Source organism: Microcaecilia unicolor, chromosome 3 (genome assembly GCF_901765095.1).
Source record: "Microcaecilia unicolor chromosome 3, aMicUni1.1, whole genome shotgun sequence".
In the NCBI taxonomy this organism is placed as follows: Eukaryota; Metazoa; Chordata; class Amphibia; order Gymnophiona; family Siphonopidae; genus Microcaecilia; species Microcaecilia unicolor.
The window spans coordinates 323,453,496-323,588,141 of NC_044033.1; the positions used below are offsets into that span (position 1 = coordinate 323,453,496).

Here is a 134,646-nt window from a genome sequence, read left to right on the forward strand (position 1 = left end):
CTAGCGGTAGGCTTGCACTACTAGAAAACCACATGTCTACTGTTAGATGTTGTGGCCACCATTTTGAAACCAGAGCTAGTCCCCTAGGTTGGTTTGGGGGTGGGGGCTCCAGGTAGGTGCATGGATGGATGGGGGGAGTACTTCAGAGGGGGGAATGTCAAGATGTCCAAGTGGAGGCGGGGCTGCTCTTGAGGGTAGGTCACTTCTATTGGGAGGAGTCCAGGATGGATACTGCTATGGGGCTTCCAGGAGGGCAGTCAGCTTTTGTTCTAATGTTCAGAAAGGGAGGGAGGTGAGAGCACAGGAAATATCAGGCCACTACCCAGAACGTATGTAGGTGCCGGCTGATATTCAGTGCCAGCACCCACATAGCTAAGCGGTCAAAGATAGGACAGCCTTTTGTGCACTACTGTTCAGTCACTTAACTATGCGGGCACTGGAACTGAATATCGTCGGTACCTGTATAGCTCCCAGTTCCTCCCCAACCACTCCCAAATTGCTCCTTATTAGCCGAATTTTGTGATAGCAGCAGAGCCTGGGTAAGTACTGCTGAACATTGGCAGTCAGCTCACTCAGTGGTTTAAGCAGACAGGAGCCTCTCTTGCCTCCTTAAACCATGCTGAATATCGACCTCTAGGTGTCATTGTGGACAATACATGGACATTTTCTGCTTGGTGTTCAATGTAAACACAGAAGAACAACAGTCTTCGCACGCACAAAATCACAAAGAACACAGTGAAGACGACACAAGAATATTATTTATTTAGATTTTGCTCACACATTTTTCAGTAGTAGCTCAAGGTGAGTTACATTCAGGTACACTGGATATTTCTGTGTCCCAGGAGGGCTCACAATCTAAGTTTGTAGCTGAGGCAATGGAGGGTTAAGTGACTTGCCCAAGATCACAAGAAGCAGCAGTGAGATTTGAACCAGCCACCTCTGGATTGCATGAGCAGTGCTCTAACTACTAGGCCACTCCTCCACTCCTCCACTCCTCAATATGGTCTTGAGACAATGTTTAAAAAAATTCAAAGTTATTGTGTAGCTCAAAAGACGACATGGCCGTGTTTCGGCCAACTGGCCTGCCTCAGGAGTCTTTGTGTCTGTTGATATACTACCAAATAAAAATTGAAGCTCAAACAACAGTGTCTTGAAAGATCGGCAATCAAAGGTTACCTTATCAAAGATCAGAGCACACAGCTTTGCAGAATTGACTTTTCACTGCCGATTCTGCGAAGCTGTGTGCTCTGATCTTTGAGAAGGCAACCTTTGATTGCTGGTCTTTCAAGATGCTGTTGTTCAAGCATCGATTTTTATTTGGTAGTATATCGACAGACACTTGGTTTTTCCATAGTCAAGACTGCAAAGAGTCCAGAGGCAGGCCAGTTGGCCGAAACACAGCCGTGTCGAGTCTTTTGAGCTACACAATAAATTTGAACTTTTTTTTTTTTTTACATCTTCTCAAGACCATATTCTTGTGTCATCTTCACTGTGTTCTTTGTGAAAAAAAGCAACCAGAAAATTATGGATTATTAGGAAATGAAAAGAAAAGAAAAGAAAACAAAGACTATTATAATGCCTCTGTACGCTCCATGGTGCAACCTCACATTGAGTATTGTTTTCAAATCTGGTCACTGTATTTCAAAAAAATAATAGTGAAATTAGTTACCCTTCTCTGTACATTTTCTAGACTGATTAAGGGGATGGAACTCCTCTCATATGAGGAAAGGTGAAAGAAGTTATGACTCTTCAGCTTAGAGAAGAGACAGCTGAGAGGGGATATGATAGAAGTCTACAAATTCCTGAGTGGTGTGAAACGAGTAAACATGAATCAAAGACTAGGAGCCACTCTATGAAGTTACATAGTAATAATTTTAATACAAATAAGAGAAAATATTTTGTCACTTAACCAGTGCCGTAGCAAGGTCAGCTGACACCTGGGGCAGGTCGCCACTGCGCACCCCCCCCCCCCGGGTGCAGCACAGCGCACCCTCCCCCCTCCGGAGCGCACCCCCCTCCGAAGTGCGTACTTACGAGGGAAAGCGGCGAGGGATGGGCGGGAAGGCCAACCTGCCCCGAGTGCATGTCGCTGGGAGCTGCGTCGGCTCCACTGGTTCCCTGCTCTCTCTGCCCCGGAACAGGAAGTAACCTGTTCCGGGGCAGAGGGAGCAGGGAACCAGTGAAGCCGACACCCCCCCCCCAGCGGTGTGCACCCGGGGCGGACCACCCCACCGCCCCCCTTCCTACGCCACTGCACTTAACACATAATTTCAGCTCTGGATTTTGTTGCCAGAGGATGTGGTAACAGCAGTTAGCGTAGCTGGGTTTAAAAAGAATTTGGATAACTTCCTGGAGGTAAAGTTGATAAACTATTAAAGGTAGATCTGGGGAAAGGCATTGCTTATCTCTGGGGGTCTATGGCATGGAATTTTGCAACTTATTTGGATTCTGCCAGGTACTTATGACCTGGTTTAGCCAGTTCAGATACTGGGCTAGATGGACCCTTGGTTTGACCCATCAGGTAATTCTTATGTTCTTCTCCAATTCCTATGCCAACAAATTGCTATATCACATCATAACCCAAATGCAATTAGTAGATGTTTAGACCAATTACAGTACGTAGTGATGCCACATTCACTGTAAAACTAAAATGGTCATTCATTATGCTGTGAAAAAAAAATCAAGTAATTGCCCTTTTCTCCTGTGTGGGAAGAGCTATCCATTGACTGAAAGCCAATTCTTCCATACCTACTAGCAAACCTTAGAAGCAGTATTTCTTCCCTCAATATGCAGGGCCAGTTCAAGGGTTGTTGTGGTGCCCTGAGCCAACTTTTGCATTTGCATTCCCATCCTGGGACCAATCATGTGGTTCAAACTATGCAGATGCTGGGGCTCACACTGTGAGAATGGCCCCCAATCAGATGGTGTTGCAATTTAATTACCATTACTTACTCAGCTTTTAGACTTAAAGAGGTCAATTCTAGAACTGAACACCACAAGTTGGGCGCTTAGAAGCAGCACACTGAGCACTAATTCAATAATGGCATCTGGCACCTCAAGTTTGGTAAAGAATTCTAGAGTAAGTTGGCATCTATGCACCTACATTTAGACAAGCCCACTTAAGTCATTTCAATAGCAGGCATAAATGTGTGTCCCTAAATGCAGCACTTTAGCTTGTAACCTACAGTATTCTGTAAATTATGGGGGGGGGGGTAAATATTGGTCCTGCCCAAGCCCAGCCCTTGTTCCTTTGCATTTACATGCTACAGTTATAGAATGGCACTGAGCATGCACCTACCACTTACAGACAGGGCTGCGGGGGGGGGGGGGGGGGGGGGGGGGGGGAGGGAAGATTCCTCCTGGCCAGACCTCCAAGGAGGGCCCGGAGCAGGGGTCTGTATCTCTCCTGCTCCTGATAGGAGCCGGGTGAACACGCCTTGACAGGCGCAGGAGAGAGAAAACTCTGGTGCTGGGCTCCCCCGTAGAGGCTGGGGAGGAGAAGACACAGGGCTTCGGGGTCTCTGGTTTGGCTAGTGGGGGTCTCCAAGTCCCGCCAGCAGAAGCCTTCCTATAGCACAATGTGAGGGTTAAAGCAGCCGCAGGGCAGGCAATGCGGCAGAGAACAGTGCTGGAGGAAGCCTTGGTGACCCCACCAGACAAGGTATGTGGAGTTGTGGTGGGGTGCAGGGAGGTGGGGCAAAATGTGCCCCTCTACTTTTGGCTCCGGCCCACCCAATCTTTGTAGTCTGGTTACGTGGTAGTCCGGGGGGGCAACAGTGTCGTTTCTGGGGGGGGGGGCCCGGCAGCAGCGACCTGGGCCCAGCTCAGTCTCTTGACTGTCCTGTTTACAAAGTGTACACTTTGTAAATGCTAGTTTTCTTATTTGTTGGGATTTATTAACCACCTTTATGAAGAGAATCATCCAAAGCGATGTGCAGCAGGTACAGTTTAACATAAAACTTACAATGTTGTTAGCATAAAAATAGTAAAATGACCAAACAAAAGCATAAGTATAATTAATGAGGTAAACTTGGAAATGGCAAATTGAAATCTAGTATTAGGACTAACAAGAAACAGTATCAAAAATATACATGTTTATCAACACTGTAGAACATCATATAACAGAAATATAAAAAATGTCATACAGATAAAGAGAGATAGATCCAAGATGGTGATTGGAGCAGACACGCGTTTTTTGAGCTCCTGAAGCTCCATGAGAAAGCTAAGCATTTGGATCTTTCCCCGTGTTGGTAATGGGGAAAGGAAAAGGGAAAACCAAAGCTCTTACCTCCTCGAGCCTGGTTGCAACCCCTACCACACGCCAGGCTACTCTACAGAATTTCGGAGTTCGAGCGCAGAGAGCATTGACACCCGCTTCAGGGGGTTCTGCAGTTGTAGAAGCGGACCGCAGCATCGAGGGAGTTACACTTAGCCCTCCCTCAAGCACAGCTCCCCCACGACCCAGAAGAAGTTTCGAGACGACGGATAGGCAGCATGCTGAGGCACCTGAGGTGGGACAAGCTTCCTTTGCTGGCCGAGGAGGACCTGTTGCCACGTTGTCCCCCGAGGTTACAACATCGGAAGATAGACAGGCTATTCAGCCTTCTTCTTCGTTTACCCAGGGCCCTGCTTCCAGAGGGAATGGAGATTTGATGAGGCCAGCTGTGGTAACAATGGAGTCTCTATGGGATGCAATACAAGGTTTGCACTCATCCCTTCTGCAGATTTCTAACTCCTTTAGGGGCGAGGTTTTGGAGTTAAAACAAACTTATCAGTTCCTGTCTGGTAAGATTGAAGTTCAAACTAATAAGACTGATTCACTAGAAAATGAAGTTAAGTAACTACAGAACTTTGCTCTAACAGTTATTAAGGAGAAAAATATTCAGGCTCGCAAGCTTGAATATTTGGAAAATCAAGGTAGAAGGAATAATTTGAGATTTCTAAACTTTTCTAAATCACCGCTTATTCTAGCATTTGATATGTTAAAAAATACTTTTGTGAAATATTGAGTATTCTGGCTGAAGTTAAAATTTTTTTTTTTGCCAGCCTCAAATGTCATACCCAGCTCCATGACAGCAGTATGCAGGTCCCTGGAGCAGTTTTAGTGGGTGCAGTGCACTTCAGGCAGGCGGACCCAGGCCCATCCCCCCTACCTGTTACACTTGTGGTGGTAAATGTGAGCCCTCCAAAACCCACCCGAAACTCACTGTACCCACATATAGGTGCCCCCCTTCACCCCTTAGGGCTATGGTAGTGGTGTACAGTTGTGGGTAGTGGGTTTTGGGGGCTCAGCCCCCAAGGTAAGAGAGCTATGCACCTGGGTGCAATTTCTGAAGTCCATTGCAGTGCCCCCTAGGGTGCCTGGTTGGTGTCCTGGCATGTCAGGGGGACCAGTGACCTACGAATTCTAGCTCCTCCCATGACCAAAGGGCTTGAATTTGGTCATTTTTTAGATGGGCGTCGGTTTCCATTATAGCTGAAAACCGGGGATGACCATCTGTAAGGTCGACCATCTCAGCTACGTGATAGTTAACTAATAGCTCACCAATACCATTCATATAGTTCACAGCGGGTTACAATAAACTAGAACACAAAACATCTAGGATGCAAAAAAAAAACCCCAGAATACATCAAAGTTAAAAGCCTACAGCAGTGCACTTAATCAGTTGTTCTTCTCAAAGAGTAATGTTTTTAAACACTTCTTAAACATGTCATAACTAGTCAAGAATCTCAAATCAGCTGGTAAAAAACTCCAGAATTTTGTGGCTTGATAGCAAATAGACATGTAAAGAGCTTTTAGATATAATTCCCTGAGGATTTGGGAAACATATGTCTCACCACTGAGTAACATAGAGGGTCATAATCGAATGGGGCGCCCAAGTTTTCATGAGGGTGTCCTCGCAGGACGGACCCGCGAAGGGGCGGGGAAACCCGTATTATCGAAACAAGATGGGCATTCATATTTCGTTTCAATAATACGGTTGGGGACGCCCAAATCTCAACATTTAGGTCGACCATCTCTAAGGTTGACCTAAATGTTGAGATTTGGGCGTCCCCAACCGTATTATTGAAACGAAATATGAATGCCCATCTTGTTTCGATAATACGGGTTTCCCCACCCCTTCGCGGGTCCGTCCTGCGAGGACACCCTCATGAAAACTTGGGCGCCCCATTCGATTATGACCCTCTATGTTACTCAGTGGTGAGACATATGTTTCCCAAATCCTCAGGGAATTATATCTAAAAAGCTCTTTACATGTCTATTTGCTATCAAGCCACAAAATTCTGGAGTTTTTTACCAGCTGATTTGAGATTCTTGACTAGTTATGACATGTTTAAGAAGTGTTTAAAAACATTACTCTTTGAGAAGAACAACTGATTAAGTGCACTGCTGTAGGCTTTTAACTTTGATGTATTCTGGGGTTTTTTTTTTGCATCCTAGATGTTTTGTGTTCTAGTTTATTGTAACCCGCTGTGAACTATATGAATGGTATTAGTGAGCTATTAGTTAACTATCACGTAGCTGTAGAATGAGCGCATGAAAATTGTTGTAGTCAAAGAAGTGGCGAATGGTCCACAGGTGGTGAAATGTGAAAAAGCAGAGCTTTGATAAATGGGGGAGCGGAGATAAGAAAGAAAGGGAAGAATCCAAGATGATCCCTAAATAGTGAAAAGATAGCACTGGTTAAATCAGAGAACCAAGGAGAGTGATAGGAGAAGATGGAGGAGTTATGGATCCAGAGAACCAACAGGCAACAGTTCTATCCTTGTTAAGAGCAAGTTGATGTTCAAAATAGCCAGTTTGCTACTGAACCAAGACAGGCCTGGAAAGGGCTAATTGAGGGAGAAGATGGCCTTGTTGGAAAAGTAAGAAGAATATCATCTGCCTGAGGTACAGGGGTAAAAATGATTTGTTCAAGATCACAAGGAGTGTCAGTGAGATTTGAACTGGCTTCCCTGATCTCAAAGCACAGCTGGAGGAGTAGCCTAATGGTTAGTACAGTGGCCTGAGAACCAGGGGAACCGGTTTTGATTCCCACTGCAGCAATTTGTGACTCTGGGCAAGACACTTAACTCTCCATTGCCCCAGGTACAAAATAAGTACCTGTATATAATATGTAAACCACTTTGATTGCAACCACAGAAAGGTGGTCTATCAAGTCCCATCCCTTCTTCTACTCTCATGTCATATATATTACATAATCAAATTTATACTATGTGTTGCTTTTAGTGATCCATGCACAGCCTTTGATTCAATTGATATGAATTTATTAAGGAGAAAATAACCTTGCATTCTTTCAATTAAAACATGTTGTTATAATAATTGGGCTCAAGTGAGAGTCAGCTAGAGAGGTGACCTAACAGAAAACCTTGGAGTCAATAGAACAGTTTGACAAGGTTGTTCCCAGGCTCCAATGCTATTTAATTGAGAAGACTTCAGATACTATCTTTAATTGTCCAAAGGTTCTCTCCACATCTGTATAGCTTTTGATGTATGCTGGTCATGTATCTCTATTGATCTTCAGGGACCTATTCCTGACTTTGCTACGCTCTAAACAGTGAATAAATTAAGAATAATTATTCAAAAACAAAGATCAGGACAATGGGAAGGTATAAAAAGACATAACCTTGGAATATTGATTCTTAATAGGATACAAGTAATTAGATTGTATCAATGCTTAGGAATTACCTTGATCTCCTTCCTATCATGATTGGTCCTTCATAAGGAATCCTAAAATGGACAACACAGGACACTGCTTCTGTATTTACAAAAGTTCTGCTATTTCTGCTATTAAAACCTTTCTTACAAAGATATCATCAAAGATACTGTATGGTATAGTACAAAAATATGATTTTTTTTTAACTTGTGAGGATGTTGATGTATCTTTTTATAAGTCCATAGGAGGTTTTTAGCTGTGTGTACTAGTTAGTGTGCATTAAAAAATTCAGTGCAAGCTAAATTGATTTAATGCACACTAATCAGTTAGTGCACTTCAAGGCTGCAGAGAGACAGAGCCAGGCCCGGAGCAGTGCTACTGCAGCCGTCGCCGCTCCCCCCCCCCCCCCACACACACACTCAGGATGCAGCTGTCACTATCCCTCATTCACTTGTTCAGGCTGCAACTGCCCCACCCCCTACCTTCTTGTGTCAGTGCATCTGCTCCTCCCTGGCCTCCAAGGAGGCCTGGCCACCAGGGTCTGCCTCTCTCCTGCTTCTTTGTGCAGGACCATGTTATCCTGTTACTGCAATCACCCGGGTCCTGAAAGGAAAGATACAAACCCTGGCGCTAGGCCCCCCTTGGAGGCTGGGCCCAGGGAATTTTGCCCCCCCCCCCCCCCGCCTCCCCTCTCTCGGCGGCCCTGATGCACTTTAAATTAATTTAGTGTACACTAAAAATTCCCTATTAAAATGAATGTGTGAAGCCAACCAAAAAGATAAAAAAATCAGGAAAAATTCATGGAAAAAAGCTCACATTTTTCTTACCTGTGTACATACCCAGAGGTTTGCGTGATTGCTTTCTACTCCAACTCATGTCTTAGGCTGGATATGGGAATGAATTTCATGTTAATAAAATCTAGGAAAAGGCATTAGCATATTTTAAACTGTTAATTTCCCTTCCTGAATATTACTGCAACCCTGGTCTCACCACATAGTTCTGGGCACCAGCTAGCTCTTTGGGTTAGTGTTCCCGACCAGAGTCATTTAATGAACAGAGTGTGGGCCGAGGATGGGCTTAATCCTGGTAGGCTGTAGGGTTTTAAGCCATATTTATTTATTTATTCTTTATCAGTCTAGGAGCAAATTAATTTCACTCTCCCTTCATAGAAATTCTCTGCTACAGGATTTATGAAACCAATGTAAACTTTATTGGAACGCTGCATCAAGCACGATATCCAAACTTCATACTTTTCTTATAACAAAACAGTTCACTTGGTATCAACAGTTCAATTTGCTGAAAGAGGTTTTTGGTGCCAGTCCAAGACTATTGATAAAATACTATTAATTAAATTAGCAGTCTCTTATAATCCTAGGGTATTTACATATTTGCAGCTCCATCAGTCCAATTCCCACCCTTTAGGGCTGAATAATCCAAGGCTGTGCTTGCAGTGCTGTTTGCAGCAAGCTGTCCCACTTTGTCCAGTTGCTGGGCTCACTTAGGATCAGACCTCCCTGTCTGTCCTTCCTCCAGAAGTGCATGTCCATGAGTTGCTGCCTCTGGTACCGAACAGGCTCTTCCCTGGTCTGCTCCTGGACTGGGTTAACCCTTTCTACCCACCCAGAGCACTCCTCACACTCCAGCTAATGCTTTTATTAGCAAAAACCTCATCCTCATTCAGCCTTAGGTTATTGGGACTATCCAGGACATCCCCTCTCTTCACGGGTCCTGACAGAGGTGGAGGCAACCAAAGACAATGTGCTCATTCATCCTATCACTTTTATTACCTACTAACCCCCTCCCAACTAAGACACCTACTGTTAATTACTCATTGTAAATCCTCCCTCTGGGCTGGGCTCTCCTCCCATCCAGTGGCGTAGCCAGACTGCCAATTTTGGATGGGCCTGAACCCAAAGTGGGTGGGCACAAAATTTTCTCTCTACCCTCCTCCCCCAGCAAAATTTAGTCACGCTAATCAGATGCATTTGTCACACAGGATAAAGTGCTGCTTTTCAGTGCATCAGATTTCAGAAAATTTATTTAATAGCCTAACACCCTTTTCAGTGAGCTTTCAGAGGCCAAAACCTCCTGCCTCAGGTCAGTATAATGCTGTTACGGTATCCTCGCCTGACCTAAGGAAGGAAGTATTGGTCTCTGAAACTTCATTAACACAGGTACCATATTATTTTATCCTAAATTAAAAATAACATTATTTTCTTTACCTTTCTTGTATGGCCATTTACTTTTTCTCATTGTGTCGCTCACAGTCTCTAGATTCTGCTTTCCTTCGTTTTCGCTTAACTCTTCTGCCACGGTTTCCTGGCCATTTCTCATTTTTCTCTCCTTTTTCTTTGCTTTCTTCAATATTTTTCTGCCTCTCTCTCTCTCTCTCTGTCCTGATTTAATTCATTCTTACTATCCATTCTTTAATTTCCTTCATCTACTTATGGCTTTTCATCTTTTTCTCACCCTTGTTCTCCCCATGCCCCTTCCTCTTATTCTCCAGTCTTTCACTACTCTCCTTTTCCATCCAGCAGCTCTCTTCTTTCTCTCCCCATCCTTCCAGTCTCCCTTCTCTCACCCCATCCTTCCAGTAGTCTCCCCTCTTTCTTTCTGCATCCTTCCGTCCAGTGTCACCTCTTTCTCCCTACCCTTCCATCCAGCGTCTTCCCTTTTTCTCTCCCCATCCTTCCATCCATCTACCCTCTCTCCTGATCCTTCCATCTAATGTCTCTCTCTCCCTCTTCCTCTAATGTCTCTGTATCTCTGTACCCTTTTCTGTTCAGTGTCCCTTCTCTCTCCACATCCTTCCAGTCTCTCCCCTTTCTCTCTGCATCCTTTCATCCATCTCCCCTCTTTCTCTCCCCATCCTTCCATCCAGAGTCTCTCTCCCCATCCATCTGTTTTCCCTCTTTCTCTCCCCATCCTTCCATCTGTTTCCCTCTTTCTCTGCCATCCTTCCATCTGTTTTCTATCTTTTCTCCCCATCCTTCCATCTATTTTCCCTCTTTCTCCCCATCCTTCCATGTTTTCCCTCTTTCTCTGCCATCCTTCCATGTTTTCCCTCATTCTCTGCCATCCTTCCATCTGTTTTCCCTCTTTTCTCCCCATCCTTCCATGTTTTCCCTCTTTCTCCCCATCCTTCCATGTTTTCCCTCATTCTCTGCCATCCTTCCATCTGTTTTCCCTCTTTTTCTCCCCATCCTTCCATGTTTTCCCTCTTTTCTTTGACGAAGCCCGCCCTGCATGCCAGCCCCAGCACCCATTGCCGGCCACTGCTGCTTTTCCTGTTGAGCAGCAGGGCTGGCGCTACAAAAAGAAGAAACGCTAACGGCGCTAAGGACGAAAAATGTAAAAAAAAAAAAAAAAAGCGCGGCACCGGCAGGCACTGTCTAGGCAGCCTAGAGGCATTGGCTGCTGGCTCCTCCCGTCTCCTACGTCCAGTGATGTAGGAGATGGGAGGAGCCTGCGAGCCAGCAGCCAATGCCTCAAGGCTGCCTAGACAGTGCCTGCCGGTGCCACGCTTTTTTTTTTTTTTTTTTTACATTTTTCGTCCTTAGCGCCGTTAGCGCTTCTTCTTTTTGGTGCTTTTTGTAGCGCCGGCCCTGCTGCTCAACAGGAAAAGCAGCAGTGGCCGGCAATGGGTGCTGGGGCTGGCATGCAGGGCGGGCCTGGGCTGAAATTGGGTGGGCCTGGGCCCAGCCAGGCCCACCCGTAGCTACGCCCCTGCTCCCATCCACTCTTTGCTGTTCTCCCTCCCCCCAGTAACTCTGAAGAGCAGTCTAGTAATCCCCTGAGGAAATTCCCAAAACCAATTTACCAGGAGATTACATTATTAAAACATACTAGTTAAATGATAGTGGCAGCACTGAATTTGAAAAATTTTGAGAAGAGGTCCAGATCACATGCAATCAACAGTACTTAGCCATTCCCAACCCAGTCCTCAGGGTATACCTAGTCCCATGGGATTTTCTGGATATCCACAAAGAATATGCATGAGATAGATTTGCATACACTGGCTTAATTACATGCAAATGTAAGTCATGAATATTCATGGTAGATATATCCTGAAAACTTGATGGGGCTAGGCATGCCCTGAGGACTGGGTTGGGAATGGCTAGCTTAAGCACTGCTCACTGAATATCACTGACTGCGCCAGGTGAGGACTAGTTATCCAGGTAGCAGATGCAGATAATTAGCTTTGAATATTGACCCTTATGTTTTCAATTTATGCCTAAATATGTGGTAAACCTAGATCCTGTTCAGCTCCAAAGAGATATTATTCTACAATTTAAGGGCCACACCTAGAAAGGGCAGCCCTAGCTCTTTCCCAAACTAAGGGGCCCTTTGACTAAAGCTTAGCGAGCACCAATGGAATTAGTACGCGCTAAACGCTAAGAAGCCCATTTTAGGCCTATGGGCTTCTTAGCATTTAGTGTACGTTAATTCTACTACCGCACTCTAAGCTTTAGTAAAAAGGCCCCTACAAGCTTTAACAGCAACCAGCTCAAATGCATCACCCAAACTGGAGTTTGCTTTGCAGTCTTTTCTCTCAGATATCCAGGACCAGCCCTGTAAAATAAGTAAATAAAATAAAAATGCTCTACCAAACACAGTTTAAGGGTAACCAATGTAGAGAGACAAGAATGGAATAACCTTCTCTTAGTTCACATTAGAGTAACCACTCTTGCTGCCGCATTCTGAATTAATTAAAGTTTACTCAATAACCATTTTGGGATACCCACATATATAGAATCACAGTAGTCTTAAGACTAAGGACAGTAGCTTCTGCTACTGATCTAAATGCCTGTGGGTACAAATAACTGTTTAAGCATCCTTAGATATACCCAGAACTTGGGGCTCTAAAGATAAGGACAAGTGCAGAATAATTTCCAGACCTTTCACATCTGAGGAAATTGGAAGGCTTAAATTCTGAAATGGGAAATCTCTTACATCTTCCAGAAGCAGTTTAAAAGCTACTTCGAAAATGTCCTCCTTTTCTGGATTGAGTTTCAAAAAATTCACTCTCAGGGTAGGATTAAGTCTTTGGTGAGTCCTAGGCAAACAAGCATATTATGTCCCCCTAATTGTAATAGAAATACAAATGGGGCTCCGCATGGTTCTGACCGCAAAGGAAATTTAGCACTGCTCCCTCCCACCCACCCCCATATAGCTGATTTACCGGGGCAAAAATCTGCTATGGAATCTGCATTGGGGAGTAACCCAGCTTTGAGACCTAGGCACATGCCTTGGCTGCTTCTGCCTTAATCCTACTCTTGTTCATCATTATCCGTGACGTCTACATTCCTTCAGAATCTAACCTTGAAACATTCTCTTTGAAGTTGCTTAGCTGTGAACTTGATAAACTACATGGACTGTGCCTTAACTTAAGCCTTGTACAGGCCACAAATGATTTTGGAATGGCTTATCCAACACAATCAGGCTATGCATATGAGACATCCTTACAAACTCCAGACCATATTACAAAAGACTGCCTTTTTTTACATCTGATTTTTTAATTGGATTTTATAAAAAACAGTATATAATATTGCAATAAACAACAAAAACATTTTTTAACATTAACAAAATTGCATGAAAACTGCAGCAACTGCAATGTTAGAATCTGTAAAAATTGCTGGAGAGAATAAAGAGAACAAATACAGCATTCAAAGTCTTTTGCAGAAGTTGTCAAAGGGTGACCAAAGTTTCTTGAAATTACAGAAGTTATGAACTTTAATAGCTGTAGACTCTTCATAGTTCTGGATGGTACAAAGATGATTATACCATTAATGTTTAGTAAAAGACTGCCTCTTTTTTGATTGCACTGCCACATTTCATGCTCTAGATCAGTGTTTTTCAACCAGTGTGCCTTGGCACTGTTCCTCAGGTGTGCTGTGACAGGTGAGGGTCATTTATTATTAGGGCCAGCTTAATTTGGGCCAGAACAGAGTGTACCTTTTAAAAGTTTCCTTGTCTCTAGCGGTCGGAGCCGGGGGGGGGGGGGGGAGAGTCAAGAGAGACAAGCAGAAATGCCTGGTCGCTGGCTAGAGAGGAAACATGAGGGAGAGATACTGAACTATTTGTAAGGCTGGAGGTGGGGGGGGGGGGGGGGGGGAAGAGAGAAGGTAAGTGCCGGACTATTATTTTTTGGGGAGGGGTGGAAATGCTGGACTATTTGTGCAGGTGTGCCTTGACAATTTTAGTGCCATGTAAGTGTGCCTATGAGACAAAAAAGATTGAAAACCTCTGCTCTAGATGGAAAAAAAAACAGTTTGCCTTCGGTTTGTCACCTGTGAAATATAAGAATGGCATCCTAGTCATCAACATAACAACACAGTATATGACAGCAGATAAAGACCCATGTGGTTCCATCTAGTCTACCCAATAAGGTGGCCAGAGCAGCACCTGCCATTCTGTGCAGGTTACACTCCTTCATGATCAAGTACTGGTAACACGAATAGGGCAGTCACACAATCGTGGAAGAGTGGTTTTACAATTTTGGTTGCAACATGGTCACATTCATTGCCAATACTTGATTAGGCCAGCAGTTCAAACATGTTGCAAACTGACATTATACTTGCTATCAACTTTAAGGTATTCCCCTCTCCTTCTGAGATACATTCATAGTTTTATATCTTGGGATTGCAGGTTCCAAATGTCGGGCACGTCAAGTTATTCAAAACACTGCGGCTCGATTGGTGATGAGAGTGTTGAAATTTACACACATCGGACATATATGCTACCTAAATAATCAGCGCCAAAATGAAATATGCCTAGGCCTACTTTATAGAATAATCCTAAATTTCCACACGATTTATAGAATATGACGAGCACCCATCCATGTGACTAAATTTAGTCGCGGGCAGTTAAGCCAAGTAATTATGCACAGACCAAGTGTATTCTATAACCACATAGATTTTAGAAACGCCCATGACCCGCTCATTCTCATACCCCCTTTTTCAGCTATATGACTTAGAATTTGCGTGCATCACATTATAGAATTTGCTTAGACAGTTCTGTGCGTAAATTCTAATTAATGCTAATTAGTCAATAATTGCTTGCTAATTAGCAATTATTAGCACTGATTGTCTTGTTAACTAATTAAGTTGCATATACAAATATAGAATACAACTGGATTTGCATATGCAATTTAAGTCGCGCTATACAGAATCCTAGGGATTATGCCTGTTTTTAAATATTTACATTGGCTTCCAGTGGAATTTCAAGGAATTTAATATGCTAACCTCTTCATAGCAAAACTGGAGGAGACATTTTTGAATACATATCAGACTAAACCCCTAAAATACTACCAGTGTATTGATGACATTTTTATGATTTAGTCTGAGGGGGAAGAAACTCTAAAACAATTTTACAGTTCTTTCAATACATACCATCCTACAATCAAATTCAAAATTGACTACTCCCCAGACAAAGTCAATTTTTTGGACACCACAGTTTCCATCAGCAATGGCTATATACAAGCATCTACAGTGGGGGGAAATAAGTATTTGATCCCTTGCTGATTTTGTAAGTTTGCCCACTGACAAAGACATGAGCAGCCCATAATTGAAGGGTAGGTTATTGGTAACAGTGAGAGATAGCACATCACAAATTAAATCCGGAAAATCACATTGTGGAAAGTATATGAATTTATTTGCATTCTGCAGAGGGAAATAAGTATTTAATCCCTCTGGCAAACAAGACCTAATACTTGGTGGCAAAACCCTTGTTGGCAAGCACAGCGGTCAGACGTCTTCTGTAGTTGATGATGAGGTTTGCACACATGTCAGGAGGAATTTTGGTCCACTCCTCTTTGCAGATCATCTCTAAATCATTAAGAGTTCTGGGCTGTCGCTTGGCAACTCGCAGCTTCAGCTCCCTCCATAAGTTTTCAATGGGATTAAGGTCTGGTGACTGGCTAGGCCACTCCATGACCCTAATGTGCTTCTTCCTGAGCCACTCCTTTGTTGCCTTGGCTGTATGTTTTGGGTCATTGTCGTGCTGGAAGACCCAGCCACGACCCATTTTTAAGGCCCTGGCGGAGGGAAGGAGGTTGTCACTCAGAATTGTACGGTACATGGCCCCATCCATTCTCCCATTGATGCGGTGAAGTAGTCCTGTGCCCTTAGCAGAGAAACACCCCCAAAACATAACATTTCCACCTCCATGCTTGACAGTGGGGACGGTGTTCTTTGGGTCATAGGCAGCATTTCTCTTCCTCCAAACACGGCGAGTTGAGTTCATGCCAAAGAGCTCAATTTTTGTCTCATCTGACCACAGCACCTTCTCCCAATCACTCTCGGCATCATCCAGGTGTTCACTGGCAAACTTCAGACGGGCCGTCACATGTGCCTTCCGGAGCAGGGGGACCTTGCGGGCACTGCAGGATTGCAATCCGTTATGTCGTAATGTGTTACCAATGGTTTTCGTGGTGACAGTGGTCCCAGCTGCCTTGAGATCATTGACAAGTTCCCCCCTTGTAGTTGTAGGCTGATTTCTAACCTTCCTCATGATCAAGGATACCCCACGAGGTGAGATTTTGCGTGGAGCCCCAGATCTTTGTCGATTGACAGTCATTTTGTACTTCTTCCATTTTCTTACTATGGCACCAACAGTTGTCTCCTTCTCGCCCAGCGTCTTACTGATGGTTTTGTAGCCCATTCCAGCCTTGTGCAGGTGTATGATCTTGTCCCTGACATCCTTAGACAGCTCCTTGCTCTTGGCCATTTTGTAGAGGTTAGAGTCTGACTGATTCACTGAGTCTGTGGACAGGTGTCTTTCATACAGGTGACCATTGCCGACAGCTGTCTGTCATGCAGGTAACGAGTTGATTTGGAGCATCTACCTGGTCTGTAGGGGCCAGATCTCTTACTGGTTGGTGGGGGATCAAATACTTATTTCCCTCTGCAGAATGCAAATAAATTCATATACTTTCCACAATGTGATTTTCCGGATTTAATTTGTGATGTGCTATCTCTCACTGTTACCAATAACCTACCCTTCAATTATGGGCTGCTCATGTCTTTGTCAGTGGGCAAACTTACAAAATCAGCAAGGGATCAAATACTTATTTCCCCCACTGTATATACAGGAAACCTACAGACAAATGCAGTTACCTCCACAACTCCAGCTTCCACCCTCCACATGCAAAAAAATATCCATTATACACAGCCAAGCCACAAGATACCACCGTATCTGCACTGACCCAGGAAACAGAGATAAACACCTCAAAATCCAGACTGAATCCTTCAAACAAAAAAGCTACAATACCAAAATAAACTCCAATAATATTGCTTCTTCTTTAAAATACCCAGGGAAAACCTACTGCAGTACAAGGAAAAGAAAGCCACAGAGAGAATCTCTTTGTAGTGACCCAGAGCTAGAAAAATTGAGCAGAATCATAAAAAATCTACAGCCTGGGCTGCTGAGAGGGGGGGGGGGGGGGCAAAATTCCCCGGGCCCGGGCCACAAAGGAGGGCCTGGCGCCGGAGTCTCTTGCTCTCTCCTGCTCCCAGGCCGCTGGCGCCGCAGTCCCGTCTCCACCTGCCTACCCTCAACTCCCTTCTGTCTGTCGTGTGAGCCCCCTGCATTAAAAAAAATCTCTAAAGCAGCAGCGCAGCGCCTTCTGTGCAAAAGTGGCAGATCGCCTAGTGCGGGGCCTTCCCTCACTGTGTCCTGCCCGCCTCGGATGTAACTTCCTATTTCTGCAAGGGCGGGAGACAGTGAGGGAAGGCCCACCTGAGGCGATCTGCTGCTTTCGCAGATAAGGCACTGCACTGCTGCTTTAGGGATTTTTTTTTTAATGTAAATGAAGGGGTTGGATGGCAAGCTGAAGGGATCAGAGGGTAGGTAGGTGGAGACTGGGCACTGTGGTGCCAGTGATCTGGGAGCAGGAGAGGAAGGCGACAGCAGTAGCTATTGAGGGGTGGGGGGGGGGGCGATCCTTGGGGGAGAGCGGCGATCCTGGGGGGGGAGGGGGCTGGCTCAGTTTCTCGGTGGCCCTGTCTACAGCCACTACTCCAGGAGGATGAACTACTGAAAGAGATATTCCCATCCCCACCAGAGCTGGCCTTCCAACAGCCATCCAACATAAAACACAAACAAGTATAAATCAAGCTCCAAATAGAAACTCAAAAAGAAGAGAGTGACACACATCCTTGAAATATATTCAGCTGCAAACTGTGCCAACACATTTCACAGGATCCCGTAGCCATTCACAAAGGAAAAATATTCAACAAAAAGGAATCCTTCACATGCTCATCTTCCAATGTGGTATATATCACTCAATGTAAAAAGCGTGAAGAAGAGTGCTATATTGGATAAGCAAGTCAGATGCTAAAGACGAGATTTAATTTACCTAGACATCATATGAAAAATTCCAATGCAAACCAGGATGTCACCTCTGTGCAGCACTTTACAAAACCAGAACACTGTATCAATGATTTTATGGTGAAAATACTAAAATAAAAATTTAAGACAATCCAGGAATGTAAGACCTTTGAAGTCAAAATGATGAAATATTTTAACACCCACCATACAGGACTTAACAAAGATCTGGGTTTTCTAGCCCATTATAAATCATAAAATTCTACTGCTTTGTCACTCTCTTATCTACCATGCATCTCTCCCTGTCTCTCATCCACCCAACTCCCCCCTGTGTCTCACCTTACCCACCCCACCCTCTTCCTGTGAGACTGGCATTGGAACGCTTTGGTGTTTCACTTATATATCCTGTTATTTATCAACATTTGCTTATTTCTGATCTGAAGAAGAAGGGTTACCTTCGAAAGCTAATCAAAAAATGTATTGTTAGTCTAATAAAAAAGGTATCATCTTATTTTCTTCTCTATGTTTTTTTTCTATATATTACCTTTAAAAGTGGACTAACACGGTGTTATGATTCTGCCGGTTTGGCAGCAGAAGGGGGTGGACTTCACTCCTGATTGGCTGGCAGGGTCTGACTGAAGTCATGGGGTGTACTTTAGCCTGCTTCCTCCTGCCCTTCCTGCTTTGGTGTTACATTTCCTTGTGACTAGAAAGCCCTGCGGGGGCTGTTTGTTTATTTAAGGATCTCTCTCGTGCGCCTGCCTGCTGGGTATTCTGTCAGAGATTTCCTTTCTCTTCTGTTGTGTCTTTTCCCTGGCTTTTGGCTTGGGCCTAGGTTTTTCTTTTGTTTGCTGCTCCTGTCTCTGGCTTGTAGGGGCTTCCTGTATTAGTTTCCCTGTCCTGCGCTGGTCCCTTGGGAGGATGTGGCCCCGCTCTGGTTCCTTTGTTTACTCCCTTTGCCTTGTGGCTGGTGTTCAGCGTGCGGCTGGCACCTTGGGGTCCCAGGGGGGACTCCTGGGTCTCTTTCACCCCTCCGTGTGTGTGTCTGGGTTCCAGTTCAACCATGAGGCCCGCACGAGTGGCTCTGAGCGCCTGGGTTCCAGTTCGGCCGTGAGGCCCGCCTGTATGTCTATTTCCCTTTCTTCCTGAGGTGCTGCGGGGGGAAGGTAGGTTAGGGGTATTGCGTAGCTGGGATGTGCAATGGTAGGTCGGTCTTCCCTTGGCCTGGGTTGGCGCTCTGCTGGCCTTGGCCAGGGCTTAAGGGCTCACAACCAACCCAACGGATTACACACGGCTACCACATCACTCTACTCAAGTACAGTGCAAAATTTTATCTTTGATTCATCAGATACTGTATTGAGTGGCACCATGGTATTTTACTCAGGCTTTGGTGGTATACTGACCTGGAAGATAACTGCAATCAGAGACAACAATGCAGTTGGCAATTGATGGGGTAATGATGACGCAATATGCTGAGACTCATGCTGAGGCTTTTTCAGTGGCTGGTCCACTTTTGTGGAATGCATTGCCAGGGACATTAGGATTGTGGCATAGTACTGGGCAGTTTAAAAAGCTTTTAAAAATACTATTTTTTTTTGTACCAGCATTTTTAAAATTTGTATCCCTCCTTTTTGACAGGTATAGAGTTGTGCAGCTTTTTTTTTTTTTGTTAGTGGTACAGAAGGCATGATATGGTGGTTGTTATTATGATGTTTGTGTATTATATCTTAATGTGTATGTATTTTGTAATTGCGTAGGTTATATGCGGACTATAAGTTTTTTAAATAAATAAATATGAATGCGACACATAAAACACATGCTTGTTCTTGATCAGACCTGCTATTCTCAGGTCACAGACTGTAGAAGTCTGCCTGGCACTTTTCCTACTTCCCAATCATTGGAGTTGCCATCAAAGCCCACTCCAGCCCATCCAAATCTGTCTTTCCATAATTGGGGCAGAGACTTTAAAAGTCTCCCCTCTTGTGCCATATTTGGGACACAGACCATAGATGTCCACCCTATACTGACCTTACTTACCTAAGCACCAACAAATTTTGCTTGGTTTCCATCCTTTTTGCGTTTAAGTATCCTTTGTATTTATCCCATGCGTTTTTAAATTCCATCACTGTTTTCATCTCCACCACCTCCTCCTGGAGGGCATTCCAGTCATCCACCACCCTCTCTGTGAAAAAGTACTTCCTGATGTTACTTCTAAATCTGCCACCCTGTAACCTCAATTTATGTCCTCTAGTTCCACCGCTTCCTCGTCTCTGGAAAAGATTTGTATGTATATTGATAACTTTCAGAACAAAAGAAAAGAAGCAGACCTTGTTGAAGAAAACACACTCTTTAATAAGTTGTATTGATGCTCCCAGGGTTCACAACATCAGATGCTCGACATGGCCATCTTGATGTGTTGGTGGAGTTTTTAGGTTTGTACCAACTGGTTCTTAATGCTCCTGATGCAGCCTGTACTCTTGGTGAAACATGACCATGTTGGGCATCCAATTGAGAACGCTGGGAGCATCAATACAACCAGGGCCGCTAAGAGACAAAGCCAGACCCTGGTTGAGGGTGCCTGCCTGCTGCTGCCACCTTGAACTTGCTTACTGCCACTGCCATCATGGCTCCACCCCCTCACCTGGTACAATATCTGTCTTGTCTTTCCCTCTTCCTCTCGGCAGTGTTCCTGCGGGCTGCCGGCAGCATAAAAAAAAGCAACTTACCTCTCAAGGAGGTTGTTACCTCTGGCTGGCCTCCAAAGTGTTTCCTCTGCTGTGTATACTTCCTGTGTGGACACAGGAAGTTGTGTCAGAGGAGGCAGGACAAATCAGAGGGAACACGTCCGAGGCCAGCAAGAAGATAGCCATTAGGAACACTGCCAAAGGGAGGAGGGAAAGGCGAGAGAGATACTGAACTGGGCTTGGGCAGGGGGAGAATTTAATGCTGGTTTGTGTTAGCAAGGTTTATGCCTTTGCTGTGTTAACAGTTTCTAAGTGCCACAAATGTATGTGTTTGATCCCTCTGCTAAACATTTTCAGCAATAGTACCTGTGTTGCAAAAACTTCAATTAACACAGAGTTTTGTCCCCTCAAAAAAGCCCAGTTAGGTGGAAAATAAACACCTACATTTGCAAATTATAAATACCTAGGAATAGAAGCCCCGATATACACTATTTGTCCACAGAGTGTCAGTCTTACATTGCATTAACTTTTCTCCTTCAGACTATCATTGGCACACTTTTCATGATTCATTTCTATTTTCTAACATTGCCATCCTTTGCTTATTCCGTTCTGACCTGAGAAAGAGGTGCTACTGCCTGAAAGGAAGTCAAGAAATGCATTGCTAATCCAATAAAAAGGTATCCCTGTATAGTTTCTGTTTTTATTTATTAACTTCTATTTCTGTGTATTCGAGTGGACAGACATGACAATCACACTTCTTAATCATATTAACTAAGAAAGTGGATTATTGTTCTCAACAAGATGGAATGTTTCTTGAGAGAGTTGATGTGCGAAGCCTTTTTATTTTTGTTATAATATGTATATTTAAACCTTAATGAACACACGGAGTCCCCAATGCTCAGAAGCAAATGCGAAGGCTAGAGGCACCATGCTCAAGGGCCCCCCACTGCTGGGAATAACGAGCGCACCAAGGGATAGCTGAGTGAGCTTTCAAATTATATTAAATTGAGATCATTAAGTATCCCCCCCCCCCCCATGCTCAGAGAAAGGCACAGTAAACTAGGGTGCCCTTATTTCAGGAAACCCTATGCCAGCACGGAGCTGGTGTTAGGGTTTTCGAAGAAGCAGAGAAGCCAGTGTTGAACCTCAGCAGCATGAAGGCGGGCTCGTTATCAGAAGTGGCTGCAACAGTGGCTCTAGACCAGGAACGTTGGCTCCTTCTGGGCGCTGCCCCCGGCTCTGTGGTGCTCTCTTGCTCCACACTCAGCAAGCACACACATTCAGCACCAAACATTTGATCCCATCTTCATCCTTCCCTGTTGTTGGCTTGCTGAGCGGGGTCGGGGGATTGTAGAATGCTTGAACCCACACTCTCCACTCGCTTTCTCGCTGCAGCTCAATTTTTCCTCCTCCCCCCCCCCCCCCCCCGGTGTTCTGGGTATGCGCTTAAGAGCTGCGCTTAATACACAACTCTTGAGCGCATGTGTCAGACACCATCCTCACGCGGAAGTCCCTAAATTTGCATGCCATTAGCTGTTGTGGTGGTATTTTTCTGGCACTGTACTGAACAGCACCAGAGTTTGGAGCATCAGGGCCTTCACCAAATCATATATTTATTGATTTATTTATTCTTGTACCCCACAATTATCCCAAAACAACTTTCGGTTCAATGTGGTTTACAATTAACAGTTATGAGAGATTACAATGATGCATTACAGAAATATAGAGTAGAGTGGACTAATATTGTCTCATTTAGTTAACCACAGAATGTTTTGAAAAGACAGGTTTTTAGTTCTTTTCTGAATTGAAGATAGTCTGTGATTCTTCTTATCGCTTTGGGAATTCAGTCCCACCATTTGGAACCCAAATAACTAAATCCAGTCATGTATATGGATGTGTATGTTACGTTTTTGCAGTTGGGTAGGTGAAGGAGTAGGTAGCTTCTGGTTTCTGGACTTGTATTTCTTGGAGACAGTTCGATCAGGTCTCACATGTACTCGGGAGACATGCCAAACAGTATTCTGAAGATGAGAGTGCTTGATTTGAAAAATAGTCTGCCCTTTCTTGGGAGCCAGTGTTGTGTTGTAAGTAGTGGGGTTACTCTTTTGTATTTAGAGTTTTTGAATATCAGTCTTGCTGCTGTGTTTTAGATGGTTTGCAGTGATCTTAGTATGTTCTCTTTGCTTCCTATATATGCAGTGTTGCAATAGATTAGTCGGGGTAACATCAGCAATTGTACTATCAGACAAAAAGATTGTCTGGGAAAGTAATCTCTGATCTTTCTCAATTTCCATAGGGTTTTGAAACTCTTTGATGTGACTAGGTTTCAAGAGAGAAATGTTTATTAAGGATGATTCCTAATATTTTTAGTTCTATTTCAATTGAGTATGTTTATTGGTCAATTGTGAAGGTTTGGTAGGTGGTTGGGTTGTATGAGCTGGATAGGGCCAGGAATTTGGTTTTATCTCTATTTAGTTTGAGTTTGAAGGTTGTGGCCTAATTTCTGTGATGTTGTTGTGAAAAGGTATACATACAGTGACAACATCAGCGTATATGAATGGGTTAAGTTCCATTTTTTCCAATTTGCTGCCAATTGGAGCCATCATGATATTGAATACTATTGGTGATATTAAGGATCCTTGTAGTACCACACATTCAGGGATCCAGGAGGCTGAAAACTGAATGGACACCTTTATGAGATAGGCTGTGGTCCTTAGGAAACCATTAAACCGGGTTGCTACTGCTTAACTTATTCTTATGTTGTCGAGCAGTGTCATTAGTGTTGTGTGATCTACTAGATTGAAAGCTCTTGACATGTCAAATTACTAGACTTGGCAGGTTTCATTGGTACCTTGCAGCAGCAGCAAAATACTTGATAGATCCCAGAGCTAAAATAAAACATCATAATAGATAGCAAAATGGAAAGTATCCTATAACTAGAACAACTCTGGTAATATGGTCACATGACCCTCACTTTATTCAAAAGACACTTATGGGCCTTTTTACTAAGCTGCATAAGCGTCAACGCACGCCCAACGTGCGCCAAAATGGAGTTACCGCATGACTACCGCTTGGCTCTTGCGGCAATTTCATTTTTGGCGCATGGCTGAAAAATTTGATTTTCTGCCGTGCGTATCGGACGCGCGCCAAGTGGTATTTAGCGCTCATAGGTCGTTACCACCTAGTTACTGCATGAGACTTTACTGCTAGGTCAATGGCTGGCGGTAAGGTCTCAGACCCAAAATGGACATATGCCAATTTTCATTTTGCCGCACGTCCATTTTTGGCAAAAATAAAAAAAGGCCTTTTTTACAGGCGCGCTGAAAAATGATTCTGCGCGCACCCAAAACCCGCACCGACACTACCGTAAGCCATCTTTCTGCGCGCCTTTGTAAAAGGACCCCATAATCTTTTTGTTCATTGTCTATGGCAGAGGCTTTCAACCTAGTCCTCAGGGACCACCTGGCCAGTTGGATTTTCAGGATATCCACAATGAGTATGCATGAAAAGATTTGCATACCAAGAAAACAGTGTATGCAAATCTATTTCCTGTATATTCATTGTGAATATGCTGAAAACCTGACTGGCCAGGTAGCCCCTGAGGACTGATTAGCTCAGTATCTACTGCAAGGGCCAACTAACCCTGAAAACAGTGTGATGTACAGGGAGTTATTACTTGTTGAAGCATCTCCACATTTAAATGCAGCATTTATATTTGTAGATTGCATACACGTGTAAATTGCGAATTCAGAAAGCTGTTATTTACACGCGAAGCTCCTCAACATGCAGAGAATTCAAGGGGGTGTGGTGGGTATATGGTTTGGGCATGCCTCAGGCAGCACAAAAATCTTCCCGTGTATTTTACATTTTACAAAGAGAATACATGTATATGGTTTTTAAAAAATCCCTGTTGGATTTTACATCAGCTCAACGGCACAAACCGATTTTTAAAACGTGCTCAATTTGGCCAGGTGTAATTCTCCTTTATGTCTTGTTGTTTATTTCTGCCTTCACAATGAAGTAAAATAAAAATTGTAGCCCCACTACATAGTTGGCAGTGCCTTATAGTCTGTAAATTAGGATAGCTACATGTGGAAAAAGTGCCACTTACATATGTAGTTTGTGAAGTCAACACTTCCACGTTGAAGTTGCTGGGTTCGTGCCACTCTTTTTCCACATGCATATTTGTAAATGGCTGCTCCCATTGTGCCTGCCAGCAAATATACATGCACTCCTGCTAGTCCTTATAGGTGTTTTACCAAAGGCTCTGCATTCCACAGCGCTTTTTGTAAAACTTTCCAACAGGGGATGGTGTAGAAAGGGTATATACCATCCCTCTACGCTAAGCTGATATGGTCCTGAAGTCAGAGCATACTGGGTTAGTGACAGTCCTGAAAGGATATGTAGATAAATTCTCCTACTTGGAGTGCCATAGAAGGACAGACATGCCAAGTCACACACATTAGGGTGTGTGACATATGCATCCGGGCCCCTTCTCCAACTCATACACATAACTATCCTAATCCCACACGTTGCTACCCTGCTCCCCACAGGCAATCTGGCTTCTCTCTCCATTTCCTTCCCCTACTCTTGCCACTATGGTCTGCCAAACTTGCTTGAGGCTGGTAGCGCTGAAAAGACACTGCTTCTAGCCAACATAGAGCCCTTCTTCTGCTGCTCCTGCCTCCAGAAACTGGAAGCAGCATCAGAGGAGACGTGAGTGATAAAAGAAAGGCCCTGCATTTGCCGGAAGTAGCATCTCTTGAGCACTACTGGCCTTATGCAAGTTTGGCAAACCACTGGGGCAGGAGGCAAGGAGATGCTGGGCTAGGCTGGTGGGGAGTAGGGGAAAGAGAGGGAGAGAAAGAGATAATGTGTGTCAGGGGGAGGAGAGAGGAAAGGATGCCAGGATGGTGGTGGGGGAGAGGAGAGATGCCAGGATGATGATGGTAGTGGTAGGAGGGGGAAGGAGGAAGAGACACCAGGATGATACAACACAACCAATTACTTGAAGTATCCTTCATGGAACATTGGTTGGACATTGTCAATACTAAAAAGAATATCATTAGAAATGATTTACATTTTTGCACAAAGTTAAACTATTGTAGATCTAGACATATTCCTAGAGGCCTTAGGTTATCTCAAGCACCTACTATGTTCCTAGACAATCAGAGTGTACTATTCTTAATACGTGCAGTCTTGATCTTATGATTCTGATAGCAGATATGTCCAAATCCAAAAGCAAGAGGTTGCAAGAAATGTTAGATCCTAAGCTCACTTCCTCACACACTCAAGATCCTCATTATGACGTTATATTAAAAGATATTAATATTAAAGTGGAAAAATTTAGGAGAGACAAAAGAAAGTAAAAACAGTAAACTCAAAAGAGATGAGGCCAATTATAGAAGGGGGGCCATTTACCCCTTCTCTAAAGCAAGACCATATTTCTCAAATAAAAAGGTTAACAATCAACATGCTAATGATAATACTAGACAATTTTCCTCCAAAGGAACCAATGATCGTACTTTAATTGAACATAGATGAAAGAGGGTGAGGAGTGACTCAGGGGATTTTTATACCTCTCCCTTGGGTAGTCCCATTACCCGTTCCCACTTTCCCAGTACCTCTAGACATTCTACAGAACGTGATACCTCAATAAAATGCAACTGACTCTTTTTTAGACGAATTATGGAAGAAAGACACCAGAGAAACATCATCAAGACGGCAACCATTTCCCAACAACAGATTCAGTTCGAGAGGGAGTGGAAGGGGCAGAGGAAGAGGAAGGAGTAGACCACCACAGTCATTCCACAACAGAGGTTATTTTCAAACCAGTAGAAGATTCCACCCCTATTTTTAATTTATCACATTACAATTTGAACACATTCGAACTTGGCATCCTGAAGAAGGGGTTATCATTTGTTCCCACTACAGGGTACAATGCTTTTTGAACCAGAATTGATCTGTTCAAATTTACCCATAAGGTTCAATCATACATGCTTTTTCCAAAACTGATATTCCGTATCAAGATGTCTCTATAGTTAAGAAACCTTCTACTTGGATTCCTCCTGGCCAGTCTCATCCTTTGATATCAGCTTTCAATTTATGTGTTGAAAAGAATGTGAAGAAGTTTGAAAGAAAGAAGAAACCCAGATACTACAACATTACCACTTCAGAGCATAATGCAATTAAAGATTTGGCACAAAATACCGATATTGTCATCAAACCTGTCGACAAAGGCAGAGGTATAGCCATCATGAATCAGATCGATTACATCAAAGAAATAAGACGACAATTGGAAAACCGTGAATTTTACATCCCTTTAGAAAAAGTCTCCACTGAAGAAATCCAGAAAGACATCATAGAATTGGTAGAGATCGCTTCCAAGATGTGTTTCCTTACACAAAAAGAAAACAAAATTTGTGAAAGTTATGCACCCAGTCACCTCAACCATATATATATTACCAAAGATCCACAAATCTTTAAAGCACCCACCAGGCAGACCCATCATCTCTGGGAATGGGTCAATTTTAGAACCCTTATCTATATTTGTTGATTTCTGCTTACGATCATTTGTGCCACTTATCCCTTCATATATACAAGACACAACACATATGATTGATATTCTGCAAGAATATGATGGTCCATTGGTAGATACAATCATGGTAACCATGGACATTGAGTCATTATATACCAATATTCCACAGCTAGAGGCCATACATATTATTGAAAAGACTTTACAAGCCAGAACCACTTATAAGCGGATACCAAACCACCTAATTATCACATGTGTCACTATTGCACTTACATAAAATTATTTTTGTTTCGAAAAGGCATATTATCAACAAATAAAGGGCACTGCCATGGGTGCTAGCATGGCTACCGATTTGGCAAACCTGTATGTTGGCGACTTTGAACTAGAACATCTCACGGCCCATCCTTTTTCAGATCACATTAAAATTTACCCCCGATATATTGATGACATTATTATTTTATGGCAAGGAAATGAAGAAACACTTGTATCCTTTCATCAATGGCTCAATACTAGAAACTCTCACTTCAAATTCAAACTGGATTATGATACAGAAGTCATTCATTTTTTGGATCTATCAATTACAAAGATTGATTATCTCTTTAAGACCACCATTTACAGAAAACCGACAGATCGCAACACATTTTTACATTACTCTAGTTATCACAATCCAAAACTTAAAAGTAATCTTCCACTCTGTCAGTTCCTCCGTCTTCAACGTATCTGTACAGATTTTGAAGAATTCAATTATCAAGCACATATTATGTGAGAGTGCAGGTGAAAGGGGATCTGGGAAGGCATGAAGAAAGGGGGTACAGGGAGCCGGGGAATCCCAATGGGGCAGATTTCATGTGCACAAAACCCACATTCAGAAAGCTGGGCTACCGGAGGCAGAGAGGTTGGCTGGGTTAAGGAAGAAGGGGAGGAACTACCAGTCCCAGAATCCTTCTCTTCCCCACCTGGCTGTGCAAGAGTTAGGGGAGGAGATAGAAGATTGGGAAATGGTCTCTGAGGAAGGTGATGAGGGCCAGCTGGAGAGATTGGGGGCGGGGAAGTTGAAGAGGAGGATAAAATGGAGATTACTGAAGGACTAGGGGAGGAACAGATGGAGATTGGAGCCCTGGCTCAAACCCGAAAAGCTGCTGTAAGAGGGTGGCTAGCTGTACCTTGGAGAGCCTGGTGGAAGACCGGAGGAGAGAGGCTGAGGCACTGGGGGAAATCTCTACTAAAGAGGAAACAGGTGCAGCCTGTGGGAGAGCAAGAGAGCTGGGCACAATTGAAACCCCAGCCTGAACCAGGTGGGAATAAAGCTGTGTAACCGTGCTGTAAGAAGGTGCAAGAAAGACTGTGTAAACTGTTTCATACTAAAAAGGTCTGGGCTGCAACCTACCAAGCTATTTGGGTTTTCCCTCTGATACTGTACTGTTCCCTAAGTGAAGTAATCTGAGCTAAAGTGAAGTTATATGGACTGTTTTTGAACCTGAGTTTGAAGTTATATGGACTGTTTTTGAACCTGAACTTGACTGTGTTGAACCTGAATTGTGCTCTGGGCTGCTAGCCTAAACAACCTGGAGTGAAGGGTGTTTTGTTGATCTGAAGCAAGAAAATAAAAGCTCTTACTTATAAACATCGGGCTTTGAATGTGCCTCTGTGAAAGGAACGGAGGGAGGAGGAAGTCCTGGGAGTTCACAGGGCCTGGAGCCAAGGCTCAGAGGAGCCAGATTGCTGTGGAGTGAAGGCAACAGTCATGTGGAGGAAGAGGCAGCTAAGCAGGGTCGAGTCTGGCTGGGTCCTGGATGGGCAACCCAGCTACAATTATGAGTGACAGATTTGTAACAAGAGGATATCCTCAAAGACACATCGACAGTGGATACATCAAAGCTTTGCATCAAGATTGTGACAATTTATTGGAATCCACCAAAAAAAAAAAGAAAACCCCATGATATTGTTTGCATTCTTAAGTATTCATTTTTAGCTAAATTTATTTCCCATTACATTAGAAAACATTGGCATATACTAGTAGGCCTAGAGTGTTTCAAGAACAAAGAATTGGTTTTCACATACTCGTGACCCCTAAGGCAGGTGGCTGTGCCCACCGAAACACAGCCCGTGTCTGGTCCCCTTGCACTGGTGCTTTTAATAAAGGCTTGAGGACCTCATCCCCACAGCTGATTGTACTTTCTTCATCACAGCACCTTTTTTATGGAATCTGCTCACTTTCCTATAAGAAGTTGAGTGGAAGCAAGAGATAGCACAGCGTTTCATCTAATAAAGCTGCATCAGGGGTCAATGGACATTTTTAAAGCATAAGAAATGAGGGCAGGGAACCTCTGCTGCTGCTGAAGAAATTTAGGGCAGGTCTTAAAACCCACTTCTTCTCATCTGCTGCCCCTGGGTAGAAAATGCAGCTGAGCTGTGCTACGGCAGTTCTGCATGCTCTCGGTCGCTCTGGACTGCTGTTTGTGTTGTATCCTTTCCTGTTCTCCTTTAGTTTCCTATTTGATGAAGTTCCATTTTTCTCTCTCTCTCTTTTTTTTGTGATATTTTGATAAGATTGTAAATCATCCTGATAATTATGAAGGGCAGTATAGTAATTGAAAATAAACAAATATAAAAGCCATGCCAAAACAGTAGAGCCAACAATAGTTAATACCCTCTCCATGGAGTTTGGGAGTTGCAGCTCTAAGATTTCTATGCCCTCTCAATGTGATAGAAGACAGGTCCTCAATTACTTCTATTTGATAAGACTGTCACTGGCAGCCACCGTGTCATTTACTTGGAAGTTAAGAAAATATCCCACAATATCACTTGGGAGGTTGGCCCTGGCAGGGACTAGAGCCAATCCAACTTCACAGATGTGGCGGGGCATTTTTGATATGACATCTAAGTCCGACTTTGGATGTTTTGCAAAAAAAAGGTCATTTTCAAATAAGAAAAATGTCTCTGTTTTGTTTTCGAAAATACTGTTCCGAACAACATTTTGTGATTTAGACAGGTTTTTTTGGTCCATTTTTGAAAAAAAAAAAAAAAAGTTCAAGTGCAAAACGCACAAAATTAAGCCATTGGGATAAAGGAGGAGCCAGCATTTTTAGTAGACTGCTCCCCCTGACATCCCAGGACAACAATAGGGCACCTTAGGGGGGCACTGCAGTGGACTTCATAAAATGCTCCAGGGTACACATCTCACCATTGCTCACTTACCTTGTGTGCTGAGCCCCCCAAAACCCACTATCCCCCACTGTACACCACCACCATATCCCTTTCAAGTGAAGGGGGCACCTACATGTGGGTACATTGGGTTTCTGGTGAGTTTTGGAGGGCTCACAGTTTCCTCCACAAGTGTAACAGGTAGGGGGAGGTCGGAGCCTGGGTCCATCTCTCTGCAGTGCATTGCATCCAACACTAGACTACTCCAGGGGCCTGCATGTTGTTCTAATGGACCTGAGTATAACATCTGAAACTGGCATAGAAGTTGGTAAGTAATGTTTTTCATCACATTTTTGGGGGGTAGGAGGGGGTTAGTGACCATTGGTGGAATAAGGGGAGGTCATTCCTGATACCTTCCAGTGGTCATCTGGTTATTTTGGGCACCTTTTTGTGCCTTATTCCTAATAAAAACAGGTCTACCTCAAAACATCTAAGTTTTAGTCCTGGACTGTTTTGTTTTGTTCCATTATGGCTGAGAACACATTATGGTCTAAGTCTTAGGAATACCCAAGTTCTGCCCTGAACAAGATCCTGGCACTCCCTCTTGAGATTTGGATGCACTTCTGGTGGACTTCAGAGAAAAATGGCTAAAAATAGGTTTCAAAAATGCTGATTTGGACGTTTTTGTGAGAAAAAGGTTTAAATGCAGACAGGCCACTTTTTGGATGTTTTTCTCTTTTAAAAATGAGCCCGATAGTCTCTTCATAGCTATTACCAGATTTTAACATAGATTTAGCAATATTTTCAACCACTACACAGTAGTCTTTGGAATCCCATGGAATTGTAGATTACAGCATAATATAATAGACCGTTCACTTGTCTATTAGATTGTAAGCTCTTTGAGCAGGGACTGTCTCTCTTTGTTAAATTGTACAGCGCTGCGTAACCCTAGTAGTGCTCTAGAAATGTTAAGTAGTAGTAGTAGTAGTACAGCACCTAGCGTGATTTTCAAAGTCACAGTTTATCTGGAAGGCCCCCATTTGCTTTTTCCATTTTCCTTAACTTGCTACTCCAGCCCTACATAATTCTTGGCCTGATCATCAATTCACACCTCTGCATCCTTGATGTGCTTTCCCAACTCCACATTACCCTATCTCCTACTATTCACCCCCCCCTGCCACAGTTATGTGGATATGGTGGCAATTTCAGTTTGTACTGATATCATTTTTCAAGCCCTCAAACATTCCTCTAAGCTTTGCCAGTGATATATGTCCACCACTCTCAAGCTCTGACATGGTTCAGAAAGTCATAAGACAAAGTTAACTCTAGCTTGTCACAATGAACAACTGTAGTGTAATTCTGTGCTGGCTCCATTCTCATCAGTAAAATATGGGAGTGGAATAAAGGGTAAATGACTTTCCTTTCCAGAATGAAAACCCATAGCAACCATTTCAGGTCCCCTGACTGACTGAGGGCTGGAAGGTAAGCTGTCAGTATGTGAATATCCTTGGAGTGGAGGCATAGCCTGGTGGTTAAAGCTGCTCACCCACTGATGCTTCTTGTGATACCCAAGTGTCTTTATAAGATAGGCCCAAAATAGGTGACTTGTTATAAAATTACTTTCTTAGTACTGCTTTAGAGAGCTTACAGTCTAACTTGTTTACCTGATTATGACTCACCATGGTCTCAGAATTAAAATGGTAAGTAATTAAATTCTAAATCCAAATTATCCAACTTGTGTCATTCTGTAGCAGGACTATTCCTTCTTTAGTCCATTCCCTTCCTCATACTGAGTACCAGCATGTATCACACTTTTACAACAAACCAGCATAGATGGAGTGAATAAGGTCTGCTTCTTGGCTTTGAGAAAACTGTTTATTTCTCAATAGTTCTTAGTGTGAAGCCATTACTTTCATGTGGCCTCACTCTCCATGTCCACCTTGCCCTTATCTAGATGGTGCTCCTATCCCTTGCTGCGTAGAGAGGGGCATAACCTGCAGAAGAAAGGAGGTGTTGATGCCCCTTCTACAAGTCGTTGGTGAGGCCCCAATTGGAGTATTGTGTTCAGTTTTGGAGGCCATATCTGGCTAAAGATGTAAAAAGACTGGAAGCGGTGCAAAGAAAAGCTACGAAAATGGTATGGAATTTGCGTTGCAAACCGTACGAGGAGAGACTTGCTGACCTGAACATGTATACCTTGGAGGAAAGGAGAAACAGGGGTGATATGATACAGACATTCAAATATTTGAAAGGTATTAATCAGCAAACAAACCTTTTCCGGAGATGGGAAGGCGGTAGAACTAGAGGACCTGAATTGAGGTTGAAGGGGGGGCAGACTCAGGACTAATGTCAAGAAGTATTTTTTCACGGAGAGGGTGGTGGATATGTGGAATGCCCTCCCGCAGGAGGTGGTGGAGATGAAAACGGTAATGGAATTCAAACATGCGTGGGATAAACACAAAGGAATCCTGTTTAGAAGGAATGGTTCCGTGGAATCTTAGCGGAGATTGGGTGGCGACGCCGGTAATTGGGAACAAAACGGGAGCTGGGCAGACTTCTACGGTCTACGCCCTGATCGTGACTGAATAGATAGGGATGGGCTGAAGTGTAAATTTTAAGGGCTTAGATGTTAGCTTCAGAACTTAGTACAAGAACAGTACTGGGCAGACTTCTACAGTCTGTGCCCTGAGAAAGGCAAGGACAAATCAAACTCGGGTATACATATAAAGTATCACATACCATGTAAAATGAGTTTATCTTGTTGGGAAGACTGGATGGACTGTGCAGGTCTTTATCTGCCGTCATTTACTATGTTACTATTACAATTTTTGGTGTTACATTTGACTCACAATTGACATTCAAACCCCACATCGACTCAGTACTTCGTTCCTCTGTTTTCGCTCTCCATCGTATCCGTCCTCTTCACCCTCTCTTGGAGCCTTCTCTTGTCCGTACATTACTTCTTTCTTTATTGATTTCTCATATTGGTTACTGGAACTCCCTGTTTGCTGGTCTCGCCTGCTCTTCTCCTAAATATCTCCAACTTGTCCAATCTACAGCTGTTAATTACTTCATTCTGCACAATGGTTTGATCACGTCAACCCTCTTTAAAGTTTTAATCAAATGTATCTGTTTCAAGAATGTTTTGGTGTTTCTACATAATTGATTGTCCCCTCTTGTGTCTGTACCTTAGTAATATTTTTTTAATATTGTAAACTGCATAGTTGCCATTTGGACATGCTGCAGTATATCAAAATCCATATGTGGCTGCTCCCCTTGCACCCCACCTAGCTATGCCTCTGATCCATGACTGAATCAGCTTCAAGGTAGTATACAGGGATTGGCCCAAACATGTGGTTTGTCTTCCATTTGCATGAGGGCTTTTTGGTATGATTCACGACGACAAAAATTGGGTTGGTAGTTCATTTCTTGGCCAGTGAGCAGGCAAAAGAAAGAAGTAATTTTAGATTCTTTCAGGATGCTTCTGTGACTGGATGTGCCCTTTTTTTTTTTAACAAGCTGACACTATTCATTACAAACTTTATGCAGGATACACATTGCTGAATTTTACACAAGACTCTTAATTGAAAATCCTTGTCTGGCTGCACTAGCTAGGCCTTGTACATAAAGCTGTAGCAGTTAAATGGCCTCATTCCTCATTACAGAGCTAATCCATTAGCTTGACAGGTTTGCTGATTGGGATTGAAATCCAATTCTTTGCCAGAACTTCAGGTGCTTACAAAAAGGGTCTGAGGATGTTCTTTTGCTTTCAGCAGCAATCCTGCAAACTTGTTCATATCTGCCCCCCCCCCCCCCAAATGAACTTATCTGAAAGATTTTGTATGGAAAGATATGCTCTGACGAGTAGGGACTGCCTATTCTGTGTTTTTGTGCAGGGCTGGATATGCACTGTGCAAATGATAATGATATTAGGAAACATAGATTATTTTATTAATCTTCTATTTTCTTTTCTTTAACTCAATTAGATCTTGCTCCAGTCCCATTCACAGTTATTAACAACATAGGGTTCCAAAGCTGAGGCAAATGAACTTTAACGTAAAATCATCACAATGTTTTCAGTGATTAAAAGCACTGTTCTTGCTCTGTAACCTAAAAAACACTACAGCAGTCCTTCGTACCCACCCAGAAGTGCTGATGTTGTGCAATGGCTTGTAACTTTCTTTGTGCCCCCCTACTTCTTATCAAAGAGCCCACAGGATAACCACAGCTATTTTCCAGATTTTTCACATCCCCTCTCAGTTACATATCAAGCCTCTACCACAGAAACTTTCTGTGGGTGAGGCAGCAAGATATGGCACTCTATGACCGACCTCCTAGTGTTACTGTAAGATCAACAGGGGTTTAGATTTTCTTCTAATTCTGAAGGCTAGAGCTCCTGGGCAAGTTTGTGAAACCAGAGCTAGAGCTGAGAACCAAACACAGGACTAGGTAAGCTCAAGTGCATGGGACTGAATCACTGGTGTCTTATTTATGTCACATGCGTGTACTGTGGTGTCTTTGGATACCCACTCTAGACAAGCTGTGAAATCAAACAGGCATTTTGTTTTAAATTTGAGATTTGTCATTCCCTACAAAACCTGGAATTAGGGGCTCTGAACAATCAGCACAGTTCTCAATTTGTATGTGTCAAAAATTATTAACTTTATTCCAGATAAAACTATCCTGCTGTAGAATGATTTATGCATACAGAACTCTGAACTGCTTGACTTGAGAAGTTTTAAGTAAGGCATTATCTTTATAATAGTGCCCGCTATAACTCACTGAAATCTTCCACTTCAAAATCATTAGTTTAAAGTAGTTTTCAATTTCATAATCTGCTTATGAAATTATCTCTAAGCAGAGTACAATATAAAACATATGAGTTACAAATAAAATAATAAAATAAGCAGTTATGATCTAAATAATTTCTAAAAGTAATCAATTAAGTCCCTAATTTAGCTGAAATGAAGACTAAAATTTATTTTCACTTAATCTCTTCAACATCTTGGCTGAATAACTAAATTTTCAAGTATTTTTGGTAAACACAGAGTAAGACTCTTCAGCTCGTAACTCATTTGGTAGATCATTTCAAAATTTAGGGCATAGCTAAAAGAAGGCTGCATGATGAGTGAGCTCTAGTTTAATATGTGATGGTGGTGGAAATTGAAGTAGCACCCTTTGACCAGAATATAGGGGGTCTAGAACAGCCATTCCCAACCCAGTCCTCGGAGCACACCTAGCCCCATTGGGTTTTCAGGATATCCATAATGAATATGCATGAGAGACAACTGCATGCACTGCCTCAATTGTATACAAATCTAGCTCATGAATATTCATTGTGGATATCCTGAAAGCCTGATGGGACGAGGTGTGCCCTGAGGACTGGGGCCGGTCTAGAGCAAAATTAATCTGTAAAACTTCTCTCAGATATTATGGACCCACCTCCATGAGAAACTTGAAAACTGGCAATATGCTGCCCCTGTCACTGATGTCAATAACGGCATATCTGTTTTGAAGATACCTCCCATCTTCCACCCCCCATATTTGTACAAATCTGCTCAAAATGAAATAAATCTCCATGAAGCAACGTGATGACATCACATCACTCAAAACAATTTTATTCAAACAATAAAAGGAAATTTAATGGCATGTCTTCTCTTCATCACATTGCCTCATGGAGGTTTGCTTCAATTTGAGCAGCTTTGCATAAATATAGAGTGGAAGATGGAGGCAAATTCAAAGCAGGTATGCTGCTGGCAGAGCCTGTGCCTCGGGGGGAATGGCAGTTTAAGCTTAGTTCTCCCCACTCCTCGTCACTTAATTTTCATTTTTCAGCATAATTCCTCGATGCTAGCTAGAAGCGATCAGCAAAATCATGGTGCAAGCAGTGGGAAGAAACTGAAACAAGGCTTACCCATACCAATGAAAATGGCTACTTCACGCGAGTTCCACCACATTCTGGATCCAGTTATGACTGAGCTTACATGGCAGAGGTTTGGTCTGGGAGAAACATCGTTGCTGCAAGTCATTTAAAAAGCTAAGTAGTATAATAATATTGGTTGTATACAAGTTTTGGGATGAAGTTGGATTACTACTTTAAGAAGAAGAATATTATGAATTTGAATTATTGAATTGAATTATTTAAAGAAAACAAAAATTTCAAAAAAACGGGTTGCTCAATGAAGAAGTGGGTGTCACCACTACGAGATTGGGGCGGTCCCCATATGGTGGAGTTGGTGAAATAATCTGAGGATCCCCGTTTAAAGATAATGTGCAACTACTAGTAAGGTTAAAGATCACTGTGATAGACATGAACTATAACTACATGAAATTGAAGAGTGTTTGAGATATGTTTTGAACTGTTGATTAAGGTAATCCCCACACTATAAGACAAGGGTCTTTTGAATTTGATTGAGCTTACATGAAGGCACTTATACAAAATAGTGCACAAAATATTACTGCCTTACAAGCAGATGCTGCCAATTTATCACTCCAGACTAATTTGTGCACGGAACGCACTTTGCAAGCTGAAACCTACATATCCAGACTGGATAATGAAGCCTTTAGATGGTGAAATGATTGTGACAAGATTACTGCACTGCATAAAGACCTCAAAGAGGCTAAGAAAAAAAAGCCAAAGAAATAATTTATGGATAATCCCAGAATTCTATATATGGCAACTTAAATTCCGTGTGGAAATTGAATTATAGTCTGTAACAATGTGCACAACGTAATTGGCTAACTAGCTAATCAGTGCTGTTAGTTGGATGTTAACAAGCAATTATCAGCACTAATTGGCATTAAGATTTATGCACACAACTCGCTATGCGTATTCTGTAATGTAGTGCACCTAAATTCTAAGTCACATAGTTGAAAAGGGGTTGTGGTCATGGGCTGGGCATTTCTAAAATGTATGCGTCTTGTTCTAGAATACAACCACTCTGTTCCTAATTTAGGTGTTGAGATTTACGCCAAGTAAAACATTGCATAAATGGCCGTGACTGCATTTGGTCATATGGGGAGGTGCTTGGCGTTATTCTTTATACCGTGTGGAAATTAAAGCCTATTCAATAAAATTTAGGCTTATTTGACAGAATACAGCTAGGCGTATTTTTTTTCCATGCGGAATTTTCAGGCGTAATATATAGAATCCAGCCCTTTAGGCTTAACAGATGGTATTGAGGGTCATAACCTGAGTGCATTTATACAGGAATTTATACTGAAATTGCTACAAATCACATTCTTTCAGCCTTTTGAAATCGAACATGTACACCGGAACCCTTAGCACAGACTGGACAACATGAGAGCACCTAGGCTAATCATACAAAGTTTAACGTTAAACAGTTTATTACTTACTGCATTTTTCATATTATTTGTTTTATATCATGATCTTGGTGTTAACTTATGAGTGCAATTTGAACATACTGCATTATAATGATGTTTTTCAAAAAATGCTGGAAAATGATGTGTTCTATATGTTCATGATTTGAGGGGGTTGGGCTTTGCTTGAGCATCAGTGCATCATGTGTGCTGTGTTCACCATAGAAGTGAGTTCTATTAGAGAAAGCTCAATGAGGGTTCTAGATTTAGGGAAGGCTGGGAGAGTCTTACATGTTGGAAAGGCATATATTGGCACAAAATATCTTCCCAGTATGGGTACTTTATAAAACCATTACTGTGCCTGTAATAGAGGCATCAACTCTTGCCACGTATTATAAATGCTTCATATGACTGCAATAAAAATGTTCTCTCTAAAAGTCAATGGATTAAATCATCCCATCAAAAAGAAAAAGACACTGAACTACTTTAAAAAAAATCAAATTCGGATTTATGTTTACTACAAGAAACTCATTTAAATGGATGTGAACCTGGGAAACTTAAGGGTGGCTGAGTTAAAGAATACTGCTATGCATCAGCATTAAATAAAATGTGTGGTGTAGCTATTTTAGTTAAGAAACACACACAGCTTAATATACAAGATCAATAGTGTGACACTGATGGGAAATGAATCCTTACTAATGCCTCTTTTGGCCAAATAAAGTACTGCATTCTTATCATTTATGTACCATCTATAGGTAATACAGAATTTCTTCAAAACATTTGCAAAGATGTTCTAGATAAAGCCTACTCAAATCTTATAATTGCAGACAAATTTAACTTAGTATTAGACCTCCTTTTAGACAGACAAACAAACATCCTACGAAAAGAAAAATAATGGTATGGTATTAAGTGGAGGAGTGGCCTAGTGGTTAGAGTGGTGGACTTTGGTACTGGGGAACTGGGTTCAATTCCCACTGCAGGCACAGGCAGCTCCTTGTGACTCTGGGCAAGTCACTTAACCCTCCATTGCCCCATGTAAGCCGCATTGAACCTGCTATGAGTGGGAAAGCGCAGGGTACAAATGTAATAAAATAAATAAATTTACTGCTGGATTTTATATATCACACTTTAATTTCCATGTGGAAATTGAAGTATATTTTATAACAATGTGCATAACTTAACTAGCTAATAAGCACTGTCAATTGGATGTTAACAAGCAGTTATCAACAATAATTGGCATTAAGATTTATGTGTACAACTCACTAAGTGGATTCTGTAGCATGGTGCACGTAAATTCTAAGCTGCATAATTGAAAAGGAGTGTGGCCATGGACGGGTCATGAGCATTTCTAAAATCTATCCCCCCTTTTACAAAGCCGTGCTAGCTGCTGCCGGTGCAGTAATGCCGACAAATGGGCTGTGTTGGCATTGCCATGTGGCTTTGTAAGGGGGGGCGGTATGAATGTTGTTATAGAATACACCTGCTCTGTGCCTAATTTAGGCATTTGGATTTATGCCAAGCAAAGTGTGGCATAAATATGGAATAAATAGCCGTGACTAAATTTGGTTGTGTGGAGAGGAGCTTGGTGTATTCTATATACCATGTGGAAATTTAAGCCTATTCTATAAAATTTAGGCATATTTTTAGAGAATGCACCTAGGCATATTTTTTTCCACACGTCATATATTGAATCTAGCCCTTTCTCTGAATATGGTATGTCAGATATTTGGAGAATACATCATCCATTAGATCAAGACTACACTTTCTGTTCTCCAGCTCATAACTCCTCGAGAATTGTCTGTTTTCTAATAATTTAGTAGCTCAAACACCATACACCTCTATTGAAAATATACTCATTTCAGATCCTGCTGGCATTTCTATGGAAATCTTAGCTAATATTCCTCCCACATCATCTCCTTTATGGAAATATAACAATACTCTATTAATGGATGATGACTTTAAAACATATGTGAATAATGCAATCAAAGAATACTTTGAAATAAATGAAGGTTCTGTTAATTCATTAATTACACTGTGAAATGCCTTCAAGTCAACTATGATAGATCATATTATGAGGTACACTACCAAAATAAACAACAAAAAGAAAAATTAGAAAAAGATATACAAATCTTGGAAACACAATTAAAGAATAACTGGTCATCATAAGAACATAAGCGTTGCCATGCTGGGACAGACCGAAGGTCCATCAAGCCCAGCATCCTGTTTCCAACAGTGGCCAATCCAGGTTACAAGTACCTGGCAAGATCCCAAAACAGTAGAATACATTTTATGCTGCCTTATCCTAGAAATAAAAATGGATTTTCCTCAAGTCCATCTTAATAATGGCTTATGGGTAGGAATTGTTTGTATGTTTCATAGCAATACTGCATTCTCCTATAACATTTGTTACATGATCCGTCACTATATATATGATGTTTGGTCAAGTCAGTTATTATTTTGAATAATCTCAATAAAATGTTGAACACGGTAGATATTTATTAGGATTTATTGCTGTTTTGAAGAAATTCACTCAAAGCGGTGTTCAGGAAGAATGGCATGCCATTATTGATGCTGGCAGCAGGGGGGGTGGAGAGGGGTCATACTAGCAGTTGTGTGATCTCCTTGGATGAATTTGATAAGTAAGTTCAGAAGCAGTCACATGGTGAAGAAATTTGAGCCAGGGATGGAAGTAGAGGACTATGTTGCAATGTTAACACTGGAGATAAGTGTTTCTTTGATATGATACAGAAATGATTGGAGTTTACAATCTGAGGAAATAATTTTATTTGCATTCAAAAACACAAAAATAAATATTACAGCTGGATGAATATGGAGGATTAGAAAGAGGTTAAATGAAAAACAATCCTGCAAAATGCAGTGATCACTACTGCAATAATTCTTTTGCTGAGATCCTTAAAATTAATTCTCATTATTGCAAGCTTTGAAGTTTTGCCTTTAATAGATATGATTGAATAGATTTTGCCTTTAATGGATATGATTGAAGCTGCATATTTTTGTAGAGTATACTTTGGATATCATATTTGAGGTTTCTGCACTCTTATCCCCAGGTTAAGCTTTTTGGTCTGCACCCTTTGTAACTTAAAAAAAAAACAAGTTGACTGTGCTCTTGGGTTTTACTCTCATCTATCTCTGCATTGGTGCCCTTTTCTGGTCTTTCTACTTTTATGTGTAATATCCCTGTGGTTTGGAGTCACAGACCAGTCGAGGCTCAATGTTCTGACCCACCCAGGTAAGAATGCTGATCCTCCAGCAGTGGCATAGGAAGGGGGGGCGGTGGGGCGGTCCGCCCTGGGTGCACGCGCTGGGGGGGTGTCGGCGCCGCTGGTTACCTGCTTTCTTTGCCCCGGAACAGGTTACTTCCTGTTTAGTGATACTTTCCACTCCTGCACTTTATCCATTGTCTTATTCTGATTATGTTCTATTTGTTTTTAATTTAATACATAGGAACTCTTCCAATGTCAATAAAGCTAACAAGGAATCTGGTAGCCATTACTGAAGAATCCATTTTGCAAACTTGGGATGTTAACTTGGAGACATTTGGTGCACTTAGCTTGGGAAAAAAAAAAGGCAAGTAGCTGAAAAAATTCATTGATTCATTGTCAGTTATGCTTGATAAAGTCGCTTCTTTGAGGGCTGTAAGCTCCTCAGCTTCCTCCAAGTGTAGGAAGGAACAAGGGTTCTGGGAGAACCTAAAGTTGTTAAGGATATAGCTCCACCATTTTGAGCAACTCTGGAGAAAGCATAAATCTGATGAGCTTTGATTAAGATTTAGAGATATGACCTAAACAAGAAGGAGGTTCATGTGGCTAAGAGGTGCTACTTCTCAGAGCTGATCATTAGGGTGCCTAGCTCAAAGAGATTTTACTACCCCAATTTAGGAGGCTCTTCTGCCAACTCCATTTATGGCAACAAGCTGGTGGTCCAGTTCCTTGATAAAATCAGTTCTTCACATCGGTCCTTGGAACAGCCTGCCTGGTGTCAGTCTTCGCTAGATGTTGTCACTTCCCTGTCAGCCCCTGAAAATCTATCAGTCCAGCATACTGCCTCTTCTGTGGGCTTTGAAGTTCCCTCCACTGTGGCAGTTCACCGTGCCCTGTGAGTGGAGCGAATATATGCTATTAGTCTGTTCTAATTATTTGTAGCTCCAGCTACTGATTAGTGCAATCTGTCCTTGAACTGAATAGGTATAGGCGGAATACAAGAACTGGTATAACATAACATAACCTTGCTTTCAGCTCAGCAACATTTGCTGACTGTTCTTTCCTTTTGAGATGTTTTGTTAAGTATTTTTTTTGTAATTCTATGTTTAGTATTGTAGGGCCCACCTTATGGAATGTCCTCCCGTCTCTTCGAGCAGAGTTCTCGCCATCATTGTTTAAAGATTCTCTAAAGACATACCTATTTCAAAAGGCATTTAATGCATAGAATTGGCCTGCAGGCTAGCGCTGCTGGGTAATTGTTGGTTGCTATTATGGAGAACACGGCAGATGAAGGATTCTGACTCAATTGCTTTCCTATCAGTTTTTTTTGTATTTCCTTCCCTACTTTTTTTATTTTCTCTGTGATTGTTTACTGCTTTGATGGTTTTGTTAAGCAGATAATTAAATACACAGAATCTTGAATTTTGTCTCATCCTAGACCTAAGGGCCCTGAACACATATTTGGCAAAGCAAAAGTTTAGGATGATTCCTCTAAGCACCCTACTCCCAAGAACGCGTCACTTTTAAAATATGCACATTAGTCCACAAAATCATTCACGGCGAAGCCCCAGCCTACATGTACGAGTTGATAGACTTACCAACTAGAAATGCCAAAAGATCATCCCGAACCTTCCTTAACCTCCACTTCCCCAATTGCAAGGGCGTGAAATACAAAGCGCTACACGCGTCAACCTTTTCTCACATGAGCACGCAGTCTTGGAATATACTGCCGCGCAACTTAAGAACAATCAACGAGCAAGATTCCTTCCGCAGGTTATTGAAGACCCATCTTTTCGAAAAAATTTACGGAAAGAAACAAAACACATAAAGGCCACACTTAATGTTCACTAATGCATCATACTTTCACCTCTAAATTCTCATTCCCGTAATATCACATCTCTCATACCTTTACTCACAGAAAGATATATACCATATGTCCTCATGCCTTTTTATCATCCTCCGAGCTCGCTGTGTTTTCTTCCAAAGTTTCAATGTTTATGTTCCATTGTTACATTCCCTAACGATACCTCAATTGTTTTGCATAACTCTACACAATGTAATCCATAACCAATCTGTAACAAAATGTATTTCTAACATTTAACTCTTATTGTAAGCCACACTGAACCCGCAAAAAGGTGGGAAAATGTGGGATACAAATGCAATAAATAAATAAATAAATTATTCAGAAACGAGATTGGCTATGCTGTCCACCTACCCTCCTCTCAGACTGCCGCTGCTGCGCTTCTTTCACATGGAGCGAGGTCGAGGTGAGGCGCTATGATTTGAATTCAGGGGGGACCCGGCCCAGTGGTGGATGGAGGGGGGCAGGTGGAGGGGGGGGCGGCGATGATGGTGACCTCAGGGGGGGGGGGGCGGCGGCGGCAGCCTTGCCCCAGCCCAGTCTCTCAGCGGCCCTGCTGTGTAAATATGCTGCTACTACCGCTAGACACTTGGTGAACACCCTGGCAGCTGACACGAGGCCAAATGGTAAAATGTGGTACTGGTAGTGGTGTTTCCCTATTTGAAATCTGAGATACTTCCTGTGACTGGGAAGTATCGAAATGTGGGTATTGGCATCCTTTAAGTCCAGAGAGCATAATCAATTCTGTTCCTGAATCACAAGGAAGAAGGATGCCCAAGGAAATCATCCTGAACTTTTCTTTGGCCAGAAATTTGTTCAGGGCCCTTAGGTTTAGGATGGGACAAAAATCCTCTCATTTTCTTGGGTATAAGGAAGTATCCTAGAATAGAATCCCTTCCTTTCTTCTTCTGGTGGCACTGCTTCGATTGCATTGGCCTGTAGAACAGCAGAGATTTCCTCTACAAGTACCTGCTTGTGCTCAGAGCTATTGTAAAATGGTTTCATTGGGCAATTTGGTGGTCTCTGAAGCCAATGTAGTAAGTAACCAAGACAGACTATTTCAAGAACCCACTGGTCAGTGGTTATAAGGGGCCAACTTTGATGGAAAAAACATAGCTTCCCCCCTACCGGTAGGCTGTCTGGGTCAGTTACTTGCATTGTGGCTTTGCTCTGCTAGAGGCAGTCAAAAGCTCATCACCTGCTTTGACTGGGGAGCCTGCTGAGGCTTTTATGGTTGGGACTGATGAGGCCGAGAATGCTAGGCATGGCAGGGCAGGAAGGCGGCAAAAATCTACACCTTTGAGAATAGTAGGTTCACAATCTAGGCCTGCTTGTAAACCTCCTAGAAGAGGCTGCAGGTGGAGGCTGCCAAGACAGGGCCTGGATAGTGTCAGCATGCTTCTTGATGAAGTCAGTAACCTCAACCTACCTTGTCCCCAAAAAGATTGTCTCCTTGGCAAGGTACATCCATCAACCTCTCCTGAACGGCTGGTTCCAGGTCAGAGACACACAGCCATGAGAGTCTGTGCATTCCTACACCCATTGCGGAGAGTCTGGACACAATATCAAATGAATCATAAGTGCCCCTGGCCAGATACTTCCTGTATTCCAGCTGCTTTTTGGCCAACTGGTGAAGCTCTGCAGCCTGCTCCTGAGGAAGAGAATCCACAAGACTTAGTGTATTGTTTACCAAAGATTTTAAGTAAAGGCTCATACAAAGATGGTAGGACTGAATGTGGGCAATAAGCATCGAGGCCTGAAAAGTCTTCCTCCCAAACAAGTCTAGTGTCTGAGCCTTTCTACCTGGGTGAGTCAAGGAATGAGTCCTGGAACTCCTAGCTCGTTTGAGGGCAGATTTGACAACCAGAGTGGTGTGGCAGCCTTCTGGATATGATACTGCATATTCACTTTCTTTGGTGTGACCTGCACTGAGAGGAAATTCCCAGTACCTCGTCAGTGCATCTTTAAAGTTAGGGTGCAATGGTATTGTTGTAATAAATATGAATGTATTTTTAATTCGTTAATTATGCGAGAGGAATTTAATATATATATGTGTTGAAGAATTGCACTAACCTGCGCTGTACAATGTTTAAGAAAACATACTCAGAACATTAGTATTAGATTCTTATTCTTAGGTACAGATCAAGTTCATTTACAATACTGTACAGGTAATAAAATAATTTTAGCTTCAGTTTAGGGATCCTATGCAAGGGAAATGTGCCACAAGATAAATATTGCTAGAAAGTCTGAATAGTTAGTTATGCTGGATCAGTATGAACTCATTCTGAGGCTCAGATGTATTCTTTCTGCTGCTGGTTGGAGTGGTGAAGGAGGTCTTGTATCTCTAGCTTGATGGAAGAGATGTCCTCTATTTGCAGAATGGATGAGAGTGGAACCTGGAGGAAGTCTTATATTGGGTGTGTGGAGTCCCAGCAAAAGTCCAGAGAGACAAATTTAGTGAGCAGGGTTGTCAGATGGGAAGAAATTCCCTAGCTCAGCCCACACCCAAAAAGAAGCCGAAAGATATCCCAGGCTTTCCCAACGGGTTAAGCAGCAGGGGGGGGGGGGGGGTAAGGGGTGGGGGTTCCCACCTGTGCAAGCACGCTTCCTTGCTCTGCCTCCTCTTCCCACATGGCTGTTGTAGTCGAGAGCGGTGCTGCCTGGGTCGATGTCGATACCCTTCGAGGCACCAACATTGAGGATCTCTCCACAGATATGGATGGACCCTCAGGAAGAATGAGGGGCTGATCCACAGTTGGCGCAAGCACCCTTAATGCCTGAGCAGCTTACAACTGTAATATTTATGTCCGTTCCTCAAGTATGGCTCAGTACTGCTCATCAAAGGAAACTATCTGCAAAGGCAGGGGAGCCAGGGCAGAGGCAGGTTGAAATATTGGTGCCAAACCAGAAACAGGAAAACCTGGAAACTCAGATACTTGTGCATCTCCCAGTACTGGCGCTTCTCAGGTACCAGCGATGCTGATGCCCTGTAGCTTCTGGCACTGTGTATCAAAGAGGGCTGATGCTTATGTTTCTTGGGTTCCCCTTGGCTTCTTGGGCTCAGCATCACAGTCATTTGGTGCCGATGAGGATGATGATGTTGAACCTGTATGCATCCTTGGTATCAGGTTCAATGCTGACCAGTTCTGTGGCCTACTTTCAGCGCCTGATGTCGAGAGAGATGGAGATCTCCTTGATGCTAGTGCATTCCCAGTGGTTGTTGAAGTCTTAGCAGCCATCGAGGTTGATGCTTCTGGTGCCAAAGTTGATGCATCAGCCTTCGAAGAGGCAAAAAGTCTCTCCTGTAGGATCTGACATGTCCTGTGTCCTCAGCTGCATTTTTAAAGCAAGAACAAGACTTAGAGTCATGATTAGGTCCAAGGCACCTGATGAACCAAGAGTGTGGGTTCTTTACTGAAATCATTCAATTACATTGGGTGCACAGTTTAAAGCCACTGGGGATGTTCTTGGACATCGAGAAAAGAATCACGATCAAACTAAATTCCTCAATTTTGGATTACGAAAAGGGGCAGAGCCCAAATCGAGGTTAGTGCTCAGGCCTAAGCAGGCCTATCGAGTTGCGAAAAAGAAAGAAAAACTGAAGAGCCAAAAACACTAAGAGGGAAAACAACAAAAAGTGAAATTAAGGACAAAAATAAGGGAAAAATACCCGCACGGGAAGACACTACCAACAGCAGACATAAAAACGCTGAGGGGAGACTGAAGATGCATCCTCCCTGCTCCACAAAAAAACAAACACCGAAGGACCCGCGCTCAAGCATCAGGTAGGAAGGCACCAGCGCTTGTGCAGTGGGATGCTGCTAGAAACTTCTACTATCTACTTGCTAGTTAGCGTCCACACCGGCTCCATCGAATGACATCAACCAACTGTGAGAATATAACTGGCTTGCTTGTCCTCGGAAAAAGGCATATTTTCCCATGAATTTATTAATTGTAATATTTCAGCTTTGGAAAATGTGCATCTCTGAAATGTTGCATTTTAAGTTTCTATTTCTGTTACTATGACCAGTTTTCTACATAGGGTTAGAATGTGTTTCCTTTTTCAGGGTCTGTTTACTGCAGGCCTAAAGGGGTTCCTCTCCCTCCCCCTGGTCTCACCAACTCGGGAGAAATGGCACTATAGGGGCCCATCTTAATTTTTGTGCCCAGGGCCCATTCAGTCTTGCTAAGCCAACGAACTCAAATTAAAAAAAAATTAATATGGAAAAACAGTAGGCTAAACTATCCTCTATGAGTAACAACATTAATGTTCATCAGTACAGTACTTTTATAGAGCTCAAAAGTGATTTTTGGTCTGCATAGCCAGAAGAAACCCCATGGAATAATATTAAAAAATGTTCTGTTCCCTGATGAATTTCAATGTTTGTCATCATATTTAAATGCAATTTACTCATCGGACTCCCCTGAGCACAGCTCAAATGATTGCTTGGTCTTCAAAATAAAAATTAAAAAGCAAAAACTACTGCCTCAGAGAGTTTGATTTAGTAATCCTACTGCAAAAGAGATCAATATCTGACAAGAGGCAGGATTATGAGATGTTTGAAGAGTCAGATGAAACTGTACTAGGTTTCCCATCACTGCATACAGTATCCAAAAACTTTGTAAAGCCAGAATGAAAGAGATGGATTCAAGAAAGCAGTAATTAAGAAAAATCATTTGAGTGCTTATGTTTGAAAAGATCTAATTGAAATGGCCTTCAATAAACCTTGTTCCAAGGATATAAGTGTTCAATGTACCTAACAATAACATCTAGAATTATCCATCTAAGTAATAAACAAGTTTTTGATCAGAAAACCAGATTATACAAGCTGCCTCATTTTCAAGGCACTCGGAGATAAATGGACTTGCCCTGAGCCATACACAGAGTCAGTGTTTGATACGAGTCATAGACTTGTGTCCTAGCTGCTCTCCTCACTTACAGTCCAGTCAGTGCTCTAACCACTATGGTCAGTCACCTGCCCTAAACTGGATTTGAATTCCATACCTTCTCAGTGGTAGCTCAAAGTGAGTTACAAATCAGGTAGAGTAGATAATGCTCTGCCCCAGAGGGCTTACAATTTAAATGCCTCATTTACGTGTGTGTGTGTGTTAATGCACTTTATTTAATGCAAGCCCTGTTATTCTCAACAGGGCCTATTTAGTAGGTGCAAGAGGCCCTTAGTTAGGAAATAAGGCATATTGAGAATAGTGGGCTTGTGTTACATAACATGCATTGTCACATCAGAGAAGGGCCAGCACGGCAATTTGGCCTGGGTATAACACAGAAAAAGGGCCTCTGTATGGAAAAAAAGTTTACTTGTTTAATATATATATTTTTAAACTGAACACAAAATCCCGAGTCCTCCTGAATTGCACTGGACCGGGCCTCTGTGATTCTCTGAAAGACTCTGCTCACGGAAACACAGGTTAGTAAAAGAGGCAATTAGTTTGTACTTAAAGCAAAGGAAGGTGAAGTGAGCATCAGTGGGAGATGTGGATGTGGGGTTTGAACACTGGCTTCTCTAGTTCTCAGTCTCCTGCACAAAATTAATGTGAATTAAGTTCTATCTTATTAATATTTGATTCATAAACAGAGTCATTTACTAACAGTGTGTACCAAAACAGTCAATGCACAATATTTGCCTTGGAGCAAATAATATGCATTAATACTGTTTGCAAAGTGATGCAGTGTATTATCCCAACCAAAGGTTTCATAGGTTACAGCAGTGATAATGTTGTACAATGTTATTGGTATCACAATAGAATGTTCAATATTTTAACATTTTCAACAGCCCATGATTCCACAGTACACAACTTCAGAAGATAAAATCATGGTTTACAAAATGGATCGATTTTTAAAGGCAGAAAAATTACAAACAGGAGAAAATAAAGAGTGCAGCAATATACTTTTAACAGATTATTCATTGTGCCTTATTAGAGCAGTTCCAATAAAATAAAAAATACACTGGAAGCAAACCAGTGCAGTATAACAATTACTGTACAAGCCAAGTTCTCAGCTAGACTGTGCAGTTCCCAGTGGACAGCTTTATTTAGGCTGAACCTATCAAGCAGTAACTGTACATCAGTATGCATCCTTTTGAATCCTGTGTTGCAAGGTAATGATTTGTTTGAAACGTATTATGCTGATGGTACAGTTGCTGTGAAGAAGTACCAAGGGGAGGCAAGATCCAGTGACACAGGGAAAATATGTTTCCTACTAGATTATTTGATTTGAGACCAGCTTGCTAAACTGTGTGTCTAGAAAGGATCAATGATGAACAGCTGACAATGATGAGTGCAACCTCTGATAAGCTCAAAGCAAACATAGGCGCCAATATTTCAAAATGACTAGAGGTGCCAAAAACAATAAAAACTACCTTTCCCTGGACGCAATGAAGGAGCTTGCTCAAAATTGGAAATGCTCAGCACCCACTGAGCTGGCTCCTATTCAGCACAAATACATAAAGAAAATAGCAGACCATCCATCCATCTTGCCCAACCACACCAACTGCTCAGGTCGACAATCCCTTCCACAAAGAGATGAAACCGATGAGATGATATATGTATCTCCTTAAATTCCTACCTACTATACCTGAATGTAACCCGCCTTGAGCTACAACTGAAAAAGACGTGAGCCAGATAATTAAGGATTTCTTATAAAATAAATAACAGTTATGGTATGGGATTTGCATTACAAGACGTATGAGGAGAGACTTGTTGACCTGAACATGTATACCCTGAAGGACAGGAGAAACAGGGGTGATATGATACAGACGTTCAAATATTTGAAAGGTATTAATCCACAAACGAACCTTTTCCGTAGATGGGAAGGCGGTAGAACTAGAGGACATGAAATGAGATTGAAGGGGGGCAGACTCAAGAAAAATGTCAGAAGTATTTTTTCACGGAGAGAGTGGTGGATACTTGGAATGCCCTCTCGCGGGAGGTGGTGGAGATGAAAACGGTAACAGAATTCAAAAATGCGTGGGATAAACATAAAGGAATCCTGTTCAGAAGGAAAGGATCCTCAGGAGCTTAGCCGAGATTGGGTGGCAGAGCCGGTGGTGGGAGGTAGGGCTGGTGGTTGGGAGGCGGGGATAGTGTTGGGCAGACTTATAAGTTCTGTGCCAGAGCCGGTGGTGGGAGGCGGGACTGGTGGTTTGGAGGCGGGGATAGTGCTGGGCAGACTTATACGGTCTGTGTCAGAGCCGGTGGTGGGAGGAGGGGCTGGTGGTTGGGAGGCGGGGATAGTGCTGGGCAGACTTATACGGTCTGTGCCAGAGCCAGTGGTGGGAGGCGGGGCTGGTGGATGGGAGGCGGGGATAGTGCTGGGCAGATTTATACGGTCTGTGCCCTGAAGAGGACAGGTACAAATCAAGGTAGGGTATACACAAAAAGTAGCACATAAGATGTTTATCTTGTTGGGCAGACTGAATGGACCGTGCAGGTCTTTTTCTGCCCTCATCTACTATGTTATACTATGTTACTATATATTTCTAAGGATGAGCACTGCATGAGAACCCAGTTAATGGTTGGTTATGGTGATTCTGAAAGGTTCAGCCTTAAAAAATATTTCCCTTGTAGACTCTGTTCAGCTGGAGACCAACAGCAGTTAAGTAATACTGACAAGAAGAAGTGAAAATGAGAGGAAACATGTTTCCAGCTGATGGGTCTATTCTGTTGTGGTCCTAGCCTGAGGGGTGGTTTTTAATTTTGTACTTTAGTCATGTATCTGTTTTCCAACTAGCATATTTCTGTCTGAAAAACAATGTCATGTTTATATTTTCTAACAAATCTAAAGAGTTAAAGGGAAGAAGGGCATGCCAACTCCATATACTCAACTGTGTCCTTCCAGTGCCTCAGCAGTTTCTACAAAACCCTTTCATTACAGGGGTCTTGGGCAAAACAGAGTGATGAAAACTATCATTAATGGCCAGAGTGTCACTTTTCCCTTGGACAGAATTATTGCAATCAACTCTTATATTTGTCTTATCACCTTTTGTTTTTCTGCACTGAATTGACATGTTATAGACATTGGAAATAAAATATACACTTAGAATAAAAATTATCTGGAAGTTTAAATTAGAGAGACAATTTAAAATATAGGTTAGATGACATGCTTTTATCGTCTTTCTGCTCTGTACAGTATTTACAAATTGCTAGGTTGTTGTAACTATTCACACCAAGTTATTGTCTGTGAGGCATACAACAGATGTCAACTACAATAAACAATTCACCTATGCCCCTCCTCCTCCTTTCTTTACTTCACAAAATATATCTTCCACATAAAATACTTCCCATTTTTAGATTTTATTCACACGTACATCTAAATTAGTAGGAAAGTGAGCTGCAAAAGCAAGCTACATATTTATAAGTAGTGGAGTGGAGGACCTGGGGAACTGAGCTCGATTCCCCCTGCTGCCTAATGGTCGGCAGTGGGTTGAGATCCTTGGGAACAGGGTTCAATTCCCTCTGCAGCTCCGTGTGACTCTAGGCAAGTCACTTAGCCCTCCATTGCCCCAGGTACTACTTAGATTGTGAGTCCATCGGAGACAGTTGCCAGTACCTGTAAGAAATTGTAAACCACTTAGGTCTAGGTATATAAATGCTTAACTAACTAACTAACTAAATAAAAGTACATCGGCACAAAGCATTTAGTAAGGGTTTCTTATGTCTTCAGTATATACTATGGTTATTTACTCTTAAATCTAATCCTCTGCATTTGTTACTCTTTCTAGTGGACACAGTAGGGCAGTAGAATGACAGTTACATTAGGAATTTGTATCCTTGTAATATGTTTCAGAAAGATATGGGCAACTTTAAAAGGGGGATGGGAAATGGAGGCCATTATTACTTAGCTGGATCAGGATAGCGCATATGGTTAAAATGAATTGGTTGCTTGAGTTCTTTAATTCTTCCTAATAATACCAATTAAATTACCCTGGATTTTTAAAAAAGACTTTACGTTGCATTGTAATTTCTTTTATTTGGGGGGGGGGGGGGGGAAGGGAGGTGAAGGCAGAACCCCAAACTAGGAATGAAGACATTATAAAAATTCAAGGAGGAAGGAGGGGGAATAAATCTCCCACATTTTTAGTACTATTATCTGGCACCCCAATATATATATATATATATATATATATATATATATATATATAAACAAAATAAAAGATAAGTACTCTATATATTTTTGATAGGATAGGAGAACAATTTACAGTCTAAGGATCAATGAAGATTACATATTCACCCTATATATGATTGGCTAAAATGCTGCCCAAGGGTTGAAATATGTGTGTCTGACAGATCCGACAATATTAAAGAGACTTTTAAAAATAATATCTGTAGAATTATAGGAGTTAGGCTTGAATAAGTTATGGCATTTTGCCTCCTCCCTATTTAAAGAATTGTTGTTATTGGATTATTGGGCTCATTTTCGAAAGAGAAGGATACTCATCTTTCGACACAAATCGGAAGATGGGCGTCCTTCTCCAAGGGTCGTCCAAATCGATATAATCGAAAGCTGATTTTGGACCTCTCCAACTGCACTCTGTTGCAGGGATGGTCAAAGTTCAAGGGGGTGTATCGGAGGTGGGACTGGGGCGTGCCTAACACATGGACGTCTTCGACCCATAATGGGAAAAAAAGGGTGTCCCTGATGAGCACGTGGACGACTTTACCTGGTTGTGTTTTTCTTACGCCCAAGGCACAAAAAGGTGGCTGAAATGACCAGATGATCACAGTAGAGAATCAGGGATGACCTCCCCTTACTCCCCCAGAGGTCACTAACCACCCTCAAAAAACATCTTTCAAAATATTTTTTGCCAGCCTCTATGCCAGCCTTAGATGTCATACTCAGGTCCATCACAGCAGTATGCAGGTACCTGGAGCAGTTTTAGTGGGTGCAATGCACTTCAGGCAGGCGGACCCAGGCCCATTCCCCCCCCCCCCCACCTGTTACATTTGTGGTGGTAAATGTGAGCCCCTCAAAACTCACCACAAACCCACTGTACCCAAATCTAGGTGTCCCACTTCACCCATAAGGGCTATGGTAGTGGTGTACAGTTGTGGGTAGTGGGTTTTAGGGGGTTCAGCAGACAAGGTAAGGGAGCTATGTTCCTGGGAGCATTTTATGAAGTCCACTGCAGTGCCCCCTAGGGTGCCCTGGCATGTGAGGGGGTCCAGTGCACTAGAAATGCTGGCTCCTCCCATGACCAAAGGGCTTGCATTTGGTCGTTTCTGAGATGGGTGTCCTTGGTTTCCATTATCGCCGAAAAACAGAAATGACGTCTAGGGACGACTAGAATTTCAAGATTTGGGCGTCCCCGACCGTATTATCGAAACGAAAGATGGACGTCCATCTTGTTTCAATAATATGGGTTTCCCCACCCCTCCATCGGGACGTTTTGCGAGGACGTCCTCAACAAAACTTGGGCGTCCCTTTCGATTATGCCCCTATGTGTTATTGGTTGTTATTAGATTATATGTGTTATTGGATTATATCAATAATTCGACATACTGGTAAAGTTGGATTCAAATATGTCTTTTTCACCAATTTTGTAATTTCACTAACACTAGGATACTGGCACATTTTGAGTGGCATCAAGCTTGACTCATACAATATACACCCCATCATGCCTTATTGTATATATAAACAAGGTTTTCTAAGAGCCAATCATAATGCTCAACTCGTAAATCAATATTCAATTTGCATTAAGCTTACAAATGCATTCAAGGGCAGCTTGATTTACAAAGCAATCAAAAATCTTGAAAGTGTGCAACCCTACTGACAAATTCAGAAACTGCTGACTGAAGAAGTGGAAACTGTTAATTACTGCCAAAGAAGCAGTTAATTGACAAGAGAGTAATATTAGTAATTGTTAACGTACACCAATGCAGTTTTCTCCTTCTAATAAATGGAACAATAACAAACAGATCAGGTCAGAGGTTACTGTTGGACAGCAAAGAAACACTTGGACTCTGCTTTCACTATTTATCTGTGTGGTTAGCTAATGCACTTATGTATTCTAGTGACTGGGAATGATTATTTTCAGAGGAATACTGTAAGGAAAGCTCAAGTTCACTTTAATTTTCTATAGTTTTCAGCTTACTGCATTATGCAAGAACAGAGAAAATCTTCTTAAAGTATGTTATGTGGGAGTGAAAGATTACTTTATAATGATGCTGAAAGAGGGCTTTATGGTAGCAGAGTCACACTAAGAGTTCAGTTTCAGCCCTGTATATGTCATCTGTCTCTATTATCTCTCCATAACACCTTGTAAAGAATGTAGGAAAAGCAACAGAAAATATTTCTCTACTAATATATTAATGATGCAAGTGATGGGGTTTGGTGGAGGCCAGTGTCTTTGAAAACCTGGGCTAGCGCATGCACCAGATGGCACGTACCTAATCCCGCAGTAGAAAATAATTTTCTACCACGGGGGCATTTCCTGTGGTAATTAGCAGTTGTTGCGCCCTGCATGGTTACCAAGCAGGTAGCACGTGGTCCCTTATCACTAGGTCAATGGGCGGGGGAAAGGGCTCAGGCCATAAATAGGTGTGCACTAGTTTTAATTTCAGGCCCATTAAAAAAAGCCCTTTTCCGTAGCCGCAATAAAAAAAATAGCCCAACATGTGCCAAAAACACACGCCCACACTACCACAAGCCACTTTTTACCGCGGCTTAGTAAAAGGACCCCTGAGTCCTAAGTGAGCAGTAGGGAGAGCAATTTGTAGCTATTAATGACTGCATTGCCAGCCCAATTATCCAAGTAAAAACTGAGGTACTGTGCAGTATTCAGAGGCAAGGCTAAAATGGGAAAGAGAAATAATTGATTGCATTAACAAGCCTGATTGTGGGACTACTTAGTGGCAGTGCAAGTGGAAGAACCTGGGTTCAAGGAGGTTAGATTGAGAACAGGAGATGGTACAAGACTATCTAGGAAACAAAAAGCGGGGAGCAGAATCCTCACGCAAATCAAAACCAATAAACACAAAAAGTGTACTATTGACGTCATTTATGTGCATTGCCATTTAGGCGCTTCACAGTTGACTTCTCAATTCTTGCGTTTTAAGGAAGTCCTAAAAGCCATATTTGCTTTGGTTTTTTAGCAAGTGACAACCCAAAAAAGATTTGTTTCACCCCTGATGCAGGCTTTGATGCCGAAACACGGCCGTGTCGGGTCGTCATTTTATTACTAATAAAAATTTTTGGGATTTCCTCCTCAATTTGTCCTCACTTTTTGTGTTCACAAGACTATCTAGTCCATTATATGGGTTTTAGCAAGTAGGTGGAGCTTGCTGGCAAAAGGCGGAGTCACTGTTTCACCCAAAACAATAGCAAACGCTATTGAGAGCAATAGTAAAAGATAGTGCCTTAAAAGGTGAAGGACAAAAGATTTTTTTTTTACTTATTTGTATTTTGTACTCATTTTTCTACACTGTTCTATATAGTACAGTAATACATGGCGAAATTTCAGTGAGGATATCTTGTTTTCTGAAAGGTTCATCTTGACTGTTGTTGTAATCTGCCCTGGGAAGCCTGGTGTTATAAAGACTGGAAGTAAAATTAAACCCTCCTTTCATTGGGGCACATGGATGTTCACCTCATTTCTTTTGTACAAATGGAATATTCTGTTTAGAGCATGTTTCAGGGATAGTTTTCATAAGTCAAATTTATAAAAATAAATATTTTCTTTCATGCAGATCTCTCATTTGTTTAAACATAACTAAATGGGCTATAAACCCCTAATGCAGTCTATTGGTTGTCTTATATTTTCTCCTTGTGCTGACTTATACTGTGCCAAAACTTTAAATACAGTGAGACAGAATAACAGAATTCAACCTTTTGATTAACATTATAATTGTGTTTGCATTTGGGTAACAGCTGAGAAAATGCCGTTGAAAAATGACTTGAAGAAGAAATAGATGTATATCACAGAACTGGAAAACGTTGGCACATTTAGACTGACTCTGGACTTCTGCAAGAAGGTAGCTTTGCCCTCATTGCTGAATATCTCTCTTAGCAGTAATAAACAATATTAAGTGCATTTTTATAATATACCATTGTATTCCACAAAACAAAAGGAGCAAATTCCCACAAACCATCTTTGTCTTTTGATCTAGGCACAGGAAAAAAAAAAAGATTTTAAATGCTCCCAGGTTTCAACCTAATTCATGTTTAATGTGGGATATAAATGTTAAAATAAATATAAATGCTAAGGGCCCTGTTTACTAAACCTACGAGTGTCTCTATCGTTAGTGTGTGCTAATTTTTAGTGGACGCTAAAATGTTTGCACGCTTACAGCGTGACTTAGTAAACAGGGCCCTAAATGTTGAGCACCTGATTCTCATAACATGATGTCTGTTTTAGTGGCCCTTTACCAGGAGAAAAAAAATCTCTGTATGAATATAACACACGCTAGGATGTCCCTATAACCAGCCCCTCCAAATGACACACTGATTACGATTTACAACAAATTAGTACTCTACCTATGAAAGTTATTCTGTTATTATACTTCCTCTGGGTACATCCATATGCTGCACAAGTTGGCATGTTTGAAAATATAAGTGAGATTAAATAAAAATACTACCAATAAAGAACAACAACATGGATGCAGCACGTCATAGGTTTGTTTGCTTTGTTTTGAGTGTATACAGAATGATGGCTATACGGGAAGGGGAAACAGAGACTAAGCTAAGTGGCTTCAACTTTTTGACATCATGCTGTCTCCTGCTCTCAATCTAACCTCCTTGCCTGGGCTTGATGCCTGACTTAGGTTTTCTGCTCCCTGGGTTGGCTGGAGCTAGGGATGTTGTAGAACAAGTTTGCCCGATTACAAAGCCAGCAAGCTGCTTTACTCTGGGCATACATAAAATGTATCTATCCTCTACTATGGCTCTTCAAGCAGTCTATACAGGACCCCTTTTTTGGGACACTGAAAGCAATTTAAAAGTGAACTTATAAACTACTCTTCTTGGTTAAGGAGGAAATATGAAAACTGTGAAAAGGTACACATAAAGATCATTGCTACACATGCTAGGTTCTTTAGTGCTTACATACTGCCATAGTTGAGTATTCATCTCAAATGAATGACATCATATTGCGAGTGGAAACTTTCTCAATGAAACTGCAAAACTAGCAGTTATAATGCACAAATTAGGGCTGGATCATTCTTCAAAAAATAAGGAATTTTATCAAACTGCTTGGCTGCATACACCCATAAAAAAAACAGCACAGAAACAGTGTGCCTACTTTTTGGGGCCCTTTTACAAAGCCACAGGAGGGCTAATGCGCAGGTATTGTGGCCAAATCAGGGTAGCACATATACCTGGCGGTAATTCCAAGTTTGGTGCGTGATGAATCCAGCGGTAGAAAATATTTTTCTATTTTCTACCACGAGTAGGGTTACCATTTTTTGTCCTAAAAAAAGAGGACACTTGCCCCATCCCGCCCATGCCCTGCCCCCTTTCACGCCCTCACCCCGCCCCTTGGTCACCCCCTCACCTACCCTCTCTTACTATCTTCCCTGGTGGTCTAGTGACCTCTTCGGGGCAGGAAAGAGCCCCCTCTTTCCTGCCCGGAGCACTGCACTGCATCCTGTAATGCTGCCTGTGACAGTCTCGTCAAGATTCAAAATGGCTGCTGAGAACTGAAGCGGCTTCGCAAGACTTTAACGCTCTGTGGCCATTTTGAATCTCGCCGAGACCGTCACAGGCAGCATTACAGGATGCAGAGCAGTGCTCCAGGCAGAAAAGAGGGGACTCTTTCCTGCCCCGAAGAGATCACCAGAGCACCAGGGAAGATAGTAAGTAAGGGGAGAAGAGGCCCGTCGCCCGCCCATTTGTCCAGAAATCCGGACAAACAGGCAGGCTGGCCAAAACCCGTCCGGACATGTCCTCAAAAAGAGGACATGTCCGGGTAAATCTGGACGTTATGGTAACCCTAACCACGAGGGCATTCCCGTTGGCTATCAGCAGCGTGGCCATGTTGGCGCATGTTCCATGGTTACCGCACGGGTAGTGCATGAGTCCTTACCACTAGGTCAATGGCTGGCGGTAAGGACTCAGGCCATAAATAGTTTTAATTTTTGTGCATGCCCATTTCCCAGCCCATTAAAAAATGGTCTTTTCCCCAGCCGCAGTAAAAAGTGGCCCAGGATGTGCCAAAATGATGAAACCACACTACCGCAGGCCACTTTTTACCGTGACATTGTAAAAGGATCCCTTTATGTTATATGTGTGTAGGAGTTCTTGAGGGCAGTTTGGACAGAGTCAGCACCATAGTATTTTGCTAGTCAAAATGAAGCCGCATTATAACTGTTGGATGATGTTTACATTGTCCCGCAATCATTTGTTTACAACATCAAAGATGATGATTTTCTCAGGTTTCCATTTGTCTGTGACTCTCTACTTGTAAAACAACCTTCATGTTACCTTAATATTTGGCTTTAAGTACCCAAATACAAACTTAAAACTTTATTCAAGAACACCCATCACAGTGCTTAACAAGATTTAATGTACATTTATTCTTAACATGTGGAACATATAGTATAAAGATTTTATACTGAATAAATGATATTCATTAAGCCAGAAGAAAAGGAATTTACATCAATGTTTTCCTGTTTGTTAACTACATTATCTTGAAATACAATTATGATGATTCTCATCACTGAAAATTCTCTGGTGTTTCTTCATATAGTATCCGTATATGCTAATCCTTGCCTACTGGTATGCAACCATTTCCACACCTTGATTATGAAGCAAATTGTGATCAGCTGCTCTCCCGAAATAGAGCATGACTTTATACATACAGAAACTTGTACATTACCCTCGTTTGCAGATATGGCCCAAATAAAAAATAATAACAATAATAATAATAATAATAAAAAGGAAATTAATATTTAAGACTACCATCACTCTGCAGTTACCACATCATGAAAAAAATATCTAAATTCTGTACTTTAAAAAAACAAGGAAAAAAAAAGAAGTAACAATGAGGGCATGTTTAATGTACAACTTCTATATACATCATGGCCCGTAGGCAGTAGAAAAAATATTTAAAAAAGGATTAAACAATATGTGGAGAACTGTCATTGAGGAAGGTCAACAGATGTGGATATGACAGTATGGGTGAGGAAGCAATTTATATTTATTATTGGTGGGTTTTTAAAATCTGTCTTCTGTGTGGAGTTTTTTGTTTTGTTTTGCTCCTAGACTACACAGTCATTCTCCTGTGAAGAAATCAATATTGTTTCATTATTTGACTATCAACAAACCTCATTGATCCCTCTAAACTCACATCACTAGAAGTTCTATTGCACAAAGGTTTGGGTGCTGAGTTATAGGTTTTGCAGAAAAAAAATGAAAGAAGGAAACAAAGATATAAGAATTGATATAATCACTTATTTCAAAATGGCCGAGATTTACTACTTCACTTCCCCCAAAATAGGAAATTAACATTGCAAAGGAAAATCTATGAAAAGATGAATGACCTTTGAATGTATTGGATACCACCTTTGGTATAAAATAAAATACAAAAAAATATGTACTTATACACAGACAGCAATAAAACGTTTAAAGTGAAAATATTTTAAATTCTTTAAATTCCCAATTGGTAAATAGTGAATGGGGTAGAGGAGCAAAGACTCTTAATTTCCTTCTTCTTCTGAACTTAGACAAACAAGAGCAGAACATAGCCCATTATATGTGACCCTCTAATCTCCAATCACACATGCTTGGCTCCTCACTTATGTCATAACTGCCCAATCTGAAAGAGTACATCGCAGACAACACTGGCAACCAAAGAGTTCAGAACAGTTGATATCGAGATATCCAGCAAGCGACCTTCATGTAAAAGAAATTCTGAACGGTTTTCTTCTACCCTGGCCATGGCTAACAAAGCTTTGGCCGCCCTGCACATCATGTCTGCACTGGGAGGCTCCAGTGGTGGAGGATGCATGTGCATGAGGTTATGCTGGTTCTGCTGGTATTGGGCCATAGTGACCCCATCTTCCAGGAAGCTTATCAGATTTCCAATACTTCCTTTCTGTACAGCAATGGCCCTTGCCACTAATGTGTCCCCTTGGGCAAGATTTGATAAGAGTGCCATAGACATTTCTCTGCAGACTGGAATTTTACGGTCCCCAACGTACCTAACTAAAGTAGCATAGAACTTCTCCTGACGACTGAATGGGGGAGTAGCCAAGATAAGGTCCACGTTATTGTCCTGGATGCTAAGTTTACATAGTGTCTCCAGCACAAGTCTCTGAGGTGATAGGACTGAATTGGGCCCAACAGTTGGGAAAGAATCCTGTGCCTCTGCAGATGGGCACACCATCCAGTGTAGCAAGCCATCCAAAATTGGCAAACAAATGCTTTCTGTGTAAGCAGACAAGTCTAGCTGCCCAGAAATATTGGCTAATGTGACCAAAGTATTCTCCCGCAAGACTTCGAGGCAGTCCCACCACCACTCATTCTTGCTGCAGGCCACCCCTTTGCCCTCTTCTTCCTCCTTTTCATATGTCTGTGATGCTCGTTTTCTCTCTGGATGCTCATGGTGGAGAAGAATCAACTTTCCCAGAATCAGCACCAGGCCTGGATGCTTAGACATCTCAGCATCATTGCCAGGCACAAAAGACAAGCTACGGACGATATTTGACACACAGATACAACGCTTGGTTAGTGAGTCCTGCCAATGAGCAATGGTGCATAGAGGAGTTTCATCTCTGTTTCTTGGTTCATCCTCCAGCAGCTTAATATTTCTTTGATTTTTGGCTTGATGGATTCTGAAGGCAAAATTGCTGCTCTCTATCTGTGAACAAGAGTTATTAGAGTCTTCAGGCAGTGCTCCAGGTCGAGCTGATAGGACATCATCGATGGTTGCCATTATACTTTTTTCTGGAAGCTCCTCAGATTCAACAGGATCCTCAGGTTCTTTCCCTTCCCATTCTCTCTTCTTTTTGCTTAAAGAATTAAAGGAGGGTAGTGCTCTCCTGCAAAGAGGAATCTCCATCTTGCTCTCAAAGTGAGTTTGGATGTGCTCGGTTGTGTCACCACCACCAAGCTGCCAGTGGAGAAGTCCACTATTGAATTCTTGGACACGCCCCAGCTTGTCAGACCGATCGACAACAAACAAGTTACTCTTCTTGACAATCTTTATTGGCAGTTTATCAAATTTACTGGCTTGTTTTGGCCTCTCAGCAGGATCTACGCTGTCATCAGGATTGTCAAAATCTGAATTCTTTTCTCCTGCACTGGTCTGTTCATTTTCATATTCGTCTTCTTCCTCATCATCATCTTCCTCTCCGTAATCAATAGCTTCTTCCTCCTCTGCCAAAGATTGACTGTCATCATTGTTCTCTGTATTTTGATCAAGGGGTTTCTGTCCTGGATCTCCTACTTCATACTCCTTCAGTATTCCGAAAATGTCTATGAGACATTTCCTAAAATATTCTACTAACAGCTCAAGAAATCCAGATAACTATATAAAAAAAAAAAAGATAACATTAAAGGGACATAGTCATTAACATAGTACCGCTTCATTTTTTAAATGAATATTTCAATTATAGGCAGTAAGTTGGCAAAATGATTATCTCTGTACTAAGAAATCATGGAAACATTTGTTGTTAGTTATTGTAATTCATTATCTAAAAAAAATTATTTTCTCACTCGAGTTAAAAATCTTGAACAAAAAGGAAAGTGATCTGATACCAAGCCAAGGTCAAACATAAATGCTAAAAATCTATATGTAGAGGGCTAGATTTAATAAAGGATGCCACTATTAATTCAAGTTATTAGTAACTAGATTCTGTTGCATGGAACCTATGGTAAATAATAAGTATTAGTGCATGGTAATGTCTTATAGTTAATCTAGCCCATAGTTTTAAATACAATTTTCCCCCTAATTCTATAGAAGTCAACAAAAATTGTGCGAACAATTTAAATGAATAATGAGCCAATTAATGCCAATACTTGGCTTTTTAACAAGCAATAATTATTGGCACTAATTAGATTTAAGTGGCATTTAAGCGTGTAAGTTTAGGTGTGGGATCGGTGCCTAAAATTCACATGTGATTGGAAAGAGAGGTGTGGAAATGGGAGGGGCTTGGGTGTAACGGGGGCATTCCTAGCATTTACGCGTGTTGTTATAGAATGAGGGGCGATATGCGCCTAATGTAGGTGCACACATTTGCACCATGTTTTAGTTGGTGCAAATGGGCATGACAAAAGCTGGTACAAATCCTGGGCATAAGCGCTATTCTATAAACCACGCCTAACTTTAAGTGCGGCTTATAGAACAGTGCATTTTTCGGCACCATATATAGACTCTAGCCCTTTATGATTTCACCCTTTTGGGTTGACAAAAGCAAAAGACCAGAAACGATCCATCTGAAATAGTGATAGGGTATATGATTCAAAAATCTTTCCAGGGCTTCCTTGCCAAGGATAAAATGCACTTGCTGTGCACCTACCTGAGAGAGGCTAAATGTTGCAACACTGCTGTCATCATAAAGAAGAATATTAATTGTGTCCAAAGCCCAAGTGCTTTCAGCTAAAAGACCAGATTTTAGAGACATCATCACTCGCCAGGCCTCCGGCGTCACTGGAAAATGGATAAAAACAAAGAAAGGCAGTGAAAAACAAAATTAAGTGTAATATTTTATTATTTTTTTGCTTCTATATCTCTTTATTGTCACTGTAGCTATGGGAAACCAACTTTCAAATGATATTTTGAAAGACATTTTGGCACAGGTGAGGTTGAAATGATGGCTGTGTAAAGTGCTACTAAATTTAATAGGACTAGATGCAATTTTTTTTGCAGGACAAGGTGAAAACCCGGACATTTTTAAACTCAAATAATGAATTCTACATTTATGATAATATTTTACCTTTTCTTGAAGCTCTTTGTGACTCTGGGCAAGTCACTTAGGGGCCCTTTTACTAAGCCACGCAATGGTCTACACCCGCCCAACATGCGCCAAAATGGAGTTACTGCCTAGCTACCATGTGGCTTTTGCGGTAATTTCATTTTTGGCATGCGTCCGGTACGCACATCCAAAAAAATAATTTTTATTTTCGGACGCATGTATCAGATCTGCGCTAAGTGGTATTTGATGCGTGTAGGTCATTACCGCCTGGTTATCGCATGAGTCTTTACCACTAGGTCAATGGCTGGCGGTAAGGTCGCAAACCCACAATGGATGCACGGCAATTTTGATTTGCTGCATGTCCATTTTCGGCAAAAATTTTAAAAAGGCTTTTACAGGCATGCTGAAAAATGGATCGGCGCGTGCCCAAAACCCGCGCCTACAGTACCGCAAGCCGTTTTTCAGTGCAACTTAGTAAAAGGACCCCTTAACCCTCCATTGCCCCAGGTACAAATAAGTACCTGTACATACTATGTAAACCGCTTTGAATGTAGTTGCAAAAACCACAGAAAGGCGGTATATCAAGTCCCATTCCCTTTCCCTAAAGCAGGGGTACTCAACCCAGTCCTCTGGCACACCTAGACAATCAGGTTTTTAGGATATCCTCAGTGAATATGCATGAGCTAGATTTGCATGCAATGTCTTCATTGTATGCAAATCTATCCCATGCTATTCATTGTGGGCAGTGGCGTACTAAGGGGGTGGGTGCGGTCCGCCCCAGGTTCACGCCACTGGGGGGTGCCACGCATCTGTCGGAAACGCTCGTTCCTTGCTCCCTCTGCCCCAGAACGGGTTACTTCCTGTTCCGGGGCAGAGAGAGCAGGGAACGAGCGAAGTCGGCAAGCGCGCGGCACCCCCCAGTAGGTAAAAATGCACCCGGGGGTGTGTGTGTGTCGTTTCGCCAGGGGGAGGTGTCCGTCATTTCGCCGGGGGTGGGGGGGGGGGGGCGCATCTGCGATCCGCCCCGGGTGTCAGCCACCCTAGGAACGCCACTGATTGTGGATATCCTGAAAACCTGACTGGCTGGATGTGTCCCAAGGACTCAGCTGAGAACCTCTGTTCAGAAAGTTTTACCCATTTTTCAAACACACCTTATAGTTACATAAATTCTGCCCAAGCAGTCAGTGCAACATAGGGCAGGCCAGAAATGGAAAAGCCTGCTTACAGTTACTCTCAGATCTCCTTGCTCTGGGGGGCTCTTTCTGAAACTGTTTTTTGGAAACCCTTAATTTGAATTTAGTAGCTTAGCAGGTCACTGTGTAAAACATTTGGTGCAATGGGTCCTAAGATAAATAACGCATGTTAATAGCATTAGCACTTACAACCTGTTAGTAAATGACCTTCTGTAATATAATTACGGCAGAAAACACACTCTATTTTCTTAAAGCATTTTTGCTCACAATAAGACAAATCAGATCAGGTCAAAAGCCTCATGGGATGGTAAAACTCATTATCACTAATTGGTTCCATTTTCATCATTTATTCCAGAAGTTTTGTATTGAGCAATCACATTCAGACTCATGGATAAGTTAGCTCTAACTCATATCCAGTATGGCTGAGTTTCCCATCCTTTTTAATTTATCCACGATCCATTCATCCTCTCTGTGTCAAAATAAACAAGAAGAGGGCAGAGTGGAACAGTCTATGAGCATGACTGAAGTCAGTAAACACGCATTCCACGTTTACTTCTGCTGACCTCTATAAATAGTGCTAAACATTTGTCAACAGAATTTGCACATAGATCCGAAATCCACATGCAACTTAATGAGGAATTAGGCACCCATTGGCCACTTAATTTGTGCCAATTGGCGCCTGATTGAAGTTGAATGTGGATCTCCCCTGCATGCTATTCTATAACCTGGCGCCTAACTTTTCTCACACACAGTCAATAACGGGGCAATGCCATGGGTGGGGCATGGGCAGGTCATAGGCAGTCCTACAGTTAGGCGCCGAGTTATAGAATTTGGCCAATCAGTGCCTAACTTTGGATGCCGGACTTTGTTTCCATCAGGCATAAATCTGGTGCCCTAAGCTAGGTGCGATCTGCATGCTATGTCAGTATTTTATAAAGGTTGGGCACCCTTTAGAGAAAACCAGCTGAGTGCCAATATTTTAAGCACCTACATTTTGGCACTACTTATAGAATTTCCCGTCTTGGAAGCCATTTGGATGATAGAACAGAGAAATATCCCCTGATGCAGCAAGATGTGAAACAGGGATTCCATGTCAGGTTTTGAAATTATGAAAGGTGGTGGCAATGGAAATTTGATTAGGTTACAGCACAGCGCTGAAAAGCTAAGTTGTTTTGTTACAGAAAGTTAAGCCATATGCTTTTTTTGAATTGTTCTGCATTCATTGTGCAAAAGGATTGAGCGATAGCTTAAGAAAGTTGTTAATTGCAAGTGATATATGTCATATTGTTTTGCATTATAAAGTGGTGGAGTTTTTTAACCAGTGATGTACGTTCTTGCCCTTGGATTTTTATGCCACTTATGAGTAAGATACTGAGGTTTTTTTTTTAATCTCCACTTCTCATAATTGTTTATTGTGGCTCTGGGCTCTTCCTTTTAACATGTGGGAATTAATACAAAAGTTTGAAAATCGGCCATTTTACTGCTGTGTTAAAAATGGCCTTAGCGTGTGGGATAGATCCATGTAAGGGCATGCTAAGGCCACTTTTTAGTGCTGCTTTGTAAAAAAGGACCACTAGGCTTGAAATTACTTTAAATTTGAAGTTAAACACAATGTAATCAAAGGTGATCCCTTTCACACTGCAGTATAAACATTCAATGCCATTCCACAATGTGAAGCATCAATACTAACAAAATAAGAACTTTCAACCAATCAAGCAATTTGCCTGACTGACCACTTGCTCTGAAAATAACAAAATACAAGGAAATCTATTGTTAAAAGAAGTTTTTCTCCATTTACGATAAATATGCAGTAAAAGGATACAAAAATATTTGTGAGGGTTCATACAATAAAAAAAGTCTTAACTCCTTACATTTGTTTAAAACAACACCATAATTTTTAAAAAAATTATCCAGGTTACAGATGAAATAAATACTATTATGATTATCTTTATTTTTCTTTCTTATTCCGCCTGATACTTAAAACCATGTAACCGCTTTTTGATGCAATTTGGAATGTGTCCAATTGGTTCACTTCTGTCTTGATTGTGCTGACAATAAAATATAACCAGCCAGGAACAGCTTCTGGTGCAGAGAAGGGTGACGAAAATGATAAAGGGGATGGGACTACTTCCCTATGAGGAAAGGCTAAAGCGGCTAGGGCTCTTCAGCTCGGAGAAAAGGCGGCTGAGGGAAGATATGATATAGATCTTAAAATAATGAGTGGAGTTGAACGGGTAGATGTGAAGTGTCTGTTTACACTTTCCAAAAATACTAGGACTAGGGGGCACGCAATAAAGCTACAAAGTAGTAAATTAAAACGAATTGGAGAAAATGTTTCTTCACTCAACATGTAATTAAACTCTGGAATTCGTTGCCAGAGAATGTGGTAAAGGCGGTTAGCTTAGCAGAGTTTAAAAAAGGGTTGGGCGGCTTCCTAAAGGAAAAGTCCATAGACCATTATTATATTGGACTTGGGGAAAATCCACAGTATAAAATGTTTTGTACTTTTTTGGGATCTTGCCAGGTATTTGTGACCTGGATTGGCCACTGTTGGAAACAGGATGCTGGGCTTGATGGACCTTTGGTCTGTCCCAGTATGGCAATACTTATGTACTTGTCTGGTAATATTCAGAGGGAGATAGCTCGTTAACACTTAGCAGATAACTGGTTATATTGCGCAATGTAACTGGCTATCCACTGATATTCAGCATGTCACTGGCTAAGTCTGGTGGCCAAATTAGGCTGCCAAAATAGCAGGCCTATCTTTGCCGGGTTCAACTTAACCAGCCAGCGCTGACTATTGACTTTTTTTGGAAACAGACCGGTACTGAATATCCGGGCTCAGCCCCAACCGCAAAAGTCAGCCCGGCTAACTCCCGTGATCTGAATATCGGGCCCATTATGTTCAATTTTCATAGAAATCCCCCTCCGAAGGGACACCACCTTGTAAGTGGTGGAGGGGCTTACGTGTTTCAATGACTCAGAGGGCTATGCTGTAGGGTTACCCATATCAGACAGGCCTCTGAGGAGAAACCAGACAAAGAGTGTCCCAACCTGGAGGATCCAAGATGGCGTTGAGGGAGGACGTATGCTAGTTGAGTTCCCGTTTTACACCAGAATGCCTGAAGAAGAGGGCGCGCTCCCCAGAGAATGGGGAAGAGAAAAGGCAAAGCCGTGGTGCTGTCCTCCTCGAACACGGCTGGGGTTCCCACCACTTCTCAGTCTATTTTGGAGAGATTCGGGGTCATAACGTCGGGGATATTGGTTCTTGCTTCAGGGAACAGCAAGGCTTTATTGCCAAATCTCAGTGGAGGGAGTGACTTTGAGTCCCCCTGTTGGCACGACCCCTCCAAGACCCGGAAATAGTAATGCTTCGCTATGGAGGTCAATAATGGAAACGCCTGAAGTGGGTTAGGATTTTCACGTGACCCGAGGAGGTCCTGGCGCAGCATCGACTCGGATAATAAACCAACTGGGGGATTGGAGAGTGAGCTCTTCCCCCCGAAGATATCTGGAGCGGTTTCTGTGGAGAAATTGGACTTGGTGAAGCCAATAATGTCATAATGGACGTACTATAGGAACTGCAGCAGAATGTGAATAACTCTCTTCTTCAGGTGTTTAAAATTTTTCACTATGAGAGTTAAAGAATTTATATTAATACTTATCTAACAAAGTGGAAGTCCAAGATATAAAAATAGAGACTTTGATTACTGAAATGGCTTTTCTATGAAAATCAGATAATTTGGTAATGAAGAATAGTTATCTTTCTTGTAAAAATTGGAATTTCTGGAGAACCAATTAAGGGGAAATAACTTGAGAATGATAAATTTACTATAATATCCTATATATCAGCTACTGAATTCTTGAAGAAATATTTCTCTGATACTTTGCTAATACCTTCTGATTGCCACCTTTTGGTGACTAAAATTATATTTCCTTTAAAATCTTCTTTATCAGAGAAAAGAGATGTAAGTTTAACTGACATTTTGGAAAATTCAGAAGTTATAGATAGAATTATATTATTAGTGACTTTCGTCTTTGATTTAGATAGGAATAATGTTTTGAAATTGTATTTCCGATACATGGTTGATAGTTTTTTTGGGTTTAAAGATGCATATATTTCCTGACACTTCAAGGGAATCGCAGACTGGGAGGTGTGAAGTCTTGGCTTTTAAGCCAGGAATCATTGCCCTAGGTGGGACCTTCCTAGCGCGATTCCCTTGTAAGTATTTTATTTCCTTATTACTTATTTGTTTGAACCTAAGAAATTATAAGAGTTTGTGGAAACAGATGAAGAATTCTCTGCAGCAACTTCCTTCAGTTACCACTGTACCGGCTGCAATAACCGATTAACCTTCCTCCCTCAGAAAATGTGAAGTGTAAGATTAACCATTTTCAGTTTTTCTTATTTTCTTTAAGATTGTTTTCCTGATCTTGGATCTTCCAATTGTGGACAATTATGTAAATATATATTGTTGAGAGAAAATGTTTTCCTTTTTATATTAATTTCTGTATTTCCTTACATTTATGTGATAAATGTGAATGTAATTAAGTAAAATGATAAATAAAAAAAATTTTCATAGAAATCCTAGTGTCTGAAAGCTCCTCCTGCTTAGTCACTGCCACTGTTAAGTCTTTCGGCTGACCCATACAGGAACCAGCAGGCCTCAAGTTTACAAGATTTGTGCATACCTAAGAGGGACAAAGTGGACAAACATTCTGAAGTCTGAGTTGAGCAATCATAAACACAGTCTGCTCCAGATCTATTACAGCTCCTCCAATCTCAGTCAAGCTCACTTGATCTGATAGTCATGCAACCTGCATGCACAACCACGTGACAGCTATACCAGAAAAGTAACATTCCCCCTGTGTCTTCTGAAAAACAAACTCCCATCAGCCTAGCAAAGTTAGAAAAGGATGTGAAAAGTTTGGGGCAGGAAGAGGAGGGGAATATTTTTTAATAGCTGGAAAACAATCAGCATGCCTACACTGAACTATTTCAGCTGTATGAAGTGTCAAAAATGAACTTACGCAATAGGTAATCTTTTAGATGGAGGAACTAGTTCGCTTCATGTATTGTCTTACAAAAGGCACTCAAAATATGTGACCTGTTGAATGAAAAGGTACTAAAAGTGGGGTATGCGGCTTATAAATAACATTGAGGGACATCAACTGCATAGTCTTGCAAAATTTCAGCCTCAGCTTTGGACTAATTGAAAGGCTTAATTCCAAAACCTCTAAGTCTAATGCAACTAATATGGACTTAGTGGGTTTTGGAAATAAGCCCTTCAATTACATCTTTAAAAATTAGAAACATTCATCAATAAAAAAATAACTTTTTTTAGAAAAACATATTTGAAAAATACCAAATTTAAAAGATCTATATCTCTGTAATTCATAAAAAGTTACAGATAAAGTTTTGACCATGTTTTATGCAGATTGTGATCAAATGACGTACCAAACATCGGTAACAATGCAGCTGACATGATATATTAATCGCAGTTCTATGGATTGCCCCATGTTAATCTGATGCTTTGCTGAAAGTTGTATTATTTCTCAAACTGTACGCATCAACACTATGTATGCGTTTGTTCATCTTATCTAAGGCAGAAAAGCTGAAAATGTACTCAATAGAGCAGTCCATAACATTAATTTTAACTTTTTAATTTTTACAAAACAGTAAGTAAAACAAACGCACAGTATAATGTAAGTCAGCTTGCGTTAATAATAATTTCAGTTATAAAGAACCATCAAACTGTCTATAAATGGTTCAATACTGAAAAATAGCAAAAATAACAGTCTTACTATATATCACCTTGAGTGAATTCTTTCAAAAAAGGCGGTAAATAAATCCTAATAAATAAATAGTTGCTTGACCAAAAACTCAGTTTGTGATGCCTAGATGTAAAACTTCAAAACCAAACAAAATCAGCGATGCCATTTTATCTTTCGTCTGCAACTCTGTTGTTCATTCCTTTGATGAAGGCACTGTGATAGCAAATTTCTGTGCCCAAGCTCAATGCAGTAGCTGTATTTTGGTAGCTTTCACTTGGGTGTTGCAAAACATCCTGGTCCTGGTGGTAGCGGCACTTCAGCTGATGTAGAGACAGAGTTGGCTATGTTGGTCTGCAATCTTCTTGTCTCTGAGGTCACAGGAAGTTGTAGTGATCGTTCAAATCTTTGGCCTCTTGGTATTGGCTGCATCAGATGTTTGGGTTTTTTTTAAACGTGTTTCTGTCTTGGTTTTGGTTCCTGCAGTGTGACAGAAGATGATGTTGTTTCCCAAACATCAGCTGTTTCAGGGAGTTGGGGTTTGCTTTCAGCATTTAATGGTGGTCTGACTACTGGGGCTGGGTTCCTGTGGTGCAGCAGTCTTCATTGGCCTTGGACAAAGCAGGTCATGCTTCTCTCCTGGAACAAATGGCCGAATTTGTTCAAACAGATAAGACTGTCTCTTTTGGTAACGAAGGAGGCAGATATGGGTCATTTTAGTTGGAGCTGATCAAAATAACTGATGTAACTTCTGTATTTGTATGTTCATGACACGTAACCACTCTGGACTTGTTGCTAGAGAACTTGAAGACATGATATTTTCTTTAAGTTTGGCAGAGCTTTTAATCGACAAATTTTTCCTGCCAGTCATACATGGGCACAGATTGTTTCTTGCCATCAATGAAGTCCGTATTCATTGGTTCCAGAAGTTTTGCTTTCCTGGCACAGCCTGCAACATCTTCATGAGCTGCGCATGGTGTGCATCTGAACAGTTTCTTGAATACCCCAGCATCATAGTCTGGTGAGAGCTTTGTCTGCCCCACAACAAAGAAATGTAATGTGATTTTTGAATGCAGTCCACCATAAAACATGCCAGCAAAGAAGGGATATCATGTACTGATTTTTATTTTGTCCTACATAGTTGTTGGCATTCAGCATGGTGGAAGTTCCTCCAAATCCGTAGTGTTCGAAATAGTAGTGTTTTCCCATGACTGCACCCTCTGGGATGACAAACAAAACCATCTTTGACAATGCTTCACAAGTGATCCCAGAGAGTCCTATTTTATAGGGTGTCAAAAAGTAAAGTGGTCCAACTTGGTCTGGGTCATACGGTATATACGCCTGCTGAAAGTAATCGAATAGCCAGCTGTCAACCTGTTTGCTGATTCTTGCTGGGATCATTCAATTACTTCTTTGTAGTACTGATGCTCTTGATCAACAATATTCGGGAGATAAGTGGGATATAAGACCAGTTTATCATTATCACTATCATGTGCCAAGCTGTGGTTCAAGAGAACGCATCTTCTCTCATCATCTCATGTCTTCAGTTTCAAACAGTATCCATTTTGCAAACAGAGCGCAAATAACTTTGAGGTTTCTGATTGCGGATGCTCGGCAAGAACTTCTCCACAGATCAGTGAAAGAAGAATAAGGAAGACGGTGCTCTTCTGCAACACTGGAAACATACTTCTGATGAATTGATGTGTTCGTGATTTCAGATGGCATTAAAAGAAGGTCCAGATTCTTAAAAGCAGGAACGCGACCAGGCAACACAATGGTGTTCTGAATGGCAAAGTTCTCAATAAACTTTACAGCCAACACTCTGGTCCCAATTGGATGTCCACATGCTTCTGATTGTCTTCTGGACATTGCCATGTGGCTTAGATGAAATTCCACCTGATGTTAAGACTGATTTGATTTTTCTATACACCTTATCACTGATACCATGAAGAAAGAGGACAAAAGTTTTATCAACTGGCTTCCCCTGGAAATAGAAATGTCTATGATTTTTCTGTCTAGGCGTGTTTTTCTTTTTAATCTTAGTTGTTTTGGACCTAACTGCAACACAGCAGTTCATGCTGCCTAACAGGCTGACCTGCAGGAAGTTGACGTGTTCAGCTTCACTGTAACGATTCAGTTCAGCAGCATTCGTACGGCAACTTTTTATCCTGTCCTTTGCGGATTTCTCAGTGCACTTAAATCTACAGCAGCATTCAAAAACTTCTTTCAGCTTCTTTCCGGTCTAGGGCTTCTGAACCGCTTCTAGTCATCAGCACAGCCAATACTGAAGATGTCATGCTCTACTGTTGGTTTCTTGTTTCTTGCCAAGGCCAAGCTGGAAGGTCAATCGTTGCTTGAACTCGGTAGCTTTTCTTGGTTGCCATCATCAAATCCACTGTCATCAATGTCGTCGTCACTTTTGTCTCCATTGCAGAAGAAGTCCACCACAACATCATGAAAATCATCAGTGATATTCAAACTGACTGTATTTAGCTGTCATGCAGTATCTTCATATCTAAGCATTTTCACTGATGTATCTACACAGAAAACAAAGATTTTAGTGCATTACACAAAGACAAAACTTTAAAGTATTCTAATCCCACAGTGAGACAAAACTCGTCAGCAACTCTGGGTAATTTTATATAACAATGTAACAATTGTGTAACAATTGGTGGGTCTATTAAATTATTCTAATTGTTCTTGTGGTAATATATTAAATTAATCAAATTCCTGTTACATCACAAATTTAAAATTTTGTTGTAGATAGCAATTACGTTCTCTTTGTTTAATCATATCTATAAGAAAGGCACAATGAATGAGCTGCTTACCTTTCCTCAAGAGAAAAAGGTACCGAAAGTGGACACAGTGTGATAGAATCTCAAAATAATTCAAAAGTAATACTTAGTGACGTCTCGATGGAAACACCTATAACTTAACATTAAACAAGTTAGATTTAACTTCCTCAACCTTTTCATTCTGTGTATGTAGTACTTAAAAGTCGTCTGAAAAGAGAAATTAACACAAGTAGGCACAACACCACCATTAAAACAAAAATCTTCTGGTAAAAAACAGAGAACTTGTATAAGAACTAGATGGACAAAAAGTAAATAAGACCGATACTTGGATCCTGCACACAAATCACAGGCCTCAGTTGCATTTTATGCAGTATTTAACTCCAATCACATACCCCACTTTAGGTACCTTTTAGGCACTTGCTGTTTTTATAGGCTGTAGAACATGAAAAACATCAAAGCTGTGAAAAAAAATTGCATCGTCCATTTCTACTGACCCTATAGTACATGAAACTTTCAAAAATTATAGCTGCCCAAATGTACCCCTCCAAACTTTTATATAGCTTTTATCTCTGTTATTTGTAACCCCACTTTTGGTACCTTTTCACTCAGCGGGTCACATGTACTTCCAATCAAAAAATCTCTCATTTGAGCTACAGTCTAAGAAATAAACATCAAAGTGCTGGTCAAGCTTAATGCAAATGCTTACAATCAACACATTTATCTACATATTTGTTAAGCCAGACACAAGTGCATGAAGAGATATGAAACATTATCCAAAACCTTTAAATTAAGATGTAACACTATTATGTTGACACATAATTGCACTAATATTATGTACAACTGCTTCTCGCAGGGCTACACATTTACTGTGTGTTAAAACTAATTTTGTGGTTCAGTATACCTACCAATATCTTTTGAGGTAAGTTTTCGTTTTTGTTTTAACACTGGTTGCGATGCTTCCACTGATCCTGGAGGGAAGGTAATTTCTCGTCTGATTTGTGCATGGTGGGATGGCTGTCCTGTCACCTGTGATGCTGAAGAACCGGGTATAACTTTCGGCATCTTCATGGATGGCAGGAAAGGAGATTTACTTGGAGACAAGCGGCTCTCTAGAGAGCGTTGGAAGGAGGCAGGACTTGGAGCTCTGGAGATGTGGTTTGGCATGGATGGTGGTGTCTGATAGGATGATGGGGGAGGTCTAGTTACAGGCTGAATGGAGGGTGAGGATGACATATAAGAAGGCTGACGCTGGTTAATATGAGAATTCCATTGGCCCTCATGGTTCATCCTCTGCTCTGATGCCAACATATCATCACTACGGTTCAATGTTGGATAGGTAGAAGTTTGTGAAGGGCCACTTGGACCTTGCCTATTTGGATATGGGTAAGACATATCATTTCTTGCTGGCCACATATTCTGCTGAGGACCTTCACTGGTAGAAGACTGCATGGGCCCAGTCATCATCTGGGGTGGAATTCCATGTTGCTGCATCTGTCCTGGCCCTTGCATTCTCTCTCGGTTGTAGTGATAAGCATATTGCCCTTGCACTGGCCGTCTGTCTGGTCCAGTGTATGTGTTGCCATACTGGTTATACATTTCCTGCTGCTGATTGCCATACTGCATGTTATACATGTCCCCTTCATGACGTTTGGCTGGAGGGCCATACATTCCATCCATATGACGTTTGTAATTCTGAAATTGAAAATTATTATTGCTAAAATTAGCAACTTGCTCCTACTGAATTCCTTATTTTATTTCTATCCCAATTTTCATTACTATAACTCGACTAAGACATCCAGTAAAATGTGTGAAATGCTATTGATGAAACAGAGCAATTTCTGATAGAAAGTATCAATCACATCCTTATTTTGCTGAAGAAATACAATCACCAAAGACTACTATAACTTACTGAACTGCTTATACACCTTTACAAAATGATACTGTGAATGTAGTAAGTTTTGATTAAAGAACATGCAGATTGTTTAAATTGCTTTGTTATAATCTCTTACTTGTTGCTGAGGGTACATTCCAGATTGGTGTCCTCCATAGGGGGGCTGTCCAGAAGGGGGGCCTTGTCCGGGAAATTGTTGCCCATAAGGCTCATGCCTAAGACATACAAAAGATAGTTAACAGCAATCAATTACCCAATTCTTTGTAGCAAACAGTATTCACTTTTATTCTTCTACTTCCTGGCACATAGGATCTTCTGTGCTGGATACATGGCTTGGTAAAAAATGAAAATAAACTAGGTACATGGTGTTTATAGAATGACATTTTGCACTGTATGTATACTTAGACATAATCATTCTGTAACACTCCAAAAAGCACCCATTTTATTCTTCTCCAGTTTTCTTCCTTGATGACAAGCTGACAGGGCCACATGGTTAGGAACTGCAAGAGATGCTTCTTCCAAAGCAGAACCCTTCACATCCAGCTATTCAGAGCAGGAAAGATCACCAAAGTCTAAGGCAGTACATTTATAAACTGGCACCTCATTTTCAGTGGAAAAGAAACCAACTTCAGAATAAAGTTTCTGTTCTGGAGCATCTTATCCTGGTATTCTGTTTGATCTCTTGAAGTTGGTTTCTTTTCTACTTCCTTTCGTGCTGTTGAACTTCTGTGGAAATTGTGAACCCCACTTGGTTTTGCACCTCATTTTCAGTGCCACAAAGAGGCAGTCAGTGTCAATTCTATAATGGCTTAAAGGCACAATTAAGCCATTATAGATTATTAGTGCAAGGCCACATTGGCCAATTTATGACAGGTGAATGACTGGCATAAGTGGGTGTGATAAGTGCACCATGCCATGTGTGCAGTTAATAATATTCTATAATCGTGTGTGTCACTTGGTGACATACCCACGACATGTGCACGCTCTACTCACATGTACGCTCCCTGACAGTTGCACATTAAGACTAGATTCTATATATCATGCCTAAAAATTTGGCACCAAACTGAAATTCGCCTAAGTGCATTCTAAAAGTATGACTTAATTTAGGCCTACTTCATAGAATAAGCCTAAATTTCCATGCGGTTTATAGAATCGCCGAGGGCCTGTCCTCACGACTCAATTTAGTCGCGGGGCAGTTACGCTAAGTAAAACCTGGTGTAAATTCCGACGCCTAAATCAGGCACGGACCGGTTGTATTCTGTAAGAACACGCATAGATTTTAGAAACGCCCATGGCCACACCCCCTTTCCAACTATGCGACTTAGAATTTATGCGCAGTACATTATAGAATATGCCTAGATAGTTCTGCGCGTAAATTCTAATTAATACCAATTAGTGTCAATAATTGCTTGTTAATTGGCAATTATCAATGCTGATTGGTTTGTTAGCCAATCAGGTTATGCGCATTAAGGAATATGCTTCCATTTCCGCACGTAAATCTCGGTGCTATATATAGAATCCAGCAGTAAGTGATTTAGGGATGAAATGTTATCAACGTTGGCTGCTGATAAGATGGGTTATTTTACTACACAAGTCGTGCTATTTTAGCAAAGGGTCTCATTGTACACAAAGGCACAAGCTGTGGTAAAATAACCCATATTAATGATAGCCCACTTTCATAGCTTACCCCCTTAGGAGTACTGTTTACAGAATAGCATCGTTTGAAGAATAGCATCTAGCACTTACATGTTTAACTGCCAATCAGTCAATTATGTGCTACTTTTCTATACACTAGGCACCAACTTCTAGAATTGCCTTTTGGGAACAATTTACAAAGTGATTTCTGTAAAGATCTACCTGTGGAAAACACCCTTAGAAAACTGCACCTCTGCAGGGAAAAGGTACTGGAATATATTGTTTAACTTGCAAGCTCTGCACTTGCAATGCATTGTTGGCTAAAAATGAAGCCTTGTGGCCTTTGCAGTCAAGGAATTTCCCTTTGAAAATCAGCTTGTAAACACTAGCAGCTCACTCTGACAGACATTTAAGGGCCACAGACCAGGTAAGCTAAATCTATTGCCTCTGTAGAGCTGACATAATATCTAAGTGCACAAAATAGTCTTTACCTTTGCTGAGCAGGGTAACGATTGGGGGAGTACATGCTGGGGTCGCTATTAGATGGCACCATGTTACTTTGAGCAGGTGGTCCCATATTGCCTTCAGGACCCATGCTGTGTTCTGACCTAAAATAATGCAAGGTAAAATCATATTTTTAAAAAAATACACATTCAGTTTTATTTTTACTCTGATTTCTGAAAAACAGAATCAAGCTATCTCATTGTAAGCTTATTTCTGGTATAAACTGACTTTCAAGTAAAATTGCAACATGGACTCAAATGACTATACACTGCAATCTAAAACATGGTGTATTCTGCCAGCTATGATGAGTGACTGGCCGAAAGGCTTTCCTCCCTTTACTAAGAGCAGAAAAACTAACAAAATGCCTGCGTGTGAAATGCACAGATGACTTAATGACATTATATATATATATATATATATATATATATATATATATATAGGAGTATATAAGATACAGCTTACAGCATAAGGAGATCATTATGGAAAGGTTAGGTGGAATTGACACATATAAAAAGCTAGTGCAGATATGTGTATGGGCATACATGTGTAAGTAGCCACGCCTTAGAAACATATTAAAATGAAGGCAGATAAAGACCATGGGGCCAATATTCAGACCGCAGGAGGTAGCTGGGCTGCCTCCTGTGGTCGGCGCTGAGACCGAATATTCAATACGGGCCGTTTACAGTGACCGGCATTGAATATCCGGTTTACTTTTGGGTGGTTTCAAGTTGACCAAACAAAATAAAACATGGAAAAGAAAATAAGATGATACCTTTTTTATTGGACATAACTTAATACATTTCTTGATTAGCTTTCGAAGGTTGCCCTTCTTCCTCAGATCGGAAATATTTCCGATCTGAGGAAGAAGGGCAACCTTCGAAAGCTAATCAAGAAATGTATTAAGTTATGTCCAATAAAAAAGGTATCATCTTATTTTCTTTTCCATGTTTTATTTTGTTTGATTTCTATTGATAACCTTAAGAGTGGACTAACACGGCTACCACACTCCTCTACTTAAGTTGACCAAACAAATCAATATTCAGCACTGGCCAGTTAAGTTGAAACCGGTCAAAGATAGGCCTGCTATTTCGGCGGCCTAACTTGGTCACCAAACTTAGTGGACAGCCAGTTATATTGCACAATATAACTGGTTATCCTCTAAGCACTAACTGGCAATATTCAGCGGGAGATAGCTATCTCCCGCTGAATATTGCCAGATAGCCAGTTAAATGCCATGTAACTGGCCAGGAGCCGTTCCTGGCAGGTTAAATGGTGTTCAATATCAGGTGGCATATAGCCTATCCAGTCTGCCCATCCATGCCATCTGCTCTCCATTTCACTCCCAAACTTATCCCAAGCTTTCTTGAAGTCAGATACTGTTTTCACCTCTGCCACCTCCACCAGGAGGTAGTTCCACGAATTCACCACCCTTTCCATGAAGAAGTATTTCTTCAGGTTACTTATCTGCAGCATATACAGGATTTTGAGGAGGCATGCTCTGGCCATGAACTGGGCAGACTTTAAATATACACATACTTTCCACTTCACAAGGAAAATACACAAATATTTCAAAAAAATGTCTCTGTTGATAATTTACTCTTCCTTTGAACCACAGATAAGCGTGAGCTAAGTGATTGTTTGGGCCTGGGTATCTGAGGGGAGAATGAGGGAGTAATTGTGCTTATCTCTCTGTCCTTAAAAACCACCACAAAATGTCAAATTTTGAGGTTTAGAACTTGGCTCACTGATTCCTCTTATATATGTACTTTTGAAAATCCAATGCTTACATAGGTAGGGGACAAAATTAGCACTTGTGTGTGTAAGACTGATTTATTCCTTCAGTAAATATAAGAGGGTGACATCACTATGCTTCCAATCTCATTAGTTACCTATGGAAGCAAGAATTTTGTTCAAGCTCTACTGTATAATTTTTAAAATTACTCAAGGCATAGCACCATCTTACGTGTATACTTTAATCTCTCCTGCTTGCTCTTTTTCAAAACACCTGATTCAAAATCAATTTATGCTGTTTTTTTCTGAACCGAGAGGTATAAAATCTATTAAACACTTCACTGCATCATTTTTTATCAAGCAGTGCAATCATGGAATCTACTGTCAATGGAAATACGCCATGAGACCAATTATGTTCTTTTTTAAAAGGGCTATAAAACTATTTTACTCCAAGACCATATTATTGCTAAAATTATTACATCATGTTAATTTACTAGAATGTTCTACTCCGTGGCATTACACATAACTGTCCTATTGTGTACTCCTAGGTTTTATACTCTAGTTTTTCTTTTTCTAATTCACCTTGAACCCTGTGTAGACTGAAAGAAATGGGTATGCATTTATAAAAAGGGGCAGGAGGGGAGAGAGAACCCTGTGTACCTGAAAGAAAATGGCGCAAATCTCGCCTAGATAAAGACAGGCTCAACTGAAAGAAACACATGGCAATGTACTGCCAAGCCTTAACAACAGCCAAAAAACCCCCAAAAACTATATTTCTCTCAACACATTGAAAAAGCTGCAATTCAACCAAGCAAAATTTAAAATACTGCAAACTCTAGAACAGAACCAGCCCTCCCAGTCACAGCGAACCAGCAATGAGTTTTGCCACAATACATTGCCAATAAAATTAAAGGTCTCCATCAGGACCTACAGACAGTCCCATCAAAACTCTCACCAACTAACAAGGAAAACACTCCCTCTTCCCCACCATGCACAGCCAGCCATCTGGGACTCATTCAACCAGGTCACAGAAGAAGCTCTTGAAAAAAAATCCTGAAAGGTCTAGTCAGCAACCTGCCCTCTTGATCCCTGCCCAGTAAAGCAAGCAAGTACAAGCCTCACTGAACGGACCACAAAAATTGTTAACTCCTCTCTTGTGGAAGGGCAGCTGCCAACAACACTAAAAAGAGCTATGGTGCACCCCTCCCCCCACTAAAAAAGAGCTCCCTTGAGGACAAGCTTGAAAACTACCAACTTGTCTCTAACATTCCTTTCCTGGCAAAACTTATAGAATAGACAGTTTGAATTCAACTCAACGACTGGCCAAATGAAAGTAATTGGCTAGACCCATGTCAGTCTGGCATCAGACCTGGGTATAGAACAGAGATAGTTCTTCTGTTCCTTCTCGATGATTTGAACAGAAACAGGGGATCTGTCTCAATATTAGTGTTGCTAGATCCTTTGACACTGTGGAACATATTGTCATGCTTACAAGGCTGGCAGAAATAGGTATCAGTGGCACAGTATTTACGTGGTTTAAATCCTAATTGTCGGACAGACAACAATCAGTTCTCTTGAGCAACAGCACATCATTACCTTGGGCCAGTGGTGTAGCTACGTGGGGCCTGAGGGGGCCCGGGCCCCCATAGATTTGGCCCTGGCCCCCTGCCCCACGATCCCCTTCAACCCCCTCCCGCCACCAACGCTCCCCCGCCGTCGCCGCAAATGATACCTTTTTTGAAGAGAGACTTCCTTCCGCGCTCGAGTAGCGCCTTTCTTCAACGAAGTACCTGCGATCAGCTGTTTCGACGCTGGCAGCCGGCATCGAAACAGCTGATCGCCGGAACTTCGTTGAAGAAAGGCGCTACTCGACCGCGGAAGGAAGTCTCTCTTCAAAAAAGGTATCATTTGCGGCGACGGGGCGGGCGGCGACGGCAGGGGAGCATTGGTGGTGGGAGGGGGGGTTGAAGGGGATCGTGGGCAGGCCGGCAGGGGGGTCCGATGTGGCGGCGGCTCGGGGGGGGCGGCTAAACAGTGCCCCCCCACCTCGGGCTCTGGCCCCCCCTCCCGGCAAGGTCTGGCTACGCCCCTGCCTTGGGCACTGAACTGTGAGGTGCTACAGGGATCCATACCATCTCTCATTTTATTTAATATCTACCTCAAGTCTCTGGCTGAGCTGCTTCGGTCAATTGGCACAAAATTCTACATCAATGCTGATGATGTGCAACTACTTTTGTCCAATGAACCAGCTTTGAATAAACTGTGCCTCTCAAACCACAACACGGGAATGGGCAAAAAACAACAAATTCTACCTGAACTCAACCAAAACAGACATTCTTCGGATACCTAACACAAATGGACAAGTACCTGACTTCAAAATAACTTTTGGGACGTATGAACTCCCCCTAAAATCAGAGGTCAGGAATCTTGGGATACTGCTGGACTCATCACTCACTCTGATCCTGCAAATTCAAACAGCCTTTAAAAACTGTCTCTATCACCTGCGGCAACTACAAACTCTCTCCATATATTGAAAAGACGAGTCTGACCACTGAGGTCCGTGCCATGATAATATCATGACTAGACTACTTTAAGGCCCTGTACACTGGTCAAACCAAAAAAAGTTTGCATCAGCTCCAACTAATTCAAAATGCTGTAGCCCGACTGATAAGTACATAAGTACACAAGTATTGCCATACGATTCCCTAATGTGGCTGTGCCACATAAACTTGATCTTAATACCACATCATCATCCTGTATTTGTTCACACCGGAGTCTGCAAAGGCCTCTCTGGTACTATGTAAGCCACATTGAGCCTACAAATAGGTGTGAAAATGTGGGATATAAATGTAACAAATAAATAAATACTGGGACAGACCAAAGGTCCATCAAGCCCAGCATTCCATTTCTAACAGTGGCCAATCCAGGTCACAAATACCTGGCAAGATCCCAAAAAAGTACGAAACATTTTATGCTGCTTGTCCCAGAAATAAGCAATGGATTTTCCCCAAGTCCATTTTAATCATGGTCTATGGACTTTTCCTTTAGGAAGCCGTCCAAAATGTTTTAAAACCCTGCTAAGCTAACCGCCTTTACCACATTTTCTGGCAACGAATTCCAGAGTTTAATTACACGTTGAGTGAAGAAAAATTTTCACTGATTTTAAATTTACTACTTTGTAGCTTCATTGAGTTCCCCTAGTCCTAGTATTTTTGGAAAGAGTAAACAGACACTTCACGTCTACCCGTTCAACTCCACTCATTATTTTATTGACCTCTATCATATCTCCCCTGAGCCGCCTTTTCTCCAAGCTGAAGTGCCCTAGCCGCTTTAGACTTTCCTCATAGGGAAGTCGTCCCATCCCCTTTATCATTTTTGTCGCCTTTCTCTGTACCTTTTCTAATTCCACTATATCTTTTTTGAGATGCGGAGACCAGAATTGAACACAATATTCGAGGTGCGGTTGCACCATGGAGCGATACAAAGGCATAAGAATGTCCTCATTTTTGTTTTCTGTTCTTTTCCTAATAATACCTAACATTCTATTTGCTTTCTTAGCCGCCACAGCACACTGAGCAGAAGGTTTCAATGCATCATCAACAGCAACATCTAGATCCCTTTCTTTGTCGGTGATTCCTAACATTAATTCGGGTTCCCCTTTCCCACATGCATCACTTTGCACTTGCTCATGTTAAACGTCATCTGTCATTTAGACGCCCAGTCTTCCAGTCTCGTAAGGTGCTCTTGAAATTTTTCACAATCCTCTTGTGATTTAACAACATTGAATAAATTTGTGTTGTCAGGAAATTTAATTACCTCACTAGTTACACCCATCTCTAGGTCATTTATAAATATGTTAAAAAGCAGCAGTCCCAGCACAGACCCCTGGGGAACCCCACTAACTACCCTTCTCCATTGAGAATCTAACCATTTAACCCTATTCTCTGTTTTCTATCTTTTAAACAGTTTTTAATCCATAATAGGACACTATCTCCTATCCCATGACTCTCCAATTTCCTCTGGAGTCTTTCATGAGTTACTCTGTCAAACACCTTTTGAAAATCCAGATAACACAATATCAACTGACTCACCTTTATCCACATGTTTGTTCACCCCTTCAAAGAAATGTAATAGATTGGTGAGGCACGATTTCGCTTCACGAAATCCATGTTGGCTTATGCTTTTGAATATGCTCTGTAATTTTGTTCTTTATAATAGTCTCTACCATTTTGCCCAGCTCCGACGTCATGCTCATCGGTCTATAATTTACCGGATCTCCTCTGGAACGTTTTTTTAAAAATCGGTGTTACATTGGCCACCCTCCAATCTTCCGGTACCATGCTCGATTTTAATGATAAATCACATATTACTAACAATAGTTCTGCAAGTTCATTTTTCAATTCTATCAGTACTCTGGGATGGATATTTGCTACTCTTCAATTTGTCAAACTGCCCCATTACATCCTCCAGGTTTATAGAGATTTCATTCAGTTTCTCCGACTTGTCAGCTTTGAATACCATTTCTGGCACTGGTATCTCTCCCAAATTTTCCTCGGTGAAGACCGAAAAAAAGAATTTGTTTAATCTCTTCACTATGGCTTAGTCTTCCCTGACTTTTCCTATTACCCCTCGTCCATCTAGTGGTCCAACTGATTCTTTTGCCAGCTTCCTGCTTTTAATATACCTTTAAAAAATATTTTACAATGTGTTTTTGCCTCCAATGCAATCTTTTTTTCAAAGTCCCTCTCTGCCTTCCTTATCAGCGCTTTGCATTTGACTTGACATTCCTTATGCTGTTTCTTATTATTTTCAGTCAGTTCCTTATTCCTTTTTCTGAAGGATTTTCTTTTAGCTCTAATAGCTTCCTTCATCTCACTTTTTAACCATGCTGGCTGTCGTTTGGTCTTCCTTCCTACTTTTTTAATACGCGGAATATATTTGACCTGGACTTCCAGGATGGTGTTTTTGAACAGCATCCACGCCGGATGTAAATTTTTGACCCTCACAGTCGCTCCTTAAAGTTTTTTTTCACTGTTCTTCTCATTGTATCATAGTCTCCTTTTTGAAAGTTTAGCGCTAACGTATTGGATTTCCTGCAGATAGAAAGCTGCAAGCGGTGTGACCACATTACACCCTTTCTGCAAAAACTACACTGGCTACCAGTACCTTACAGGGCTTAATTTATGTGTTTGATTTTCAAGGTCCTCAGACAAAATTGGCCACAGTACTTAAAAAATAAGTTAGCTACATACCTTTGAGACCTCTAAGGTCCTCTCAAAGATCATCACTATCTGTACACTCATCAAAAGAAATTCTGCAATGTGATACTTGCCGGGGATCCTTCTCAGGAGTAGCCCCCACACTCTGAAACTTAGTCCCAGGGGGGCTATGTACAACTCAAGACTAGCTCTACTCCGCACCTGGACTAGCTTGTTACACACTCTGTAACTTAAACCAGATCCTTATATCTTGTTTAACTGTACAAAGATTTTGCCTTAAGTTTAGCCACCCATCTTTTACCCCAACTGACCCTGTACTACCCACCTTGTCCCCATCTATATATCTGCCCTTGGCCTCTCAGCTGGACAGAAAAACATTAACATCATATCTATGTTATTTGAATGTTCTATTGCTTGCTTATTAGGTGTTTCATGAATATAATGCTGATATTGTATTATATCTGTGTTATTTGAACAGTCTTCCATGCTATTACGGTATTGTTTGTAGACATTATATATCCAAGTTTATTTCATTTGTATGTATTTGGTCATTTTACTATTGCTAACAACATTGTAAATTTCATGTTAAACTGGGCCTGCTGTATACCGACTTGGGTTAATCTGCTTTTAAAGGCACTTAATAAAGCCCAATAAATTAACTAAAAATATATTTATTATTTATTTATTAGGATTTATTTACCACCTTTTTGAAGGAATTCACTCAAGGCGGTGTACAGTAAGAATAGATGAAACATGAGCAATAGGCAATTACAGCAGTAAAAATATTCAAGTAACAATACAAAATATGGTATACTACTTTATTTTTCCTTTATTTGGGTTCCTTGGTCTACTATAATCTATAATATCTTACTTCCAAGGATTGTCGTATGTGTTAACCAGGACCCCCAATACTATTGTTAGTTTGTCAAACTGACCTCAACACCTCCACCCCTGGTCTATCACCAACTGGTGAAACAGAACCTTAATATAAAGGATTCCAGGGATTCTGTGGGGTTATTCTTATCATAGGTCTTAATGCCCAATTGTTATTATTTGTACCATACCAAAAACTACTTGGCTTTGCATTGGCTGGCTTGAATCAACACATACTGTTACATCTTACATCAAAGTTTCTTAACCACACTAATTGTTAATTTATTCCATGTCCATATACCCATATAAAGAGAAAGGAAGGAACGGGGTTACGAAGTAATCCGAATACACTCATACCAGTGAAAGCATTACCGCACACCTCATGATCTCATGAACAGGAGACAGGGTTGGAAACATAGGAGAACGTTTACCAGCCGGCTGGAGAAGATCAGAGAACTCAGCTAAGTGCACTATACATGGGACTGAGGGGATAATGTGGTTAGGCACAAATAGTAAAATAATGAGGGTATATGGACACCACATTGTTATCATGCATTAATTGCCACTTTAACAGTTCTTAATTGATTAATGACTGTTTTAACTGGGATTCTGCTAGGTACTTGTGACCTGGATTGGACACTGTTGGAAGCAGAATACTAGGCTAGATGGACTATTGGTCTAACTCAGTATGCTATTCTTATGTTTATGTTAAAAATGATACTGGAGATCTTAAGAAGTCCAAGACCCTGTTAAGGTATAAAGACAACTGAAATGCTGGTTTATAAATTCAGCACTATGGTGCTTATGCAATAAACTTAGGGATGCATGTTAACACCCTCATGTGCATACTGAACATAGCCAGCTATGCAGAAAGATCTTACCATTCAGGCTGAAGTAATTCAAAAAACGTAATGGAAAAACTATGCGTCTGAACATGCAAATGAAGGATATCATCTGCAAAAGAGGGGTTACCAAGCTTACGCTAAATATCATAGTATGCTCATCCTTTATGCTATTTAGTGAGAAATTGATAATTTAGATGGTATTTAAGACCTCCTAGGATTGTGTGCTAACTTGAGTGTGTTACAGTATTATTCCAGCTAAACTCTGCATTCTCTCGAGAGGACTCAGCTAAAACATAGGGCCTGCAACATGCGATTAAGTTTAGGGGGCAGTTATTTTTTTTTACCTATGAACTTGTCCCAAAGCTTTCTTGAATTCAAATACAGTCTTCATCTCCATCACCTGCACCAGGAGGCCATCCCATAAATTCACCACCCTTTCTGTGAAGAAGTATTTCTTCAGATTACTCCTGAGTCTGTCCCCTTTCACCTTCATCGTATGCCCCCTCATTTCAGAGCTTCCTCTCAATTGAGATGAATATGAAGTAATGAATATGAAATAAATGAAGTAACAATTTAAAAACTGTGTTGTATGTTTACTCAGGTTTCCTGTCTAATATTGCATTTTGTTTAAAGATCAGAAACCATTCCGTGTGACATGTAAACAATAATATATACTGTACCTTTCTTTCTTTGTTTCTTTTAACACAAGGCAAATGTATTTCCAAGCAATTGATTAAGCAAGGACACAGGTTCTTGGTGCCATTTATATTGTTCCAAAGACCACTGTAGGTGTCCAGAAGATTGATGATGACGAGTAGTCTGAACCTCAAGATTTTCCCAGCAGACATTGTTTGAGTTAAAGTGCACAACCCATTTCTAGCGTGCAAAACCTATTTCTCATGAAGAATAGGGCTTTTATTTATTTGTTACATTTATACCCCACATTTTCCCACCTATTTTCAGGCTCAATGTGGCTTAACAAAGTACCGTAAAAGTGTTTGCCATTTCGGTTGATAACAAATACAAGATTGTGTTGTGGTCAAAAGAGGTAGAAGTGAATCAGGCGTCAAGGGGTCGAGGGAAAAGAGGATAGTAAATTGTCCAGTACAATCATTGATTATGTTGTTTTGCTGGGTATGGGGATTTACGTTGGATCGGTGGGATAAGCTCTTTTTGAAGAGGTGTGTTTTTAATGATTTCCTGAAGTTGAGGTGGTCATGTATTGTTTTCACTGCATACGGGAGTCCATTCCATAGTTGTGCGCTTATGTAGGAGAAGCTGGATGCATACAGTGTTTTGTAGTTTAGCACCTTTACAGTTTGGGTAATGTAGGTTTAGGTATGATCGTGCTGATCCGAGTCTGTTTCTAGTTGGTAGATCTATGAGGTCTGTCATGTATCTTGGGACTACGCCGTAGATGATTTGGTGGACCAAAGTGCAGATTTTGAAGATGATCCGTTCTTTGATTGGGAGCCAGTGCAGCTTTCCTCTAAGGGGTTTAGCGCTTTCGAATCATGTTTTACCATATATCAGTCTGGCTGCTGGGTTTATAAAGTTGTGCAACCACATAAGCCTCCAAAACGTTATGTAAACAGAAAGCGTGTGTTTACTTTTATGCAAGCTGTGTGTAGATATACCTAGGGAAGTAGTTTAGAGTTGCAATATGTTTCATTCATTTTTATTGAAGAACAGCATCAAATACCTATAGTCCGGATTATGTTTCCCTATGTACAGCACTTTGCTCTTGTCCACCTTAAATTTCATCCATCTAGATCAGGGGTATGCAATCTTTACACTCAGAGTGCCACGTGAATATCAGTACTACCCCTAGTGTGCTGCAACATTACATTATATTGGGATTGGAAATGCAGAGTTCCATACACCTTCAGTGATAAATAAAAACTTAACTACAAAGGATGGAAACAAATTGCTAGAGTGGCTATTCTGAAAGTATTTGTGAAATACAGTATTTAAAATTCCCCAAACTTTGGTTAACAATGTTTTCTGTATATACTTCCCATGGTCTTGGGTGTCGCATACAATTCAATGGAGGGATGCATTTGGCCCATGGATTACAGGTTGCTCCAGAGGCATAGACAGACAACAGATTTTGGGTGGGCCAGGGTAAGAAGTGGGTGGTCACCAAGTGTTCTCCTCCCCCCCCTCAAAAAAAAAAATATATATCTCAGCTGGTGGGATAATGCTTCTTTCCACCTTGGCAGTCTGCAGTAGGCATGTGATGAAAACTGAGAATGCACAGGTGCCGGTATCGTCCGGAGTAGCGTTTTCGTTACCATCAGCTGGCGGAGCTTAGGATCCCAACTAGCTACCGCTAAATGTGCGCTACTGTTGGGTGGCCTGAGCCCTAAGTGGTGGCTACGCCACTAGGTTGCTCACCTCTGGTCTCGACATTCAGTCTTCCAGCCTTGTATGGTCCGCCTACAATTCTTCACAATTGACTCACCATCCAACAGCTTTGAGTAACTTGTTAGACCACCAGCACATTGTGAGTAATTGCAGAGGGATATTACAAGACTTTACTTTAGGCTTTTATAATCCACTTTCCCCCTCATATAGAGTTCTGAGAGGGATGACATCTTTAAAAAACTGATCACAATCACATCAGAAAACTACAACAACAATTAATAATATTGCAAACTAAAATGTATTGCCTTCATTGATTATTATCAGACAATAAGTATTCCTTAAAAAAATAAGACTTTAACGACTTCCGGAAAGAAAGATAGGAAACCATAGACCTAATACTTATCAGTATCACATTCCAAATCTTCGCAGCTTGATATTAAACCAGACGCTCATGGTGAGACTGGGCATCTAAGTGGCAGATGAAATTTAATGTGGACTAGTGCACATGTCCAATATTTGAGAGACTCACCTCCTATCATAGCCAGGCCCATAAGAGAACGGTTGTCGCTGGCCCATGCCCATGTTAGATAAGGTTCCTGAGGAAGCCTGGTTGTACATATCCTGCATGCTACTGTTGGGCACTTGTCCAGGGGACATGAAGCTTTCATTACTGCCAGGTGCTGCATTTAAAAAAAAACAAACCCAAAATAGAAATTAGTCATTTTTTCACTAAGAGATGACAAATGATTGTAAAACCAATTTTTTTTTTAAAAATAATGACCAGTACTAACCTCACAACTAGAATTACTATGTCCACCAAAGGGTGGATTACCTGTTTCTGTAATATCAACGAGATTTAAAAGCAGTTAAGATAGGTTGATCTACGACTCAAGTAATAGTTCTGCAGTGTAGACAACTTCGGTCCAAGTCAGTTGTCTGTTGGGTTTAACTTGGGTCAGGTATGTCACAAAGATGAGAGAGAGATCTTCATGGAGGAAATGGCCTGTCAACTAGTGAAAGTGGGGGGGATTCCATGTTGCTCAGGCATTCCATATAGTGTAGGAGGATTTAGAGTGGCAAAAAAGCAGAATTGCTTACCTGTAACAAGTGTTCTCCATAGATAGGATAAATGAGACATACCAGAGGGTGATATTTGACAGCACAGATATTGACACTACACATTTACAGTTCAGAAGACTCAGTTTTCCTAAGCACGCACTGGAATTTCCTTATCCCTCAGTACATGTCAAAGCTCGAACAGCAATTCTCCTGGGAAGTAGGTGGGTAGGTAAATTTATCCTACTATCTACAGAGAACCCTTATTACAGGTAACTGTTGAGAAGCAGGGTGAAATCAGCCAAACTAGTAAAGAATCTGATTTAGGATTACTCCCTACCATCCTTCCTTGTTACTGTATGGCATAACCCAGAGAAGAAAAACAAGAGTGGGGGGTAAACAGAGATGGGTTAACAGTTGAGGAGCCTTTGTAATATTATTTGGCTGTTGAGAAAGGTTGATCAGGTAGTAGTATAAGTGTCATACACTAAGTTGCTGTTTTTGCAGACTTCCTCAATTAGCACCGAGTGTAGATGAGCAACTAAAGAGGTCATGGCTCTAATTTGGTGCATTTTTGCTCCATTTTCAAGGCATATACACACTAGACAATATCAATGTGAAATTCAGTCTTGTGGTCCCCTTCTTGGGAGGAGTACTTGAATACTCCCTGGTTCATTTTGCCTACTTAAAGCTGGTCTCAACCCCCACAAATTGATCAGGCAGTTCAAGAATTCTAGAAATTGTATTCGAAGTTCAGTTTTTTGGTGACTGGCTGGCAGGAAATCAAATTAGGTTAATTCAGATTCTCTGATGGGCATAAAGTCCCTAGGTATGGATAGTGATTGATCTAATAGTAGTTCTCTTGATTCCCTTCCCTATAAGTCACCACATTAGAAATGTCCCAGGGTTGTGATGCTGATGCAGGTGAGAATGCTACTTCCTCACTGGGTGCAGGAGATAAGGTCCCTTTCCTGTAGAAATGTGCAGCTCCTTACAGTTTCTGAATGAGTAGATGATCTATCTCTCTGGTAAAGTGGAGGTGTTCCAATGCTCTGGCTCCAGACCTTTGGACGGGTTCATTGTTGGATGGCTCTGTTTCTTCCAGTGATTGGGGACACTCTCTGAAGAGGTTTTGAGAAATTGTTTATAGTTCACTTTGAGATGCGACTGAAGCACTAGCATTAGCTCACGAAAGGCACCATCTGCCTTGGCTATAAAGATGGGTTGTTCTACAATTTTCTGTACTACAGGCTACTTCATCAGTGCTGAAGCTCCCGTCTGTGCTGATTGGGAGGAAAAGAGCATTATTAGTATCCTCAGTGCAGACACCACTTCATATTTCTGTTCCCTGTTGAACAGAAGCATATGGAAGAGAATATTACAAGGCCAATGACTTTTGTTTTAGGCATTTACTAGGGCAGGACTTGATATTCAGTCCCTGGGAGGAGGACTTGCTCCTGGAAGCCAAGTAGCTCCATCTGCACTGGTACTCTAGTTGGCTCTCTGATGTGGAGTCTTTGTCCTTATGCGGCCATTTTGAAGGACAATATTTTCTGGCTCACAGAAACACACACACAGTGTATGCAATTGGAAATGTTTATTTATTTATTTGTTGCATTTGTATCCCACCTTTCCCCACTTATTAGTAGGCTCAAAGTGGCTTACATAGTTCTGGAGAGGTGGTTACAGACTCCGGTGTGAAAAAATACAGTGTAGGGGTACTATTACAGTGACAAGTACAATAAAGAAGTATTGGTAAATAGGTTGGGGTGATTTAGACAAAATGTTAGGGTGTGATCATGCGTCGGGGTTGAAAACTGTCCGTTTCCTGTTTAGAATGTTGTGATCAGAGTCTAGATAACCATATCAGTGTGTCATTCAGATTAGATATCTTTGCCTCCGAGTGCACCTATTGAGGCCTGGGGTCTAGTCTGCCCTTTGAAAAACTGTGGCTACAAGGCTGAATTTGAGGGTGGATACAGTAGACAGATGGAAAGGGAAAGAGGATGGGATTTGATAAACCACCTTTCTGTGATTACAATCAAAGCAGTTTACATATTAAATACAGGTACTTGTTTTGTACCCGGGGCAGTGGACTTGTTAAGTGACTTACCCAGAGTCACAAGGAGCTGCAGTGGGAATCGAACCCGGTTCCCCTGATTTGAAGGGCTTGTTTTGGTTAAAGCAGAAAGGAGAGATGAGAAAGAAGAGGAAGAAGCAGTGCTATAAGACGGTTAGCAGAGAGAAAGACAGTATGTGGTCAGGTGCTAGCACAAACAAAATAAGACTGAGGAGACAAGTAACAGCCACATGATAAGAATTCTCACATATGCTTAGAAAGGAGCAGGCCAGGCCCCTTATCCACACTATTGGATGATGTCACCTGATAAACACATTTATCAGATTTCTTATTATTTATTTGTATGCACTTTTATTTTTAGGCCTTCTCACGGAAACAATGGACCATCAGCAATTACGGACACTCTCTCACCCAATTAGTCCATTAAATCGAGGGCTGACTGTATAAACAAGGAAATGTGGGGATAATGGTCTTTTATAAAACAGAAATTTGTATACAGCTATAACAACTAAACAAAGGCAACTTTATAACTGCTTAGTTTAATAATATCAAACAAAGTTTGGAATCCTCAATGACATCATAATGGATTCTGACCAACCTGAGATGTTTTACTGTCAAATGTTAATGAAACTGAATGAATGGTTCAAGAATTATTAGTGAAGTGGACAGACAGAAAGAAAATGATTGTTTTCTAAAGTAAATTTCCTCTTGGGGGGATTTGGGTTATAAATAAAATAAAGAGAACAACAGAACACCTGAACTGAAACAAAATGGCAGCTGTGTATCAGATAGTCACAGACGGCAGCAACTCGCTTAAGAATTTTAGCCCTTTCTTATGGACTATTTCCCCAGATATGCCATCCCATCCTTTCTTTTGTTCATCCTGATATTTACAGCCCCAGTGGCAAATGGGACAAATACACAGCACAGAATTCTACTAACATGAATAACTATTCAGAGACTAGTTAGTTCCATGGAAGATGGTGCTTTTTAGCTTGTGTGGGTAGACTAGAAACATATGAAGATTGTCTAACTACTAAAATCTCTCACTGTGTTTCCACTGAGTTTTGTAACAGATATAGAATAAACTACATGGGAAGCAATAAACTGCATTCTTACTTGTTGCAATATGCGACACACAAAATTATGAGTGTGTTCGCTATATCCTCTAGCATCATGTGACATGACTTGATTTGCTTGGGGCAGAAGCACAGGAGTATTATTACCTTTCCTCATCCCACCAAATGGGTCCTTGTTTGGTTCATAAGGTATCCTCCCCATCATGTCTGGAATATTTATCCCCTGTTGGTATAGTGCATTTGGTGTCATGGAATTTCGCTTTGGAAATGATGAGTCGCTTACATCAGAAAAGGGATCCTGCACATTGACAGAGCTGTTTCTAAGGGGAACAAAAAAAAAAAAAAAGAAACAAGAAACATCATATTATTAAATAATGCAACATGAATAGGATGCAGCTGATGGATTCACTGACAGAACGCTACATTGCCTGAAAAAAACTAAGATGAAAAACCATCCTAGCTATTCTTAACTTTTCAAATAGATAGCCATTCTTCAGGGAAAAGCTGAAAGCATGCTCATTTACTGTGGTTATTTTTTTAGATTTATATGGTGTGCGATAAGATAAAAAAACAAGAGACATTATTCCATTGCAGAAAGAGAATTTATTTTCCCTGGTACTTGAGGTGGAAGGATAGCAGTAATATAGTTTTATAGCATCATTTTGTATATTTAAGGTACTGTAATATGCTGGTAGGCCTTGTAAGATATATAGAAGTGCATAAGAAAATATATAATTCAATCAGAGATGGAACCAACAAATACTTAAAAGCAGTTTTTAATGGTTGTTTGTATTGATTTCACAAGAATTTTAAGTACAAGTTATATTTGGTGAACACATAGGACTAAATTCTATAAATAGTGCTAAAAAAAGCGCTATTCTATAAACAACGCTCAGAGTTAGGGGCTATAGAACAGAACTTAGCGCTGGGAACCGTGACTATTTTTAGGCGCAACCATTTATACCAACGAAGCCCTGGTATAAATCCCTGCATGATCTCCTTTATTCTATAACAATGTGCATAAATTAAAGGAATGTCCATGATCTGCCCATGACCCTCCCATGGCCACGTCCGTTTTCTGGACTCGTGCGTAATTTTTACATGTGGATCTCGGCACCTAAATGTATGCATGTAAATTTTAATTAACACCAATTAGCATCAATAATTGTCAGGGCCCATTTATTGGTGCTAGTTGGCTTGCTATTCAATTAAATTGCGCACACAAATAGGGCATGCGCCCACATTTGTGCACACAATTTAAAATGCCATTTATAGACTTTGGGGGAGAGTGCTGAGAAAGAGATTTGTGAATCCCCTGGGATGGTCTGTGTTTTAGCACAATTTAAATTCAAAACATGATTAGATCCTAATTTAAACCTGCTCAAAGAAAAAGATAAACCTACTAAGTGAGTAACTTAGAAAAAAAGATTATTCAATAATATATTGCAGATGATGTAAAACTATTCAAAGTTGAGAAATCAAATGTAGACTGTGTGAAATTGCAGGAGGACCTTGGGAGGCTGGAATTCTGGGCATTCAAGTGGCAGATGAAATGTAATGTGGACAACTATGAAGTGATGCACACTGGGAAGAATAAACCAAATTATAGCTACAGGATACTAGGTTCTATATTTGGAGTGAGCCCTGAAGAAAATGATTTAGGTGTCATTGTGGACAATACGTTGGATCTTTTGCTCAGTGTGCAGCTGACGCAAAAAAAAAAAAAAAAAAGCAAACAGAACGTTAGGAATTATTAGGAAAGGAATCGAGAATAAAACAAAAAATATCATAATGATTCTCTATTGCTCCATGATGAAACTGTATATTGAGTACTGTGTGCAATTCTAGTTGCCACATCTCTTAAAAAAAAAAAAAAGAAAAGATGTTGTGGTAATGAAAAAGGTACAAAGAACTGTGACCAAAATGATTGAAAATATCGAACAACTCATATAAGGAAAGGCTAAAGAGTTTAGAGCTCTTCAACTTTGAGAAGCAGCTTAAAATGTATTGAACTTTTTTCGGATCTTGCCAGGTATTTGTGACCTGGCTTGACCACTGTTGGAAACAGGATGCTGGGCTTGATGGACTTTTGGTCTGTCCCAGTGTGGCAATACTTAGCGGACATTGGGTGGCAGCACCGGTGGTTGGGAGGCGGGGCAAGTCCTGGGCAGACTTCTACAGTCTATGCCCCGAAAATGGCAAGGATAAATCAAGGTCAGGTATACATATAAAGTAGCACATATGAGTTTATCTTGTTGGGCAGACTGGATGGACCAGTCTGCCGTCAACTATTATGTTACTTATGTACACTTCTGTACTTATCATGGCTGAGGGGCGATATGTCAGAGGTCTATAAAATCCTGAATGGAGTGGAACAGGAAAATTATGAATCAATTGTTTACTCTTTCAAAAAGTACAAAGACTAGGGGACATTCCATAGTAGCACATTTAAAACAGTCAGGAGAAAATATTTTTCACTCAACAAATACTTAAGCTCTGGAACTAATTGCTTTAGCAAGTGGTATAAGCAGTTAATATAACCGGGTTTAAAAACAATATGAACAAATTCCTGGAGAAAAGTGCATAAACCATTATGAAGGCAGACCTGCGGAAGGCCACTGCTTATGCCTGAGGTTAAATAGAATTGAATCCCGTTACTTTTTGGGACACTACCAGGTACTTGTGACCTGGACTGGCCTCTGTTGGAAACAGGATACTGGGCTAGATGGATCCTTGGTCTGATTCAGTATCCTTAAGTGAAAAAGTTTCTGATCATTTCATTCCCTAACTGGTGGCACCTTCTCAAGTAGCAGTAACTTTAACTAACATTTTAACTGCTGATCAGTCTTCCACCCTTAAGAAATTTTAGCCTATTCTTCAATAGAGAACTGTTTCACCTCTGTGTCATTTGAGGGCTCTCTTGCATGAGTAGCTCTTTGGGGTCCTTTTACTAAGCTGCGTTGGCGCCTAAGCGTGCCCAACGTGCGCCTATTTGGAGGGCCTGGGCGATAATTTTGTTTATTTTATGTGCGTCTGCTACGTGTGCCAGAAAATAATTTTTATTTTCCTGCATGTGGCGGAAACCAGGCAGTAATCGTCATTCTATGTGTGTAGATGATCACCGCATGGTTACCGCATCAGACCTTATCGCTAAGTCAATGGCTGGTGGTAAGGTCTCAGACTCAAAATGGACACGCGCCAATTTTTATTTTGCTGCATGTCCATTTTTGGCAAAAATTTTAAAAAGGCCTTTTTTTACAGGAACGCTGAAAAATAGATCTGCGCACGCCTAAAACTCGCGCCTACACTAGCACAGCTTATTTTTCGGCACACCTTAGTAAATGACCCCTTTGTCTTGCCACAACATTCCAATGGGGTTTAGATCTAAAACATGAACTCTTCTTCTTCAGCAATTCTGTAATAGATTTACTTTAATTTTCTGTCTGCAAATCTTTTCACTTCATTCATCATTCCCATTTCAAGATCATTTATAAATATGTAAAAAAGTACCAGCCTCAGTACAGATTTCTATGGTACATCATTATTCACCTTCCTCCATTGAAAGAATTGGCCATTTAACCCTACTCTCTGATTTCTATCTTTAAACCAGTTCTCAGGCCACAAGAGATCATGGATTTGAATCCCATAGCTTTTTAATTTCTTCCAGAGTCTCTCATAACCAACTATCAAAAGATGTCTGAAAATCAGATACATCATATCGACTGGCTCATCTTTATCCACATTCATAACTTCAAAAAATAGAAGTTTGATGAGGCAAGACTACTCTTGGCTAAATACATGCTGATTCTGTCCCAATAGACAATATCTATTTATACGTTCAGTAATTTTGTTCTTTTTAATAATTTTTGTCATTTTGCCTAGCACTGACATTAAGCTCACTGGTTTGTAATTTTTCTAAAAAAAAAAACTGGCATTGCGCTGTCCACCCTCCTATCTTCAGGTACCATACACCAGTGCTTCTCAAATCTGTCCTAGAGAACCACCATCCAGTTGGGTTGTCAGGATTATATGCATGAGACAGATTTGCATGCCTGTCAACCTCCATTATATTCAAAGCTCTCTCATGAATATTCACTAGGGACATCCTGAAAACCCGACTGGCTGATGGTCCCCTAGGACAGGCTTGAGAACTACTGCCTTAAACAATTTTAAATGATAGGTTACAAATTACTACAATTTAATTTTTGAGTGGTTCTTTTTTCAGTATTCTATGGTGTCAACTAACTGGTCCAGGTGATTTGCTGCAGCTTATCAATTTGGCCTATTACATTTTCAAGGTTCAATGAAATTTGTTTCAGTTTCTCCGAATCATCACGTTTAATTGTCTTTTTTGGCACAGATAACTCTCTTACATCTTTCCCAGTAAAGATTAAAGGAAATAATTCATTTAATATCTTCGTATAGTCTTGTCCTTCTTTTATTTGGTGATGATCTAATGACAGCCAGTGTCTTGAAGGGTATATCCCTTTGCCTCATCAGAAAATTCACCTCTGATTTAACAGAAAGAAAACCTGGGGGTTGTAGAGGTTTTTGGGACAGACTGATGTAATGTGATGGAAAAGGCAGCACAAATTTTTTTTTTAAACTTATTTATGTTTATTATATTTGTAAATGCAACTGATTTGTACTATCTGAACATATGGTTTACTCTTGACTGTTGTGACCCATAATAGTGTTAGTGGGAAATAAGTCCAGTGTAAACTAAAGTAAAAGTAAAGTACCTGCACCATCCCATGCAGACTCAAGTCTTTCACGAAACATGCTACTCCCAAAGCCTCCACCCACTTCTTATCCTTGTTACATATTAGACATCAACATAACTTTCCATCCTCTTTACTTTAGTCGACCTTTTTGTACTTCCAGTAGAAGGAAGTAGAAGAAGGAACAGTACCAATGTCCTCACTATTTTGCACTTTTCAGCTCTTTAACATTGTGATTTCTATACAGATCCCAGTAAAGCATGATCTCTTTATCATGATGGTGCTTGAATCTGCTCTTCGCGACATTTCATGTATATTGGTAGGTTGGTAGATAAGTCAGAGAAGAATTGTAATAATAAATATTGTGCATACCTGCTACCTGGCATGGGCTGCATCTGTCCATGAGGTGTGGATGCCGGCGTTGGAGGCTTGAGATCGATTGGCATTTCAGCCATGGAATTACTGCCAGTGGACTGGGGAGTCTGTGAACCTTGCAAGGAGCCAGAATTAGCTTGGAGGGAAGAAAAAGATAAACAGGAAAAAGATTTAAGTTTGCAAGTAACCTAAAGGCTGTTGGGGGACAAAAATAAAAAAAAATTAAACAATAGGGAGACACCAGTGAGTTTCAACCCACAGCAACCAGGGGGCAGCGGAACACCTTTTCGTTTGGGGGCTTCAAGCTCTGCCCCAAACCCCATGGCCTCTAGAATCTCTCTCCCTCCCTATCTCTCAATATCTCTCTTTCCTTCCACCTCTCCCCCCCCCCCCACATAGTGTCCCCTTCCTCAGGGCAGCAATGCTACTTACAGAAGATGCATTGTGGCTGACCAGAGTGGGGCCTTGAGCATCCAGGCACACTAAAGGCTGCTAGCTCCCAGCCCCCTTGACCTTCCTGTTTCAGAGGGGGTTGACGATGGCAAGCCTTTAGAATGGGCTGAAGCTTAAGGCCTCCATGCCTGTCAGCTGTGATGCTTCTTCTATAATGCTGATTATAGGGAGGTAAGAAGCCATACACTTCATGGCAGAGAGAGGAAAGGAAATCTGTTGCGGTGCTGTGGCACCTACTGCTCCCCCCTTTCCAATGCCTATGATAGTAACAAATTGACAATCTCACAGCTGAACTACAATTTAAAAAAAAATTCAAACTTAATGACGTATTTAAAAACTGGATTCTCGAATGCTAACAGCAATAGTCTCCTTAGTGGCAGTTTTTGTTTGAAGTGATGATCCCTGTTTACAAACAATCAAAGAGCAGGGATCAATAGTTAAGAATCAATCTCCTGGAATGCAACAGGTGCAGAGTCCAAACAGGGCCATAATTAGAAAGAAAGGATTGTGAGATTTGCTTTTCTCAATGATTTTGAATGGTCGACAGGCTCATAATCAAGAACTCTGCTCACAAAATAAACAACAGCAATATGGGTAATCCGACTCTGGACGAAAGTGAAAATGCCACTTCTGGAAGGATCAAGCTAACAGGATCTACTGTCAGTCATCATTTCCTAGCAGTGCTATCCAATGCTCCAATATTAGCTGGCAACACCAAGCATCCAAGAAGTTGTGATTTACTGAGTATAAGACTCGTGTACATACACAGATGAAGCAAAATTGTTTTGACCAATAACATCCCTTTACAACTTTACATTGGTACATTTGAGGATTATTAACCCTTATGAATCGCCTCTATAACAAAAACTTGAAGGAATGACAGAATACAGCAGATCATATAAAATGCAGCAACTATTAAAAACTTATTTCTAGAAGGGGGGGGGGGGGCACGAGCGCAGGAACAGAATGGCAGCATGCATCCTTTCATCCTAATTTAAGGACCATGTACACTATTTACTTTTTCTTTGGCTGCAATATTCGTGGGAGTAAGTCCCCTTCCAGGCAAAGTAAAATTCAGGCAGCCTTCTCAGGGGACTCAAAAAACGCCGCAAATCTGACCCGACCTTCCCCTGTAAAGACACGAACATCACTGTAATTGGCGTTGAGCACAAACAGGATCTGCTGGATATCACGGCCCAATTGTCGCACATAACAGCGCTACTTACTAAGAATAATGTCTCAATTAAAGCTATCCAGGTCGATATACCCCAAATGAAAGAAGCAGAGGCACGTTAGTAGTTTATGGATGGCCACGTGCTGTGCAAATGTACTCATAAAATGGCATCTGACTTAAAGGCCGCAATGGAAGATGCGATTACTAGACAACAGCAAAATAACATCCATCTTCTGAGGCTCCCTGAAGGCAGTAAAGGCACAGATGCAGCTACATTTTTTGAATCCTTTGTGCCTTTTCTCCTACAACTTATTTGAGTGCTCTTTCGAATTTGAAAGAGCTCATCCAATCTGTTCCTGGGCTAATCCAAACCAGAAATATCTCAGGCCGGTCATAATGAAGATTTTACGTTTTCAACAGACTCAGACTATTCTGCAAGCAGCATAATGCAAGGGTCAAATAAAAAATGGAAGGATTATACCATTTCTATCACTCCTAATTTCTCCAAGGATACTGCATTAAAATGGAAATCATTCTTAGCGCTTGAAAAACCTGGGAATCCCTTGCAAATGAACAATTACAGCCCAATCTCTTTTTTAAATTATGACTGTAAGATCTATGTGAAAATCACTGCAGACTGGCTAAGGTGATTCCATACTTGATTCACCTTACACAGACTGGTTTTAAGAGGCAGATTGTCGGCGGACAATACTAGGGTTTTCTATCATGTGATCCAGGCTGCTCAGCATCTGGAGAGTTCGGCATGTGCCATCTCTCTAGATTGCCGAGAAGACTTTTGACTACATTGAGTGGAAATTTCTTTTCCCTGTGTTACAATGGTTTCAACTTGATGACTTTTTCATTAACATGGTTCACACACTTTATTCTAACCCTACTGCTTGTGTCTATGTCAATAACATCCGGTCTCCTCCTTTTACCTTGACTAGCGGTACAAGGCAGGGATGCCATCTCTACCCTTTACTTTTAAATTGGAACTAGAACCTTTTCTTATTTCTATCAGACAGTCTACTGATATTCTAACACTGCTGCTCAGACTGTCAAACTCTCTGCATATGTAAATGATGGAGCGCTTAGGATTAGTTAGGCATTTACATACACAATATACAGTTACCTGAGTGTGCGCCCTTTCTAGATTCTCACGTAAGGTTATTTCTAATCACTAAGCCTTATTATCCTGAAGCAGCATAGTTTTTCTGCTTGTTGTTCTTAGATTGGTCAGCTTTGACTAAATAAACGTTACCAATGAGCCAGCTCTTTCGTTTTTTGTGTGCTATTTTATTATTATATTATATATTTTTTTTATTACATTTTTTTCGGTAAACAGTTATTTGAGTGTGTGTTTGTTCTATATTTATGCGTAAGGATTTTTCTTATCACTAAACCTCATGGTCCTGAAGCAGCATATTTTTTCCGTCATTGGTCAGCTTCGACCTGATAAACATTACTGATGAGTTTGCTCTCCAGTTTTTTTATGCGCTGTTAAGTTTTTGGGTTTTATGTCCAGATTTACTCTCTTTTTAATGAAAGAGGTGATCACCAAGCTTGCTTTCAATTTTTGATGCGTTCTTAGTTCCTTTGTCCGTTGTCCACACTAAACTTATGTTTTACTTAATCATGAGTACAATAGAGACCTCCAGTTTTTACTTTTGCGTTTTTTTTTTAATTCGACTCCTTGTTTTATACCATGCTATTCCTTTTTTGAGATTATTTATTTTATTCATAATATAGGATGTTTTTTGATGTGTAAAATCATACTACTATTTTTATTCTTATTTTTTAAATTTTTTTTAATGTTCCTTTGCAGTGATTTGACAACCAATCACCAGATTGTATAAGAAAGCTTAGTTTTCATTTTTATACACCTTGGAACCTCCTAAGGTCAGTGACCCTGAGCACAACCTATAAGTTATGACACATGCTATAGGAGCATGTCTACATGCAAATTGGTTATTCTTAACATTTAAAGAATTCTGTTCCTCAATCTTCTCGGAGATTTTGTGTAGTATATTTCATCTCACTGTATTTGATTTGCTATCTTAAGTCTTTTATTACAGTCACATTTTATTTTTATGGAAAATTTTATATTTATGTTTATTATTTGTGTACATTTAAATGTGTGTATTTTGATTCATAATGTTTATATTTCATATTATAGTATATTATTTGTGTATGTTTTTTAGACTCCTGAGGCAGGCGCATAAGCGCCAAAACACAGCTGCTGTGTCGAGTCATTTGATGTTCCCTAATAAAGACTTTACCTTTATATGTCTCCCTGGGTTATTGCAAAGGCCAGATCATCCTGCTCCTCTTTTCTGTTATTTGCAGCATTCATCCTGACGTAGGAATTTTGGTTCCTCCACCTCTTGTGGTCGTTCCTTGTTTGGATGATGTGCTCCTCTACATCTCATCTCCTGAATCGTCTATTCCAAAGTTATTCCAATTAATTGAACAATTAGGTACCCTTTCAGGGTATACTATTAATCGGTCTAAAACAGAAGTCCTTCCACTGAATATGTTTTGTGTTCAAGATGATTTTCCTTCTCTTCCCCTTAGTTGGTGTGGATCCAGTCTTAAATACTTGGGCCTTACCTTTACAGCATCCATAGAAGAAACTGTTGATATTAACACATCTTGTGTTATTCAACAACTAAAATCCACGTGTATGAAGTGGTCTCTATTGTATTTATCCTAGTGGAAACTCTAAAAGTGGTTCTTGTACCTCACATTCTCTATTTCTATGCTTCCTTTTATGTTACCTTTAGGATTTTACTGTAATATAGATAAAATTTTATCCAATTTTTTTGTGGAATAATAAAATCTCACAGATTGTCCTTGCTAAATTGAAAGCCCCCACATCCTCCAGTGGACTCAATTTTCCTAACTTTGTGAATTATAACCATGCCTTATCATCACATGTTGCAGCATGATGGTTGGCTGGGGATACTTTGCCTAATCCACTGACTTGGCTCCTCTTAGAGGTTGCTTTAGCTGGCCCCTTCTCATTATCTTCACACCTGGGTTCGGTTATCTCCCCACCTGATTGCACTTTTGATATATTTGATAGTACATTATCTGCGATTAAGAACTTAGGTAGTTCCTTAAATACTCTATAAATAATTCGCTGCAGGCTCCCTTATGGAATAATCCTCTCTTCTGTATTAAACATAAACCAATTTTTTGGGCTTGATTGGGTTACATGTGGCATTTTTATTCTTAACGATGTTGTCAATGATGGGCATTTTGCCTCATTTGCTTTCTTACATGATAGATTTCAATTACCTCATTCTCAATTTTTTCAATACTTATAGTTACGTTCTTCTGTCTTACCTGCTATAGCCTTTTTGAAGTCCTTATCTATTAAACCAGATATTTCCCCAAGTGTTAGTAGAGGCATTCACTTTGGGAAAAAGTGCATCCAAACTTTATAAATTACTTAATTCTTCAACACCTCAGTCTTGATTGACTTTATAATCTTTGTGGTCATCTTACACAGGGTTACATCTTACAAATACTCAATGGGTTTATTTTTGGTCTGTTAATAAACCTCTCTCCTTAGCTGCAACCTTACGAACTATATGTTTCCTTATGAACAGTGCCTTTTGGAACCCCTTGTTAGGCAAAATAGAATAAATGTTTCTTTGTCTAACAGATGCTGGTCTTGTAAGGCTGATTTTGGTACACTTGAACACTTCATTTTTTCTTGTCCTTGTTTGAATTTGTTCTGGCAAGAAGTTTGGAACTACATTTCTATGATTTTTACATGCTCTGTACCCTTATCCTACAAAATTGTCATTTTCGGTCCCCTGGTTTTTCCCATTCCTTGTCCCCAGACCATTCCAAACTCCGTGATATTCTTTTGGCTCTTGTCTTCTTAAAATCTATAGCAGCTGCTTAGAAGGATAATAGTAAGGTTAATTCGACCTTCTGGTGGTGTTCTGTCTGTTCTACTTTCAAATATGAATTGGTGTTGGCTGAAAGAAATACGACTGTCACTAAACATACTGCTATATGGGGTCCTTTAGCTCAATTCTGTTCTACTTAATAGGATGCTACTTGAAATATTACATGTTCATTTTTATACAGCATGGTACTGGGATGCTGTTTCCTTCTGATGTTTTTGTGGATATAGCATATCACTTGTTTTGATTGTTTTGTATTGTTTCTTTTTATAAAAATTTCAATAAAAACTATTTGAACACACACACACCACAAAAAATATTTCTACAAATAGACCATCTTCACTACAACATCAAATCAAATCAACCTTAAGCCTGTCCACATAACCACGCCTTAACCCCCTTACTAAAGTACAGATAGATTCTTTTGTGGCACAAAATTCAGGAAGCTCAATCCGCAAAAACAGCAGTCTCATTGAATAAGCCCTAGTCCTTCCAGCTGATAAAGTCCTGTACGGTCCATCCAGTCTGCCCAACAAGATAATCTCATTGTATGTGATATCTTGATTTGTCCTTGTCATTTTCAGGGCACAGACTGCAGAAATCTGGCCAGCACTAGTTTTGCTTCTCAATTACCAGTGTTGCCACCCAATCTCCGCTAAGCTTCTGTGGATCCATTCCTTCTAAACAGGATTCCTTTGTGTTTATTCCATGCATTTTTGAATTCTGTTACCGTTTTCATCTCCCCCACCTCCCACAGGAGGGCATTCCAAATATCTACCACCCACTCTATGCAAAAAACATTGGGCTTTTGACATCATTAAATCGTGACCATCTTTGTGTAAGAGGCCGGCGAAAATGATCCAGGAACCTTAGGTGAACTGACTGCATAGCAAATACAGTTTATAAATTTATTTGAGCCAATAGAGACTACTTGATGGCACCTTTAGTATAATCATTATCATGTTCCTTGTATAGTGATGTATTAATGAGATTATTTTGCTTGTGAGCGAACCAGAGAGTGTGGTGAGTGGAAGTAAGTTCCGCCGAAATTGCGTTTGTTTGTTGAATATATAAGCATATGTATTAGTTAATTAAAGTATGCTATTTAATTTTGGAGTACTTTAAGTGAGTTATGTGATGTAGAGATTGTACTCCGATAATAGACTATTTTCCTCTGAGGTTATAGGTTTGTTATTAAAATTTAACTAACAACAAACAGTACTCCTGTTCTATATAAATTACAAAATCTTTATTAGTGAAAACAAACCAGTGCATTAAAAGAATTACCAAATAGTATCCCTGTAACTCACTCACACTGCCAGTGAGTTGCAGGGATACTATTTGGTAATTCTTTTTATGCACTGGTTTGTTTTCACTAATAAAGATTTTGTAATTTATATAGAACAGGAGTACTGTTTGTTGTTAATGTTTTAGGTACCTCCTATAATATATATATCCCCTATCAGGATTAAGATTAAAATTTAACAGCCAGACCATTGACCATTCTTCTAACACTTGGAGATCCCTTCTCATGGTTTCTACTCCTTCCAGGGTATCCACTCTATTGGCTATCTTTGTGTCATCCGCAAAAAGGCAAACCTTTCCTTCTAACCCTTCAGCAATATCTCTTACAAATTAAACAGAAATAGCCCCAGCAGCAACCCCCAAGGTACTCCAATACTCACCTTCCTTTCCACTGAGTGGATTCCGTTTACCACCACCCTCCGTCGCCTGTTGGTCAACCAGTTTCCCATCTAGATCACTACTTTGGGTCCTACGTTCAGCCCATTTAATTTATTCATGAGTCTTGGCTTTGCTGAATCCAAGTAGATTACATCTAGTGCACGTCCTTCAACCAGTTCTTTCGTCAACCAGTCAAAGAAGTCAATAAGATTCACTTGGCAGGATTTTCCTTTGGTAAAGACATGTTACCTCAGATCCTGTAACCTGTTGGCTTCTAGAAAGTTAAATATCCTTTCTTTCAGCAGCAACTCCATTATTTTTCCTACCACTGATACGAGACTTACTGGCTTGTAATTTCCCAATTTTTCCCTGTCTCCGCTTTTGTGAAGAGGGACCACATCCGCTCATCTCCAATCCAGCGGAACCTCTCCCGTCTCTAAAATTCTATTAAATAAATCTTTAAGAGGTCCCACCAGGATTTCTCTGAGCTCCCTCAGTATCCTAGGATGTATCCCATCTGGCCCCAAAGCTTTGTTCACTTTCAGATTCTCAAGCTGTTTATAAATGCTTTCCTCCATGAACAGCATGAACAGCACAATATCCACTCCATTCCTAGATATTACCTCAGCAGCCAACCGCAGTCCTTCTCCAGGATTTTCTTCTGTGAACACTGAAGAGAAGTTATTGTTTAGCATGTTCGCTTTATCCTTATCACTCTCCACATAGCAAGTCTCGGTATCTTTCAGTCTTGCAATTCCATTCCTATATTTTCTCCTTTCACCAATATATCTGAATAAGGTCTAGACACCTCTCTTAACATCTTTAAGCCATTTTTTCTTCCGCTTGTGCTTTCGGTAGCTGTATTTCCCTCTTCGCTTCTTTGAGTTTAATCCAATAATCTTTTCCATGATCCTCTTGTTGTGTTCTTCTGCATTTCTTGAACGAAGCCTCTGTTGCTCTTATTTTTTTCAGTCACTTGTTTGGAGAACCATATAGGCTTCCTGTTTATCTTGTTTTTGTTTACTTTCCTTATGTAAAGATCAGTTGCCATATTTATAGCAGCTTTCAGCTTGGCCCACTGATTTTCCCCTTCACCTACCTTCATCTGTTCCTTCTTCAGGTATTGCACATTTTACCAAAATCAGTAAGTCTGAAATCCAGTACTTTGAGTTTTGTGCATTCGCACTGATCACTATTACATAGGTGGGCACCCACACAGATACTGGAAACACTTCCTCAATTTGTGAGCACTAGGATCCAGCGTTGACCCTTCTCTAGTGGGTTCTGCTACAATTTGTCTGAGCAAGGCACTTTGACAGATGTTCACAACCTCCCTACTTCTTTCCGATTCTGCCGATGGGACATTCCAATTCACATCAGGCAAGTTGAAATCTCCAAAAAGTAGCACCTCCCCTTTCATATCAAAATGTCCAGAATCCAAGTGGCGAATACCATTTTGTTTCTTTTTATGGCCACTTGATCAGATGTTTTTGTGCTCTATATGTTTATCTTTTTGGTCCATTTTCGGAAAAAAATCCAAGTGAAAAACGCACAAAATCAAGCCATTCGGATGTAGGAGGAGCCAGCATTCTTAGTAGACTGGCCACACAGACATCCCAGCAGAGTAGTGGGGGAGCCTAGGGTGCACTGCAGTGGACATCACATAAAACCTTGGAACACATCTCACTGTTACCCTTTTATATTGTATGATGAGCCCTCCAAAACCCACTATAAACCTACTATACCCAATTGTATACCACTACAATAGCCCTGCAGGTGTCACCTATATGTGGGTACCATAGATTTTTGGTGAATTTTGGAGGGCTGACACTTTCCACCATAAGGTCCCCTGCTCTACTGTGCACTGCACTGACCACTAGGCTACTCCAAGAACCTACTTGCTGCTCAAAAAGATCTGGCTATAACATCTGAGGCTGTCATAGAGGCTGGTATGTATAGTTTCTTTTACATCTTTGGGGGGTGGGAGGGGGTTATCCCTTTACTCCTCCAGTGGTCATCTGATCATTTAGGGCACCTGTTTGTGGCTTAGTTGTTATTAAAACAGGTCTAGTCCTGGATGTTTTTGATTTGTTCTATTATGGCAGAAAAACATCCCAAGTGTTAGGAATGCCCCAATCCCACCTCCAACATGCAACACGGGAGGGAGTGGAAAACATGAAAAAGGACCTACGGAAGCTAGAAGAATGGTCTAAGGTTTGGCAATTAAAATTCAATGCGAAGAAATGCAAAGTGATGCACTTAGGGAGTAGAAATCCACGGGAGACGTATGTGTTAGGCGGTGAGAGTCTGATAGGTACCGACGGGGAGAGGGATCTTGGGGTGATAGTATCTGAGGATCTGAAGGCGACGAAACAGTGTGACAAGGCGGTGGCTGTAAGTAGAAGGTTGCTAGGCTGTATAGAGAGGGGAGTGACCAGCAGAAGAAAAGAGGTTTTAATGCCCCTGTATAAGTCGTTGGTGAGGCCCCACCTGGAGTATTTGTTCAGTTCTGGAGGCCGTATCTTGCTAAGGATGTAAAAAGAATTGAAGCAGTGCAAGGAAAAGCTACGAGAATGGTATGGGATTTGCTTTACAAGGCGTATGAGACTTGGGGACCTAAACATGTATACCCTGGAGGAAAGGAGAAACAGGGGTGATATGATACAGACGTTCAAATATCTGAAAGGTATTAATCCGCAAACGAACCTTTTCCGGAGATGGGAAGGCGGTAGAACTAGAGGGCGTGATATGAGATTGAAGGGGGGCAGACTCAAGAAAAATGTCAGGAAGTATTTTTTCAAGGAGAGAGTGGTAGATGCTTGGAATGCTCTCCCACGGGAGGTGGTGGAGAGGAAAACGGTAACGGAATTCAAACATGCATGGGATAAACATAAAGGAATCCTGTTCCGAGGGAATGGATCCTCAGAAGCTTAGCCGAGATTGGGTTGCAGAGCCGGTAGTGGGAGGCGGGGCTGGTGGTTGGGAGGCGGGGATAGTGCTGGGCAGACTTATACGGTCAGTGCCCTGAAAATGACAGATACAAATCAAGGTAACATATACACAAAAAGTAGCACATATGAGTTTATCTTGTTGAGCAGACTGGATGGACCGTGCAGGTCTTTTTCTGCCGTCATCTACTATGTTACGCCTCCTTATGATTTGGATGCACTGCAGACGAATTGCATAGATAACGTCTACAAAATAGATTTTGAAATAGCGACTGGAAGTCTAAATGCTGTTTTATGCCACTTTTTAAACATTTTTCTCTTTCGAAAATGTGCCCCTTACTACAAGAGTTAATGGTGCTGGGTCCACTGGGAAACAGTGATCATAACATGATCATTACGGAACACTTACATACACATGGTTTAATGGGATACAGTCAAGCGGTAGGGTAGCCGTGTTAGTCTACTTTTAAAGGTATTAAATATAAATAAAACAAGATGGCACCTTTTTAAATTGGACTAACTTAATACATTTTTTTAATGAGCTTTCGAAGGTAACCCGTCTTCTTTGAATCAGAAATGAGCAAATGATGACACATATCAGAATATATCTATGAAACATAAAAGCATTCCAGTGACAGTCTCATGGGGAAGGTAGGGGTAGGTGAGAAACAGGGAGAGATGGATGGGTGATCAGAGGGTGACAAAGCAGTATAATTTTACAGTTTATATTGTAATAGAATTTTATGGTTTATAATGTGATAGGAAACCCAGATCTTTGTAAGTCCAGTCTGGTAGGTTTCAAATATTTCATCATTTTAACTTCAAATGTTTTACATTCCTAGATGGTTTTGAAATTTCCTTTTAGTATTCTCACCATAAAGTCATTAGTGCTATGCTCTGGTCTGGCAAAATGCTGTTCTACAGCGGTGTCACCCTGGTTATCACCACATTTATTTATTTATTTATTTGCTGCATTTGTATCCCACATTTTCCCACCTATTTGCAGGCTCAATGTGGCTTACAATATGTTATAAAGATGATCACATTAATGGAATAAGAATTTCAGATATTGTTACAAATAAGGTGCATAAGAATATCATGTAGGATTAGAAGTAGATAAATGGATAAAGCATAACATAATGAGATCAGGCAGTATTAGTATTCAGTAATGAAGGTGTAATTAAAATGAACAAATTAGAGGAGTGGGACCAAGGAAACAAAGAGGCAGATGATCTGCAAACTCCAAGATGAAAATATACAAAGCAGATCGTTGATGGATAAAAAGTGATTTTAATAATATGTTAAATATGCATACAATAGCCCGACACAGGCCGTGTTTCGCCCTACTGGGCTGCTTCAGGGGCTACAAAACAAAATAATATATAATAAATAATAAATAATCAGAACATAAAATTGAAATTAAAATTAAAAAATTCAATCTAAATCCCACAGAATTAACATATATATGAAAGAACAGGTAAATCAAAACATACATATATATATATATATGGTAAAATATCACATAAATCAAAATATACATATATATATATAGTAAAATATCACATTAAAAAGTCAAAACAATGTATTTTTAGAATCAATGTTCCCAATAATACTATCATAATTCTGTTATGCGTGTAAATACAAACAAGAACTGAATGGAATGCATAAGACACCCACCTATTCAATGTTTCTCCACTATCAAAGGAGGAGTAAGATGATAAAAGCAACTGTAATATACTGAAAAATGAAAAATAAATGAGAGCAATAGTGATAGCATGAAAATCATCAGCTCATAAAATAAAAAATTGATTGAAAAGTGCAAAAAAGAAAAAGGACTCACATATGCAGTTGATATCTTGAAAAAAATGACTCTCCCAGAGATATTGAAACAAATGATCAATAGCCTGCATGGAATAGTATCACTCATAAGTTTGTAGACATGCAGGAGTAACGATATAGAGATAAAAAGACAAATCTAACGACAGAAATATGGCAAAATATATAGCAAAATTCGCTAGAGATTTGCATGTAATCAATCAATCGCCACTTATCTCCCAGCTTGCCTAAACCGCTGGGACCAAAATCGAAAAAGTCAAAGTGTCATAATTATAATATGTGTGTGAGTGAAAAAAGAATAAATTTACAATGTCTCCTGAATGGCGTTACTAATCGTTGTGTCACTCATAAGCTTAGTATGAATGAAAGCGCTGTGCCGATAAATATACAAATACGACGGAAAAAAACAAAATACATACATCTCATTATATCTACTGCCTAGCAGGGACCATTAGTAACAATAAATCAAATGACGAAAATGTATATATAACAGATTTTAGCTAAAAACTTACATACGATCAATCGAACAGTCACTTATCTCCCAGAGTGCCGAAAAAAACGCTGTGATCAAAACCGGAAGTGATTAAAAAGAAGGAAGAAAGGGTCAAAGTGCTTCGATACTACAAAAATTACCAAAAAGTGATATAAAAATATGTGCGTGAATAAAAGAGGGAAAAGAAATGAATCTGCAAGAGGGATATATATTTTTTGCCGAATAAACTACATAGGCTTGTTATGGTTCAGAGTGACGTCACTTAGTCTTTAGGAAACCTCGATGTGAGATAAAAAAACACTAGTTAAAAAAGGTTACTAGCAAAGACCTTTAGGTGAAATTAAAAACAAAACTGTTTTGCCATGTAAATGCATCAGAATGTAAAACAACAGAATGTAAAAAGATTAATTAAAATAAAAGGTCAAAGGTCAAAAAAATCGCCAGAATACCGCCGAGAGAGACTGCACTCAGACAAACCTATGAGTGTCATAAGATCTATTGGTGGCAAACAGAGGGGCCAGAAAATAATGAGAAAAAAAAGAGAAAAAAGAGAAAGAAGTTAGATTTGCTGCTATAATGGCTTTAATAAATAAAGATATGTTTGTATATTTGTACAAAAAATAATAATATAAAATTATTATGTATGCAAAAAATATATAAAGCCATTAAGAAGAGGGTGGTAACTAGACCCCCCCATACTAATCAAAAAATGGGGAGTTGTTAAAAAACAGATAAGATGGATGTCTTGTGCATATTAATAATCATAAAAATACAGAAAGATCTGTTTCAGCATTTAGACCATATGGATGAAGGTGTGTTGAATTCAAAAATAAATTCTTGCTCTTTCGTAATAAGTGAATATCAATTGGTCCACCTCTCCATTTATTTTTATATACATAGATTGCACAAAACCTATAATCCTCAAATTTATGGCCTAATGCTATTGAGTGTTGTACCAAGGTTTTTCTATTAATTTACGATTCATTGCACTTCTGTGTTCAATGATTCTAACTTTAATTTCCTTTTGGTTTTACCTACATATACCAATTTACAGGGGCACATGGCAAATATATACAACATTACTTGTTTTACAGTTAGAGAAATGTTGTAATTGAATATCTTTATTTGCTGATGGTATATGGAGACTTCTAGTTTTAATATTGACATTGCACACTGAACATCCACCACAGGGAAAGTGGCCAGGTGGTAGCTTATTTAATGCAATGTCTGTACCAGGTAATGTGGATGGAACTAAAAAATCCTTTAAATTGTGTTCTCGCATTTATGCAACTATCACTTTCTTTTGTTGAAATACTTCTAAATTTTCCAATAAGTGCCAATGTCTTTTGATAATGTTAACTATAGAACTAGACATACTGGTAAACGGTAGTGTGCAAACTATTTATTCTCATTTTTTCTCTGAATTGGATTTAACAATACTTTCTCTCGAACTATCGGATGCCTTGTGAAAGCCATCTCTATGCATTTTAGGGGATATCCCTTTTCTTTAAACCGACTAGACATATCTCTAGATCTAAGTGCATATGTTCTTGGCTCTGAGCAAAGGCGTCTCAGACGTAGGAATTGACTATAAGGTAGGTTGGCTTTCAAACTCCTACTGTGACACTTTTGTAATGTAGAAATTATTGACATCTGTAGGTTTACGGTAATGTCAGTATGAATCTATTTTGCATTATACTTATTGATATCTAGGAAGGGAATTCTTCTTTTATCGAAATGTATTTGAAATTTTAAATTTACATCTCGGGTGTTTAACCAGTTGTAAAATTCTTTTAACTCCATTTCTGTTCCTTTTCCAGATCATGAAAATATCATCAATATATCTCTTCCAAATGTATATATGGTCTATATATCTATTCTTTACAATAAATTTTTCTTCAAAATGAGCTACATAAAGATTGGCTATGGATGGTGCGAATGTTGCACCCATCGCGGTGCCTTTGATTTGTTGGTTCCAAGTAGTTAAATCTGGTGAAGTTTAGGAATCAGTTCGTTATAGAGGATCCTTATGTACGTCTTTTGAACAGGTTAGTCTCAATAATCTCCGTAAGGTTGTCAAATCGTGTATTGTTTTTATGGTGGTCGGTATTCATTCCATAGGTTGTGTGCAGATGTATGAGAAGCTAGATGTATGTATAGATTTGTACTTAAGTCCTCTGCAGCTGGGGTAATGGAGGTTTAAGAAGGTACGTGATGAACTTTTGTTGTTCTCTCTGGTAAATCTATCAGGTCAGCCATGTAAGATGGGGCATTTCCATAAATGATTTTATGAGCCAACATGCAGATTTTGAATACGACTCGATCTTTTAGTGGGAGCCAATGCAATCTTTCTCTAAGGGGTCTGGCACTTTCATATTTCGCCTTTTCCGAATATCAGTCTGGCTGCACATCTGAAACTACAGTGCTAACCAGGGTGACACCTCTGTAGAACCGCATTTTGCCAGACCAGTGCAGGTAACTTATCTGTTTAAGTTAGGCCAGTGAAATAGAAATTACTGTTGTCAAGGCTATTGGGGTCAGTGATCAAAATGTATGGCTCATTATTTTAATAGATATAGGTTCAGTACTTTATTATTAAATCTAGGTCTTTACTTTCAGATGGCAAACAACTGATCATGTAGTAGAATCTTAAAATATACACCCCATGACATTTGGGTTCAGTTAAACATCTCTGTTCATTTCTTAAGTCAACCGTGGTCCCCATAACCTGGACAGATACCAGCAGTCATCCTTCGCTTGTGATGACTACAGCCAGTACCTGCTATTTAATTTAATGAACACTACAGAAGCCAAGCCCGAGAAGAGGGAAGGGGCAAGAGAAGAATAACAGAGCACAAGGTCAGTCATCTGAAAAGAAAATGTGTAAGCAAAAATCCATCCATCTCTGCTGGCAGGTAGCTGGGGGAGATTCTGTTATTAGTTGTCAAGTGATGTCAGAGAAGCTGTCTTACAGCCAAGGGAAATCCCCAGCGGAATGAATGAGGGAGGGGGAGTGTGGTTATAAACAAAGATGCCCTGCCTTTGACCTTCATTCACTGCAGACTTGTGAGGTGCTGTAACTCAGGCTCAGCCACCCTCCCATTTCCTCAGTTAGAATTAGGGCACCAGAGTCCATGCTGTGTAAATTATCTTCTCAGCATGAAGTCTGGCTGCTCAGTCTGAAGTATGTGAATGCACTTAACCTTCAGTAACCTTCAATTGTTTACTTTAGAACACACATTTGTAACGTCTGGCAAAAGGTAGGAATATCCTAGAGAGCAGTCATGCTTCATATTAATGCATTTTGAAGAGGTTGTATTCATTTTCTTTGTATTGAGGAAGCAGACTAGCAGGGAAAGGCAGATATTTGTTTAGTCGTAGTTCAGCCATTGTAATAGAGTACTTTTCTGAAATTCAAATAGGAAGTATCAAGAAGGGAGAGACTTCCATGGATGCAGACTTAGAAGATAAAGTAGAAAAAGTACTCCACCCCTCAGTCTGATTAATAGTTTAAAAGTTTGCTGCTTTTTCAGGCTCTGTAGATTTACCAGTAATAGGCTTCACCTTCCTTTGCTCATACGGAGGTGCCTTTTCATTGGCGAAAGCATAGCTGAAACTGAAATGACAGAATTAGTTTATTTTCCTTCAGCCCCCATGGTAAACCAGAAGCCTTAGCCTGAAGCCTGTGACCAGTGATAACAACTAGTTTAAGCAGAAATAGTCACTAGGGAGGTAATTTCATAACAACCTGCCTACCTTATGCGTCTCCTACTTGCATATGTCACACCTTTCCCTTTGAAAATTATCCCATCTAAACACCTGCACAGTTACACCAGTTAATTTATAAGCAGACAATGTCTGAGGAAATTAATGTGCACACTTAATAAACTGGTAAGTATGCCCACAATCTCTAATACTGCCAAGACTGGCCTCCGGAATGCCTCTATGCTATGTTCCTACCTGTTATGGGTGTAACTCTATAAGGAGCTGTCTCTAGATTTAGGCAGCACGAAGATACTAAATACCAGTATTCAAATCAGCAATGCATATCTGTTAGAACATTTTCTAGCCAAACGTATGTGAAATTCCAGTTCAAATACATTCTATCCACTCACACTGACTCACATAGGAGCAGGAAAAGATTTCAGTGACCAAACTGGCCTATGGACAATAATTGCCAAACAGCCCCACAACGACACACCTTAGCTTAAAAACCCTCCCATTAGGGGACCTATACCAAGTAGCGGTTAAAAGGTGGCCCACGGTAGAGCTGGCGTGTGGGATTGCTGCGCCACTGAGCAGAAGTGGAGCCAGGTTGATGGCGCGGGGGGAGCGAAAGTGGCGCAACAGCGGACTTTCGCCAGCGCACATTTTCAATGCAATACGAGAAAAAATAGGCGCCGGCAGAACTCTGTTTGAGGGAGCGGCCCGCTACCCTGGCGACCAACCTCACACTACATCACTGGCGCTCAGGCCACCTTTTACTGCAGTTGTTTTTTCAAAAGAGGCAGTAAATGGCTCTGCCCTACTTAGAAAACTGGCACGCGGCCATTTACAGCCGGAACCCTTAGCACCACCTAGGTGAAGGCTCCTGCAGTAACTGGGCAGTGCTTACTCCACGCTCACCCGTGCTAGAAAATAAAATCTATTTTCTAGTGACATTAACAGCTTATGGCAGACCCAGAATTACTGCTGGGGTCCTGGCCAATTTGCCGCACACTACACCAGTGTTAGCCCTTCTGCCAGTTAGTAAAAGGGCCTCTTAATTTAAAAGTGAGCCTTTTTTCCCCCTTCATAAGGCTCTTTTCTTTTAATTCATTACACAGTGGAGGAGTGGCCTAGTGGCTAGAGCGCCGGTCTTGCAATCCAGATCAAATCCCACTGCTGCTCCTTGTGATCTTGGGCAAGTCACTTAACCCTCCATTGCCTCAGATACAAACTTAGATTGTGAGCCCTCCTGGGACAGAGAAATATCCAGTATACCTGAATGTAATTCACCTTGAGCTACTACTGAAAAAGGTGTGAGCAAAATGGAAATAAAAAAAAATATATATATATATAGAGAGAGAGCTCAATGACTCAGTTCCAATGCAATACAAATGCAGTGCTAACGTTTTTCAATACTTTCCAGCCACATGCTATATTGTAAATACACCCCAATATTCAATGGTGCTTGCTTTGCAGGTGGGTTTTCACATGGGTAGAGCATAGGCGGGATGAACTTTTACCTGCAGACATTATTAAACAATACGTGTACATTCTACTATTTTATAATCTGGATGCGAGTATTTACACCAGCTCTATGGCTGGTTTAAGTAATCAGGCCTAAAATATAGATACATTTTTCACCTATTACACTATAATCAAGTTTGCATCTCCACACTTTACTCCTTATACAACCTTTCTGGCATAACAATTTGTGAGAGATCTGGGAAGGGCTATGTTATGTTATGATATGTTCAGTACTCATATCTTGCCAGAGCCCTGGTGGTTCAAGGCGGGTAACAATCAAACAACTAAACACAGCATCAAAACCAAAAATATAAGCATACAACAGTACAAAATTACAAAAAAATAGGACTTGTGAAATAAACAAATGTCAGCATCTTACTGAAATTAATATAACTAGAAGACTGCTGTATATTTAAAAGCAAAGAGTTCCATACTTTCACTGAAAGTATTCAGAAAGTTGGGAATCCTGTCCACTTTTTGCAAAGTTGTTAAATGGTCAAAGTTTTCAGGAAAGGAGATTTCTGCCAGAGAAATATAATTTGTCCCTTAGTCTGTATAGATATTTTCAGTTACAACATTTTTCTTTGCAACCACTTTAGTTGGAAGGATTCAGTCAAGCTGCACTACCTTTTGAAAAAAATTATCACTGTGTATATTACTCCCATTAACCTCACACGCTTATCAGGATAAATGGCCGAGCTCTAGGCCTATTGTACAGGGAAACCTTTTGCATATCTTTATAAGAGTCTTTGTTTAAGTGCTCAATGGGTCATTCCATGCCAAGTGGTCTAAAATTTAAAAAAGTTCCCACCATCATGTTCTCCAATTTTGTTCAAGTTTAATCTGTTGCGCGAGTCAGGTGTTAAATGAAGTTTCCCCAAATTTGAGGTCTCTAACTGCAATAGTTGCAGATCTAGACCCCCTTTTCTGAAAGGTTGTCAGTTCATGAGCGCGCGACAGTTACCAAAATGCCATTTTTGGGGTCTAATAAAATCCAAACACATTTATAAGAATAGCTAAAAAATTCAAATCCTGTACAGTTTTTGATGCTAATTCCGATGAAATACATTTTAACATTATGTATGCAAAACCCAGTCAAACAAGTTGACTCAAAGCGTGCATCAAAATTGGTCGCGACTCATCGGAACATATTTGGACCAATATTCACACTGCAACAACTTCCATGCAAACAAAGATACGGACTTGAAATTTTGAACAAGCATCATGCTTGTGCTGGACATAATACTGCCAGATTTGCAACTAATCAGCATCTATAACCGCCCTGCAGGATCTCTTCAAAGTTGGCACTGTCAGCGCAAATGATAAAATATACCAAAGTTCAAAGCCAATTATTAAAAAAGATACAGTTAGTAATGTGTAGCGATCAGGGAAGGGAAGAGAGAGGAAGGAAGAGTGATTGGGGTAGTTGTAGAAACCAGTCAGGTTTCAGGAAAACCCCTAAAAAGCTGACCAGTTTGTGTACTCAAGGAACAGAGTTGCTCCCTCCAATACAAACAGATCAAACCTTTTATTCTACCGAGTCACAATAATAATTATAGTTCTCATGTTTATGCTTAACTGTCTTTCAATGCTACATCAAAGTGGTATACAATCATAATAATAAAAAGATCATCTTTTGTAAGAGTTTGCTAGCACAGAGTCTGTGAAGATAAAAGACATGATTAAGAACGTTTATTTACCATGGATGAGGCACTCTTGCAGTAAAGTCTGGCTGACAGCTTTGGGGGAGACAAGACTCATATGCCACCGTTTGCACCCTGATACAAAGAGGCTCTGAGGCTCCAGAAAAGAAGAGAAAAAGGTGACTCGCAGGAGATCCATGCTCATACCCCTGCTCCTCAGGCCATCACAGAAATCTTTGAAGCAGAACTCTGAGCCCCTAGGAGGGAGATTCAGACGTTGTTCCTGTGGCTGGATTCAGAACAGTAGTAGAGCCACCTTGTCAAGTGTCAGTTCACATCCTCTTGGACAGAGGAAGCCTCTGAGCACCCCCCCCTCCCTAGGGCTAGTAAAGATGGTGAGCAGGGAACACTGGGAAAAAGCTCTCTTTGACATCACATATGAAGATTCTTGAAAGGAAGCCAGCTCAGGTTCTCTGCTCACAAAGGCTTGCTGACAGGAAAGTCAGTCTTCCTATTTACCAGGACAATAATCACCAGTCCAAAGGTGATTAATGTTGGTAAGAGAAATATGTGAAAAGCAATCACGCTTGAAGAATAAAGATGGGTTGTGGTTGCAAGGATTCATTTTTGACAAAAAAAAGCCTACCTATAAGACCAATAGCATCTAAATGAATGTAAGCACAATGGAATGGAAAAAATCTAAGCACATCAGGAAAGCACACACACTGATGTACATAGAACTTAACACAGAACTGTTTCCTCCAGACTAATTTTTAAATATTCAGATAATTTGCCCCTGACTAGTAGTGACTGCTCATGAAACATTTGAGGAAGACAACAGGATGGGTTCTCTTCAGTTTATCGCTCGTTTCTTCTATATGAACAGTTTTGATTTGTGTACATATGAAAGGAAGGTACAGTTCCTCTCCTTACCAGGAGATGGCGGCTGAATCTTAGGCTGTTTCTTTGTATCTCCGGAGCTGAAGACCTCTGGAGGGGGCTCCTCCCCTCGCTCAATCTTGCACTCAAAGGCGAACAAGCATTGGATGTACTGCTTTTTCAGCGAGCTGGCTGCACTACTCGAAGTGCCGACATTCAGGTTGCTTGCCATCTCTCTCCATTTCTTATTCTTATTAACCTAGAAATGGAAAAATGGCAAGATTGTTGGGTGTAAGGCAGCAAAGTATTTTGTTTAAAGAGAAAGAAAAAAAGTAGAAGTTAGTATCTTGATTTACTTTACTCTCTCTCCCCCCCACGCCCTCACCTCTTAACTAAAGCTCATTACTCCCACTCAGTAATGCACAGACAGCATTTAGGGTTATAGAGCCATTAAAGAACTTGCTGATAGCAACAAAACAGGCTTTGATGTTTGAATGTCTTCTGGGTTCTGTGTCATTTAATGTCTTATACTCATCTGAAGCATGTGCTGAACACAGTTAGCAATTTATCTCTAGCAAATACATGCACACCCTCCTGTTCTAATTAAAACTCTAGCTCCTAAAAATCTCATTTAAAAAGCAATAACAATAATAACAACAACAACTGTGTGTTATTCTGCAATTCACTGTAATTGTTTGAGTACTGATATAAAAGAAAAAAAAAATTGCTTCCACGTAGACTATGCTTGCCAGATAATTAACTCCAGAAGTCCTAGCCCAAGTCTGCAGGCTTCATTGCGGGTTGGGGGAGGGGGTGTTAGTAAGTGAGTAAGTAAGCAGTGCAGAAGAACTTAAAAACCCTAATGAGATTTTTTTGTTAACTATTTTAAATGTAGTTTAACTATTGAGCAACTACCACCTTTTCTTGAGTGGTTAAACTTTTTGGATTAGCTACTGAAAAGTAATTTAACTATGTAGTTAATGACAAAGTAGTAGTCAACCACTGCCCAGCATTATCAGTAACAGTGGTACTGGGGGGGGGGGGGGGGGCTGGGGGATACAGCCAGTGCACCTGCACCACAATGACATAGTGAAGGGGTCCATCCCTGCTGTGGTCAAAAGTAGCCCGGCTGTTCCTTTACTGCTGAGAAAGGTGTCGTCAACCTAAGAATTTAAACTTGACCTGCCACACCCCATCCCACCCCACTCTCACACCACCACACTTTAGCCTCCTCAAAAATTGGAGTTAGCGACCACCAATGCCTATGCGGATTTTAACCCCGCCCTGTCTCTTGGTCCTTCAGCCTCACACTGGTGCCTATTTTACAAAAGTCTGCTTCCCCCCAATATCAAAACCTGGCTATGCCTCTGTCCAGAAGGCTCAATTGTGTTTATCAGTAAGAATGCAGGCCTAGCTCTTACACATGAGGCCTGGATAGGGTCATCTGATGACATGACTATGAAACAGAAGTGGGGATCTTCAAGGCTGCAGCAGTTGGGTAATAACTATGAATAAAGTAATTTGCGGCCACCACTTATGTTGGCAATGTACCCTCTTCTCGCCATGGATCAGTTGCTAATGAATTTGAAGTTGATATCAAGCCCAGTTATTGATTTGATGAGGGATTCTGTTGCAGAGAAAGGGGTAACACTAACACAGTTCACCGCAGGGCACATGGAGGCCAGCTGATACGCTTATGATCCACTGTCAAAGAACATTGTGGTATATCAGTGGAGGAGATCTATAGCATACAATTACCTCATCAAGGCTTAATCAAAACAGACTGGGTAGGTAACTAAGTCCTACAGCACACTCTAGACTGGACTAATAGCTCCAACATAATTTTTTGCTAGTTTTCATTTGGAACTGCTAATAGTATTACGTACAATAATCAATCTAACATACATAGAGGGGCATAACTGAAAGGGGCGCCCAAGTTTTCCTGAGGATGTCATCGCAGGACGTCCCCGTGAAGGGGCGGGGAAACCCGTATTATCAAAACAAGATGAGCGTCCATCTTTTGTTTCGATAATACGGTCGGGGATGCCCAAATCGTGAAATTTAGGTCGACCTTAGAGATGGTTGCCCCCGATTTTCGGCGATGGCAACCGAGGGCGCCCATCTCAGAACAACCAGATCCAAGCCATTTGGTCGTGAGAGGAGCCAGCATTTCGTAGTGCACTGGTCCCCCTGACATACCAAGCCACCAACCAGGCACCCTAGGGGGCACTGCAGTGGATTTCAAGAAATTGCTCCTAGGTGCATAGCTCCCTTACCTTGTGTGCTGAGCCCCCCAAACCCACTCCACAAACCTGTACACCACAACCATACCCTAAGAGGTTTAAAGGGGGGCACCTACATGTGGTTACAGTGGGTTTCTGGTGGGTTTTGAACGGGCGCACATTTACCACCACAAGTGTAACAGATGGGGGAGGGGGGGATGGGCCTGGGTCTGCCTGCCCCTGAAGTGCACTGCACCCACTAAAACTGCTCCAGGGACCTGCATACTGCTGTCATGGAGCTGGGTATGATATTTGAGGCTGGCATAGAGGCTGGAAAAATATTTAAAAAAAAATTTTTTGAGGGTGGGAGGGGGTTAGTGACCACTGGGGTCATCTGGTCATTTAGGGCACATTTTTGTGTCTTGGTCGTAAGAAAAAAAGGACTAGGTAAAGTCGTCCAAGTGTTCATCAGGGACGCCCTTCTTTTTTCCATTATTGGTCAAGGATGCCCATGTGTAGGCCATGCCCAAGTACGCCTTCGCTATCCCTCCGGACACACCCCCGTGAACGTTGGTCGTCCCCATGACAGAAAGCAGTTGAGGATGCCCAAAATCGGCTTTCGATTATGCCGATTTGGGCGACCCTGTGAGAAGGACGCCCATCTTGCGATTTGTGTTGAAAGATGGGCGTCCTTCTCTTTCGAAAATAAGTCTGATAGAAGGGCATTTTCGATATGACGTCTAAGACCGACTTTGGACGTTTTGCAAAAAACGTCCAAAATCCGAATAGGAAAGAAGGTCATTTTCAAAAAAGAAAAACGCCTATCTTTTGTTTTCGAAAATACTGTTCCGAACAATGTTTTGTGATTTGGACACTTTGTTTTTTGGTCCATTTTCGAAAAAAAAAAAAAAATCAAAAACGTCCAAATGCAAAACGCACAAAATCAAGCCATTGGGATATAGGAGGAACCAGCATTTTTAGTAGACTGGTCCCCCTGACATCCCAGGACAGCAGCAGGGCACCCTAGGGGGCACTGCAGTGGACTTCATAAAATGCTCCCAGGTACACATCTCACCACTGCTCCCTTAGCTTGTGTGCTGAGCCCCCCAAAACCCACTATCCCCAATTGTACACCACTACCATAGCCCTTACAGGTGAAGGGGGCACCTATATGTGGATACAGTGGGTTTCTGGTGAGTTTTGGAGGGCTCACAGTTTCCTCCACAAGTATAACAGGTAGGGGGAGGTAGGAGCCTGGGTCCACCTGTCTGCAGTGCACTGCACCCAACACTAGACAACTCCAGGGACCTGCATGCTGTTCTAATGGACCTGAGTATAAGATCTGAGCCTGGCATAGAGGCTGGTAAGTAATGTTTTTCATCACATTTTTGGGGGGTGGGAGGGGGTTAGTGACCACTGGGGGAATAAGGGGAGGTCATTCCTGATTCCTTCCAGTGGTCATCTGGTTATTTAGGGCACTTTTTTGTGATTATTTATAATAAAAACAGGTCTAGCTCAAAATGTCTAAGTTTTAGTCCTAGACGGTTTTGTTTTGTTCCATTATGGCTGAAAACCGTCTAAGTCTTAGGAATGGCCAAGTTCCGCCCTGAACACGCCCCTCACACGTCCCCTTGAGATTTGGACACACTTCTGGTGGACTTCAGAGAAAAACGTATAAAAATAGGTTTTGAAAATACTGATTTGGATGTTTTTGTGAGAAAAACGTCCAAATGCAGACTTATGCCACTTTTTGGATGTTTTTCTCTTTGAAAATGAGCCCGAAAGTAACACAGCAAATGATGATCTGGGGGGAGAAGGTTGGAATAAGGAATGTTTATGAGATTTGCCTGATATAAATGTACTAACACCATCTGAGTCCCTGAGTTATTTTAAAATTGATATATCATGAACACAACAGTGGGGTGGGGGGGGGGGGGACTTACACTGTAAGACTGCTAGTTCTCATATTAGCACATTCCTCCAATCTCCATGCATAACTTCATAGATAGATATATAGATATTTATAGGTGGTTACAAAGAATAGCCCCCAAAATGAAATTTTTCTCTTTAATAATTTTCTCAGAAAACAACACAGCAGCAGTCCACCAAATCCAGCAAGATAAAACAAAGAGGCAGAAAAAACAGTGTTAACTAAAAGCTTCCAGGAATTCAAACATCTGTGCCCAACATGGCCAGGTTTCGACTGCGATACCAGCTACATCAAGGGCAAGATTATTAGCTGGTGTAAGGCTACAGACCTCACCTTGGATGTCCAACAGATAAAATGAAGCAAGCAATGCTCCTGTTCCTGCATGTGTTTGTACAAATATCTTATCTTAACAATTTTCTGTCAGCAGATCTGCCCAGAAAATAGGTGCACAGAGTGTGTTACAAACCAGTGATCATATGCAGAAGCGTAGCCAGGTTGAGGTGTCAGGGGAAGCAGAGAGCAGATCACATGAAAAATAGGCGCCGGCGCTGTCGGAAGTCCATTTGGGGGAGTGGTCGCTCCCCTGGCAACCCACCTGGCTACTCCTCTGATCATGTCGTATACAAATGGTTCTGAGTCAAGTTTAAAAAAATGTCCGAATACAGCAGAGTACAAAAGAAAGGGAAGATGACCAGAGACCAATCATCTCCCTGGCCTCCAAATCTAAGCAACAGAAACTAAATGCAAATTGACACAAGCAGGAACACATGTGCCAACCAGTGGCATAGCCAGACCTTAATGTGTGTGTGTGTGGGGGGGGGGGGGGGGGGGCAGAGGCCAAAGTTGGGGGGGGGGCACAATTTGGCTCACCTCCCCATCGCTCCCTCCCCTCGCCGCTGCCTCACATACCTTGGCTGGCGGGGGTCCCCCAACCCCCGCCAGATGAAGCATTTGTCCAGTGCTGGCCTCTGCCACATTGCCTGCCCTTGCGCTAACTTCCCCTCACATGGCATACACACTCATTTTAATGAAATTGGGATTTGTAGTATGGAGTGTTGCCACAATTTGGATTTGGGTTTCTGCCAGGTACTTATGACCTGGCTTGGCCACTGTTTGGAAAACAGAATACTGGGCTAGATGGACCATTGGTCTGACCCAGTATGACCGCTTTTATGGTCTTATGTCTAGCATGCTTAGTTTCACTAAAACGAGCATGCAAGCGACGTGTGAGGAAGAGCAGGGCAGGCAATGCGGCGGAGAGCCAGAGACCAGCGCTGGACAAACGCTTCAGTTGGCGGGGGTTAGGGGCCTCCCCCTAGCTACACCACTGGTGTCCACTGTACTAGACAAATGAAGACTCTAATGGGCATTACACATATAAATCTAATAAGGGTCAATTCTATAAGGGCGCTAAAGCTAGTATTCTACAATAGCAAATGTGTGTGCCTAGGGGCCGATTCCCCAAACTAACACCAGCGCTATGAAGCTGTTAGCCCTTGATTTGCACACATGTTATTGTGCGTTACTGGGGAGAGGATTTCTTGTCAACTTCTCACATTCAACTGTCTTCTTTTGGAAGCAGAAGGAAGCCCGTGCACCATCTAAGCACTGACAGTGAGAAACAAACATGTGCGAGTCTGAGCAAAAGCAAAAGTGAGAGCACACACTGGAGCTGGATTTCTGCACTTAACATTGTAAACAATGGCAGATAAAGACCTGTGTGGTCCATCCAGTCTGCCTAACAATCACACTCATTATCAAAGAATTATTGAAGCAACAGTCCAATAGTATTATCACAACTTTGTACTTGCTAAGTTCCACCATACGATGTCTTCCTCTCCCCCACTGACCCAACTCATAGCATATGAATGTTGTACACAATACGTAGAATTTGTTTGGAGATTAATACCATTCAAGTATTTAAACATCTGTATCATATTTCCTTCTTTCCGCTAAGGTACACATATTCAGGTCTTCAAGTCTCTTTCTCATATGTCTCCTAGCAGAATCCTGATGATATCGTTGTCATCCTCTGGACCACTTCAAGTCTTCTTATGTCCTTAGCATGATATCTCCTCTACTAACGATTTGTACAAGGGCATTAACGCCTCCCTTTTTCTGATGGTGTTTCTTCTCTATATGCAGCCCAGCATCCTTCTGGCTACGGCCACCACTTTGTCACATTGTTTTGCAGCCTTGAGATCCCGTCATTATCACCCCAAAGTCCCTCTCCTGGTCTGTGCATATCAGCTTCTCCCTCCCTAGCATATACATCTGCTTTAGATTTTTACTCCCCAAGTGCTTCACTCTGCACTTCGCATTAAATTTTAACTGCCAAACATTAGACTATTCTTCTAACGTTTGCAGATCTCTTCTCATGTTTTCTATTCCCTCTGGTGTGTCCACTCTGTTAAAAGACACACTTTCTCCTTTTAACCCTCAGCAATGTCACTTACAAATATAATGAGAAGAACCAGCCCTGGTAGTGATCACTGAGGCCCACCAATACTCACCTTACTTTCCTCCGGGCAAATTCAATTTACCACCACCCTCTGTCATGTGTCAGTCAACCAATTTCTAATCCAGTTCACCACTTTGGGTCCTAACTTCAGTCAGCTCCAAGGTCCAACTTTGAAGCAGGGCATCGATCCTCTCTGAACCGAACTCCCTTCCTCTACTGAAGAATCGGGATACTTTTGCATTGGCCCTGCTGGCCATGAGATCCATCACCGGTATCCCCTTGTGGGTCTGTGATCTGTTCAAATGCCTGCAATGAAAGTTCCAATTCACCCAGGCCCAAAATGTTCCGACTGAGGAAGTCCACCTGCACATTCGCAGACCCCACAAGGTGCAGCACCGAAAGCAGAGTCAGGTTCAATTCCATCCAGTGGCATAGGAGCTGCGCCTCCTGTGCCAGGCGCATGCTCTTTGTTCTCCCATCTGTTCACGTATGCAACCACTGTTGCCTTGTCTGACAGACCCTGCACGGGACACACGCAGGATATTCAGTTTATTGATTAGCCTCCTATGAGGAACTGTGTCAAAGCTTTGCTGAAATCCATGTAGACTACATCTAGCGCATGTCCTTGATCCAATTCTCTGGTCTCTGATCACCCAGTCAAAGAAATCAATCAGGTTTGTTTGGCACGATTTTCCTTTGTCTCAGATCTTGTAACCCATTGGATTCCACATAGTTTACTTTTCTTTTCTTCAGCAGAGCTTCCATTATTTTTCCAGCCACCAAAGCAAGGCTTACTGGCCTCTAATTTCCAACTTCTTCTCTATTACCACTTTCTGAAGAGTGACTACGTTGACTCTTCTCCAATCCCCCTGGAAGCTCTCCTGTCTCCAAGGATTATATTTAATAACAAACTTCTCTGAGCTCCCTCTTCCAGTCCCATGTCTTTGACCACTTTTAGTTTTTCAAGTTGTTTATAAACACTTTCTTCTGTAAACGGTGTGATCCATTCCTAATATATACCTTTGTCAGTCAACTGAGGTCCTTCTCTAGACTTTTCTTCTGTAAACACCTCGTTAAATATTAGCCTTTCAAAAATTCAGGTGCAATCAAATTTTTGAAAAGCTCATATTTAAAGGCATAAAACAGCGCTGATATATGCTTGCATTCTGGTTTTGTCTGGGCATGCACACAAAAGTTCACCCTTACAGCAAACCTTTGTGTGCATGTGCCAGGCATGTTCCTCCCTTGTTTTTGGTTTAATAAAGTGAATTATCTACACATAAAATTTGAAAGTTATTTGCTTTAAGCATTGGTTAGGTAGTTTTCTGCGCTGCTGTGCTATGGGGTTTGTGTTGTGGGCTTTAGAGCCCAGGCTTTGAGCATCGTCCCCTAATCTGTTATAGAATACTAGTATAAGTCAGCAATTAGGTGCCTAAATTTAGGGTGTCGACACTTATGCTCGCTCTATGGCAGGTTTAAATGGGTACACTTAAATGTAGCCATTAGACCCCTGATAGTATTCAATAAAGCATGTGCTTAAATAGTCAGAATACTCATATGAACACCCTGTGAGGGCCCTGGCCAAGAGTTATGGGTGGGCCTGGAATAACTCAGCCACACAAAGTATATAAAAGTGAAAGTAAATGTTTTTATTCACCTGAGCTCTGCAGAGAAGGGCGACAAAGATGATACAAGGGATGGGACGGCTTCCCTATCAGGATAGGCTGAAGAGGCTGGGGCTCTTCAGCTAGAAAAGGCGGTTGAGGGGAGATATGATAGAGGTCTATAAGATAATGAGTGGAATGGCACGGGTCGATGTGGAGCGCCTGTTTACGCTTTCTAAACATACTAGGACAAGGGTGCATGCGATGAAGCTGCAGTGTGGTAAATTTAAAACAATCGGAGGAAATTTTTCTTCACTCAACGCGTAGTTAAACTCTGGAATTCACTGCTGGAAAAGGTGGTTAAGACGGTTAACTTAGCAGACTTCAAAAAAGGGCTGGACGGTTTCCTGGAGGAAAAAAACATAGAATGTTATTGAATGGACGAGGGAATACAGTATTCTAGGATGGGCAGGACAAATTGCTTGTTCTTTTGGCCACTGTCGGTGACAGGGTGCTGGGCTCGAGGGACCCTTAGTCTGTCCCAGCATGGCGATGCTTATGTACCTGCTCCTCACAGGACAGGAACATCAGATGCAACAGTTTCTCTTATTTAGTAACAGTCCTTCATAGGCCTCTGGCTAGCAGGCCAAGCAGTCTGTGGCTGGTGGGGCTGCCCCTCCCCAAACATAGCTTGTAAGTTCTTAGGTCTTCTGAAATTTTGCTCTAACTCCAGCCAGACCTCAGAAGGCTTGCAAGTCTTAACAATAAACAAGTTGTTTACCTCAGCCAGGTTATAGCAGTTAATGTATTCAGTGAAGGTACAGACTTGGGCTTCAGTTCTTCCTTCCATGGGATTCCCTAACCTTAGCCTGGCCCTGCCTTTTAAACTCCCAGGTATTGACTCCGCCCCTCCCAGCTCACTTCCTTCCAGAGTGGGATCAGTGCTCTTAAGGTGACCCAAGCTAGTTAGAGAGGGACTTTTCTTAAGGGTGAGAGGCAGTGTTCTATAAACTCCCTCACCCCCCCCCTTTTGCAGTTATGCACTAGAAAATTTAGGCACTATTCTATAACTCGGTGCCTAAGTACGCTCCTGTGCCTAACTGCCGTTTACTCCATTTTGGCGCTCCACTTCCATTAATTACTGTATAGAATTACTCCCATATTGTGTTCCTTAATCAGACCAGTAAAACCCAATCGTTACTGAAGAGCCCAACTGTAAGGAAAGATCTACATTGTGACTTGCAGCCAATCACTGTGACCTATAACCCAATCAAGAATCTGAGCTTAGCACACACATTATACAGTCGATACCATAATCTCTGAGAAAGTTTTCTGAATGTTACACAAAACGGATTGTTAATATTAACCAAACCCTATCACATGACCCACTGAGGCTTTCAGCTTGTTATAAATCATATATTTCCACTGTCTCTGTTGTCTCAGCTCCTTGACCACTTTTGCCTCCTGTTACCTCTGGAATTTATTGTCACTGTGCAGTACGTCAGCCCTCACCCTCCCTCCATGTCCACGGTGGCCTGAAAATTCTTCTTTTTTCCAGGAGCCACTCTACCAGTTTCAATAAAACCAACTACCCCTACATGATATATCATCAGACCATTCTGCATACCCTCTGAAGGTTTCCACATCCTCCAATTTATACTCTAAAACCAGGGGTTTTCAACCTAGTCCTCGGGGCCACACCAGTCAGTCGTTCAATGGGGATATCCTGAAAAACCCCGACTGGCTGGGTATGCCCCAAGGACTAGGTTGAAAACCTCTACTCTAAACTGTTTGAGAAGGGGAATCTATTATCCATTACGATTCAAACATGTTTTTGCTTTAAGCCTTCACTTTCTTTCTGTATATACCATCAGCACCATACAGTTTAAAAAAAGAATCAATACAGAAAAACAACTAACAACACGATATATGCTTCAGCAACTTCTGCTATTGCTTACCTGCGCCAAACCCCAATCTCTTTGACACACATATAGAGTCTAACAAGGGTCCAGTGGTTTTTTGCCAACTGCAGGTAGATTGGAGATGGGCGTCCCTCTCTCTTCATGAAATTTAGGTACCGGTCCACCATAGTTTGCGTTCTGGCTCATTGCCCAGATCATACAGTTTTGTGATCTTTTCTCCAGTAGTGCTAGAATATGATTTCTGAAATGCAAATGGGGGGTGGGGGTTGGTAAGGAAGAAGAGAAAAGGAAATGAATGCAAAGATTTATTTTATTAGAGCACAAATACACAATTATGAACAAAGTACAGTTATTCCATTGCTTAGAAAAAGAGAAAATGAAAGCTACTAGTTCTGGCAATGAGTTCAGTTAACATGTCTTTAAATTAAGGGCTCCAACTCCCCACATTTACTAAAATTTGTTGTATTCCCAGCAGGCAGCTTTTGTGTAGTGTTTCCTGTATTTAAAATGCATAGATAAATTAAGAACATCTTTATAACAATACAATATGCCTGAACAGCGAACCATGAAGATCTCATAGCCCATGCAACAAGATAATGCCATCAAAATGATCCATATTCATTTTCATGTAATAGAAACCATAGATATAACAAAAACATTTAGATTTACAAAGCTTACAGTTTACTCATCCTATTAGAGTGACAGAAACACTTTTACCTTGATGCTTAGTTAACCATGGCACACTTTCACGACATTCTGAGGCCTAAGTCACCCCTGTCACCTCTCACTACATCTCTGCTCCTTCTGGTACAATGGCTGGGGCTAGCCAAACACCCCTGTTCCCTTGCTGTGTGGTACAATGGCCAGAGATCCAGAGACCAAAGTTACTGGATTTCCCATCACTACTTTTGAAACCTGGTGTTCACATGACCTTTTATTGTTAAATATGACTTTGTAAACCAGTTAGTATGGTGGTTGTTGGCTAGTCATCTCTGACACACTGATTGTAATGGAATCTAATTACTGAGAGAATCAAGAGCAATAAAATGGACAAAAAGCAAGTTGGACTGCCTTTGAAATATTCCTTTCCTCTGTCCTGGCATGATAGTGGGTCAGTCTTTGTCTTATCCAAATGAGGCAACCGTACAAAACTTGAGAACAATGACTGGCCCACTGTGGTGGTGGATAGCTGATGGATTAAATTGCACATAAACAGCCCATACGGCTAACCAAAGGCAGGTTAACTGTTCAGAATCTTTAATGAGCGCACATCTCAAATTCTTCTAAACTTTGCAGTGTCTGCTCATCAGAGTGGCAGTTTTCTTTGGTTAAGAAGACCAAGAAATGTCAACAATAAACATGACAGAAATTTCTTTGTAATATTTCTTTTATACCTTTTGAAAACTTGTTTTTCTTCTCAGTTCTCACCAATTAATTCAATCAAAGATCAGCATTTTTCTTAACTGGACACATAAAAAAGGTGGTGGTGGGGAGGGTGGGTGGGACCTGAGAACTAACCGTCTGATCAGCAAGAAAACATTTATAAATACACACACACACACCATATATTTTTAGCCAAGCTAGCTGTTTAAGTTTGTACCACTGAAAATGCCTGTATAACTCTATAGGGATAAAATATCTCTACCATTTCTACAGTCCACTTAAATAGATAAATAATCTGGAGGGCAGCTGAATATCAATGTTCTCCATCTAAACTTAGGGTGCTTCAGATTGCACCTAATCCTGCCTATGTATAAATGATTATAACTTTCAGCCATATCCACTTATTGACTAAAAGTTGTGCATTGTCTGTGTTGGCAAATTTAAACAAAACTACTAATACAGTCAATGCCTGATGCTGGCTGCATAGATGGTTTTGAAACTGACTGACTTTTTGGGTATAATTGCATTATGCATCCAATAAAGCACTGGGATACTGGTACAGACCAGCAGTTATCCTGTATATAACAACATGAAGCAAAGGCTGAGCATCCAGCATGTTACAAGCATGATATCAATGATTACAACCCTCAATTTCAAGAAGTAGGATTTTTTTTTGCCTTTTTACAGTAGCCTTACTAGCCTTAGTGGTTGGGCTTATTACTACAAACTTGGGAATTACAAAAGGAAACTGAAGTGTTGGCTTAGGCTTTTTTTCTAAGAAGTATGTTATGATCGTGGTCAGAACCCCTTTCAAACTTACCTTTTTCCTGGTGGTCAGCTTCTTAGCTGGCTTGCGTTCCTTCTGTCTGTCCTTTCTGAGCTAGCTCTCTCTCTCTCTCTGTGCTGGCTGCTGCCAGCATGGGGTTAATTGTTTCACTATACTGCAGCTGTGTGTGTGGACTGAGTTGGCTCTACCTCTCTCTGGGTGTACTGGCTTCAAGAGCTTCACGGTGCTGCATTGGTGTGGGCTGGGCCTCTCGGGGTTTCAGTGTGCTGTCTGCCTGGGTCTAGGGAGTGTGACATCATCTGGGAGGGCCTTGATAAGGAACTGGTGTTCTTCCCTTCAGGGCCTTTGCAACAGTTGCGTTTGCTTTTGGTCCAGGTTAGTTTAGTGCAGTGTGCACTTGTGACTTGTGTGTTTAGCTTTCCTGCTTTTCCCTGGTGGTTCCCCTGCTTTTCCCTCTTGGTGCTATGGAAGCACTGCTGTATGTAAGGGCTTTAGAAGCTCTGTTGTGTGTGTAGGGCTTTGGAAGCTCTGCTGTGTTTAGTGCTTTGGAAGCACTGCTGTGTTGGGTGCTTTGGAAGCACTGCTGTCTTATGTGTTTAGCTTCCCTGTTTCTTCCCTTGTGGCTCCCCTGTCTTCCCTTTTAGTGTAGGAGCTCTTCAGTTGTTTGGTGCTTAGGAGCACCATTGTTAGTTTAGGGTTGTAGAGCTTTGCTGTAGCTTGGTGCTCAGAGCACCTGTGTTAGGTTAGTGCTTAGGAGCACTGCTGGTAGTTTGGGGCTTAAGAGCACCTTAGTTAGTTTAGGGTTGTAGAGCTGTTGTGCTTGGTGCTTAGAAGCACCTGGGTTAGTTTATGTATTTAGCTTCCCTGCTTTTCCCCTGTGGCCCCACTGTGTTCCCCTGGTTAGTTTAGTGCTGTGGAGCACTGCTGTAGCCTGGTGCTTAGAAGCACCTGTGTTAGCTTATGTGTGTAGCTTTCCTGCTTTTCCCTTGTGGCCCTCCTGCTTTCCCTTTGTAGCACTTCTGTTGGTTTGGTGCTTAAGAAGCACCTTTGGTAGTTTAGTGCTGTGGGATGCTGTGGGACACTGCGGTAGTTCAGCGCATAGGTGCACTTTGGTTAGGAACACTTTTGTTAGTTTACTGTTAGGAACTCTTCTGTTGGTTAGGGCTTGGGAGCACTTATGTCAGTTTAGGATTTAGGAGCACTTCGGTTGCAAGCCTGTTCTAGTATCCTGGTCCCTGTGTCATCCTGTATCCTGTAAGTCCTGCCGGCGACGCGAACCCAAGGGCTCAACCCTTGGGGGGCAGTGGCTAAGTGCAGGTGAAGCTGTACGGACCAGTCCAGTGTGCTCCAGTCCGGGGTGTTCCAGTCCGGTGTGTTCCCGTCCAGTGTTCCAGTCCTGTGCCCTCCAGTCCAGGGGATTCCAGTTCAGGTGTTCCGGCTCGCTGGGCGGCGCCTGCAGTTCCTGCCGGTGCCGGTGTGCTTGCCCAGTGTTGGTTGGTGGGTTTTGCCTGCTGCTGTCGCTCCTCGGCAGCAGCCCAAGGGCTCACGTTTGCTCCAGAGCCCGGCCCCGCGGGCTCTGAACCTGAGAACCTGACAAAGTAAAGCTGAAGATAGCAAGACCTGAAATGTTTACCGAGTGACATAATGGAGACTATCACTATGGTAGATTCTGGGCATGCTTAGGACAGATGTAGAGAACAGTGGTAGCAAAGGGGTGAGGATACCAAGTAAAAGACATAGGTGGAGGAGTTGGTGTTATGTTGTAGATAGGAATGCAGGCAAGCTTCTTACTAAAGAAGACAAATTTCAGCTGGGCAGACTGGATGGACAATTTTGGTCCATAATGTTATTTATTAAGCTATGTATTATATATTAAAGCATTTTTTTATTGAGTGTTAGAAAAGTACAAAGACAAAGAGAAACATGTCCAAACAGTAAACAGGTACAGCAACGGTATGCACTCAATGAATTACAATACCCAAACCCTCCCTAAGAAACTATGTCCTGTATATCTATATCTAGAGAGAGTACCACTGTTCCTCTTTGGAAGACTAAATACATACATTACAAGACATCTGTTTCTCCCACATCAATCCTGACACTGGATATATGGCATACAAATAATATTGGATTTGGATTAAGGTCATGCTATTGCTTTAAAACAAGATTTAGCTACATGTTTAAACGGAGAGGTGAGGGGGTTGGGGCGGGTGGAATTTGAGGGGAGGGGGAGTGGCTTGTGGCCATAGGTTGGGTGGGGAGTGGACAGGCGGAGATGCAACACTTCGGGGGCTGGGCAGCTTCAATTTAAAATAAAAAAAAATCTTATGAGGGTCCAGCACTGGACCAATATTCAGCCGGAGCCTGCATAAGCCTAAGCGGGTGAATTTGGGGCAGCTTTTGAGCTGTCCTAAATTCACCCACTTAAGCTTATGCAGGTGTCAGCTGAATATCGCCAGCACCCGATTAACCCCGGCTCCTCCCCAACATGCCCCCGGCCTGCCTCTGACCAGACCATTTTTTTGGGTGGGACCGGTCAGAGGTGATATTCAGCGGCACTGCCTGGTTTAGAAGCGCTGAATATCGGCAGTTGGGCAGGGACAGATGCTCTTCAGCCCACTTAAATCGTTTTGAATATCAGCCTCTATGTTCTTAAGTTGAAGCTTTCTCAGGTTTCCTGCTCATTCATCCTGAAATACCTGATGTATGAAATATGTGGTTTAGTAGCAGAGTGTGACAGACTGAACAGGTATAGGGCAAAGAGGCTTTACAAGCACAGTCAGATCAAAGTTTGAAGTCAACACAACTCTTAATTGGGTGGTTCAATAAAGGAAAAACATATAGAAGCTCAGAATTGTACATAAAGTAGCTTAGAGTTCAGTAGCAAACAAAATGGGGTCTAGATCCTATCAGATCACGGAAGAGTGACTGAGTTTTCCTACCTCAAGGTCCTCATCTGGTCCATCAAATGTATAACTTGTGAGTGTATTCTGGAGGTCTGCTTCTACCTGCTCTGGGTCTCCCTCTTTTTAAATAGCCTGGGCTTTTATTTCCCCTTGCTAAACCACTGGTCTCTTAAGTTGTCTATGGGAGGGATGTGCTTAAAGGGGACCAGTATCTTCATATACACTCCACCACTCAGGCTATCCACTGACGTGTACAACATCTGTATTATTTATTTTTTTATTTATTGAAATACATTTATAGCCTGTCAATCTAATGCTCTTAACAGCTAAAAAAAAACCATACACAATAAAATAAGTAAATATACACATCACAACAACCATTTTAAATACAGAAAGACTTGTATCACAATGTGTAAGCTTTTTCAAAAACGAATGCTTTTAACTTTGATCTAAACCACATCTTGCACCTGTCTAATAGTAACATACCGGTCAATAAGTAATGCCACACTGGGAAAAGACCAAGGGTCCATCAAGCCCAGCATCCTGTCCACGACAGCGACCAATCTAGGCCAAGCGCACCTGGCAAGCTTACCAAACGTACAAACATTCTATACATGTTATTCCCGGAATTGTGGATTTTTCCCAAGTCCATTTAGTAGCGGTTTATGGACTTGTCTGCCAAGCTAACCGCCTTCACCACATTCTCAGGCAACAAATTCCAGAGTTTAATTACGCGTTGGGTGAAGAAAAAGTTTCTCCGATTTGTTTTAAATACTACACTGTAGTTTCATCGCATGCCCCTAGTCCTAGTATTTTTGGAAAGCGTGAACAGACGCTTCACATCCACCTGTTCCACTCCACTCATTATTTATATACCTCTATCATGTCTCCCCTCAGCCGTCTCTTCTCCAAGCTGAAAAGCCCTAGCCTCCTTAGTCTTTCTTCATAGGGAAGTCGTCCCATCCCTGCTATCATTTTAGTCACCCTTCGCTGCACCTTTTCCAATTCCACTATATCTTTCTTGAGATGCGGCGACCAGAATTGAACACAATACTCAAGGTGCGGTCGCACCATGGAGCGATTTAACGGCATTATAACATCCTCACACCTGTTTTCCATACCTTTCCTAATAATACCCAACATTCTATTCGCTTTCAGTTGGCAATGGTCTGCGTTTTTTAAAGCACAGATTATGCTGGCTAAAGTAGATCTGGTTAGTTAATGTTGACCCATATCTGGCCACTAGCACTGAATATCCAAACATGTATGGTTATCAGCACTTATGCAGGCCCAGCTGAATATCAGCAGTGACCCATATAGGGTGACCTGTCTAATCCTCAAACCTCTCCTCCTCTGTTCTGATCCTCTGCCACAGCCCCCCTCCCAATCCCCTCAACACAGGAATCCCGATCTGATCCTTCAACTCAGGCACCCATCTTTTCTGACCCCTCAGCTCAGGAACTACTCCTAATCTGACCCCCCCCCCCACCTCAGGAACTCTCCCTGATCCAACCCCTCTCCCTACCAAAGAACCCCCCTCACCCACTGAGAATTCCCAGAACTTAAGTGGGGGCCATTGGTAGTGGTTATGTGAAGGGGCATGAGTAGTCCCTTTCCGCTCCATCTGGATTTGGTGCAAAATGGCACCAGCTGACTCCTGGTGGTAGTTTCTTAGTACTACCACTAGGGGTCAGCCTTCCATATAGGGGTCAATTGCTAGGGGTAAACAGGCACTATTTTGCACCTGTAGCCAGAGAAGGCAGGAATGGAAGAGGATCACTCCTGACCCCTCGTACTAGAACTCCATGCATAACTCTGGTAAGTCCTGGGGGTTCTTGGGTGGGTGGGAGGAACATCAGGAGGGAATTGGAAAGGGAGGGTCTTAAGATGAAGGGAGGATAGGATTGGGAGGGCCTGCGGTGGAGGGGGGTTTGGGGGATTGGAGGGGGGATCAAGGAGACTGGAGGAAGGAGGATTGGATCAGTGCTGACACCCGCATAGCTGTGACCAAAGATGGAACTGCTTGGAGGCATGTTTTCAACGCACTTAGCCTTCCAAAGTTCCATAGGTTTCTATGGAACTTTGGAAGGCTAAGTGCTTTGAAAATATGCCTCTTAGTGGTCTTATCTAGTCACTTAGTTATGCAGGCACAGCAAAGAAATATAGATTGTGCCTGCGTAGGTGCTGGCTCCCCCCATCTCCACCCCAGATCAACCCAGTACTGCCCCTTTTTACAATGGGAAGTTAGAACAGATATTCAATGGCACTGCCCGGTTAAATGTTACTGAATACTGGCTGCCGGCCTCATGAGCATGATTTATTAATGCAGGAGCAGTCAGGGCCTTCAAGGGATTCACTGAATCCCCAGCCCCGATGTGATACTGTCATTATTTGTATAAAATTTGCAGGATGTTTTTGT

At 41.3% G+C, this 134,646-nt stretch overlaps 1 protein-coding gene across 1 annotated transcript; it reads right to left on the bottom strand.

Moving 5' to 3' along the window:
* Nucleotides 1-58,419: 58,419 nt before the first annotated feature.
* LOC115466840 (AT-rich interactive domain-containing protein 1B-like) lies at nt 58,420-117,266 on the bottom strand. The gene is made up of 9 exons (XM_030198385.1): nt 117,067-117,266; nt 96,749-96,887; nt 91,803-91,975; nt 87,970-88,120; nt 76,393-76,509; nt 74,385-74,481; nt 73,281-74,067; nt 62,220-62,350; nt 58,420-61,228 (listed from the first exon to the last, which is right to left on the bottom strand). Exons 1-9 carry the CDS (start codon nt 117,242-117,244, stop codon nt 59,501-59,503), a joined length of 3,501 nt encoding a protein of 1,166 aa, XP_030054245.1. The 5' UTR covers nt 117,245-117,266; the 3' UTR covers nt 58,420-59,500.
* Nucleotides 117,267-134,646: the final 17,380 nt, after the last annotated feature.

Excerpts from the sequence above, each read along its gene's own strand:
- LOC115466840 (XM_030198385.1), bottom strand. The coding sequence starts at position 117,244 with ATGGCAAGCAACCTGAATGTCGGCACTTCGAGTAGTGCAGCCAGCTCG. Across the intron at positions 96,888-117,066 it reads GATTCAGCCGCCATCTCCTG|CTAATTCTGGCTCCTTGCAA; the intron begins GTAAGGAGAGGA and ends CTTCCCTCCAAG. Across the intron at positions 74,068-74,384 it reads GAATGTACCCTCAGCAACAA|AATTACAAACGTCATATGGA; the intron begins GTAAGAGATTAT and ends TTTCAATTTCAG.